The sequence below is a fragment of the Cygnus olor genome, chromosome 1 (genome assembly GCF_009769625.2).
Source record: "Cygnus olor isolate bCygOlo1 chromosome 1, bCygOlo1.pri.v2, whole genome shotgun sequence".
Lineage (NCBI taxonomy): Eukaryota > Metazoa > Chordata > Aves > Anseriformes > Anatidae > Cygnus > Cygnus olor.
The window spans coordinates 198,092,405-198,233,725 of record NC_049169.1 but is presented as its reverse complement, the minus strand read 5'-3'; the positions used below and the strand labels follow the sequence as shown (position 1 = coordinate 198,233,725).

Below are 141,321 nucleotides of genomic sequence, written 5' to 3'. Positions count from 1 at the left end.
ACAGGGGGACAAATAACCAAGATTTTTCCTTGTAGATAAAGAATCGGTATCAAGACAGCTTCTGCAAGAGGCAGTCCAATGACGAAGTGGGAATAATATTTACTGAAAACACGAGGAAAACAAACGTGTAATTTCTGTCTCTGCACGATTTCAGTTCCCAAGGCAGGGCTGGAAGAAAAAAGCTTGCCATTCTCCACATCTGCAGCCACAGATGATCTTGCACAGAAGGGCAGCAAACCACAACACCTAGCATATGACTTCACATCATGTATTTGCTCAGCCGTTTTCTTGAAAACTAGCTTTCTCAGCTGTTCCTGACAAAAATCCGGTGGACACGAAACATTTATCTTTCCACTGCGTTTACAGAAATTCAAACTGTTTCTAAATAGCCACGTTAAATAAACACAATAGCCACCGGTGTCAAATTCCTTAAAATTCATGTGCTGCTTTCCCAGATTAACTCCGAGCGTTTGGCCTCTGTGCAGCAAAAGGAGTACGGCACGAAAATGACGTTTTGTTTGCCACTACAACTGCACCAGGGCCAGCAGCCCACCGAGCCCTGGGCTGTCCCGGCTACCTCAGCTCCACAAACTGAGCTGCCGCCCCAGCAGCGCTCATCCTCTGAGCCGGTAATGGGAAACTCTACATCCTAAACGGGAAATTCTCATTTTTTATGTTCCAGCACGTGCGTTCTGGTTGGCACTCCTCCGGTTCAAACTACCGGCTTCCCAACAAAGTCACTCTGTGAGACGGCATCGCTGCAAATATGTTTGAAGCAGATCCCTAAGACACGAGCGAGGCAGAATGCCTGCAAGTCTGAAGGCTGACGTTAGGGTTTTGTAATGCAAACACGAGAGTTGAGGGACTGTCACTGCTTTTCATTATAACTCTGCTGTCATTAAAACTTTGGCACTGAAAGTTCAGTCCCGACTAAAGCTTGGCAGGGAAAAAAATCCGTGCCCACAGCAAGAATGGATTGCGGAGCCTAAAACCACAAAAACCCAAAGGCAAGGGATGAGCTTGAGGTGGCAGCGGGGCTGCTGGAACGATGGAGACTGACCAACAGAAGAGGAAAGCTGAGAAACAGCTCCCGAGACACCAGGACAACATCTAGAAACAACATGTGTGCTTCCTGACCACAAGACAATCTGTGAATGCTCAGATTTCTTGTGAAACAGCCTCCTTGGAAGGCACAAAGGGAAATCTCCCTCTTCTGGCTCAAGTTATGGAACTCTCCACAATAACAGAAATCAAAACTGATGTGTATCTGGGCTCCTGAAAGCCTCCCGAGCCAGTCCTGCAGGGGAAAACGGACAGCGCTGCCCTGACAGCGAAGCTTGCCAATTTATGGAGTGTCCTGGAACTGGATGCAGTCGAACAAGGGGTTCTGATCTCAAACTCACCCGCTTCAGGGCTTGTTTGAAGTTCTGGTTTTTCAAGCTTTTCTTGGCACAGCTGGTTTTTCAGTAGGAGGCTGAGGAAAGACTGCTGGCACCGTGCCTGTCTCTCCCTTCTTGTGCACATGCCAGGGGAGGGCTGCATGACAGGACAGAGGAACTAACACAGAAGTCAACCCAAATACAGTCGTTGAGGTGAGCGTGTGTGATAGAGGAACCTCTTTCCCATCTCCGCAGGAAAGGAGCCTCCCTCAGCCACTTGTTTTCCAAGCAGGGCAAGCGTCTCACAGCGTTTTGCTTAGCTGTGGCGTGGCTGAGTTCATTTCCACCTCCGCCGCCTTCTGCGCTCCCTTGTTTGATCCGGGTAATTGAGTTATCAGTGAGTGAAACAAAACCCACCTTGCATTAGAACAGCACCACTGGTGAGGCTGGAACTCCTCTGACAGCCAGAAACCTGCAGTTTCCCCAGACTCCTTTCAAATTACAGCAACGCGCTCAAACATTGCGACAACAGTGCAATCAGGACACCTTTGGGGGGAAGGGAAGGTAAGAACTGAGACTTGCAACACAGGATGGGTGGGGATTTTTGTCTTCCTACCAGTGCTCTCATTAAAGTCTCATTCTGTTTACTTCCCGGCTTAAACCTGAAGCCTTATTGCATTTCACTAAACAATCCCACATTATAATAAAGCAGCAGGCTCCCCTGCCATGATTGATAGACTCTGCTTGCAATTATTTAAGGAGAAGGCACATAATTACATACAGCTGGATTAGGCTGATCAAATCCCTGTTAGTGTCTGTCAATTTGCACATAATAAGACAGTGTGACATTAATGTAAACTAATTTCAATGCAGAAAGTTTAATTAAGACCTAAAAAAAATAAAAAAAAAAATTAAGAGATGGATGAATAAAAAGTTTTGCACGCTGGAAGCAAAGGGAGTTTCCCAGCTGAGCCATCCCCCAGACACAAGCCTGGTTTTGCCTTGGCAGTTCTGCAGCAGTGGCTCTGGCACCACCTTTGGACGTGCCCTCTGCCAGGGCTTTCCATCTGCTCCAGACGCTCAAGACAACTCAAGACAGAAGCAAACGGCGTGGAGCTGCGTGTATAATGGAAGTCCATTACAAGCAAGCACAGGTAGTCAAAGGAGGGGGCCTCGCAAGTTCCTCTCGGTGCTCAGCAAGCAGCTATTGATTCAACACCAGAATTCAGCCACCAGAAATTACGAGTGATCTTCTAAAGCATTTACCCAGACCAAAACACGATATTCCCTATGTAACAGTATTTATTTGCTCCCTTCACATTTATTCCTTTCTGCCTGGGTTGTTTTTCAAGTACTCTGCTGTGTTCTCAGTGCTCTCAAAGTCACCGCCGACGCACCCAGCGCAGCGTCCCGGCTTCATTCCCCGCTGAGCCAAACTTTCCCAAGGCAGTCCCGTTCCAGAATTGCTAACCACAGCTAAATCATTTCAAGGGGTTAGTGTGGCACACCAGCTGCTTTAGAGGGTGTGTAGGACCCAAGGAGATCTGCGACATAGTCCCACAGCACATCTCATCCCTCCCGGGAGCAGCAGGATCCAGCATCTCGCGCAGGCCAGCTCACAGCTCCCAAACGTGCGGTCTGATTTTCCCACGCTGCAATTTCCTAGTATGCTCCCTGTTAAATAAAATCAATTTGAGCATCTCATTAAAGAAAAAAAAAAAAAAAAGCAGGTTTTGATTCATTTTTAATGGCTTCTCTGTCAGCCGAGCCTGCTGCTCTGAGCTGGTTTACTTTCTTAGCTCAGCCACCTCACTGTGGAGACCCTACAGGGTTTCAGTAGCTTTAGAAATGCTGGATGACATATAACGCTCACCAAAGCCTTATCCAAAAAGGCAGCAAACATCCTGAACCAGTCCGTTTCCCAAGCGTGAACGTTTCCCACAGAATTAATTTTGGTCAGCTAGGGGAAAGGGAAACAAGGAAAAACTTGAGAAGCGTAAGCTCTAGAAAGGATTACGGTGCAATCTCCTGGAAAATACATTAAAACTCAATACCATACTAAAACCGTCCAACAAATTAAGCCCTCTACTGTTCGATCACATCCCTCCAAAGCTCTCAGTCACCCTCTCCTTGGTCAGGACAAATTGCTGCTAGATAACCTCTCCTGAACAAGCCTACCCGTTATTCTAGCTTATGTTCTGGTTTCTTTGGCAGCACAGCTATTTAAGCCACCCTCCTAAGCCAGCTCCTGCGGTAGTTTTTCTGTTCCATTACAACTCTTCAAAGCATCATAAAGGCAAATTGAATAAGCACCGCAATTTGTGTTGCTTTCTATTTATAATACTGCGGGCACCTGCTGCTGCTGAGACCTGAGTAGGCATCTTTCTTTCTTCCTATGGATTGATGCAGATTAATCTCAAGAGTTCCCTATTTTGGAGCAACTTCAAGAAACTCCTCCAGGCTGTTGGGTTTGTGGGTTTTGTTGTTGGGTTTTGGTTTTGTTTTGAGAGTGCTTGTCTTTTTTCTTCTCATTTTTATCAACATCCAACTGACCTGCTCTCGAAAATGCAGCTCGCTTTGTTTCCTCGCTCACCTCAGCCACGTTTGGTAGGGTATCTTCTGGTTAAATGCAAGGGCAGGAATTCAGCAAGCAAATCACTTCAGGTTTTCCCCTGAACCTGCAACAATTTACATCCGTAGGGCCCGTGGGCGGTTTGGGAACCGTGGGTGTGCAGGGAATGGCTGTTGGAAGGAGCCTGCTCACCACCCTGCAGACACAGGGCTTGGATCCCGTGTAATTTGACCTCTCAAACCAGAGATATATTAGTTTCCTGTCTCCTCAAAGCACCCGTGACCGCCAAGAGGCAGCTCAGGCTCTGCAGGGCAGGGTTAAGCCCCGGGTCTGACCTTTCAGGGGGAGCCCCAGCCCCAGGTGCCTCTGCTGGGTCAGCTTCCACTGCTTCCAAACAGCACACGGAAGAAAAAGCTGTAAGGAAATCAAATAAAAGATGTGGATGGGATCCAGGTCATTAAAGAGGGACATCAGTTATCGTTCTCATCTCCGCACTGTGGATTTTCCCGGGGCAGCTGTCCTGTGAGGTCTGGAATTCTCCTCCAGCTCCCGCCGATGCGTTTAGGGGCGGTGTTGCAGGCTCCTCCGCAGCCTGCCAAGGGATCTCGCAGACAAATTCACAGGACAGCCCGAGGAGAATTTCATCCCAGGAGTGACTCTTTATGCCTCAGATCCTCCTCCAGAGGGATGCTGTGCTACTTGCCTCTCTGCAGTATTTAATGTGGGCCTCAGAGGGGAAGGATTTTAAGCACTCCCTTTAAAAAACATGCAGCTTTCTCAACCAAAAAATAAAAATAAAAAAATCTTGTTGCTGTTTTTAATCATCCCAATCTTGCAAAGATTGCTGTTAGCTTAGAAAACCACACAAAAATGTGTAAAATGAAGTTTTCAAAACTCTTTTTACTGCATTTCTTGAAAAATTAAGCAAATAAAAAGGCTCAGAGACGCAATAAAACATCTCTGTAAAGTACTCAGTGTGGCGCTCTCCTTCTCGTTCTTACTTCTTAACCATACAAACTCAGTATAACCATTATCTCAGGAATCCACAGATTTTTAACTCTGTACCACCATGAAAGAGATAACACAGACTTCCTCAAAAAATAAACGAGGCACGGGGACCTTGCAGGTCATTTAAGAGGCACTGTTATATATTTTTCAGCCTCTCCCTGCAGCTTCCAAATTACTGTCCCCAAACTCCTGTAACCTTCCCGTGTTCTCATCCCCTTCCACAGTTACTTCTTATCACACGGCGAGGTTTGGAAGTTTTGCACCAGCTACATTCAGGAAATCAGCTATAAACAGGCATGCTGTAGATCCTCCACAGCTAATCACGATTTTTAGCCTTTCAAGCAAATAGGACAACTTAAAATGGCAAACATTGCTCTATCAGCCCATCCATAAATTAGGAGTGACAATGGCAGATTATTACTCATTCACTCAGTGTTTGTTTGGCCCTGAGAGAACTGGCTTTATTCCAGGAGCTGGCAAACATTGGTTAATATACACGTAAATGTTTTATTTCTCTCAGAGTAGGCAATTTCACGAAATGAAATACCAAATTAAAGACGACCTTAGTTTTTTCTGCTGATGCCTGCCTCGGATGCAGCGCCGCTGAAAGCCTTTGCAAGCGTTTTCACACCAAGTCACCAGGGGAAAAGCCACCTTTTCTTTTGAGAGTGAGACAGTTTCACTGTGGAAACATGAAAGCTTTTATATAAATATTAATCATCTCAGTTTTCCTTGAGGTAAGTGGATGGAGACCGGCTTGTGTAAGGTTCCAGGGCTGACTTGATACGTACTGAACTGTCTTTGCAAACTGCTCCACGAAGGCTGGTCCTCAAGGTAAAAGGTGCACTGCCTCGGTACGAGAGCTGCAGTGCCAAAAGTAGATTCAGAGGCCCCAAAATTTAATATGAGGGCACTTCAAAATAGCACTTCTCAGCTCCTAAGAGTGAAGATGGGACATTTTGTCATTTGAATTTCCAGTAACACGGAAAAGGAAAATGCGATTTCCCTCAAACAAACTAATCTGAACTGGGAGGAAGAAGAGAGACAGAGAAAAGTGACGGATGTTCGGCACAGAGATAAATAAACCAAACATCTGGTCGGAGAACCAGGCAGTGGTTTAGCAGGGCTTCTTGCTAACCACCAACCCAGCACCCAAATGTGCTAAATTAAGCCAAGGGAATACACCAGCTTTCAGACAACTGGAGATGGTAGCAACAAGTCAGCATTGCTCATAAATCTCTGGGCAGAAGGAACACAGGATTCACGTATTTCAGCAGAGCAAGCTTAGAACGAAGCACAAACTAACTTAGCACTGGCAAAGCTCACAATAACGTGATGGAACTCAAGAGTTAAAAAGCGTACAGCACTTAACCAAAAAAGAATCAAGGCACTCCAAATTCCTCTCCCTCAAGTGGAAGACAGAAGATAATCAAACACCGATGGGAAGCAACAACTACCAAGAGAAGATACTTTCAAAAGATACAGGACTATGCACGTGTGGGAAGAACTGAAGATGAAGGAAGCAAAAGGAGTTCATTTCCAGTCTGGTAACCTGTCTCAGTTGCTACCCACAGGTTTCAGGCAGGTCTCTCCCTGGACACGAGCATCTGCGTATCCCAAGCGGGCTGCAGATCCCTGGTTGAGGGAGGCAGGTACAGCTGGCATTAGAATGACTCTTCTTGATATTCTCCGTTTTAATAGAAAAACAACTTACACTTTACGGGCTATTTCATTAACTAAAGCTACTTCTGAACTAGAATTTTGGGAAGTAAATACAAGAACTACGGATTTGTTTTAAGCTGCAGAAAGTCACGGAGACGATCACAGCTGCAGCAAGCACACCGTCTACCGTTTGACACCACTCTGCTTTGAACCTTGGACCTCACACCGCACTTTTCCGTGCTGCTCTCACACAAAGCACGCTCTCCCTCCTCTCGAATGGCGCTGCTTACCTGACACTTCTGCAAGCTCTCACAAGGATATCTGCTGAATGGAAGGGCAACACAACAGAACAAGGCAGTGCCGGGTTCAGCTCCGTAGAGGATTTTAAAATTTATTACAGGGTATCACTTTGGCACTCGACGTGGCTGAAACGAACGCCCTCACCTCTCTATACGAGGCGACAGCACTGTTACCAGCCGAGCCGCCGGTTGGATTCCCTGCTAACCACGTTGGACAGCGATTTTAACTCATCTGGAGAGCAGACGGCTAATCGGATTTCTGAACGGGCTTCTCTCGCTTTCACCGGGGCTGATGCATGCAGCACATAGGATTTGGAAACAGATTTTCCCCCAAATAGCTCATACAATTCTGCTGCAGCATTCCATTATCATCTCGGCTTATGCTTACGTAAACACCGCATGGAAAGGCAGCAGTCAGGTGAGCGGTCACAAAGAGGTTAATCATTACATTCAGGCTTTGCCAGGGCAGCAGCAGAGCTGACCTCTTGAATAAATTGAGCTTGGATAAGGCAGCATCGATTTTCCTAAAAAGGTTCCATTACTTAACTCCAGGCTTGTGATTTCTTGTGACAGGACAAAGTTAAGAGTTAATCCAAATTTACTATTTCTTTTCTATCCAAACAGAAACTAAGTCAATTAAAATGCAGAGACTACCATAGACCTCCCTCCCTTTCGGTGTTCTCCCCCCTCTGAGAGAAACTGAACTTCACAGGACTTCAAACCTCATGGAAAAAATGAAAAAGAAAAAAAAAAAAAGCTCATCTTTATTCTACAAGCCTTTCTTCCAGCACTGAAAACCCGATGCATATTTTCTGCCAACTACTTTTATCTCTGCATTGTTCTTAACACTTTCCTAGAAAGGAGATTCCTCAGCACACAAGCGAATATCGTTAATTTGGTGAGGGGACAGAGACTGTTTGGAGCCTAGCCAGTTAAAAGAAACGAGGTAGGAATGCGGATGCATTATATGACCTCCAAATCTTTCTGACACATTTTCTGCTTGACAAATCGGAGCTTCCTATATTCTTTTTTTCAAAGATAGTTACATCAGAACCAAACAGCTGGCCATTACAAGCTATTCCATTCAACAGAAGAGTTGCTTCTTTACCTCCTTCGAGTATGATAAGAATCCTCCATAAAAGCAAAGTGATCTCTTTCTGATTTCTCGCAGGTGCCCTAAAATGCTTACTGAACCACAGCAAGTGCATCCACGACAAACAGGGTGTCTAACAGACTTGAGGGTTTCCTAACTTTCTGAATTTACCTTTCTGACTCACTCACATCTCTGGGAACATGAAACTTAGTTAGGTAAGGTCTAAGAAAAAGCAAGCAAGATTAGAGAGAACAAGTTAAAAAGAAAAAAAAAACAATTACTAATCTTTGAGGGGGAAAGATATCATTTCTAACTCTCCTATCGTAAAAGCCTTGCCTCTTTCACAGTTAAGCAAAGTTTCCCCAAAGCAGCTATCACCGATTGCATTCGCTTGGAATTTTTATAGAAACAAGTGTTGGAATATGAAATGCAAAGTTAAAGTCAAAAAAGGATCTCAGATCGCAGGATGTATACATCCCAGCACCTTGTCTGCATCTCTTCAGAAAGCAAGAACAAAAAAATAATTGAACATGAAAGAGAAATAAAACTAGACATGAATTGAAACCTGAAAAACTTTTTGCTTAAGGTCCCTAATGTCTAAGAATTTATTAAGAGATGATGTTAGAGCACCTGAATTTCAGAGAATTACTTCGGAGATGGCTCCCATTGCAGCTTTTTCTGCTGGAATATTTTACCCTGGCTGCCAGCCAAATCTTCGCTATGCTGATGCCAAATAAATGATACCCAATTTCAACGACAGATGCTGTTGTGTTGACACATAATTGATACATTTATATTCAGGGCTCCCTGGAATTCTGTAACAGCAACACTTTATTCACAAGAAATATTACCGGCAGCAGAATTCAGAGGGACTGGCACATAGCTGATGCTGCTACGCTGCTGGTAGCGTGAGGCTGGAGGGAGGAGATCTTTAACTACCCAGGGTGGCGAGGACCTGCGGAGACCACGAAGCTCCTAGGGCGGTGGAAGATGAGAAGGGCCAGCAGCCAAAGTGAAGTGGCTCAGCCAGAAACCAGCGTGCTCGTAAAAATAGGAAACCTGAAAGTTTTCAGCACAAGTTGCATATCCCTTTCCTGCAGAGCCCGTAACTGCGCAGGAGATGGAAGTCATAGAAACGCCACAGCACTCAAGTAACAGCTATGGCCGTACCCTCCTTCTCGCCTTGACTTCCTTGGTTTCCCAGGCAGGAAACAGATTAGCAGCCTTTAAAAATATATTTGGAAAAGGTACGTTCCAAAGGAAACATACACCCCCCACCTTGTGTGTTCACTGTCCCGTAGATAACTTGAAAGAAACTTCCATAAATAATATTTATTTTGGAAAGCAACTGTATCTCCCCAAGACTAACAAAACTTCAGCCTTTACTGAAATTATTACTTGAAAAAAGTAGGTGACAATACAATTCATGCCTACAACCTAACTTTTCTTTATTTTTGGTACCGCTGCATCGTATTATTTTCACACGACAAATGAAAACGTTCACAGAATGAAGACATTCAGCGAAAAATGCATCCCCATTCAATTCCCAAAGAAAACAACCCTGCAACAACTTAAATTTGGCACAAAAGACAGCAGCAAATAAACAGCAGAGAGCAAAATTTCCTGTCATTTATCTAGCTAGCATATGTGGTTCAGCAAACATGCAATGTGGAATATCCTGCCATGATGCCTCTTTTTAATTAAAATAAGGTTAAGCTTAAAAATACTTTTGAATCACATTTTATGGGGATTATCAAATGCATTTGAAGCTTACAGATGAACAGGAATCACCACCTAGAAATCTTTTCAGCCCCTGGAAAACACATTTTTTTGGCTATTTCTTAAACTGTATTTTAGAAGATTGAGCACAGCCCAGAAAGCTTCTGCTGCTTGTAGGGCCTTATCTAGCTCTCTGATTTCATCCTCAGTCAACTTTCTCCTTACAGCACATGAAACAGGGACTGGAAATACTGATGGTAATTCTTCAGACTCTGCACACTGCAACTCTTCCTCTTAATTCTTCCTCTCCTTCTCTCCTGTGCTTCTGAGGGCTGCTAAGGCCAAAACCTGTCAGAAGACCTCTTCGTGCTGAATTTCTCCTTCACGATCACGTGGCACAGAGCAAAGATAAAGTTATACAGAGAAAAACACACATTTATCACCAAAGCACACACCTTTCTCTCAATAAATAAATAAATTATTTTTAAATGTCATTTAGCTCAGCAACACAGGATTTGTAAAATATCCAGGACTGTATCCTTGCAAAACCACAAAGTGATTGAAAAGGGCAAAGTGCATGAAGTAGAAAAGCTTTGTGGCCACTGGGTTCTTTTCACTGATGCAAGAGAGACATTGGAAAACCAATCTTTGCCAAGCAAACGCATCCAGGCATTAAAAATGTATGCATCAAGTGCATGGGTACCTACCCATTGGCAGCTGGGCACCTCAGGAGCAAGAACAGCAGATGAGGAAGGGACACAAACACCACCTAGCAGCTTCCCAAACTTACCAGCCATGAGGAACGTCTGGTCCCAAATTTCCTCACTCCTGTTCAGAGAAGATCCGATGCAAACCAGCTCCAGTTCAAAAGCTGCAGCAGTTCATTAAAGAGGTGTTGTGCTTAAGCTAAAAAGGCCAGTCTCTCAGCGCTGCTTTTTAAATTGAGCACTGAAATAACAAAGCTAGGTGGCTTACAGACAAGATCCAACTCCTATCTAATTATTTAGGAGCGTAGACAGAAGTGGAGGTCCGCCTGCAAGGCACTGTAGAGCTACATGCTGTCGGTGTTGGGAGGGGGATAATTAGCCCGGGAGGAACTTCATGTTAATAAATACAGACCGACTTGAATATTTCAGCCCGTTACTAAATTTCCTGCAAAGATTTATTCCTACAGGTTTCTTTGGGTGTTTGAAACAACCCCTGCTCCCCCTTTAACACGCAATAAATTTAATACCTTTCTTTAAAACAAAACAAAAAAAACAATCACACCGCTTTCAATAGCGATAACCCATCCTGTTGTTATTAACAAGGGCAAGGGTCCAAAAAGTCAAATGGGTTCTCACTCCAACTGCTACTGCTGGCTTCTGCGTTTTACTCTGGACACAGAACAGAAAGGTCTCACTCTCTGATTCTCCCACTCAGGAAGGCAGTTCTACAGCTGGAAGACATGGACAAAAAATAAAATGCTTGTATTCAAATCTTTCTGTCCCTTTTCCCCAACTTAAGTCATTAAGGGAGGAAAAAAAAGGCAGAAGTGTTTGTGCTAGAAGGTACCATATGAGTTAACACGCTAAACAAACTAGCAACAGAAAAAAGAGTAAGCCAGTTCCAATTTTTAAACATATAAAACGCTTAGAAGTAGTTCAAGGCAATCAGATTTCAGGGCAAATCTTACTTTTAAAGACAGTGTTTTCTATCCTGTCAAATGTTTCTCTTACCACTGTGGGAAAGATTTGAACAATGGAGGGAAGCTGGCTAAGGCTCGGTCTGCAGACTGAAATAATCCCAGTTCTGCATCCAGGCTCCTGAGAAGCAGCCCCAAACCGAGATGTTTAGGCAAGATGTTGACCTGCACCCCCTTCCTCCAGGCTAAGGCCCTTCCGCACAAATAACTCCGCGCCTTCAAACACACCTCACAGATCATAACACTGCAGCTACAGGCCACTCCTTTAAAGCGTCAGTTCAGTAAACCTGTTTTTGCAGTGCTATGCAGCGTCGCCACCTAACCCCCTCCAGCCATTTAAGATCTGCAGTTTCTGTCCTAAACTACCCTGAAGTTTAGCAACGTGCTTTCCCACTGCTAGGGAGGTGGCACTGCAGCGCCAGGTGGGCTGGGGTTGTGGAGAGACCCGGTACAGTAAGTGCAAAGGTCTCTAGGCAGACCTAAGGTCATAAAAATGACCAACTACACACGTATTCCCCGAGCCTTTTTGTGGCACAGCTGGGGGATAAGAGCCGTACTTAATACTGGCACGAGTAAGATCTAAGAAGAGTCTCTGGGATCTTCAGTGTTCTTTGTATGGCAAGAGCCATGCACCAAGCTATGTTTGATGGTGCCCTTTTATACCTAAAAGCTGCATCCCGCAGCTTCATCTGAACCATTCCTTATTTCTGTCATCCTTTTACTTGGGTGGCAAAACCAAGCACAAAGTCTTTCACGACACAAAGCCACTACACAAAGCGAAAGATGCTACAGCCACCTAATGACTAGTAGGCAGACAAGCTAGGAAATGAACTTTTTTTTAGAGGCAAAGAGCTTCAGTGAGTTTTAATAACGCATTTATACAGCACGCCTCCTCTCCAGGCCTGGTATGAAGCACCGTATCATGGTCAGAGAACCACTCTCTGAGTATACAAAACCAAGGTGTCAAAAAAAAAAAAAAAGACATATGGTGAAAAGGCAGTGAGACCAATTTATAAATAGAAAGCAGTCTGAGAACAAGATGAATACACCCTGAGGTTTGGTACATCCAAGGCATGATTATCTAATACCTCTAACACGGTACAAAGGCCCACATCAAGATGGGCTGAACACGAGGGTTTTATAGGTAGCAATACAAGGCTCACGGAGCCTTATTAAAGGCCCTTAGACCTTATCACAGAGCCTAACTGAAGGCAGGTGCTACCTAGAGTGTTAAAGCCCACCCTAACCTGCTTAATTTTTTCCCCCAATTATACCATCCTGCAGCCATAGCTCTTCAGCTCTTTAACCACAGTATATTTGCACTCTTAATATTTTTTTAAGAGCTTTAAGGGTTTTAAAGGTCTTATTTTTAAGGGTCCATCAATATTTTTAGGGGCCCACCTCTTAAGAGTCTTGTTTTTAAGGGTCTTATTAATTTTTTTAAGAGCTTTCTAAGGGTTTGCTAGTGCCAAGTCCAAGGGGTGCCCACGTAAGCAAATCCAATGCCCCAGCATTCTGCACTCCTCCACGCCACCAGCTCACTTCAGCCTGGAGAAGTCACTCGTGCCCGCAGCAGGGCCGGCCACATTTCTGCTCTTCATGTGACAAAGGCACAAACACATTAGTTTAGGCAGAAGCAGCTTTTGCACTGATGTTGCTCTTTATTTTCCACTCTTTTTGTGAAATACTGAGACAATTTCTGAGCAAAGCCTTTGGGGAAAGAGCTCTACGCAAAATCACTAGTCCTCTGTCTAGCACAATGAGAGCAGAGAATGCAAATTAGTTTCAATAAATGCAGCTGGCAATCAATACAAAAGGGCTGGTCTCCAAAAGTAAAACTGGTTCCTCTAAGGATGAGAGTTAAAAGGGGAAAAATATAAGAAGAAGAAAGTAAAGGAAGAACCAATGTAAACAACATTGTGGGAGGGAGACACAGAGGGAGGGGAAAAAAAAAAAATCTAACGATATGACTAAAAATATTAGACAAAGTGACAAAAAACAGCTGGGGGTAAAAAGGGAGGAAATACAGAGATAACTGGAGTGCAAAGAAAAGGATCATTAGAAAAAGCCTAATGGCAAACGTGTGCAATCCAAACAGGAGATAAAATGAAAATTGTGAAAGGGAGCAGAGAAGAGGCTAGCTGGCACTAGGGCTTAAGGCGACAGTCACGGGTTCACGTTCCAGCCCGGCTCCCAGGCACTGATGAGTCTGATAATGAGTTTCAGCATTTCTTCCACTGCGTGTCTGGCCACTTCACAAAACCTTGGGCTTTTGTCTCCTCACCTTCTGCCATAATTTTCTAGCAGCCAATACCCACCTGAGTGGGCCAGAGCCCACTCACTCTAACCTGCATGCAGAGCCCTTTTTTAAACCCCTTCACCTCAGGAAGTCCACAGGCAGCCGTGAAGGATGGAGAAAAGCCCAGCATTACCATTACCACCTGTTTAAAGAAAAGAAGAGTTCCTCAAGATTGACACTTTCACTGAGTCTCCCTATTATTTTGTCCAATTTTTATAAGCCGGTTAGAGAAGGAATACATTATGGTCACAGAAGCCTTCCCTTGCAGCTGTTATAGTGAGTGCTTGATATAAAGGCAAAAATAAAGGTATTTTTGGCACTGTTAGCTACCTCTATTCAAGAGAAACCAAAAAAATGAGCTTCTCGCATATTGCAAGGCAGTGTCACAAATCACTCTCAGTCTTCCATGTATACATGTAGTCCTGGTTTCACCAACCATTTGGTTTTAGCAGAGAACTAAAGCCACTCATTATCTTGCACATCTTTTATATTGCAAATTAGCAACAAGGAACAGGTTACTTTGCTTGAAAGCCTTTCAGCCCCTAGGAGTATCGCTAGTTAACTACACAGAACTCCTTTGACCCCAATAAAGGTGCTTTAACAGCACGCAATAATTACACAGGGCGGACAGCGGTGTCTTCTGCACTCACACGGAACTGCAGGGAACATCCTATCAGTGCAGAGTATTTATTTAGATTAGGTTTTGACCGGAATACTGATGGACCAGGCAGAGAAGTTTCTGCCAAGTTGCTAATATACTTAAAATTATGCTTAGCCCTTCAGAACTTTAACACAGAACAATTCAATCAGTGCATGCCCTATGCTTCGAGAAATTCTCCAAGATTTCTAATGATAACAAGTGGCCAGAAACTTCCAGTCACGTTGACATCTAAAAGCAAAGAGCTCACATTTTAAAGGGAGAAAGAAGCGACCAACTTCTTTGCAACTAAAAACACTGTACAAGAAATCAAAGAAGCGGGATGGAGAAGAATAAAAAACCCTGAGACCAAACCAGGGGTAGGGCAAAAGACAACAAAGAGAATATTATCACACATTCTCATCCCCTCAAGATACACGTGTGCCTAAAGGGCTCACAAATATCCAGTCTCTGGCTGTCTGCCACATCCAGTGTGCAGATCCTCCTTCCTCTATTGCCTACAGCAATTATTTCAGGCTTTGTCTTAACAAGTAAAATTCTCTCTCACAAAAAAAAAAAAAAGTATGGGTGGAGGCCTGCACTGTTGCAGAGGTTTACACCAACAGCCTCTGGGACTGCCACTACTGCTAAGACAATTCCAGGATTTTAACAGCACCTTTCCCTAAGGTAGCAGCAGTTAAGACCTTTATACACTAGACGAGATGCCCTTCCACATTAGCGTGGCCTATTAGCCACAAACAGGATTAAGAGCTCAGCAAATCCTCACAGAGCTCACATCTGTCAACGTAACTCCTTCCCATATGGGCTGAAAGGAAGGTAACTTCTCAGCTTTACTGAGCACTTACAAGAAAGCTGATATTGCAATGGTTATTCAAATAATAATAATAATAGTTGCGGGGTGAGGTGGGGGGATGGACACACAAAATCACGACAAGGGAGGCCCCTCAGAATGCCTTATTTTGTGATAAAAAATGTCATCTGGTTAAAGACCTTGTGGTCTTACAGAGCAGCCCTGCTGTTGCCTTGGTGGCCCTGTACAGCAATTAACATCAGGAGACCTCCTGAGAAGACAACAGCCAAGATCTCTTTGCCAGATATTACAGAAATCTTTCCGTGCTGTGAGAAATCAAACAACTATCACAAAAAAAAAAAAAAAAATAGAGCAGCTCAGATCTGCACGCAACACAAATTGCTATGGGACAACAGGACATCAATGAATCCACAGATATTTCTTGCAGTGCATGGAGAGTCTAGCAGGGAGACAGACAGATCATTTTGCTCCGGAGCACACAGACCTTATAGCTGAATCAAGAAATGCCAGATCCATTCTCGAAGAGCTCAGACTCTTTGGGAGTAGCTGGGACACACAGCTGTAAGAGTAAAAGCAAACCCAGCCAATTCAGCAGAGAGAATTCGTGCTCAGTTCTCTCAAGCCCTGATACCACTGTAAAAGATAAATTAATCTTCCTTTAAGTGCAGTCCCCATGACAGCACTGCTACCTGCTGAACCAGGGCAGGTCTCCTGCGACTCTTCCTGGAGAAAACTCTCCCTTTCCAGCTTCTCTACAGCACTGCTTCTAGGTAATGCACACAGCACCAGGCCAAGTCTTGTTGGGCTTCAAAGTAACACGCAAGGGAGAAAGACTACGGAGAAGGAAAATTTGTAACAAAAATTAACAAATAAACTGTTACCTTACCCGTTAAGTGCCACAGCGAAAAGATTTACTGTGTAGTCAATCGACCATCCCGTAAGATAGCTCATACCACCTAATCAGTATGTATATTGTATAGATAGGCAAAAGCACTTTACTGCCTATTTAATGCATGGAAAAACATGATTAGTTTAAGTATATATATATTATTTTGCTAGCATACTGATAAGGCAGTGACCAGGAGATTGTCTACTCTCTCACCTGTTGCTGTGCACTCCTCCAAAAGAGCAGTTAGGAATGTGACTGAGGGCAGCTGCCTCACACAGCGCAACCTCCGCTCAAGCGGAGGATCTGGATCTGGGATCACCTCACAGCCCAGGTGCTCTTCCACAGACACGCTGCCACTGCTAAGATCTTGTCTCAGGCAAGTCAGTCACAGAGTGGCAGAATGGCCGAGGTTGGAAGGGACCTCTGGAGATCCCCCAGTCCAACCCCCTGCCAAGCAGGGTCACCTAGAGCACACTGCACAGGATGGCATCCGGGCAGGTTTTGGGTATCTCCAGAGGAGGAGGCTCCACAATCTCTCTGGGCACCCTGTGTCATTGCTCTGTTACCCTCACAGTAAAGAAGTGCCCCCTCATATTGAGCCAGAACCTTCCGTGCTTCAGTTTGTGCCCGTTACCTCTCACCCTCTCGTGGGGCAAAACAGGGACAGTCCTGTTGGCCTGCGAGCACTGGTCACACCCCAGAAGGGTGTTCTGCTAAGGACTCCCTAGAAACAGGGCTTTCTGATAGCCACTCTGGCAGCCTCTGAAGATGCCCAGAGCTCTGTAAATGGCTCATTTTTACCTCTGTATGTATCAGTGCTGTCCGTGCTTTTCTATATCACTCTGCATTTGCAGTCAACAGCTTCGCCAAAACCCTCTTGAGGAGCAGAAGATAACAGTTGTGCGAGTCCCTGCTGGAAAGAGCACTAAAGAAACAGGTAGTTCCTAGAATTTCCTACATTATAAAGGGTATTTGACAACCACACTCCAAATCCCTGTTGGTAAATGTCCCTTCTACATTTCCTGCACATCATGAGGGAAAGTTACAACTAAAATTGCTATAACAACGAGCTGTTCATTTATCTGACAAAGATGAGTGAAATTTCTAACTACAAAGCTTAAGAACAGCCTAAAACCTGCTTTCTTCTTAACTTCAGTCTAGGAGGTCTGCGTGGTATAAATAGGCCACTAAAGGCAGTTAAAAGAGAGAGAAAAAGTTATTAAAAATGCACTAATTAGAAACTTCTTTTTTTTTTAATAGGGTGTCAGGGAATTTCTGCAAGACTTTTGTTTTATTTAAAGTAGACAATTTCAACAGACCTAAAAATAACACACAATCAGGTTTTCCAAATTGAGAGGATCACGAAAATCCCCAGGAGGCCCCAACAGAGCCGGGCACCGCTCGAGCCCGCAAAAACCTGACACAAATTTGGGGCAGGACCACGGAATGTAAATCTCCATAACATGACAACATTTATTTTCCCTACCGTCTTAAAAGGTGTGAAGCATAACGGCTTTAGAAACATAGCGGAAAGTAAATTATTTTTTAAGGTACCCAACTGTACAGGGAACCGAAAAAAGCTACAAATTGAACTCACGGCAGCACACGGCAGGGACAACACACGAACAAATGAATTCACTGCGCTTAAGAAAGAGGTAAAACCAGCATATTTGCATTCAGAACGGATTATCTTATTTTTCTTTCCCCTGGGTCACCTTTTAATGCTTTCCTGAGCTTACTTCCCCCCTCGGTCGGCTGCTTAAACACAAGTCTCGGTCCTTCCTCACACACGATCGTCCTCGCGACTGAGGAAGCGAAATTAAAGAAATAGACGCCAGATGAAGAAGTTTCGAGCCTTTTGAGGAGATTTTTTTCCTCATTTCCAAGAGCTATTTTCCTCACGGATCCCCCCAGCAGGGTCGCCGTTCAACACCGGCGGGGCCGGGCCGCCCCCGGCGCCTCACAGCCGGGTCCCTCCTTCCCGGGGCCGGCTCCCTGCTTCCCCTCACTTCAAAACTTTCCGCTTTTAACCACCCTGGAGCACTCGGAGCCCCCCGAAAGTCCTCGGGAAGCCGGCCGGCCCGGAGCCCCTCAGTTCGGCGGCTCCCCCCGGAGGGGGGACCGGAGCGGGCTCCCGGAGCCCCGACCGCTCCCCCCTCAGCGCTCCCTTCCCTTCCCTCCCCTCCTCCCCGGGACAGCCGCGAGTCCTTACTCGGAGCTGCGCCCTCCCGAGAGCAGGGACGGGCGGCCAGAGAGGGGCAGAGTCCGGGCTCCCCGCCGCAACTTCCCCGCTCCGCCACACGTGGGGCTGAGTGAGGCGCGGGGGCTGGCGCCGCTCGGCGCAGAGGACGTGGCAGCTCCCTCCTCTGCCTCCTCCTCCTCCTCCTCCTCCCCTCCCTCCCTCCTCGGCCGAGCCGAGCCGGAGGCTCCTCCCGGCCCCTCTCTGACGGAATTCGGGGCGCCCTCTGCCGCCCGCCGAGGGTCCCGCTGCCCCCCCAGCTTCGCCCCGCTCCCCTCAGGGCGCCCCTGAGGCGAGCCCTGAGGTGAGGGCGGGAAGCTGAGGGGCCGGGAGGCCGCCGCCTCAGCGCTGCCTTCCCCGGGGGGGGCACCGGCCAGGGGAGCCCCTCGGCGGCTTTTCTCGGTAGAAGAGGGTGAAGGGACCCCCACTGGTCCCCCACCGGACCCCTGGTCCCCCACTGGTCCCGCATCAGCCCCCCACCGGCCCCCCGCTGTGTCTGGTCATACGGGACAGGTGCACGGCAGCTGGCTGAAAAGGCCAGCGCAAAATCATCGTCTGTTCCTGAGGAGATCTCTCTGTCTGGTGTTGCAATAAAAGGCTTATCACAAGTGCTTTTGTCTGTTCATTAAATAAGGGAGTGCGAAAAGAGGTGGAATTAGAGTGGAGATTACTGACATTACTTTCTTGCATAGCATTGGGAGGGAAGCGCTTGTTACCAACTCCGAAATGATCATCTCAAACACACAGAGAGAGATCCCCCATGTCCTCCAAGTGAATGGGGACAGTGGGAATGTGAATTCACTGAGAAACCCTATTGCACCCACCCCAAGCTGCTGCCTGCACCAGCAGGACCCCAAACATCTGTAGCTGCTGCACGGTTTTCATGGCTTAGGCTGGCTCCGCCACGGAGATGCTCTCCTTTCTCACCGAGAAGAAATCCCTTGCTGTGTTCCTGAAGAGACAGTAGCTGCAACTGGTAGGCAATAAAAGATCTCGGGCATCTATTTGCATTTTCCCCTTTGCCGGGTTGCGTTTTGAAAATAGGAGACATCACCTGGGCTTCATGGTTTCCGAATGCCTGACACGGAGGTTTACACTGAAAAGGTCAGTCGGGAGGGATCTCCCCCTTCTCCCAGGTTAATAACAGCTACAAAGCTGCTCCTGAGCTTAATGGTGTCATCCTTCTCCTAATGCTTTTCACAGAGTTCAAAATGTTTCCTGCAAGAGCATTCTCATCAGGCACCTTCGTGTAACCTTAATATACCTTCTAATTGAGTGATATTGGAGTGTCATGTTGTTACTTCCTATTGCACTTCTTTCTGCTGAAAACATCCATTTCTTCCAGTTGTGGGCAGATTTTTTAGTCTCAAGGTGTACTTCCAATTTGAGATTAGAATCTGACTTTGAAGTTGTAAAGAAGTGCTGTTCCTGATGTTCAAATAACACTGAACTGCTTAGGGCTAAAGCAGAGAAGAAATAAAATTGTGTTTTTCTAAAACATCTCTCACGCTGTGGTTATCTCAAAGGGCTTTATGAAGTAATGTCAAGTAAAGGGACACCTTTAAGCGAAGCAGTCATTCTGTGCACAAATGTACCTTCGGACATAGAATTTTTTTGGCCAAGACACTAGAGTTATCCATAATCATTTAATAGGGCTATTATGTATGTTTAATGATCACCTGCAATGGCATGAGAAATGTCCTATAGTGGTCATCACTTAAAACCGTTAAGGAAAGATAAAGTGTGCATATATCGAATTCATCCTTGGACTGACTCGACTATGTAACAACATGCAGTTCAGTCAATTTAGGATTACAGTGTACATGTGAATTTTTCCTACATACTCCAGTAAAGCTATTACCCTTATAAAGGACATAATGTGTTGGCTATTAAGTTATGCATTTATGCTGAAGTACCTGAACGACAAACTACACCTGAACTTGTTGCAGGGAGAGATCTGACCCATGCTGGGTGGCAGGCAGGTAATTGCTACTGTAATCGTTCTAGCTTCAGCACTGCTCTATAACAACAGGACGTTGCCATTTAGGAAACACAGTTTCATTTCTAACCTTTAAGCAGAAGGATATATGTGGACCATATAGGATTTTCCAATCTGCATCTGTCCACAATAGATATGATTAAGTGCATTTTTGTTTAGCTATTGAGTTATTCACCTGGCTTCCTCAAATGTCAGATATATGTATGGTTTTTTGTCCAAGAAAATAGGGTTGTTTGGAGTATTGATTGCAGCAGCGGAGTCTGCGGTACAGCTCAGTAGAAGGTTTGGTTCACATTTTAAGACATTGCACTGTTCTTTAATAAACCTGCACCTCCTTTGGATGTAGATGTAAAATCTGCTGCCAGGATTATATTGTAATCTTTATTACTTTATTTTTAATCTAGAAAAAAAAAAAAAAAAAAGTATTTTCAGACTGTTTTGAATTATCAGTGTGCAGTAATCCTCCATTAAACCTGCTTAGACTTTATAGATTTTATATGCAGTAGCATAAAATGATGGGAAATGTTATTATTAAATTCAGATTATTTTTTTTCTTTTTTGGTATTCTACCTCTGTGATGGTAGCAGCTTAGTCTTTTAATATATACATATGCTTTTGAAAATCTGTGTGTATGGAGAGAAAGAGAAAAAATCACACAAACAGTAATCAAATTGCAATGACTCTTGTAGTAGTTACAAGTTCAAATACAAACTACAATTTTATGGGTGCACTATAAACACTACAAGAGCCTTTTCATGGAGAATCTTTTCCTTTTCAGAGAACTTACACTGGCAAAACCTTCCAGATAACATCTTTCCCAGCTAAGAAACAGATGTGGGTTGTCTAGACACTTTGGATTTTATTTTTACCGACTACACCAGTTCTGAAGTTCTTTTTCTCCAAAGGGTGAGGGAGCAAGAGCAAAACCACCCCACCTCTATGCAGTTCCACCTCTGGGTTCTGCTGGTGTCTTTGCCTTTCAAATTATTTCAAAAACTCCTTTGCCTTTCTTTGAATTCTTTCTGGTTCCACACTTTTTGCAGGTTGACTCTGGACTCTTGTTTTCTTTACTCCGTTCACATCATACTCCTGTGGGACTCTGCCTGAAGCACATCATCAGAGTCTTCATTCTCTTATGTTAAACACTTTCTATCTCTAAGCATCTAGGAGGCCTCCTGTATTCATATCTGATACCCATGCGCTAGGTGATATTCAGCTGTAAATTTTACGATGGGAGGGCTACACCACAGAAGCGCCTGTTAATGTTTTCCTGGTTATAAAAAGTACTTAAGAAGTGGATCAGATTTTGACATTTAAAGCTGGGTGAGATGAATTCCGTCTTATGAGACTTCTCTGTCACTAGTGAAGCCATAGACAAACTCTAATTTCAATAGTGAAAGATAAGGTCCTGAATTATTCTTTGACAGGAGGTGTGGTTGGCACCTGAGGTGATGTATAACAAATGCTTTCTTTTCCAGCTCAACAGCTACCTCAGAAGGCAAGTGACCATTAGCCATTACTCTCTGAAAGTAGTTTGGTAGCTTCTGAAAAATGAGAGAATCCACTTAGCTCTTCATCTATATTCTCGAAGATGAGTTCATTATAAATGTTGCTCACTGAACTGTCCCAGAGATTACATTACTCTTTTGCTCTCTTCTGGAGAGAAGACACTTCTGGAGCTCAATCTAACGGTGGTAGACCAAGTTTATCAAAGAGATGCTTGAAGCAGTGAATTGGCTGTAAGCTGGAAGTACCTATGTGGGGAACAAGACTTCAGAAACAAACGCTTCAGGCTCTCAGATGAAAGTTAAAGCTAAATATATTCACAGTAAGAATGAGATTAAAAAGAGGTAAGCAAATATATGAGGAGAGAAATATACAAACCAGGATGACTTGAAAAGTTCTAGCAATACCAACAATGGATAAATTCTAACAGGATGTTTTCCTTAAAAAATTGCTGTAGATCCCACAAAAATTGAGCCCAGAACTTGGGATGACCTCTAAATACAGAAAGTTGGAGTCAATTATCACAATGCTGTCTTCTGACTTTACAAACTATGGGATAAGTTCTTCAAACAGAAAGTATGTCCATATTGACAAGGACAAGAAGTGGTTTGCACTGTCACCCTGCTGCAAGAACTCTTTTCTGCTGAAGTCTGGAAAACAGTTTCACAATCCCTACAGTTTGCTCAGTGTAGAGACTAAAATAACCTTTAGAAGAATATGTCAATTGTGGTAGAAAACAAAAGACTGGATTCATCTGCTGCTATGACTTGGCATGGCTCCACTTAAGTCCATGAAAATATATTGATTTATACAAGAAGGAATTCTGTTCTATGAACATTTGAAGTTAAGACTGAAACAAACTGAGATGTTATTTCTTTTCCCTAAAAGTCCTGTTTACAGCAGGACAACAGAGACCCTTTTTCATTAAAATAAAATGTGTAAAGTTCTGAAAGATACTATAGAAATGTGACATCACCAGAACTTTTGCTGATCTTATCTGAAAAGCATTAAAATGTTATTCAGAAATTTCTAAGAGCTAATTTACATTTTATACATTGGATACACTACAATAATGATTATCTTTCACAGGCTAATTCTGCAGTGCATGTTTAGTCTTTTTACATTTCGTTTGCTGTCAAAAGTGATCAAGCGACAGGAAAAAATTTACTTGATAATAACTGAGCATGTCATCTACTTTCAATGGCTCAAAATTCCAAAGCTAAGATAGACTGAAAGACCAGAAATGTATGACGTTACATTATGCTTTATCTTCCAGGTAGCTGAATATTGTGACTAAAAGTCAGATTAGACAGTTACATCTGTACCATGTTTTACAGAAGTAGAGAAATAAGTCCTGGACATTGACAAAGCTTTCTTCAGTACAGGCTATTGATACAAATTGTTTAGGAGCTCTGCCTATAATTTTTTACACTCTCTCTTGTTTTGGCACTGAACTACATGAATTTTACAGAAGCAGCTCCTCCAGCTCTCTAAATCACAACCATTTTGAGAGTTGATGTCTGTGTACAACATTTCCACAGTCAGTCATCATCAATATATAAACAGTTATGTGACTTGTGGTGAATCCCTGTAGATGAATGCTTGATAAAAGATTTTCTTTGCTTCAAGACTTCCTTCTTTCTGAAGAACCTGTCATACCAGCCAGACTTTCAAAATCTGCACTATAAACACAGTCGTGTAGTGCTGAGCGACTTCCTCCAAGTTACTAAAAGCTTTCAACTCTTGTTGATCTTTAGGAACTGAACGCATTCATCTATTTACAGGAAGAATCGAGACTTTTAAAGAATCAAGTGCAAATGAATTCTATTAACTTACATATTTGTGGTTACTTTTGGGGTATAGTTTGACTTTTTTTTTTTTTTGACATAAAAATACACTTAACGTGCAAGCACCTACTGTTGCTTCTCTTACGACTCTCACACCAGTCATCATCTTCTTCTGTTGTTGTGTTTCCTTCAGTATGCTATCTTCAGTGTTAGAGGACAAAAAACTTTTAGTTTTAAAAGTTAATGTGCAGTTCCATGACTTTCAGCAGATAATTTGCCTCCCTTATGTATATAAACATACTAATGCTGTGAGCTTTTCTGTATTTTTCCTAAATTGTAGCAGCCAGGTATCCAAAAGGCTGATTCAGTTGAGGACTTTTTCTCTAAACAATCAGCCTAATTCCAGGCCAGAGCTGTTGACTGCTCAATGATCTGTTGAAAGGTCCAGTAGCATTTGGCGCACAGATACTGTTTACAGCATGCCCTTTATTCTTTCTGGCACATTACGGAGCCTTCTGCTTCCTCCTGCTTCACTGACGATCATCTCACAGTGACTGGGGAAGTAAAATAATATAATTAGTGAGTGTAGGTATCCCCAGACAATGTTAGAAAATCACATAGCGATATTATCCAGCTTTGTCCTTAGTATATTTAACAGAGACATGGGTCGTGTGCTTTTTTTGACGTAGATGTCACTATAATTCTTTATGACAGTCCGTCACATTTGATGATATAGCAAAATGCAAAAGCTTTAAGTCAAAGTGGGATCGATTCAACCTTGAAATAAAACGCAATCTGTGAGAATAATTAAACAGTAGGATGCCTTAGCAAGGAAACCATAGATTCATTATAATTTAAGTTTTTTAAAAGTAAGTTTTAATATCCTTTTTATAAAATATGCATTAGTCATCTGGGAGAAATGTACAACCTGCGTGCTGGGGTTATGAGCTGGAGACATTACAGTTCCTTTTGGTCTCAGAAAATATGAATCTGGGGAGCGTTTCTTCATGGGTCCTTACATGGTGAGCAGAATTGTGTGTGTGGTCTTTGCTTTGCTCATGGTACAGGGTAACTAAATCTCATACCTTGGATCTTGATTCCCTGAAGTGGTCAGGAAGATTTCTCTTCCTAGACCCCTCACTTGCCTGTGCAGAACTGAGCAGATGTAGATTTATTTTACTTATCCTTACCTTTGCTTTACTTTTTATTTTACTTATCTTTTCCTCTTCCATCAACACCATCAAGGGTGAGATGCTGGATTGCATGGACTGGAGAGGGAGCCCATGGGAAATGATTTCAGACTGGCTGGTGGGTACATCTTGATCACAAGCCAACTTTGGACTTAGGAAGAGGGATCATTCAGGCTTGGACAGCAAGGCGGATGTGTGTGTTTCTGTCAGAAGGGAGGGTGCCAGGAGATTATGCTTGCAGTTGGGTGGAGGAATGGAGTAGATTCTGGCTGTAGATCAGCTGCTTCTGGAGATATCACTGATGATGGCACCACAAGACACCTGCATACATATAATAGTAAAGACAGAATGTCTGGTTCCTGTTTAGCTCCAGCTGAAGAGAATTTGGTGCGTTAACCAACCCCTTGGTCTTTACCTTCCTAACTACCACGTTTCTTGAAAGCTTGGGTGGTCTGAGGGTTGTACTCTTGTGCAAATTGAACTAGTCAGTAAAGACCTGTCCCTCATAAAACTATGCAAGTTTAATTCCAGACTTAAAACCTTTTTATTTTTTAATGTCTGACTTTGAGATTTTAGGAAAAATGTAAGAGATTCCGTCTCATTTCATCAGTTTTGCCTGAGCTCATTTCTAAAGTATTTCTCCACATTATATCATCGTTATAATATCTGATATTATATCTGTGGATGTTCAGTCCTGAGGATCCCAGAGTCTAAGTCCATAACCTTTCTTCCCTCCAAGGTTTTATATTTATAATGCAAAGATAGATATTGCACTTTACTGCAATGTTGAGAGAAATGAAGGGGGGAGATACTCCTAAATCCCTTCTCCTTCAATCTAATAACTTGCATGAGTAGGTGCTACTCAGCTACAGGAGCAATCTCACAACGGTGAGATGGGCGTGAAATGCTGTTTTGAAACTAGACCCATGTGGAAACTCACAGTCAGGCGCAAGGGTATTTGAGATAGCACATTCCTGACAGTTTCAGATTTGTAGTTCTTGTTTGGGATCTTTTCCAATGGAGTTAAGTATGATTATGCACCCTAGGAGCTGAAATAATCTCTGGTTACATTTAGATTCATTGCTATGTATGTTCTTCATACAAAAATATTAGAGATTAGCTCTTTTCACCTCCATCTATGTAGCTGTAGTGTTATGCTGTTTTTTTTTTTCTCTATAAAATTCAATAACAAGAAAAAATCCAATGCATTTATACTCACAGAAAACCAGTCATGCAAAGCATTCATTTATGAACGAGATATGGTTACACTGAGTCAATACTAACACAATTACCTACTTGAACAAGCTCAGCTACTCTATGCATTACCTAATTCTTTCTCTTTGGATTCTTGCTGGTTTTTTGTTTGGTTGGTTGGCTTGTTTTGTAAGGTTCTTGTCTGTATTCTTTTATTCTTGTGCTTTCAACAACCACCACTACCAGCTAGAAATGTAGAAGTGCACACTGTTGTCATGGAAAACCTGACTTATCTATCTATACAGATATCTTGCCATCACTATAAACAAAAAACAGATGCAAGATCTGCAAACTGTATTTACAGCTCTGAGACACAATAGTCTATTTCATAGAGTTGGCTGGGAATTGCTTTTCTCAGTCTGTGTAAATCTAGAAGGAAACTCTTCTTTTTCCCAGTGGGACAGAAGTTTTCGGTATTCCAAGAGGGATGAGGGATTTTTTTTAATTATTTTTTATTTTTTGAGCAGCAGGGAGATGAGGGGGCTAAGAATTGTCTCATTTAAATTGTTAGATAAAAATAAATTAATTGATTAATTGTAGGTGAGTTTTGATGTCTTAACTTAATCAATTCCAAATATTTTATTTCAATTTAAACTTTTCTTATATAAGCTTCGTGGCTAAATGGCAAAGAGCATTGAAAATAAAAATCAACGTGTCTCATTTGGAGAATATTGAAAGAGGAAGATTTCAACTGTTTCCTAATAGAAATTGTTTTGAAATTGATAGTTTCACATAAAAACTCCACTTCTGTAGAAATGGCACTTTCCAAAGAAAATTGTTTCAGTAAAAAAAATGTAACTAGTCTCGTCTATCACTGATTCTCAAAGATGAACTCTGCAGGTTTGGAGTGGGTAATTTCTGTCAGCCTCTGAAATCAATAGGAATCTTTTACTAATTCCTGAATATTGAATCAATCATTTTTGCAAAGTGTGATAACTCAAAATACTTGTGTCAAGTTCATTAAAAAAAAAAATGGAAATAGGTTTCACTTTTTAGAGACCTATTGAGATTTGCCATATCCTGCTTTTATTGCCCAGCAACGTAACAGGAGATAATTTAAAATGCTTAAACATCCCCCAGTGCATCCAAGGAGCCTGTAGCTGCCTCGTTCTTCTTTAGCAGTAGTCAGAGGGAGGTACTCCACCACCACACTGACCATGTGCCGTTGTTCTTAACCCTACAGAAATGGGAATTACCCAGGAGCGTTGCACTGAACACAGTTTGAAGTTACTTCAGAAGGCACCAGATCCACGTCAGAAAAGCAAGTAGAAAAGACGCTCCTTTACCACAGCAGTTTGGCCTCGAGTAGTGTTATGACCAAATTTAAGCCTGTGTCATTGTACATTTCCTATCTAGCATTCATCATAAATGTTCAGTCACATACTTAGTAAAGTCATACATTCCCTGGAGAACAGACAAGAAGCCCCATCCCCTCTCCAAGTGCCTACCTCAATCACTACATTTCAGAGCCATAGTTTCTCAGATCCCAGTGAATGTTGATTATTCTCCACCAAGAGGAACAGCAAAGGTGGTCAAGAGAGACACTCAGAGTGCTCTGTGACCTGGTCATTATGGCACTTTGTGGGAAAACAACCTCAAACCTTTCAGCCAAAAGAAGAAACTGGGCCGTTTGTGTCCTGGACTGCATTCAAATCCAGGCTCCTTATCAGAGAGCTGTTAGCTAGAATGGACTTATCAGGACCATCCAGCAGAGCTGAGCCTTGAATCTAATCTAAGCAGCCTCCTAGCAGTACGTTAGTCACAGGACCACTGCTGACATTAATATTCCTTCCTCTGGTGTTAATCGTTATTTAGAAAAATCACTGCAGTATTTTTTTTTCCAGGCAGAAGGAATGAGGGTAGAGCGCCCCTAATGCTTGTAGTGTCGCGAGGGGGATGTGAAGCAGTAGCTCTTTGGGAAAACACACTGCTGGCAGTCTGCATTGGCTCCATCCCTCTGCAGCTCACAACTGTGAAATGGCCTGTTTTGTCGAGCTTGTCAGCAATCTGCATCATTCCGTTGACAACACAGAAAGCTTGGGTTGGCTCACAGCACAGCAATTTCCAGTTGACGAGCTGGTTCGATTGATACATTCACTTTGGGAAATAAAGTAAGAATATTCTCAGTTTGAGCGAAGCTAGCACTGCACGAGTATCCCCCTCGTCTACAAGATAGACAGGATGACAGCGTGTACAAGACAAGGCATGATTAGCAGGAGGGAGAAGGAGATGCAGTGTATCTTTTGGAGGGAAATGTTTCATTCAGTTTTCCTTTATCTTTTGAAAGGAGATTTTATTCTCTTTATTGGTCATATGTGCCATTTGAAGCCAATGAGAGTCTGTGCGTCCACCCTTTCCCCAGTTCCCCTTTTCCCACACACACTTCATACACCGCCCAGCTCAGGGTATAACCCAACAGCTGTGTGCACACAGGATTTCTTCTCCAAAGGAGAGGGATCATCACTTTGTAAATACTCAATTAAAAACTCATAAATCAATGACTTTCTAGAAGAGTCAAAGAAGTGCAGCTGGACACAGGAGGGACCAATCCTTGCAAAGTTGCAGGGTACCAAAGACAAATACAATCTCTAAAAAAAGATGCAGAAGAACAGTAGTCGGGGATCAGAAACCTAACAGTAAACCTCACTCCGTTGCTTGCATTCTGGCACCTTCCAGAGCAGGTTGCTTTTGAAGTTGCATGATATAGCATTAATAAGAGCAATTCATGGTTTAGCACTGCTCTTCTAGGCACTACTTCATCATTTTTCCGTGCAGAGAAAGGAGCTCTTTTTTTTTTAATATTATTTATTTATTTATTACAAATGTGGCATGCACAAGAGGAATTCCTCATGTTTTATGTAATCTGTTGCTGCTAGCTTTTTCTGCCACTGGCATTCATTCTCCTTTCTTATTGCTACATTTGCCATAGGTCTGAGCACATCATAACAATGCAGTACATGTTAGCAGAAAGATCAGAGTGGCCTCTCACTGTATAACTTGCTGCTACAGCTGCTGCAAACCCCATCTTCTATTCCTGTTTCTGCCTGGCAGAAAACCCCTCCTGAAAACCTTTAAATAAATTAAACATTCCCAACGTGCAGCATTTAGTGTCAAACTTTCCTCTTTTAAGATGATTTTTCTCCTTCAACTTTGTACAGAGTATGTATAATTGGTAGTCTTACAGTCCTGCAGTGCTAATCATACCTTGAACACAGTAGGCTTATTTTGCTTCTAGTATAGATACTGATCCTTAATTACCCCTGCATTGTTTTAACTACCTCATCGCATCCTTATCTGTGTTGATGCACTTCGTTTCACGTTATATATTTACAGTTGGAGTCTTGACAGGAGGCAGAAGCAATCAAACCATATTGTCTGGCATAACGGTGGGGAAACTGCCATGCCTCTCATGCAAAATATTAATAATAGACCTGTGTGCTGCCTTTGTAAAACAAAAAACGTGTCTTGTTTAAACCGCTTAAAAGTTACCTCCCATGTGATGTTGTCAGTATGGGCGCCCAGCGTCAGACATCTAAAGGAGTTTTAATCTTTGAAGAAGCAGCTTTTTTTCCTTGTAAATCACACTGTAAATCCCTGCTGCTGATCTCAGGGCAAGATGCTTACATTAAACTGTTGCTGCAGATAGGGACAAACTGTTGCTGGGCAGAAGACGAGAATCAGCTCACATGGGAAGGGAACAGCCTGCTGTTTGCCAGACGAGGGAGCTGTTTAGGTGCAAGCTTGAATTTTAGATCCAGACTGTGTCTGTGCTGTAAGGAGCCTAAATGCATTGCTGCTGTTCTAAATACCTGTGGGAGCCAAACACTTAATTGCTAGATCTGGCAAGAGCCAGGAAATACCTACCTAGGTGCTCTCTCCCTCCTGCTGAGCTTGATCTGAGGAGGTAGGAATACATCCAGGACAATTTACCGGAAAAAAAATAGGAGGGTAGTAACACTTCAGAGGCAACAAAAGTGTATTTAAAAGCCGTATTCACAGAGTGGTTAAGAGACACTTCAGAAATACATGAAGCCACTTTAGGGACTGATTTCCATTCCAGAAATATAACTACCCCATATTGCATTTCCTACGATCCATCTTGGCCTAAATATTTGAATCAAAGATAATGCAGCACAGCAAGCCTGGATTTTATTAATCTCACCAGAGGAAAGAGAAAAGGCTAAACAAAACACAACAAAACAAAACAAAGATTGCAGGTGGTGGGGAATAGCAAGTCCTGGCAATATGCATGCAGGGCGTAATCTTCGTTAGAAAATTCAAAGCCCGTCTGGTTGGCGTGAATCCTAGCCGTGTAGCAGTTTGTTTAACGGTGCTGGATTGCTCGCTCTACATTAATTCCTAATGGATTATTGCAAAATGTTCTGTAATGATGACGTGCTTGAGCTGTTAATTGATTATGAAATGCCTTAAGAGCTTTATGAAAAGTGTAAAATAAAATTATTATTGGATCATGCCTCTCATTAGCTTTAAAGAAAGTAGATGTGCTTTATTTCCAACTAGCCCCTAAATCTCTTTTGTTTGGAAATAGATTCATGTCACCCTCCTTTTCTCTGGTAATTTCAATACCTGCTGCTTGTTCGAATGGAAATGTGTTCAGAGAGATTAAGGGCCTGAACCAATCTCAGCAAAGTCAACTGGAGTTGATCCCACTGACTGCAGAAGGAGTTGGAGCAGTCCTTGTTTGGTTTGCCCAAGTACAAACAAAGGTTTGTGGAAGAGCTGGGATTAGGACCCGCATCCTCTGATTTCCCTGCCTGCACAGCAGCCATGGGACTCTTCAAATAGAGGGGATGTGAAAATTCTTGTTTCTGGACGGGAAGCATTGCTTTATCCTAGAAGAGTTTCAGACTCCTAGCCATCTCTTGTTGTCAAAATAAATTTTACCTAAATGGTGAGACGTGGGAGATTAGGACCACATTTGCTGTGATACATTCATTTGGCTGCTACTGCAGCAGTTGTGCAAGCAACCATCCTAGAGCATTTTATGCTAAGGAATTTGTAAGATAAATTCTGTAAGGAAGCTCACCTTGGCAGCTCAAATTTTGCTCAGTTCCTGCTCTGTGCTTTTGAAAGCCACAAGGACATCTACAAGAGCACAATTCTGAAGGAATCCAAATTCTGTACTCTTGGTTAAGCACTGGCCTGATCCTGTCGTCTCCCAGGCTGACTTGCCAGTTTATATTATGACAAACCCCTGCAAGAAAGCAAGCTTAACAGGAGGCTGAGTGCTTTAAGTGTTGGGTGAATGCAACCCCTGGGTTATTCACACTGCACATCTGGTGGTATGCTGAGCCTGAAAAAGAATGGTCTGCTGTGATGTCGGGCTGTTAGCTGATTCACCCCGTGCCTCTGCGAGCCGCGCCAGGAGAAGGCAGAGAAAGGACAGAGCAGGATGGGGTCACTTCCCCACCACGTAAGACTGAAGATCCACATATAAATCATAGATTTTCCCTAGGGAGAATTTATCTCATTCTCTGTATCTCAGTTTTTAGCACCTAAAACCTGTTGTGTTTTATTAGTACAATTAATTAGAAATAAAGGTGAATAAGCAAGCATCAGCCAATGAGACAGAATTCACCTTCTGGGCTGTTTAACTAAAACCAGGAAATCCAAAGGCTTTCCATACCATTGTATAGCAAGGTTGTCGTTACTGTTTACAAAGGAAGAGTTTTCCACACAAAATTTTAGACTTACCAGCATCTCTCATGCATTCAAGTGCTGCATGCAAAACAGATAAAAATCCCACCTGATGATAAGATGTATTAGGAAAGAGACGTCTCTCATAGAGAAAGAAAAGCAGCACTTACGAGTGATAGAAACAATGAAACAGTGGTAAGTATTTTCCAAAATCCCTTTACAAGTTGAGGTTTTGAATGTTAATTATTATTGTAAGTGAATACTTTGGCAAATGTACAGTAATTTTTACTTACATAACCACTACTATACATAAGTGCTACTATAAATCAATACATACTTTTAAAAATGCTGCATTTGATTTTTGAGATTATTGGGGTTTTCTCAACTTCTGATTGTCATCTCTGCAAAGTTTTGGAAATAGACCACAGTCTCCAGAGTTCTGCTAAAATTTGAATGGATTTAGTTTTCTGACTCAAAGTCGGTCGTGCAATGACTTCAACATAATTCGTTTTCTTGTAGACTTACCTTTGGAAGGAGTTTAATGTGAGAAACAATGTCTGAATAAATAAATGTTTTATTTCCTATTTAGATTTTCAGATTTTAAATATCAATAAATATAAAGAATATTCAATCCGATTGAAATATTAATTTGAATTTCAGCAGACCAAATTCTGTATAAATTTACATATGTATAGAGTCACTGGTATCACTGAACTGTTTCATACAATTTGGCCTTCATGTTGGTTTCTGATGCAGAAAGCAATTTTGCAGTTTGCAGATCCAGTATTATTTCATCGCAAATGCTCAAGATTTGGTTACAGTTACCTTCCTACCTAATTTCAAGAAGGAATTTGAATGCTTAGGGTATGACTTGGCCATGGCAAGGCGAGTGACCAGTGCAGTCCTTGACCATTCAACCCATAAGTGCCACTAAGAACAAGGAAAATAATCAGTAGGACATAACCTTGCTTTGAATAGGGCTCATGCATGAAGCTGATCCTTGGTGTAAAGCTGAATTTCAGCTCTAGTTCCCAGACTTGCAGTGAGTATGCTATAGCTGACAGTTAAGCATTTTTATAATGTATAAATTGGAAATAAATTAACTAGGAGACATGATAGTTGTATTTGTAAGTGTTTTCAAGTTGTACTGCTTCACAAATAATGCTGTTACCACCACTCACTTGGAAATGAACAGATATTTTGCAAAATGGTTTTCTATTTTTGCAGAAACAGCGAAGACCCTTAATTTCTGCAGAGCACTCAGTCTAGAGGAGTCAGCACACACCCACTTTACTCCAGACCTCAAATGCTGACAGGTACCACCAGGGCCTGGAAAGCTGTAAGTGGAAAGTGAATTCTCGGTATTCATATGTAAATTGAAATAACTGATGTCCCATTGTGCTTTTGCTTTTGAAAAATGGAAAGGAAAAAAAAGGAAAAAAAAAAAAAAAACAATAAAGTATTTGCATATAAAAAGGCTTTTAACTCACATACTTTGCTCATTGGCAATCTTCAGAAGCCCATTTTTCTTTGCTGCTGTTAAATTTACCTAGAAAAACATTCACATTGCTGGTCAAGTAGAAGTTCATGAAAAATAATTTATTCTTCATTTATTTCCATAAGATGCAAACCTAGACACAAGGCAATTATTTCTAGGCACAAGTGGTAGAACAAGGTAAGATTCTGGTTTTGTTATTGTTTGTTTGTTTTTAAATTATCCTAGCTAAAGGTATAAAGATGCTATTTCAGTAGAAAATCTTATAATAACAGGGAAGGAAACACGGATGTCTTGTGTTTCTAATCCTGAGTGTGCAGCTGTGTGACTGGATAACCATAAGCAAATGGCTTAATCTTTTGGGGACTACTGTTAGTATTATTCCTACTGGTGTAAATGTGGAATAACTCCATGGAAGTCAGTGGAGTAGCAATGCTAATCCAACGTTGCTTTCTCATCTGTAAAAGAGGTTAATGACATTCTCCTCTCTCTGGGGTTGTGACATGGATATTTAGTTACATTGACTCTTTACTGTGCAAAATACTAATATGTTGTTATTGTTAATGTTAAATTTGTACAGTACAGGTGAAACAAACAGTTAATACACAAGGTACTCATGCTTAACCCACTCTGCTAAAGACATATCGTAATATATCAGCTTTCATTATAGCACCTCTAGCAATTTTCCCATGACTGCTTTCATTATGGAAGGAAGACTGGTCTATTATATTGGGAAAGCACCCAGATGCATATAAATAAATTAATACCAAAATATTACGAAGTGTAAAATGTGCATATATCCTCCACTATGCTCTTTGTTTGTGACAGGTCCAAGAGAACATCGTAACTTTAAAATAAGCAGCTTTCATTCTGCAAAGTAATTTGTTGTTATATATATGGTGAGGAAGAATAAAATATACACAGACTAAATGGTGGTCTGATAAATAATTACTGCCGGAAGTGATCTGCAGCTTTCAGGCAACCCTTTTAACGTTTTTCTGTCTCATTATTTCTGTATATAAATTAGAAACATCTTCGGAAGAAGTAGCAAGGATACCAAGCATAAAAGCTTTAGCAGGTACCTATCCAGTGCAAACTAGAACACAACTGTTTAATTACTACTACCTCAAAACTAGTAATTAATGAAGCAACCGTGTCCCAGGACACAATGCCTTTGTGTTGTGAAACTGTCACAAAGCAAGTAGTAAAACTTGTGAAAGTAAAACTGCAATAAGAACACTTTGCACTCCTGTTCTGAGGCTCATGCCCGTAGTTCTCAAGGCATTTTACAAGACTGGGTGTATCATCGCTATTTTGCAGCTGTGGAAAGTGATCCCACTAGGACAAATGCCTTGTCAAAACAAAGTACCTGGTGAATGAGCTGGGAGGAGACCAGACAGCCAAGTGCAGGGAAGAGAAGGGTGGAAGCAGAGCTGCCATTTCCAGCAGCCGCCATCCCATGGAGCTGCTCCCATCATTGTTCTCACCATGGGAAAGTTGACCTGCCAGCTCTCATTATCTAATCACTGGCATTAGGTGGAAGGTGGAAAATCGGAAAGGTGCCACATAAAACAGCATCAGCCCGTTAAAGAACCCTTCCTTTTTAGCCACTGTCTCAAGCATTTGTATCTCCTTCTTCTTTCCGAATGCCACTCTTCTCACCTGTGTGCTAACTCTGATGTTTTGCACTGCATCTTCAACTAATAACTTACAAGTCTGCTTCTTTGTCCCCTCTGCTAGCACTGCAGTGACAAGGAAGCCAAAAGAAGTCTCTTATCTGTGTGGGTTTCCATGCTCTAACCTTTCCAGAGGTTCAGCTATGATCTTTTGACTTACGTTTGTTGTACAGCATGGATCAGCTCAAGCTCATTTAGCTTGCAAGGTCTAGCGTATTTGGACTGTGTGGCTGAATCTTCCTTCTATCCTAGCCAGTATGATTGCATCTAGTGAGATTTTTTTTTTTTTTCCAGAGAATAACGTCATTAAAACAGTCCTGTATTAACCAAGAACGTCTTTACACTGAAATCTAGAGCTGGCAGTGTAGTTCGAGTAGCTTGGGCACCAGCTGCCAAGTACTTACACAGGATCTCAGGCTGGTTTGTGCAACTCATTGCTACTCATTCCCACATCGTGCTGCTTAGCTTGGTTTTATCAACATGATATAAGAATATACTTGATAAGCTAAAATACACTTTGTTGCCAAAATGTTTTCATTAAGAAGCAAGGATACTACAACAATCATTGGAAATCGCACAATGGGAAAAGTTTTTGTTTCCAACATTAGGTATTTGTATACTCACATGTTGAAAGAAAAAAGAAGCAACAATATTTCTTAGAAGGATTTAATTTAGGAAAGGAATCGATCAAGTGACTTTTACTGTAGCCTCTATGAATTAGCAATAGCACTGGTTCGGCCAACTCGTCCTGAAAATGAGCTCATTAAATCTAATTGGACATACTGTATAGCAAAGAATCATATGATAAAACTATGAATTTTATGTCCAATTAGAAAAATACTCTGTGGTGTTCAGCACTTGATTCCAGTGGTGGATGTCTGCCAAGATACATTTAACTAAAGTGTATGTGTGGGTTAGATTAATACATTTTGAGACAGAACCAGCTCTGACAACAGGGAAGTCATTTATTAGAGGCAGTAATTCAAAGATCACAGCAAAACTGCTTGTTAAAGGAAATCATAAACTTGGGAAAATATCAATGTTTATTAAAATTTATTATATCCTATTTAAATAGATGGCTTAGTAGAAGAGATGAGGATTTTTTTAAGAGCTTGTATCTTGACAGTAGTGAATCAAAGTGATCGAACATGTGCCTTGCAAGTAGAAAATAGGGCTTATATCTTTCTCTACAGTCAAAAGCAAAGGGAAAATACACTCTTGATGCACAGACGAGATGCAGAGCACCTATGTATGCACTTGTTATGGACATCACAAAGTCTGATCTCAGCGGGGTGAATTGAAGAACCGAAATTACACATCTAAGGTCCATATTCTCAAAGAAAAGAATTAGACAATTCCCAGGGTAGCCCAGAATGCCACACAAGGGCTTGGTGGTCAGCCAGGATGAAATCCCGAGGGTTCTGTGTCCGAGCACTTCCCGTCTCCTGGACTTTGGAGCTTCTGCCTGCTCAGGGTGCACAGCACAAAGCCTTCCTGGAGCAGCCTAACTGAGCACAGCTTATTCCTTCTAGAGGAATGTAATGGCTGAAGAACAAGCCTAAACTGAGATCTCAACTCCCTCATTATCTTTGAATGTTCATCTCATGCTTGCCTAATGCCAAATGCGTTGACAATTCAGAGCACAGCAGAGAGCTCAGTCTTTGCCTGACTCGCAGGTCCCCTCACCTTTTTCTCCACGTGTCCAGATCCTGGCAGCACTCCGTTTTCTTTTCAGTCTCACAGCTGTGAGTGACGAAACCCCTAGGGATGGAATGTGACTCAGTGACTAAATCCTACCATGGAAGAAGGCTCAGTGGAGATGGGCAAGTGTGATGTGCCCATGGAGCTTTGAGAATAATGGAGAGTGTGACTGACCACAGCTATGGCAAAGAGGCTGGCATTATCTCAACACAAAGGGGATCAGAGGGTGGCCTTTGTTTTAGATAAACAGCTGGTGGTGTAAACATTTCTCCCCAGTTCATCGGAATGCACACTAAGTTACTTTGTAGAGCATATAAAACTGGGAGGAGCTCTTGACAGGCATGAAGTTGAACAAGAGCAAATGCCGGATTCTGCACCTGCAACAGCATAATCATGGATATACGTACAGACTGAGGGATGAGAGGCTGGAGAGCAGCCCCACAGAAAGGGATCTTCATGTTCAGCAAGCTGAACATGAGCCAGCAGTGTGCCCTGGCAGCCAGGAGGGCCAACCGCACCCTGGGTGCATCAAGCACGGCATTGCTACCTGGGTGAGGGAAGGGATTGTCCTGCGCTGCTCTGCACTGGTGCGGCCTCACCTCAAGTACTGTGTGCAGGTTTGGGTGCCACAGTATAAGGACATAAAACCACTACAGAGTGTCCAAAGGAAGGCTGTGAAGATGGTGACGAATCTAGAAGACAAGATTTATGAGGAGCGGCTGAGGTCCCTTGGTTTGCTCAGCCCAGAGCAGAGCAGAGCAGAGCAGGCTGAGGGGAGGCCTCATGGCGGCCTGCAGCTCCCTCACGAGGGGAGCGGAGGGGCAGGCGCTGAGCTCTGCTCCCTGGGGACAGCGACAGGACCCGAGGGAATGGCATGGAGCTGGGACAGGGGACGGTCAGGCTGGGTGTTAGGGAAAGGTTCTGTACCCAGAGGGCGGTCGGGCACTGGGACAGGCTCCCCAGGGCAGTGGTCATGGCACCGAGCCTGATGGAGTTCAAGCATTTGGACAATGCTCTCAGACATGTCGTCTGATTTTTGGGTGGTCCTGTCTGGAGCCAGGAACTGGACTTGACCATCCTTGTGGGTCCCTTCCAACTAGGGAAATTATATGATTCTATGATTAAAAGGCTAAGTATGTCTCCCTGAGTTAGCTAGACCATCATGGAGGGGAGTGCATATCTGGTTCAGCACAACAAAGAGTATAAAAACTAAACAACTAGCAAAAGAATTTTGGAGAAAGAAACTGGCTTGAGCTGTACTCAACCTGCATGGATTGAATGCTGGCAGAGTGGCTGGACCCACAGAGTAGTAGTCAGTGGCACAATATCTAGTTGGAGGTCAGTAACAAGTGGAGCATCCCAGGGATCAGTACTGAATCCAGTCCTATTTAACATGTTTATTCATTATCTGCGTGATTGAGTGCACCCTTAGTAAACCCAGAGATGACACAAAACTGGGAAGAGTAGCTGATTCACCAGAGGGCCATACTGCCATCCAGAGGAACCTCAGCAGGCTGGAGAGGTGGGCTGACAAGAATCTCTTCAAGTTCAACGAGTACAAAATCCTGCACCTGGGGAGGAACAACCCCCCCCCAACCAGGGGTTGGACCAGATGACCTCCAGAGGTCACTTCCAACCTCAACCATTCTGTGGTTTTATGAAACCTCTTATTAAATCTTTAGTACGTGAACAGAATGCTTCAGAATAGAGCTTAAAATACCATATCCAGTATGAAAGCTAGGAAAAAAACAAGAAACTTCTGTTTTCTGTAAATCTAGATACTTGTGCATCTCCCACCACTACACTATCTAAATGAGTCATTACCCATATATCTCACTGCTATTAACCTCATTTTATACTTGGGCAAACAAGGCTCAGGTTTTTTGAGTCCCAGCCGAGTGACTTCCACTAGCTCAGGCATTCTGTTCTTATTTAAATGTTGTCTTTTTTTTTCCTACAAATGTTGGTTTTACAGGTAAGAGAATTTAAAAAGAAAACCAAGAACATAAATGTCATGTAATTCTGTCTCTTTTATTATGAAACAACTTCTTGTTTACAAGGAATCAAATTTAGCTTTTAGCAGAGGACTGAGCAATAGACCTAAGCACAATAAGTGCTGATTGGTCTCATGTGCATAAAATTTAACCTTGGTCAATCTCTTTCAACCAAAATGTATCACTGTGTGATGCTGATTCATGCCTAGCTCTTCTTTGCCACCTGCAGTGGAATGAGATGCCTGGCCAGCCAACCCAGTCTGCGTGAGAGGAAGCTGATAGATAACGTGCTATAGAGGTTTATTTTTTCCCCAGTATGTGTTTACTCTGCATCACAGAAAATCAATTTGTCAAATATTAATTGAATTCTCCAACATTTGGCATATTTGCATAACTATTATGAAATGGAGCATTATCTCCCTTGGTATTATACCCATTTCCCTTAGATGGTGTCTCTTTGATCCATTAATCATGTTTCCTGTATACTCCCACAGAAGCTTAATTGCTCACATCCTGCAGAACCCCCTCACAAAGAAAGAAATTAGCTCTATGTAAATCTAAGGTTATTACCTTGCCTCTATAAATGTAAAACAATTAAATTATCCTCTAAAAAGGACAGTGATAAAAATCCAGATGAGCATTGATCACCCAAGGAAATAGATTGAGGTAATTTTATTGGGCCAGTGGGAAAAAATTGTTTTTCCTTTACCAAGGACGTTACTGGGGCAAATAATACTGCTATCCATGTCTTTCTCCACTAATGTTTCTGTCCCCTTCACTGATTTCAGTATTATTTTATTATCTGAATCAAAGGGACTGATTCAATAGAAGGCTCTACTTTTAGGGCTGATACAGGATCAGGTGGGTATGTCTGCTTCCTGTGCAGCACCTAGACATTATTTGTAACTCAAGGTATGATCTAAGTATGTGAGAACACTTTTAGGCAGCCACTTAAAGCTGCAGCTACCTACAACTAGCTGATAGGAACTGCTGACAAAAGCAGTTAATAAAAATAGCTTAAATAGTTAATAAAATATTAATTAAATTAAATAGTTAATAAAAATAGCTTAAATCCCACTCTCAGACCTGTAGGGACATACTTTTCCGAAAATACACCTCAAATCTCTACTAAATATAGGAATCCATGTCTTCAAAAAAAGCTGAGCAAAGCTTTTGTTTTTCCCCCTTAGAGGAGTAGATGGTAGGAACTGCATTGCTTAACAGCAGTTTGGTGGCTACAGCCCTTGTGGTGGGAGTAGGAAAGAGTCAATGTTTTTATTCAATGTTTTTCCATACAGCTCAGAGTCAACTTTTACAGAGATGTTCTAACCATCAGGTATAGCTCTTTCTAGGAAAGCAGGCTAGTGAGGATTGTCTGCCTTTTCCTGTCACTGTGCAAATAATAATTCACCATTAATTCAGCCACAGAGAGATTGATCAGATGACTCTGTAATCAGGTTTTTCAGAGAAGAACATGGAAAATGGGAGGCCTGGTCTCCAATCGCTTCTTCTGCCCAATCACAAAAGAATACAGTAGCATATTTTGTGCAGACCCTGTGCAGTTGAAGTGTTACCTGTGTTTTGAGTATCCTAGATGTCAACCTACATCAAAATAAATAAATAAAAAGTAATTCCTGATCTTGTTCAAGTTTAGGTTCTGAGTTGTTCATCCCCAACCGAACAGTTGACATCAGAACAGCTTGAGCATATAAAGGTGAGCAAATCTAGAAGCTCAGGGACTTTTAGGATTAAAAAAATTCTGACTTCTTCTAGACTTCATCAGCTTAACTAGACTTTTCAAAATCAGGATTCTGGGACTCAGCTGAATTTATCAGATCAGGCCCTAAGAGACTAACCCAAGATTACATGCCCAAAAATCTACAGTATCACAGGAAACTGAAGCTCAGATTCCAGTTTACAGAACTAGCATCTAAATCATAAACCAGCTTCCCTTCTACATTGTCTTCTCTCAGATTTTATTCTAAATTTACCTCTTTTCAGCCACTAATGACCCTTTGTTCTTTGATCCCTCCTTGGTTTCCCTATTATTTAGTAAAATCATGGCAGAAAATTGTCTCCATGTCTGTAGAGAAATTGGTTTCTATCAAAAAGAGCAAAATGGGAGCAAGAAGAACTAATATATCACTGTTCTATGTTCACTGATTTCTTCTAAATACTAGTTTATTCATCCTTTGCAGCTTTTTCCAAGTGCAAATTCATTCTCACTCCTTGTAAATTTTTCTTTACCAACTTTTTCTTTTGTAAGGTTCTCTTTGAAATGCATTTCTTCCATAAAGCCTCTTAATGACTCCATCTATATAATCAGTTTCTTTCTACTAAAGAAAACATCAAAGCTAATTTGTGATAGAACCATAATTTGGTACATCACAGGTCTGTCTGATCATATAGTCTGTTTGATTCAGACTGTAAAGGACTCGATCAAGCCAGGATCCACTCTTTTCACTGTGAATATTCTGCTGGTATTTCATAAAGAGTATTATGATATTTTAACAGATATATGAGGATAATGTCATGTCCATTTTTTGAGAGGAACCCGTATTTTATATCTTACTTTGCATGTCACTCAGTGCAGAAGTTGTCAGAGATGGCAGAAACCAGCAGTTAGGAAAAGGAGCACCCAGGACATAGGGTTAGTTGCTTTATACCTAAATGACAATTGAGACCTCAAAAGCTACTCTGATTGAACTTTTTCTATCACTCATTATATTGGCAGAATTTTTTTTTTTTTTTGTAATGATTTCATCCAGAACTTTTAACCTTTCGTTCAGCAACTGGCAGACTTGAAGCCTTAAGCTATTGTTCTAAGTGTTATTGCATTAATTTTATTGCTTACTATACAGCATTTGGATGCACTTGAGAGAATCTGAAGCTTGTGAAAACTTCAGCAGACACTTTTCAATATATGCTCCATGTGCTGGACGATGCCAAGACAGAGTTCATGCCAAAAAACATTATCCACTGGCTGTTTCTGATTGTTTTTGCTAGTCTTCCTCCATGTAATAAACATAAGCAACTAAACGGAGGAGGCAAACAGTACAAATCAAGCCAAATTAGGTTAGAGAAAAAGTAATCATTTTAAAATTAGAAAAAAAAAATAGTTTTCTCCCAGTTTCATTTGTAGACATTCTGAAAATATGCTGCTTACTGCTGACATAGGACTAAAATTAACAAATTTAAATAAACCAAACAAACATTTTTAATCATATAAAGAGGTCTTTTTCTGCAAGGTAAAAATTTAAACTATTCAAGACATCTTGCTGGAGTAGAATCCACTACTTAAAGAAAATACCAGAAAACACAGTACTGTTCTATTTTCTGCTTGAAAGTACCTGCAATAGAGCAAGTAATGTTCAGTGTAGGCTCAGAAATTGAATAAAAGTAGATATTACATGAAAAAACAAGTGAATTTTGTGCAAACAAGATATGGCACGGTAGTTAGTAAAAACTGGCAAAGACCAGCTGTAAACTCATAATTGTCCTATTTGTGAACATAATTACTATGCACGTTATAACAACTGCAGAAAATTCTATGCATGGTTTCTATATATTTTAAAAGGTTGAACACAGATTACAGGAATTTTAGTAAAATGAACGTGCACGTACCAAGATTGTGCTGTAGAATTCTGCATATACTGGTATTTCTGAGTAATTACACAGACTGGGTACACACAACAGTAAATACACAAAGTTCCTGTAGAGAAACCTGAATTCAGCTCTGTTCTGTTGGCTTCCAACTTTTAGATCATTTGTTTGACAGTTTGAGAGCCCATTTTAAAATGATCTCGTACAGCATCAAGTTTCACACATGAATAATGGTGTTCTTATGCGTTTTTGGTACTAATCCTACCATCCCAAGACTGGCTCTTTTCCAGGATCCCAAACTGCTATGCCCATTTAGAAACTCTGGGTAAGGTCCCAGGGACAGAGAATGGGCATTGCATAAGCTTATTGTTGGTTCTCTAATCATAGAATCATTAAGGTTGGAAAAGACCGTAAGAGCTTCTGGACTAATATCATAAGAAAGCATTTTTGTTTGTTTTTTGTTTGTTTGTTTGTTTTTCTGTAAGACAACACTGTTTATATCTAAAATCAACTCTGATTTTTTAGGCATTTCTTTGTCTTGCTGTTGGCACTAATTTTAGGTTGTACATAGTATTTAATTGAATTACATGTGATAACCCTTTCAACAACTATTTAGCTTTTCATGTCTCATCTTTTGCTCTGTGGGGTTTTTTGTTTGTTTGTTTTTGTTTGTTTTGTTATGCTTTAACACGTGGCATCTTTTTTATGAATAGAAACTACAAGATGAGAATTTATACAGGCATGGCTCTGGGTATAGCTGCTTTGGTACTGAAAAGTGTAGCTCTGCAGACCACGCAGACATGGCATGGAGCATAATAATGAAAGCTACTCTTCCACGTCTGTCAAGAAAATTTATCTCCAAAAACAGTCTCAGGCAGAGACTATTATAGGCTGTGCTTGCATGGGCTGAACATAGTGTATTAGTCAGTCTCTAACATAAAGATCAGGAAACACCTGTGTTTGCAAAGCTTCCAGGTAAAAATTGCACTTAATGTAAACTGTTTAACAAAAGCAAACTGTGGTTTTGAGACCTTTTATCTGGAGGATTACAAACCTTTGTAAAACCGAGTCCTGCTAGTTCCCGGTGGTCATTATAATTAGACATCCATTGTCAGGTGCTAAAAGAGATAAAACAGCATGAGAGAAGCAATCACAGATCACAACGAAATGAACATTTTAAATGAAAACATTTAAGACCACGTGATAATAGGCTATGTGACATTGAGGAATACTGAATGCAGAGAATGGCCAACTCAAACTGAGAGAAACTCTTATTTTATTCGGGTATTGCAGTAATCAGCAAGAAGGAGACAAGAAAGCTGTATTACTGTCTAATGAGGTGCTGGAGCACCGGGGGCAGGGAGTGGGGGGGCTAGTGTCTGAATCTGACACCTTCCTTAAAGCTCTTCCTTCAGAGTTTATCAAGGAGAATACTTAATTCTTGCAGGGTGCCAAGTCCTGCACAAGGGTGAGCTGTCAGGTGGTTGCACTGTTCCATTAGTGGATCTCAGCAAACCTATAAACCAGTGCTTTCCTGCTAAAGATACAGAAAAGCCTGCAAAGCCCATTCTTCCCCTGTAAGAGCGAGAGACAGGAGCATCCAGCAAGGAATTTCTTTCTAGTGAAGAAAGGAACAAGCGCTCCCAGGTGGCAGTAAGAGTATATGCTGGTATATTCACCCTGCCCATAATCTATTCAACTCAAGGCAACTCCATTCTGATATTTATCTCCAGACGGATCTTATATCCAGACACAACAACCCACAGAGTAAACCTAGACAACATGCCTGTGCCAGCATCTCTCACAAAGGGTTATCTGCTGATCGAACAAGCATTCTCTGTGACAGGGAAAAATGGACATCCTCAAGATTTTTGGGGATTTTTTGTATTGTCCTTTCAGCTCCTGACTACACGCTGCAGGCTGCTTCAGCAGAGGACTTCAGTCATACAACCCCTCTTCAACTTCAAACACACGAAATAAAAAAAACATATATTTTTTTAAATTCTGTTTTCAAGCAGATTCACTCTGTGCGACATTTTTTTACATACGTAATGAATTCTGTCTTGAAAAAATATTCAGATTTTCCCCTAACTATTCTGAGAATTTGTAGATAACTCCTCTAAGTATCTTTCTTTGCCCCCGGGAGAAATATGACTGGTAGTTGAACCACAGGGGAGCTATGATCTCCAGTTTTATATATGCCTAGCTAGATGTACCAATATCACTGCATCACCCTTCACCTTTTATAAAAGGAACACATCGACTTCATAAGAGGAAGGAATTAATGGAGGCCTGTAATACTGTAATTCAAACAGGTGTATTAAAAAGTGGAAAGCGTCACCATATTAAAACGACTGTTTGCTAAATACCTGTTTTTATGTATGTAAATTAGGTGGCAGCAGAAATAATTCTGCAATATGTTGACTAGAAAACACCTTTGAAATAAAGTTCTTATCCAGCACACGTAGGCTTCATAAGCTTTTTTTCCAATACTATCATTCTAGAGCATATATTTGACCTCTTTCACATCTTCTAAGTAGAGGACTCTAAAATCTATAATCTCAATTACTCTCTTAATAGACTGTCTTCAATTGTTTTTTTACCTGTTGACCTGCAGGATAAAGCTATTTAGAAGAGATGTTATTGTGGAGAGCACTGCCATAATGAAAATGCTGAAGGACAAAAAAATCCAATAAGGGGACTGGAAAACACATTTGGAAGCACACTGCTCAAGTTTAATTTATTCAATGTGCATATTGCGAAACATCTGGGTGTCTTTAATGTACAATCAGGTGTTAACTTTGTACCAGCTATTGCAGTCAGCAGTTTGCGGGAAGTTGCAAGCACTTGATAGAAAGCAAATTGTCTGCCTAACTGATCCCATAGCACAGAAGTCTTTGAATCAGAAGACAGTTTAGCACTAAAATGCAGAAGACAGGGAAGAAAGCACATTTAACTGCTGTGTAACCTTCCTGTGTTTATGTCTTTTGTTTTGCAATCCTGTAATTTTCAGTGTATTTCATGTGCAGCCATGCATCCAAACGCACCATAGCATTTAAGTTTTACCAAGCAATCTCAGGTCGCCTGATTTCCGTCCTATAGGGCACAGTATAATGGGTTACTATGCCGGTTAGCTTATAGTAAAAAATTACTTCTTCCTTTCTCTAGAGGAAACTGCCACAGAAAGCAGTTGTGTTTTGCAGTAACATTTAGAGGAGGACTACTGGAAAGATGGGGAAGGACTCTTTATCAGGGAGTGTAGAAATTGGGCAAGGGGTAATGGTTTTAAACTAAAAGAGGAGAGATTTAGGTTAGAGGTTAGGAGGAAATTCTTCCCTCAGAGGGTGGTGAGGCCCTGGCACAGGCTGCCCAGAGAAGCTGTGGATGCCCCATCCCTGGAGGTGTTCAAGGCCAGGCTGGATGGGGCTTTGGGCAACCTGGTCTGGTGGGAGGTGTCCCTGCCCATGGCAGGGGGTTGGAACTGGGTGGGCTTTAAGGTCCCTTCCAGCCCAAACCATTCTGTGATTCTGTGACTTCAGCATAAGACTGTTGATTTTATCCTTTGTGATCAGTTACAAGCATTTCTTCCGTTCTTGCAGCAGCAGGTCAGACCTTAGGAAAATATTCAGTGCAAAGAAATACTCTCGCACAGCCTCTCTTGCTTCATCCCTTTGCGCTGCAGAATTGTTTCTCTCAATGTGAATAATAAGTTGTTCCTCATAAATCAAGGGTATCAGATGACTTCGCTTTCAAATCCCAAGTCTCACATATAATAAATGGTCACTCTTATAAAGAAAACTAAAACATAAGGATGAAAGCACAGAAGAAAACAAGTATTGTATCAGACTTGAAATGTGTGGCCATTAGTTAAAAAGTGTCTTAAAAAAGAAAGCCCAGCACTAGTTACAGGTTGTGGTAGCTGTTACAGATCCACTTAACCAGCTGTAAGCACACCTGGAAGACAGGCAGAGCAGCACTGCCAGTCCAGCTGCGCTATCAGTGCCTAAAATTACTCCTTTTAGTCATACAGCACACCCCAAAGCCATGTTGGAATAATTGAGTTAAATTTTGGAGAAGTTAGTGGGTCAAGAAGTAATGCTGAGCTTTGATCTCCCCCGTCATCCCTGTCATCTCCAGGTTAGCCAACACTGCCAACACCTAAGCCTTCACGGTTGGAATCATGGAATGCCTGAATTATGGAATCACAGAACGGTTTGGGTGGGCAGGGACCTTAAGGACTACCCAGTTCCAGCCCCCACCATGGGCAGGGGTCTGTGAGGGAACATGGAGCCCCTCCTCCTCCCCCTCAGGGCTGCGCGCGGCCGGGCGCAACCGCGCCTGCGCGGCCATGTTGCGGCGGGAAGCGGCGGGAAGCACCGCGCGTGCGCGGAGGGCCAGCTCCGCCGGGGCGCTGCGTTTCCCGCCGCGCCCGCGCTGATTGGCTGGCTGGCGGGGAGCGGCGGCGGCCGGCGGGTAGGTGAGGGGGGCTGCGCACTAATGGCGGCGGCGGGCGGGCGGGCGGGCTTATGAGGGGGATACTCTCTCTTCATACGTCTCGCTTCCCTTCAGCGCGGCGTCCTCGCCAGCTGCCAGGGGCCGGAGAGGGCCCCGGGCAGAGTTATGGCGAGAGGGGGGAGGTCTCGAGGTCTTTGGGTTTCCCCGAAGGCGTTGCTTACAAGAGTCTGTGCGGCGTTGCCGAGAAACCTGGCTGGTTTTGACCGCTGGGTGTGCTCTGGGTGCCCTGTGCGGCCGTTGGGGCCGTGCTGGCGGTGACCGCCTCGCCCTGGGGTCCGCTTTTGGTCGCAGGCTGTGAGAGAGGGGCCTGCCCATGGCAGGGGTCGGACGAGGTGATCTGTAAAGATCCCTTCCTACCCCAACCGCTCTATAATTCCCAGTGTTAAATGCTCTTATTTTGATTTGCACTCCAAATTTTCCTTCCTTATCCCAACAACTGAATAAGGGATGGTTAGCAGGAGCCACAGTCCTCTGTTTATCCTGTAGTGAGCTTGGGATTCACTCGCTCGACAACCCTGTGTTAACAATATCTTATGGGTAATTACTGTGTTTTTCCACCTCACCTGATTGCTTCAGTTATTTATGTTACTAAAAAGTGTATTTATTTCTAAGAATTACTTATTTATGGTACTGAAAAGTTTCCAGGTGTAACGCTACCTCATGTTGGTTGTTAGTGCTACCTGGATTGTGCACTAGTAAAACATCTTTGATTCTTATAACAAAAATATCTTTTGAAAGTTTTTACTGTTTTGTTTAAGAACAGTGTTTTCCAGGATGAAAATATTTAAAGATCAAATACAGATGTATTTATTTTTTATTGAGTTGAGTATCTTTGGGGCAGGCTACGTATCAGGCTGAAAAAAGGTTTGTTTTTTCTTCTGTCTGTGTGGAAAAAATTGAAATCATAATTGTGAGGAAATGGGAAATGATCAGCAAAACTAGCAGATCCAGGTTCCACAGTAAAATCTACTGGCAAATATAACTTTAACTGGCTGCTGAAGAAAACTCGCACAAAAAATTGTCAACGAGATTATGGCAATATTTTTTTTTATATATGGCTGTCTTTGCTTATATCACTTATGCTCAAATTTCTGTTTTTCATCTTCTCATAGAAATTGATTGTTCGATGTTACCAAAGATGAAGAGAAAAGTGGCAAAAGTTGGGAAATTGAGGCTTAGTCCTAATGAAGAAACCATGCTTCTGAAAGAAGAATATGAAAGAAGAAGAAAACTGAGGCTACAGCAAGTATGCCTCTATTTTTTCAAGTTGTATATTTCATTTAAAGATGTAACAATTTTGGAAAATCAACCTAATTTTACTTCATATAAGCTAACTTTTTGCAGTGTAGTAACATTAGGTTTATATTTAGCTTGTGTAGTAGTTTCTGTTGTCATGTTCATTTGCTAGTAAATTCATATTTTTCTCATGATACAGTCTCCGTTAGATTCATACAGGCCTTTGTTCCAGAACCTCTTCATCCCTGCCAACTTCACTGTATCTATCTTTTTAGTTTGTTTTTGTCTATCAACATACACATACCTCTTTTTACTGATGTGTTACACAGCACTAATGGAGAAGAAATAAGCCGCTTGTGGCAAATACAAACCTATCTTTCTACTAGATCAACCAAATCGTTACAGTGTCACAGCTCTTAATGCTTTAAATATTGCTCCTTTTAGAATTACCTTTCTGTTCCTCATCTCATGTTTCTTTTATTTCTGTTATGCTGTGCTGCTGTTAGGACACAAGGCTATTTTTCCATTTCTTTTTACTTCTTACCCCTTAGCCTTCCACTGTGCTGTCCTCCAAGGCATTGATTTAGCAGTATAGTTGTCATTTCTCTTTAGAGTGTGTTGCATCATAATGGGAGTAATAAATTATTGTGCTGTATTTTTGGCAAGAAGTCTATTTCAAACAGTTATTACATTTAGTTTATCAACAATGTGTTGCTCTCTCACTTTAAGTAAAACTTCTAACAAAGATTAAATTTAGTATATGATGTTGATTTTGGAAAAGGGTAATGGCAACTTTAAAGTATTTTCTGGACAGATTTTTTTTAATGTATCTTTCCATGTAATCTAACCAGGAGGGGAATGTGTGTTGTGGAGGTAATTGCTGCAAAAACACTGTGCTTTTACTAAGTTACTGACAAAACGTAAATGCTATTTCTACAGGTTAGAGAGCAGCAGAAGTACATTGCCTTACAGATAAGACAGAAAGTAAAGCAGAAGAGGGAAGAACAGCTACATCAGTTGGAGGAGGCATTGAGAGCTGAATGGCAGAAAGAACAAGATGAGAAGATAAAGGCCTTAGAAAAATTGTTTTTATCAAGCTTAAGAGCTGTTGGTGAGGGTCACCGACAAGCCAAGGAGAATGTAAGTACACAGCTTAATGTTGTCACAGAAATACCTTGATGTTCTAGAAATACCAAGGTTGCTTTTTTTTTTTATATTCCTGATTTTGGAGTCCTAATATCTGGAAGGTAGAAATGTTTAAAATGTTTGAATGTTACATGTGTTTTTTTGCAGATATTTATCCATGAGACCATGCATGATGAGAAGGAATACAAACTTTTTATTGGGAAAGATTTATAGCCCCATTGTTGCTGAATGGAAACTCTTAGACATCTAAGCATGAATAACCTATTTAGTTATTTTTAGAAGCCTGTTTGAGTCTGCATGATTTTGCCTGTGTTTTTTTTTTTTTTTCAAGTAGTTTTGTACAGCCTTGCTGTGGTTGGAGAATACTGCATTAAGTTCTCTAGCAGTCCAATTTGCTGAGGCTTTTGCTGTGCAAACTCCGAAGTTGTGTGTACAATATCACATTTGCTTATGTGATACTGTATATTAACATAACAGTTTGTCCAAATTGCACATGGTAAGCTGTCCCAAATATGCTGGTAAACATAGTAACTTTGTTTCTCTACCATCTAATAGCTTCTTTTCTATGCTTAAGAAGGCGAAATCATTTTTTTTTTTTTCTTCAGTGACTTAAAAAGTCTTGGTAAGGACTTTGGAGGCTTTTGCACAGATGGTGAACTGGCATCACTTAATTCGGCAACTGCAAACTGTCTCCACGTCAAAACTGTAACTTGTGTAGGCCTGATTTGAGAGGTCGCTGAGGTTCAGTGAAAAATCTCTGGATTTGCATTGATAGCCAATTGTTGTAATTAATGGCTGAAAGATAGTAAGGTGCTTTCGCTGTACAGTTTAATCACCATTTAAAATGTATAAGTATATATTACTGTCTTCATAAAGAGATGAAGAGAGAAGCTAAGGTTTCCACATCAGTCTTTGGTTCCGTTGGCTGAGGAATATGATAAACTTACTGCTGTTGGTGGTAGGCAAGAAGAGAGTGAAGGAGATAGCGGAGAAGAAAAAGTGATTATTTGGAGGATTTTTACTTTGATATGATAGAAAGGAATTTCAAGCTTTTGGTTCTTACCAGCAATACTTAATTTGAAATATAACACTGATAGTATGAGAAGTCCTGGATTAATCACTTGCAATATTTTATTAAGGAACCTGATTTAGAAGCTCTGGCAAAGCAAGCAGAAGAAAGGAAGCAAAGAGCAGAGAAGAGACATAGGAAAGCCTTGAAAGAGCAGAAGTTCCAAAAAGAGAAATTACTTCGTGAGCAAGCCCGGTATGCAATAGATATTGAGCTTCATTAAGCATAGAGTGTGCTTCATGGTGTTACGTGGTGAAAGGCAAAAATCACAGTGCTTGTTTGTAGCTTTTTAAATTCGATTTTTTTTGTGTGTGTTAAAGGATACTAGCTTGTGGACAAACCCATGGATTTTGATAAAACTTTGTAGTTTTAAAGCCAAGATCCCCTTGTCATGTACACAAGTTGATCTGATCGACTCTCAATGGCCAGGGAGCCTGTCACCTCTGTATTACTATTTTCAGTCCGGGTTATTGGCTGGCAGCTATTCAGTGACAGATGAAATGAGATGTTCTTAGTCCAGCTCATGGTGGAAAGACACTCTTTTGAAAAAAGGACCTATTGCATTTGACACTGTCTCCCTTATCTCTTTAAGGAAAAAAAAAAAGGCACAAATTGGTCCAAACTTGGGCTGACGTGAAAAATAAATTCTGTACTCTTGGGGATAGCTGAGCTTGATTAGAGTTGACACCTATTGATTAAATACTTAGCTTTGTGCACACTTCAGTGATTAAAATATGTTGAAGTGATGCAGAGCTTTCTGAAAAGCAGGATCTTGTTTTGATCCGGAGAAGTTCGCGTTATTACTTTTTTTGCATTACTTCAAAAATTAATTTTTCACTGCTGCCTTTCAGCGTAAGTTCTGTTGGCTCTTTGGTGTGCTTACCCGTTTCTGTCTCCCAAGAATTAAATGGAGTCAATGATTATATTTTTAGGTTTGCCTTTTATTTTACACAGTGCTGTCATTGTTGCTTGAACTATTTAACTATTTTTCCTCCTCTCTCCCTCCCCCCATTTATTTACTAGACGAATAAATGCACGCAAGCATGCCCTGGATGTGGAAAGAGAGAGAGCAGCAAAAGTTGCAAGCCTACCACCTCCTCTGCCCCATCCTCATGAGGTATGTATCCACGATGATCATAATTTCAGGATACCATATCAGTACAGTGCTTTATTTATTGGTTTGACTCCTCACAGTGGAATATCTGAAAATGTTATTTGCGTGCTATAAGGAGAGTGGTAAAAATCAAGAAAATTAATGAAATATTTATTGACAGACTTCTACTAAGCTTTGATAGCTGTCCTTTTCAGATCTCTTGTTTGTGCAGATTTCTTCTTAAAATCACGTGAGATCATATTTTTATGATTAATGTGTGCTTTAAACCTCATCATGATTTCATTTTCACTTAATAGCTGTAGTGATGTTAAACTCCATAGTTATCTATCCTAACGTTCACCTGCCACCTCAGCCTTCTGCTGTAATAACATAGTAGTATTGCATTTTTTTTGTTTTTTAAGTGTACCCAAAACTCCCCCTCCTCAAAAAAAAAAAAAAATACTTTGTACAGTATGTGTGAATGCTTTTTCAGTGAGGTTATGGAAAATGGTCTTTTCTCTGATCATCTAATAAACTGGAAATAATAGATTCTGAGTTCTATAAGCCAAGTCTGTACTTGAGAAATGTTATTTTGCTGTTATGCGTAATTATATTATGGATCTGTGCTTGCCCTGCTTTGAGATGGATGTGTCAGCTGTTGTAAGTGGGTTTTGTATTCGTACATGAAAGCTCAAGTGCTTTTGCGTTAAGGTAACGCTATTGAAACAGGAAGGCAGAGCTCTGTGATGAATGTCAATTTGTGCGGGGACGTCTGCTGTAGGCAGCGAGATGCTCTCAGTCATTAAGCCCTCTAGGTATTCCTTGGGCTGATGTGATTAATTATTAATTGTATGCCAATATTGAAATGACATAATGTTTTCAGGAGAGAATTTTGTGTTTGTTTTTAATTTTGAGCTTTCTTCTGTTACTAATTAAGGTATGGAACTCGCTTCTCTTTCATTTAGTTGCTTTGCCAGAGACAACTGTTCTGTGATACAGCTGTACTTATTTCTATTTCTACTTTTCTTTCTAGAATTTTGAAGTGAAAAAGATTTCTGCAGTGAAGGCCTCTGGTGCTGGCAACTTCTCCATTACACGTTACCATATTTCAGAACCTTATGTGGATAGAGAAATGGATGGAGAACAGGTGATTAAGTGTTTGTGATATATGCTTCCATGTATCTTTATATTGCACGTTGTGTCTGGCTATCAGATACCAGCAGGTCAGCTTCCCAGAACTTGTTTAAAAATAGAAACTTGCGTAAAGCAGATGTTATATGACTGAATAATCAGAATCCTAGATGATGGGAACTTGTGAGGACTGTTCTGTGCTCGGTTGCTGTCAGAATCACTCCTGGCAGTATTTCTAACATAAGGAGGCCTCTGAATGGGGATGAGTTCCCAAGACAGGTGTCTTAGGGCACCCCAATCTTCTGTTTTGTCTTATGTTAAATTAATAGTTGCAGTTACCCTGCTTTTTTCCTTTCTTAGTTGTGTTCACCCAGTCTTTACCTCATATTCACGTTCATCTGTTCATGCAGTCAACAGTTTCAGCTTCCCAAAATGGCAAAGGTCTGATTTGAGAAAAAGAATGATGAACAAAGCTATGCCAGGTGAAAAGGTTTGCTTAGGTTCACAGTACAATCAGACAAAGGCTCAAGTCGGATCAGAAGAAGGGGAGGATCTGGGCAAGTGAGAGATGGAGTAAGAACTTAGCTTTTAGAGCTGATGATCTGTTGTTTGGTTTGTCTGTGAGGTGAGATCACAGTCTAAATTCTTGTTTGGGATCAGCCTCTTTTAGACTAGACTCTCTACAGTCGATAAGCTTCTCTTTGTGAATGTTCTCTCTAGTGGCTTTGTTTTCATTCATGAAGTTTAAGGTTTTCTTGACCTTTAAAGGACTAGGTCTAAACAATAAGAGCAGATGCTGCGGTTTTAGCTTTATATCAGAAAATTCCTAAATGTCAATCTTTCACCTAGCTTATGTGCAACTTTTTTACTTGAGCATTTATTAAAGTGTTAGTAAGATTGTTTTTATTTAAACATTGCAGATTTTTTTCCTTGTTTCCCGAGTGAAAATGAAAAAACTTCTGGCCTCCTTGTTTAAAACAAAATCGTGACCACAAAAGAAGTGAATCAGTAATATTGATTACATTATTCACTTTAGCTTGTAGTGTAGGAAAAATAACTACTCGGCTGTAATGAATAAATCATACAAACGATTATCCCTAGTGGAGTTAGGAACTAGAATGCTTTGACACCTAACACTTAGCAAATGTGTAAATATGCATTTTTTTCCCAAATGTATAAATACAGTTTGGTTTTGCTTGCAGCTGAGTACTATAAAACTTCTGAGAGTGTTCGTACGGTATCGTATGCCTTTTTCAAAGTGGTTTTGCTACAGAATTATTTAGTGTTACATGCACTTTAAACTATCACAAGAACTCGGTGGACTAAACTGTTAATTGACTGCCAGCCAGATGCTCGGTTAGCTGCTGAAGAGGAAGGCAAGCGCTTGGAGGAGCTGCACAGAGAGGCAGAGAGAGAAAAAAGAGAGCAGGTTGCAAAGGCCCATCTCAGAGGAAATCATGCCTTGAAGACGGTCCATTTGGCTCAGGTAGGCAAAGTAAACGTTGTGCCTGTTTTTCATGTCAAAATGATCGGTGTTAAGTAAGCTGTAGGTTTCCTAAGGGGTTGTGGTTTCAGGAGGTGGACTAAATAGGGTTTTCAGAATGCTTTCAAAAATTCATCAAGCTCATCTTCTTAATTTTGGCTCTCTGGAAGTTTATAAGACAAGAAACCTTTTTGATAAAGATAAATTAAAAATGTTTGTAAGCAGAATAGACACTGCAGATAAATTTTTTTTTTTTTTATGCAATGCCATAGCTCTTACAGGGACTAGTATTACGGTGCCTTTGTTTGAAATAAGTCTTTTTTCTCTTGTTCTCATTGGCAGAGGTCAGGGTAGTCCACTGTCAGTTCAACGAGAAGTAGGAATGGGGTTCTTGTTTTCTAAATACAGGATAGCATGGAAAAAAAATACGCTTGACAAAGTTGTGAGTTCTGTACTTCAGGGCCTTGTTTTGCTTGTCTTTTTTTTTTGTTATAGTATAAAGGAATGAGCTGAAGTAATACCTTGTGAGTTAACTAACTGCTTGAAGTATTTAGATAATTAATGATAAAATTAATGATAGAACTCTTCTGCCTGGAAGATCAACAAATTCAAAGTTTTAATTTCATCAGTTGTTCCTACAGCCATTGTTTTTATAAACTTGTTTACTTAATAGCTGTGTGAGATCAAGGGAAAAACATAAAATGGTTTTAAATTATGACCAGAACGATGGGTACCACTTCGCAAAGCACCTGTAAGAATGTCAGTCACCCTAAATCTGACTAATGTGCTTTTGAGAAAATTGAAATTTATAGACTCATTGTCAGTCCTCCTTCCTCCCTTACGTTCGGCTTATTTTACATAAACATGTTAAATTAGTATTCAGAGCATTCAGTTGTGGGTTGGTGCTTCTCCCTGATTATTTCCTCACCTTTGTATCCTGTTTTTTACAAAAGGTGTAAGGACCTTTTACTACTAAAAGACAGCAAGAGATCCCAACAAGCCTGAACTTACTCTGCCTCTGCTCCAAGGACTTCTGGAGAATGCTCTTTGGAGCACCAGACGTAATCTGTTAATGGAACAGTATAGATATATATATACATTGTGTGTGTGTGTGTATATATAGAGAGAGAGAGATTGTATATACAAATAATACATTGCTTACACTTACCGAAGTGTATATGCAGTGAAAGCATACTCTTACATATGTACCCTTCTTCCGGAGTGTCCTTGTGTATTCTTGAGCTGCCTCCATCTTTTTTGTTAGTTTTCTGAGGTTCTACACAGTTGCAAGAACTTCTTTTTTCCCACAGCCTTTTTTTAAACACCTTTGTTTCTAGTGTGTCTGTGTATATGCTTCAAATTTCTGGTATTACTGTATCTTGTCAATCACGCATGGGTTTTTTTCTCTGTCTGAAAAACTTGAAGACAGAAATCAGATAAAATAACAGCATGTGAAATGTGTAAGAATGTACCATGTGTATTTATATCTAATAGGAAAGAAAATTCGGTCATTATCTGAAGGGCAGAGATCATCATGTTTGTACTGACATAAGCTGGTACAAATGCTGACTTCAAATCCATACTTGGATTCAAATTGGGTGTCTTTGCAGTTGTCATGCTCTTAATCTGTTGTTGGTGTAAAATTTTGTTTTATTACATGTATACAGGAGAGGAAACTGTTCAGTACTTTTTCTATTGATCGTTCAATATGTGGGCATACCACTTTGTTATTGTATTGTACACAAAGCTTGTGCTGAATAAAATTGAGCTTCGTCATGACTTTATCATGGCACATCTCAAAGTATCTATGAGATTCTCAGAAGTTATTAATATTTCTTATGAAAAGCCAACACTTCTTAATTTTTGGAAAAAAAAATCAACATTATTACTTAAACTAAGGTTCTGCTAGTGTAGAAATCTGGAAAAACTGATCTTATTTTCCTTAAGAAGTAAAAGCAACTGTTGAGAAGGGGTTTTGTACTTTAGAAGTTTGTGACAGTAACAGACAATAACACAAATATCTCAAATAACAGCTTCCTATGGTTTTTTAATTGAGATATGATTGGCCATAAATGAGTAACTTAACTAATTTGGGGAACTGTGAAAATTATATTTCTGATGTTCATTGTTAACAACAACAACAAAAAAAAACCCTTCAAATAAGGCTTTTTTAAAATAGCTTTAATGTATCATTGTACTGCACCAAGAGGGTTAGCTTACTTCAGCAACTCTTATTTTTAAGTAGCACATACTAACAACACTAGCTTATTGAAGGCAGTGCTCATTTACTTCAGAAAACAGAAGATTTAATTCTGTTTAGGAAAGTTGGCCTACAGGGTACAACTCAGTTCTTTAACATCAGATCTTTTACGCAGTGTATGACCGTGTTTAAAGGTCAGATATACTCTTCTCCTGAGAAAACACCTGCTCTAGAATAAAATTAACTAAATGTTGAGGGTTAAACAAACCTCATGGTAACCAAATTGGAAGTATGTTATCAGTCCTGACATACAGCTGTCCGAATGTTAACACAAAATGCTTCTCACCCCTTTCCTTGAAGGACAGGGAAAGGCTACTGAAAGAACTTGAACAAATGCAGAACGTGGATCGGATGCGCAGGAGGCAGATGGTAGCGCAGATGCCACCTCAGCTTTTTGTACCCGCATACAAACGCGTGGAAATAAAAGACGACTGGCAGAGAGAACTGGAGTTTGCCTTTGAAGATATGTACAGTGAGGACAGGAGTGAGTAACTTGCGGGAGGCTGCGGACTCGGGTTGCTCAGTAGATGAGAGGCTGCTGCAGCTGCCTGTTCTGGGTGCGGCAAGTAGTGGGGCTGTGCGTTTATTCCTGGTAGGTGATGCACACATGCAAACCACGATTAAGTACAGATACCTGCAGCTGGCCGTGCAGGCTAGTGTAGAAAACACAGCACGTTGCATTAAACACAAACAGCGTGAATTGTCTCGTTCTGTTCCCTGCTCTGGCTGAACAGGCTGAAGGCTGCTTGGTGGGAAAATGTCTGCGTATACAGTACAGATCTCTGTAGCAGTTGGTCTCAGACACTCACTCAGCCCAGTAGCTGGTCCCTGCACCCCAGCTCTCCCGAGACACATACATCCCCGAGGTTTCCAGCCCTACATGTATATACACCTTCTATCTCCCCCCTAATTCCCCAGAAACGGGTCTTAAGCACTCAGTCTGTCCAGAACTGATCAAAGAGCCTGTAGCCCTCCAGTTACCTTGCATGTCCACTCGCGCCCCGCTGTCCTCGGTATGTGCTATGGATCCCTCAGGAAGGTAGCTTCAGAAGCTCAGTGCACCCAGCAGCTGGCCCTGGATCCTCAGCTTCCCCCCTTGCTGGCTCCTGGTCACGCAAACAGCTGAGGTTTTCTGCTCCTCTCCAGTTAGTGGTACGCAGACACCCCTCCCTTTTTACACAAACACAGGCACCCACTATGAATGCCTGCAGTAACTGACTGTAAATACTTAGTCTACCCAGTAGATACCCTCAGTTGTCTGTTAAAGAAATAATATGTACGTGTGCCAGCAGGTTTCTTGGTTGAGCCTGAGCCTCCTGCAATCTCCCCTGTAGCTGGCTTGGATCTCCTGATCCCTCCGGTGGCCAAGTTGTAAACCCTCTGTCCTTTCCAGTATCCAGCCCAGTCTTAGGGCTGCTTCGATACCCGTTTCCCAAGCCTCTTGCTGTTCTCACTGGCTAGTCTGGCTTGCCGTTTGCTAGTCATTGCACGCTGATATGTATGCCCATGTAATATGCACACACGCCTGTTTACGCTCCACTTGCTGTCTGTTACACACCCATACGCTTGCAGGCATACAAATTAGAAAGTTCCTCCCCCAGGAAAACAGAAATGGAATTTAGCAAGAAGACAGGACAGGCTGCCAGGAACCAGGCTGCACGTGATCAGACCAGTGTACTCACTGGCCCTTTATGCACTTATTCCTCTGTTTTCTCCTCAGACTTGCTAATCCTTCCCTTTCCCTGCTTTTGTGTTTTTTTTTTATTTTTCCCTAAATGTCCATAATAAGTCTAGTACAATCCTAAGGTGCTCTTCCCACGTGTCCCACACCCCTCGTAGGCAGTAACCCCTCAGTCAGCGAGGCGATCCTGAATCCTCTCCCATGGATTCATCTTCCAGGATTTTGCACCTGAACCATGGGAGTGGTGTCCCTCATGTGACAGATCTGTGAACAGCCAGGTCAGGGTGCTCCTTTTTTCTGATGGGTTTTTGGGATTCTCCTGCGATGGTTCTACGTGCTGCTTCTTGCATAGAGATGAGCCTTTTATTTTAAAACCTTTTATTTTGAAATACTTAGCATAGTTTAGTGGAAAACTTTGTACAAGTTCAGAATTAAATAGACAGCTAATGATCTAAATGGTTTCAATTTTAAAAGTCTTCTATTTTGGGGGGAAAAAAGTAGTTGGATTCAATACGTTGTGAAACAAATTGATAAATTGATGTTGGAATTTCTTAGTGTCTTGCAGCATTTGCATTTTATTCTGTTTGGTCATTTTTTGTGGTTGTATTCCTTTAACTAGAAATGAAAGGAGACCTGATTTTGCAGTATGAGCCACAACCTTTGCCAGCCCCTAATGATAGATCTCAAGATAATGATCTCGATCTCTCTTTGGAGCAAGAATCTGCTTGTGACAATCGACAAGAATCAGAACAGATGACAGAAGGGGAGGTCCCTGATGGAGCAGAAAGTAAGGCTTTTAAATTTTAACTTAGTCTTTTTGGTTTTATAGTAGAAGAGAAGAGATTGTAGTTTAGTATATCAAATTAATTAACTTTAGTATTAAATGTGTAAGTGCTAAAATTCTTTAACTATGAAATATTTCAGAATTAAGTGGTTTATAATGTTTACTATGGATGATAATATTCTAACAAATGCCCCATCCCTGGAGGTGTTCAAGGCCAGGCTGGATGGGGCTTTGAGAAACCTGGTGTGGTGGGAGGTGTCCCTGCCCACGGCAGGGGGGTTGGAATGAGATGATCTTCAAGGTCCTTTCCAACCCAAACCATTCTATGAAATACAAATTTAAAATAGAAACGTGACTTATTTTTCTAATGTTATTCAGTTTGTTAGTATACTGAGCATAATTTTAATTGATGTAAGAACTACGCTTTTAGTAGCTGTGTTAGTTTCTATATAATTATCGCAAATGATGGGATGGCACTAGTATATGAACTTAAGTATGTTTAGTGTGCTTTGAATTGTTAGTCCAGTGAATAGCCGTGTTAAGGTTTGACTTCGTGTGAAAGTCTACTGACTGTACGTCCTTTATGCTCAGGTTTGTGATCCAGTTGCTTCATCTTGTGAGGAGGCCCCAATAATTGCATGTAGTGTGTGTGTACTCTTTGCTTGTGGCATCAGCGGGATAACGTAATGTGAACAAGGTGTGTTAGTGAACATCGCTGTGTGCCCAAGCATTTTTTCCACATCCCTTTGTTGGCACTATTCATTTTTTGGTCTGTGATCCATTATGGTGCTAGTGTTAATGCACAGGAGGGGGTGGAAACGTACAGCCTAGGGAAATAGTGCTGCTGGTTTCTGCAACAGTGGAGTCTGGGATTAATCTTACTCTGAAATACTGCAACTGGCTGAGCCCTCCTTTCATAGCATCCTGAGACAAATTGCTGCTTCTTTCTTTCAAGTAAGAGAAAATACTTGTTAAGCCTTGACAACTTGACAGTATAGCTGAGCTATTTGTCCAATTGTGTAAGCAATTTAAAAAAAAAATAAAGATTTTTTGTTTTCTATGACATGAGGATAGTCATTACCCCCAAACTCTTAAAGGTATGTGTTCCTTACAGAACACGAAGAGGCAAAAACTCACCAATCTCAATCAAAACTTGCCTTAAAGAAGTTGCTGAACAAGATTAGAAGCCAGAAAGAGGAATGGACATCAAAAAATGAGAAAGAGATTCCAAGTGAAGTTGAGACTATTGAATCAGGCACAATTCCTAGTGAGGAGAGACAGCTCTGTGATTTAGAACTTGACTATGAGCAACACAAAAATTCAGTATGTGAAGCCAAAGGTATGTAATACATACTTATGTGTTGTGTAGGAACAGAAGGGTGGACTGTAATAATGTCGTTTGATGAATTTTTCAGTGGTGGTATTTTTATCATGTTGCTAGAGATTAAATACAGTTCTCTCATCTCTGCCTTTGTCTTGTAGATTTGTTGAAAACGCAAAAGGGGAGAGGTTTTTGCTCATTTACTTACCTTGCCCATAAAGATCTTTTGGAGGAAAGATGTCTAAATACCTTTATCTTGTAAATCTTGCCCATTTTTTTGCCACACTTGATGCTGCCGTGTTCTAAAAGGCATCCAGGAGGAGAATTCTCAGTGCAAAATTGTTTGTTGAAGTTCCATACCCGTTAAATCGCAAGAACTGAATGCTTCAGAGATTCACAGCTAGAAATGCTTGAGACAAGCATGAAGTGATGTGTCTGTAGTGATGTATTTTTCCTGGTCTTAAGGCACCATTCCAAAAGGCCCCAGTGTAAAACTGGAATTTAGAGCAGTTGAATGTTCCATTTTGCTTGGCAGCCCAAGCAGTTTGGGTTCCTTCCCATGCTGGGCCTGGGCTCTTTTCATTAGGTGAGTGCTGAAGTTAGTGAACTTGCATCTGGTATGCTAAGTGTGAGTTTTGAAGTCTATTAAAGTGATTATATATATATATTTTTTTTTCTTTTCCTACTTTGATAAGGTACTTGCTGTGGTTTTGTTTTAAATAAGCTTAGGTGTTTTAGTTTAGTCGTGTGCATGGATACACCAGCATAATTCCCAGGAGCATAGCAAGAGTGAAAACGTGCCTCTGCTGAAGATGTGCTGCTATTTGAAGCAGATAGTACAGGATGAAGATTGGCTTTTTGTGCAGTAGCCAAATGCTAGATCACTTTCCCAGAGGCTGCCAGTTTTAGATCCTCTTTTTTCTCAGAAGTTACTGCTTTTTTTTTTTCCTCAGGATGATCTTGCTATTAGGCTACCAAGTTATCTGGTTAGAAACAATCTTCCATCCTGTTGGAGCTGGGCCATTACTTTATATTCAAGAAAGGCACGTGATAAAGGGTCATTAATGGCTTAAATAATACAAAACCTGATTTTTCCAGCATCTTGTCAAGACCTGCTTGTGCATTTTTGTTTAGAGAGGTGGGAAACTGTAAAGCAAGATGTAGACGTGATCCAAAACTCTTTCTGACTGCATTTACAGTTAAATAACAAATATATTTTAGACTCTGTGGAAACGTTGGAACATACAGCTGCAGCTGAAAATTCAGTTCTGATCCATCCTCAAGAACAAGCAGCTAAAATCAGAATGGAAAATGAGAGAAAGAAGTTGGTAAGTGTGTATATATGTACTTGTCGTAGTTACGATGTAAAAAGTGATTCATAGAAGTTTCAGCTTATGAAACTGTGATAGACCCTTTTAACATGCTGCGAACATTTGAATGAACTTTTAATGAGAATTCCAATTGTAGGTTAATACCTTTCTGGCTTAGGGAAAATGTAGCCAACAATACACAACTTTGAAACCCTGTGTAACAATACTGGAAAGTCTCCGGGATTGTTTAGAGTGACAGGAAAAGCTTACAGATCTTGAATATTTTGTCTCCTAGCTAATTTAAAAAAATCTAATGCAAGAAGTCTTTTGTATATATACGAATGCTACATTATATTTAGAAAATAATAGCTTTGTTCGTTATATGCAATATATACATAGTGTATATATTTCATTATATTTTCATTGTATCGTAGATGTTTAGAGACCTGCCAGCTATTATGTGGTGGTTTATCAATTAAAAAAAAATGTTGAAATTCAGGTCCTACTTAAATTGTAGAGTTAAAGTTCAGAGATTCAGGAAACATTTGTCAACACAGTGTTTTGCTAGAGGTGTGGGGGGGGGGGGAGTAACCAAACTTTCACCAAGGATCTGCTGTTTTAACATCTGTTTTCTCCCACTTTTCACCTGTCCAGGTGTATTTATTCCCACGTCTGCATTAACTGTTCTCAGGTCTAGCTCTTCCTCAGGTTACTCTTCATCACATCCCCCATTCAGACCCTGCCACTATAAATTGTTGTCCACCTCATCTTTGTCAGTGCTTTGAAAATTTTCTTCACTTCCATTCTAAAATGAAATGTGCTGTTGCTCCGTGTGGATAGAAGTGATTTGTAGATGAAAGATACTTGGAAAGAGAATAAAAATAAACAAAACACTTCAGAGATTTATGGAGTGCTCTTAAACTGGTTATACATTAGCAATTTTAAAAATTTCGTTAGACTCAAATTAACATTTAAATGCATTGAAATCTTGATGAAAAGCTCTATAAAATGCAAAATAGGCTTCTGAATACAGTCTAAAAGAAGGACTTCCTTTGCAGTCTCTGGAAAATTATAATTTATCTTGAATGATTACGTTTTGATTTTTATCCATTCTGTTAATGGGTAGATCAAAAGAGCACAATAACAAACAGATTCAGGGACTGTTAGAAATATCTAGCCAGGCAACTAAAAGTATTCTTGTAAACTTTGGAATTATTTTTTAAGGCCTCTTACAATTTGGAAAAGCTTGTCATATATAAGCAATAAAATTTCTGGTACAAGTTGCAAGTTGGAGCAGTTGTATGTGTGGTGGTGTGGGTGTTTTTTTCCTCAAGTTGTGTAGATTTTTTTCAATAGATTGAGCAAATAGAGCAACAGAAACAGGAACAGCTGGCCTTGCTAAAACAAATTGAAGAAAAGAAAGCACGTTTGGAGGCTGATTTTCTGAAGATCCAAATGCAAACCTGTTCAGAGGAGGCTAAGAACAAAGAGGAGGAGGAGGAGAAAGGTCAGCCAGTACAAAGCTGCAGCGTTCCTTCTCCAGATCAACAGAAGGAAGTGGAACATGAGGTGAAGAATTGTAGAAATTTGTGTGTGTGTGTGAATTATTTTCTTATTTTATAAGAATCAAGAGCACCAATAGCTAGTTCTAAATTCTATCGGTCTCGACCTCGTTTTTAGTCCTCAGGCCATGAATCAGAAGCTCTTATACATAAAGACCACAACTTTTTTGTCTAATCTAGAAGCTTGTATTTCCCATGATATCAGAAAAACGCTTTGAATATTTGATTATCTTTGCATAGTTCTGGGGACAGCAAATATGTATAAAATAGTCAGATTTTACTAGCAGGTAGAGTCGTATAATGATTGTGTGTACAAATACCCTCCTTTTTGAAGGAAAAAAAATCTTAGGAAAAAAGAAAAGAAAAAAAGCACCTACACCTTTTTGTCTTTGTCTAAATCCTAAACATCTACTTAAATGAAGGGATATTTATTGTGGATATTGAGGAAAAGTAGCTTTTTATTTTTATTTTTATTTTTTAATCTTTTTTTAAAAAATCTTGAACCATTTGCACAACGTTTATTCTTCAAAGAATCTGTTTGTCTTGTAAAAGCAAACGTTAGATCATTGCTCCCTCGCTTTGCTACTGGGTACACTTACCTCCTTGAGCTAAGCACGCTGACTTTGATGGTATATGCTAGACTTGCCAAGAGAGGCTGTAGCTGTAGGCCACGTGTTCCAAAAACTGCTTTAGCTTCAGTGCCTGAGGCTGAAATCTCACAGACTTCAAGTGACAGGGAGGTTTCTGTACACTTGGGAGAACAAACATATAGTTTAAGATTGTTGCCTTAACAGTTTTCTGTGAGTTACTTGTATATTTCTACTTAAAATTATTCAATTTCAATTAGTCTGGAAGTACTGCTGTGTCAGAAACTAGAAGTCCTAGAGAAGACAGCCATTTACAGATGATTCGTAATTATCAACAGCGTCTTCTACAGCAAAATAGGTAAATTACTTTATGAAATGAAAGCTCTGACTTGCCTGCTTCAAAATAATTTAAATTGCTTTGATTATTGAAAATGATGTTAGTCTTTGCACCAGTCTGGAAAGATTCATGTTTTCTGTATGTTTAGGCTGCACAAACAGACAATTGAAGAAGCCAGAAAGCGTCTACAGGAGTATCAGAATAAACTGAAGCAAAGATACTCGGCTGCTTCTGTAACACCTTCAAGCTCTGTGGAAACAAAATCAATGAATTTAAAGCCTGTCTTAGAACCAGTTCTACAGAGGCAAAGAGTGCAACGTACGCAGCAGCAGTCACCCGAACAAGTTCATGCAGAAGACCATGCACGGTCACCACCTGTTTTTTCCAGCCTATGTAATATTCCTGAAAGCACATCATCACAAAATCACGAGGAGCAAATGCATCATGTTTATCCTGGTAGACATGCACAGCCTCTAGAAACATCAGAATTGAGGTATGGAGAGTTTAGCTTGCCGTGGAGCTGTCCTTCACAGGAACCAGTGAGGCCACTGGAAACCTCCCCTGATCAGGTCAGGGAGCCATCTCCGTTCTGGTTACCGTCAGCCGTAGTCACGCAAGATGTTGCTGCAGTCAGAACGCAGCCAGAAGCACGTGTACAGCAGGTTAGGTTTGCTTTGCCTGCAGAGAATTCCTCTGAGCCCTCAGAAGCAGAACACTTTCAGGAATCATCTCAGATGATGTCTGACCACCGAACAGAAACAGAAGCTGTAGAAGAGCCTCTGCTCACAGCACCCCTTATGCCAGCCACAGGATCTCATGTGGTACAGGCAGCCACAGCTGATTCTTTGGTAGGTCAGCAGGGGTCTGTAGGGAGCACCGTCAAAACAAGCCTTGAGCCCACTGCTCGTGCTGAACCTGTGACTTTATCTCGTGAAGAAGGCGTTGAGGAGTTCTTGACATCAAAAAGTGGAGAGGCATCTTTGTTAAATTATTCTGGTATACTGAGTTTGAGGGATAGGATGCTGGCCTCATCGGAAAGCATCCAGGCTCAGCAACGGTATTTGAAAGAATTGCAGGAGCAGCTAGATGCACAAAGAGAAGCTCTTCTTTCTCGACAGAAAATACAAGAACAACTACTTTTACAGAAGCAGGATAAATTGAAGGAACAGATGCAGAGACAACAAGAGGCTTTGAAAGAATTTCTGAACAAGCAGGTAGGCTTTATAAATGCTTCACATGGTCAGCTAGTAGATGATAAAACTTTAGGGTGAACGGTAGGATCCCATAATGAAAATTTTAATTAGGACTTCTGATGTGTAGTTCTTTGCCATAACTTGTTATTTCAAAAAGTTTCTTTTTATGTGCACATATTAAGGAAATGTTTTGATAGTTGCACCCCTGACTTGTAATTTTGCTCATTTCTGGGTAATGGGAGAAAAGTGCAAGTTTATTTTGGAGTTCCTAATGAAATCTTTTTTGCCCTTTTTTTAACCTGAAGCCATCTTAGAAAAATAACTCTTTCCTCGAGCCTTGCTATTGCAGTCTTCATACAGCTAAAATTCCTGAACTCAGGAGTGGAAAAGTACAAGCAGACTTTTCAGGAATTATTCCACTTAAAAATGCTGATTATTCTAATAAAAGCTAACAAATGCCTTGAAAACGTAGCCAATTGTTTTATCACGCTAGGTTTGTAGAGCTAAATATAGCATCTTTGTGCCCAAATGTTTCAGTAAAATATACAAGGCACTTGAACTTCTTTCTCGAAGTAGAAAGCTTAGTATTGTAAAATATACACACAAGAAAATGCTGGCTTAATAAATGAGTATAAATATAATCTTAAGTAATGCTGCTCTTTTTTTTTCTATTTAAGGTAAGACGTATCAGCACAAATACAAATGAAGAAATGACAGAAGCACTAATGCCTGGCTGGATTAACAGGAGTGACATTTTCCAAGACTCAGAAAACTACCGGCAAGAGAACTGTGGCATGAGTAAACTTCACAGAAGTGAAATGATTTCGCAGTGCATCGATCTAGCTGGGCAAACTGGTAAGGCTGTTACAGCATTTTGTATTACAATATTTTTTTTTCTCTTTTTGCTGCTGAGATGCAGTTCTCTTCCATTTGCCCAAGCTGATTTGATAGATACGTTGTAACATGCCAGGGGATTTTAATCCACAAAACTTTGTCTTGCAGAACAGCCTGAGAAAGTTCTACATAGAGAACAGAAATGGAGATCTTCCAAACCACCCGTGACAAAAGTCAAGTTAGGGCTTGACTTGGAACAGCATGAACTTAGTGTTATTCCAGAGGTAGACACACCGAGGAGTTGCAACATTTCTTTTGCAGGTAAAATATATCGTATATATTTGATAAAATATATTGTGTATATACACGCACACATATATATGCACACGTATATATGACAAATGATTCTAAGAAATACAGATTGGAGGAAATGAATCTTTTCTGAAGCCTTTGAGCTGATTGATTGTAAAGTAATAGCTGATACTGTTATCCTAAGGTATAATTTATACACCATCCTAGGGAGCTATTGTTGAGAAAAACTTATCCTATCAGGGTCTGACTAGAAAAATATATCCAAAATAAAAATCCAGTGAGAAAAGAAAATTCACTGTAATTCTGGGACTGAAGTTTCCTGTTGATTTTTCTGTCGGGCATATGATAAAATTTGCAGGGTCTATGTTAAAAATTCCTTTCATATCAAAGATACTAGATTGAGTGCAGAATAAAGTCTTATGTAGCTATTCCTACCTTGTTTTCTCTGAGGGTTTAATCAGATGTGAACATATCAGTTAACTGCAAAAAGAACCATCAGAGCTGATGGAAGGGTGTTTAAAAGTTTAGCTTTGGAACATAGCCAGGATGAGTGAAATCTTTAAAATAAGGAGCTAGTATCTAGTTTCTACAGAATTTTTATAGGAGCTCTTTAGTTTTTTCAATTACAGAACACTGTAACAATTTCAGAACAACTCCACAAAGCAGTTACTGGTTTCTGTTACCATTTGTATGCAGTACTTAGTAACTCTTTGTAAGGAACAGTAAGTAACAGGTACAGCAAACTGACGTTTTCTAGATGCAAACATTTAATTCTTACCCCTCCACACCTCAATTCACCCAAGTTTCTTTGCAGCTAAAATCTAATGAATATTTTACAAAGCTTTAATATTGTGCTAGTGTTTCTAAAAGAGTGAAGCAGAACAATCCAAGTAATTACAGACCTGTCAGACTGGCATTGATCTTGAGCAAAATAATGAAACAGCTGATATGGGACATTTTTTAATTAAAGAAAAGTAATTAATGTTAGCATCAGTTTGTGCAGAATAATTCTTGGTGGGCCAATTTGGTGTCTTGATTAGATAACAAATTCCTGTTGGTGAAGGGTTTGATTGAAGAATATGTTTATATTCTTAAAAGCACTTGACTTAGTACTACACATTTTCGTTTAAAAAAGTATCAAAATACATACCTAAAAATGCTTCTGAAATATTATCCAGTAAAATATTAGAGTAGGGAATGCTTACATGCTGTGTAAATCCCCTTCTGATCCACAGGTGATTTATTCCATTATTATTTATCTGTTAGTTGTGTTAGATAATAAATTGAACTTGAGTTTTTTAATTGGATTGGGTGGCCAAAAGGGGCTGTTGGTGGGGTGAAAGGGTTGGGGAGAAAGGAGATCTTAATCCAGAGCAGAGAATTTGTGTTGCATAACTGTATCTAAACTGATTCAGTGCTTTAAATTCAGGTAAAACAGATTCTGTTGGTGGAGAATCTTCTCCCACTTCAACTGTTGGGGAGTTTGCATATGTGAAATGTTACAGTCCTGCTCTTCGGAAGGACGGCAGGTCACCTGGGAGCACAACAAACTATGAGGAACAAATTTCTAGTGAAAGTCCAAGGCAAAGGAAACAGTCTGGGTTACTACAAGAGCTGTTGCTGATGAGTGCTGAAAATTCCTGTGATTCAGGTGAGGAGATGCTCTTCCTTTGAGGAACTGCGTGAGTACCATTCTGCACTGCTAATCTTACTGCTATTTATCTGCAGCATGTAACCTGACTTGTTAAAGAATATTCAGTATTATTTAAATGCAGTTTAATTTCAAGTGTAAAGAATTTCAGTAAGTGTGTGTCTTAGAAGGACTGAATATTTGGGTTTGATTTTTTTTTTGTGATCCACTGCCATTCTAGTAATCTGTGTTCATGCTATAGTGATCCGCGCTGCTAGTCAAGAGTTTTTCATCCAACGCATGTGCTTCGAGTCTGTAACCTGTGGAGCTGTCTGTAAAGAAGCCTCTTTTGTATCACCTGATTGCTCTGCCTTTTCCATCAGAATCTCATGCATGCATAGGGAGCCAACTGCTAGAGAAAGCTGCAGAAGCTGTGGTTTCTCTCCTGAGGGTGGGAGGTACCTTCTTCCAGAGTGTTTGTAGGGTGCTCAGGTGGGCAGCTTCACCGGGTGGGAACCTATTTTGAGCAAGCGCAGTGGTGGGCCTGAGTCAGTACCCAGTGATTCCTTGAGAGACACAACGGAAATTAATGTTTAAAAAGAACTCTGAATTGTTAATATACTGATGTAGACATCCACAGAAAGTTCTCTTTCTGTAAGGAATTGCTTGAAAGTTTAGTTGAGACAAACTATAGAAGGCTGAGTGTAACCAATAGCTTAAAGAAACAACCTTGAAAGAAACAGCTGGTAGCAATGATAGAGAGAAAAATAATGCAATAATGTAAGGATTACCTTAGTTCTGCTATTTCCTGTTTAATCTCTGAAGAGCTTTTATTAGAAACTACACTTTTGAGACTAGTCTGTGTCCATGGATAACAAAGTTACTATGATTCCGTAAATAAATAGCAGTTGTTTTGGGTATCACAAATAAAGCAAGTTGTGGATGTTCAAAATAATTTTATTACAGGGTTGTTGAAACCTACTAAGCACGTTACGGGTAGCTTAGCTGGCTTATAAAAGGGCAGAGGTGACTGGTCTTAGGCAAACAAGTAAAGCAGGTTTCTATGAAGTTCTTCAAGCACTTGGACTAACAAGTGGATGCCAAGGGGTTTAACTCCTACTGTTTTTCCCTGCCCATAAGAAATTCGGCTCATCTCCTTAGTCTTGGAAGAGCTAACTCAAAGGCTCCAGTACTTCCGGTTGCACTGCATTTGCATCTCTTGAATTTCTGCAGGTTGAAATGCAGTTCGTTGTAGTTCCGATTGAAAAACGGCATGCTTGGCTTGCTGTGAACTCGTACTCAAAGTTTGTGAAACACTTACTTGAGCAATGCGAAGTTTAATATGAGACGACAGCACCTCATTGTCCGTTAATTTTCAGCATCCATCCAAAATAAATACGTTATTAGAGCTGCTAATGGGTTGTTTTCAGCGACTTCGCTGCCATATGTACGTCTTTATGAGCAGCACAGCTATGTGGTATGCACCTCTTGTTTTTGCTAGAGCTTTCGCTGCTGCCCCAAATCTTAAGATAACTTTTAACTTAGTTTGTGCTGAGACATCCTTTTCAATCAAGACGTAATAGGAATTGAACTTGCTTTAAATCAGTACACCTAAGTATGTTAGCTCACTTTCTTTCAATTGCTTCCTTTAATTCTCCAAATAGTCCTTTTGAAATGTGTGTATATTTAAATTATCACTAAAGAATTTTGGTTTTTGACAATATTTGGAGACAAGATTTCCTGAGTAAGTTTTAGAAGTATTGCTCAATCACCAGTTTCCAAATTAACAAAAAATACCATACTGTAGTCTCTTTTTACATAGCATTATATATGAACAGTGTAATGGTTTATGTAAGAGGATTAGGAAACCACCATGTGAGCATCCATATTTATACAGAAAAGCAAAGCTTTATGTGATTGTGTATTTAGGAGCGTTGTCCTCTTGAGCAGTTCAACAAACAACCCAAGCTGTCAACAATATCTTCTTTGTAATCTGAAGTCTGTAAAGCACTTAATGGCACTTGGAGTAACCGGTACAGTATTTTCATAAAGAAAATCTAGTTTTTCTTAAAGTTTTTAAAGATAGAAAGTTAGGGTGCTTTCGAAGTTGCAACTTGTGATGTTAGCTGTGAATTCATTTTTCTACTTGATTCTAACTAGATTGTGTTTGCAGTTGTCCTGTGTTTTCGTAGAATATCCTGAGTTGGAAGGGACCCACAGGGATCATCGAGTCCAACTCCTGGCACCACAGAGGTCTACCCAAAAATTCAGACCATTTTCAAGAGACATAATTGTCTCTCCAAAGATAAGAGCAAGTGAGTGCTTTCTGTGTGCGATCTTGACCTTACCCTTTAAAGAGAGATTCGTGGTGGTGTCTAGCTTTAATGTATAGCTTTACAACTTGCAAGTTGTACTGCTTTGTAATTATAGGACTACCAGATGTGCACAGATCCTATTAATTGCTATTCACTTGCTTTTTCAAAGTAAAGCATTAAAGATAGAAAGGTCAAAGTCATACAGGTTCTGAAAAAGATGAACTTGGTAAACTTATTTAGATACTTTATCAATAAAGGTGTTTCATTTGATATAAAGTTTGTCATTGGGTGACAGACATATTCTTTTTTTTCTGGGATTTCCCTAACTACCCTTATTTCTTTCCTCCAATTGTTACAAGAAGGAAAAAAGAACCCTCTCCAATTTAGATGCAGACAGATCTGGTTGTAAAGGCGGTCTCAAGGACTGCATTTGGTTAAGGCAGGATGAGTCCCTAAATCCCTGCTGAAAAATCCATACTGAGTGGTCACAAGTGCTACACAAACTGGTCAGCCAGTTAGCGGGCAGAGGGGACGGGTAATGTTAGTGATGTTGCAGGATTTGCCTCGCTGGTAGCACTGATTCAGATTGCTCTCTCTTACCATGCCACTGATGTCTCACAAGATGAGTTAGAAACTGAACATATTTGAGAACTCTTCAGTTTGGTTAAAATGAGCTAACAGAACGTAAATTGTTAATAGGGAATTGCAGAGTAATCCTACAGATGAGACAGTTTGATTGCATAAACCTTATTTCCTTAGGGAAATCATCTTGGAAATAGTGACTAGACTTGATGCATACAGCTTTTTCACAGTTTTCCTTACCGGCCTGTAAACAAACCTTTCTATTTACTCATCTTGGGCTTTGAGTCTCCTTGAGCAGCGTTCCAGATGTGATTACTTTCATGTAATGCCACCCTAAACAGAGATGTTATTCCATGATTATTTTTTGTGTAACCTAAGACTTCAGTTTATTTTTAATAATCCCAAATATTTGTCCATAATTCATTATTGCGACAGGTTGTTTTATCCATCACCAATTTAGCAAACTAGTGTGGAGTACAACCTTTTTCCCCCTATGGTTGGGTTTGGACCGGTCCCTGTTTTTCATTGTCTTCACAAATGATTTGTTGCTCAGTCTTACGCCTTTCAATTGCACCATAAAATTATTGTTGTTACTATTTTACTGCGATTTCAGTTGAATAAATTGCATTCTGGGTATTACAGCCTCATTTTTTAAACACATTTTAAACACTGTGGTGGCCGGGAGATTAAAACGTGAAAGTCCTATGTAGATGTCAGGAGACTGTGAGGAACAAGAACCTTGCACTATTATTTTGGAGGGAGGAGAAAAGAATAAAAAAAGCCCCTCTTTGTGAGTCACCAAGTACAGTTCTTAAGGATATTACTGTAATAAAGACATGAGATATGAGCATGTTGTATTTTTAACTCTGAAATCAGTAATTAATTTGGTTTATAGCACGGAATTGCTGCTGTTTGTCCCTTCACCACAGAACAATGCAGGTTATTGCAGTATAGGAATAAAATGTTTGCCGAATGGCTTTTAATAGAATTTATATAAAAGAGTATCAGATACTTGAATCTCCTCTCATATGTATCCTAAATTACTGCCTGTCACTCTGTTAGGCTTTATAAAATTAAGCTTTTATTTCAGAGAACTATCGAATCTTGATGTAAAGATATCAGAAAAAAGAATTCAGTGCCCTCCACGGTAGCTTGTTTCAGCATTTAATTATTCTAAAATAAGTGTCTATTTCCAGCTCCCGTATGTCCTACAGCCATTTCTTGCCACTGCTTCTTGTTACAACGTTCTTTGAGGTTTAGATGAAAGGAAATTTTTTTCAAGGCCTTGGTATTCTCACGGTCATCCGTCTCCTATACTATGGTCCCAAGAAGAACAGCAGACTTGTGCACTGTGTCTGGACTGGATTACACGACTGGCAGCCAAGGAGCTCGCTGCCACCTTGTCCTACTCAAATTTTAAGTTATCTTTCCCATGAACCTGAAGACCTTTGTCATGCACTTGACTTACAGTTTTACCTCTACTGCAGCAGCGTTGTTGAACAGTTCCAGATTTGCATAAAGCCGAGGTAATTTTTACAGTTGCAGTGCTACTGCGTTTATCATTCTTCCAGTCTTTGTTTCTTGCAAATTCTTTTGGCAGTGGCTCTGTTCAGTTTCTGATCAAAATGCCATGAATGATCAGGATCAAGCTTACTAGAAACTTTGGAGAACTGGAGAGGGAGGTCCTTCTGAGAACTGTTTTCCCCTTTATTTTGAGATCAGTCATCTACCATTTAAAATAATAACATAGTAAATGAATTAAGAATAGGTTAATGTCTCTTTTAATTCAATAAGTATATTTCAGATGTTATTTCCTTCCGTTTCTTGTACTTCCTCCTAGCAGTGTAACTGGGTGACAGTGGCTAGAGGAAACCTTTGATTATTATTTTTTCTCTTTCTTTCCTAAAAGGAGTTTGAAAATGTTCGATACTGACTTCAATAATTAATGCAATACTTAAGTATCTTATTCCACTGACGTTGTCTCACAGAGGAAACTTCTCCCACTTTGTATAGTAGGAAAACCAGAACATCTGGGTTCCATCTTCTAGTAAGAAATGGAGTTTCAGTTCATACAAGGGACACATTAATGTTAGAAGTCGCAATGTTATGAGATCTACCTAAGGATAGAGCCTTACAGATGCCAGAAATTTGAAATGTCACTGTCATTAGCAGCCCTAGTAGAACTGGAGAAAACATGTGAACTTAACTTCCCCAGTTTGACTTAAATTTCTGTTGGATATTTAACACATTTCCTTGAAAAAGTGAGAGCAGACCTAATGGATTGAGAGCAGCCCTGAGGAGAAGGACCTGGGGGTGTTGGTGGATGAGAAGCTCAACGTGAGCCAGCAATGTGCGCTTGCGGCCCAGAAAGCCAACTCTATGCTGGGCTGCACCAAAAGTTAGGTAATTTTAAAAAGTAATAAAAAGTTAGGTAATTCGTAGTTTCTGATTTCCATGGTCTGCTTTGCTTTGTAATCATTGTCATGGTAGAGGGCAGAAGGATTCCTCCACCCCAATGAAATGGTTGTAGGAACACTACCAAAGACGTATTTCATTCTGCAAAGCCAAAGCATGAATTTCTAGCTCTTCAGGCATGGTCTACAGAGATCAGTCATGCTAATCAGAAATCGTGGTACGGTGGAACAGAAAGTATAATGTGAGAAGAAAGAGGTAAGAATGGGCAAAAATCAGTGCCTAACAGTGAGGACAGCCGCCGTAGAGTATTACTGCCATCTGGTGTTAAAAAACAAAAACAAACCAACGCTAACAACTGCTTTCTATTCCTTCTTGCTTCTATTACATTTTGTTCAGCTCAGTCCCAAGATTCTCTTGCGGCTCAAGATTCACCAGGGCCTGCTGTTGAAGTTGGAGACGGAACACCACGTTCTGGACCGTCGTTCAGAAGCATTCATGCGGTTAGTCATATCAAAGTAACTGTGTAACATAATTTACTCTTTGTGGTGTGTTTAGCTGGAATGCTAAGATGATGTGCAGAAAGGAAAATATTGTCATGTTTTTGTTGTCTTGAATCAGGCATTTGAGAATTTTGTCTTGTATTTCCAGAATGCTCAGGAACAGGTAGGATCTAGGACAACTGTATGATAATTCAGAGTAGGAGGGACGTTGGAAGGTCCCTGTTTCAACCTCCTGCTTGCAGCAGGGTCAGCTGTGAAATCAGAGCAGGTTGCTCAGAGCTTTATTCCACACGATATTCGCAAATTCCAAAGGTGGAGGCTTGCGTGACTTCTCCAGACTGTCCGTTCTGGTGCTAGGCTGTCCTGTAGGAAAAGTTGTTCCCTATATCCAGGTTGAACCTCTGCTTTTTCAGCTCACACACGTTGTCTTTGTCCTCCTGACATGCAACACTGAAGACCCTGGCTTCATCTCAGTACCCTTCCTATAAGCACAGGCAGGCTGCAAGTTGTCCCCTGCAAGCCATCTCTTCAGGCTGCACCAGCTCTGCTTCCCCAGAATCCCAGAGTGGTTGAGGTTGGAAGGGACCTCAGGAGGTCATCAGTAATTTATAAGAAAGATGGAGAAGGACTGTTTACTCGGGTAGATAATGACAGGACAAGGGGGAATGGTTTTAAATTAAAAGAGGGGAGATTTAGATTAGATATAAGGAGGAAATTCTTCCCTCAGAGGGTGGTGAGGCCCTGGCCCAGGCTGCCCAGAGAAGCTGTGGATGCCCCATCCCTGGAGGTGCTCAAGGCCAGGCTGGATGGGGCTTTGGGCAACCTGGTGTGGTGGGAGGTGTCCCTGTCCCTGGCAGGGGGGTGGAGCTGGGTGGGCTTTACGGTCCCTTCCAAGCCGAGCCACTCTGTGATTCCATTCTGTGCTGTCTCCTCTTCTGGGTCCTTGCCAAAGGTGTTAAACAGGGCAGGTCCCAGGTTAGACCCCAGTCATGCTCCCCTTCTTCCCCACTTGCAGGGGGAGTGTCACCCACTAATCCCCGTCTTCTGAGCCTGGGCAGCCAACCAGTTTTCTGCCTGTCTGGCTGGCCGTCCATGCAGATTGTAGCATCCAAGCTCAGATACAAGAATTTTTAGAGAGACTGTCAAAGGCCTTTGCGAAATCAATGTCAATGATACCCACTGCTTTTCTTTATCCAAAGATCCTGCTGTTTTGTCAGTGGACAAAACCACTATTTAAAAATTCCTGTTTGTTTACGGATGTATGGAAACATTTATGCAGACAGTATGTATATTCGTGTGTGTGTGTACATATGTGTATACGCACTGCCTTATATAAATACTTAATATAAGTGAAAACAATGGAGGGAATGGGTTTCTTAGTTTTCTGTCTTAACGTATGTTTTAATTCAAAGTTTGGGAGAAATAAAATGTTAACATCTCATCCTTCAAAATTTGGAAGTACCCTCATTCCCTATTCTGTGACTGTAGAGCTTTCTTCAAAATTAAGGAAGACAGTATTCTAGAATACTTCGTATATTTAGCTGTAAAACTAGAATTAAACTGTTAAGTCACTCCCCTATATTCAGAAGGCACAGACTTGAAGGTACTAGTAAAATTCCTGACTTTTTCATGTGTTGCATTTACGTTCCTCTGAGATCTACAATTCCACTGAAGTAGGTCTGTGATGAGAAATAGCCAAATCTGACCACCGGGAGATAAAATAATCTTCCAGGTGTAATGATTTGTAGACAGCTCTGAGAGGCTTGGTGTGTGTGTGTTTGTGTGTGTGTGTGTTGGGGGGAGGGGGCTGCTGGGGGGCATTTGGGTCTGGGAGGTGGGCTGTGAATGTTGTGTGCTGAGCAATGATGAGTTCCTATTTTGCCTGACTGCCAAAAATGAAGGCTTCTACACTTGAACTGAGCTCAGAATAAAAGCTGTGGTTTTAAAGTTTCAATTAGCATCTGAACACGAGGTAACAGATATGTTACTTCCTCCTAGGAAGTGCTTTCTAAGGTAGCGTCCCCAGATTTGGGTTCAGAGGCTGTCATGAAAGCGATACCCTGTGATTTATCTTCAACAATTTCCACTGGAAGCTTTTTGACTAGCGAAACGTTGGATGCCAGCCCTGTTGACACTGGTAAGTGTTGGGGTTTTGTTATTTTTGTAAATGAAAAATTGCGTTCTCTCCCTTATTTTATAGCAGAATGGATCTGGCTGACTGGACATAAATCTGTCTGAAAAAGGTTAATATGGAACTTCACTTAGGAATTGTCAATACATGTTTTAGAGTGTAACTGGAATATACACATTTTGTGCTTGTGAGCTTTTTTAACTTATAATTTAGCCTTGTAACACATCGGGTTTGGCAAAGGATATTTTAATAAGCAACTGTAACGCTAGCAATTTTCAGGTGGCACAATTTTTGGAAAATATGATCCCCAAACAATACAGTGATGGAAGTTTTCCAATCAGTATATACCATCAATTTTTAGAGTGATGATAGTTGTCCTGCTGTTAGGAGAATTGTGTCAATATCTTGTTGCACCAAAGTGTTACCGTAGTAATTTCCAATATCTTGTAAAAATGCCACTTTTGATGCCGCATTGACTTGGAGGTGTGTTCGTTTCCTTTTTTGCTTGTAGGCTGCCTCTTGATCTTAAGTTAGCATTGTATAAAATTAAAAATTAGATCTTTATAATGTATAGTCATTCCTCTATATACTGGCTTTATCACCTATGAACATGGAAGGCGGGTTGGAAAGTGATTATGTAGTGACCTGTAGATTTATTCACTTTAAGGCTTAATATTGTCTTAATCTGAATTGTATCTGATCTCATTCGTACCCGTATATGAGTTATTCCATGTTCATAAACCAATTCTTGAAGATTACTTCTTGAGCCACTGAAGTCTCAGGCTGGCTCTATTTTAACTCCAATCTTCTGAATGTGTAAGTGGCATTTTGAGTAATAAACCTTGTAACTTGCATCAGATTGTGTCTTCCTTATGTAAAGCTCAAACTCTAAGATCATTTGCTTGCAGCCTTTCTTTCCTATTGTTTTTAGTTGTAAAATATAAGGTGTCAGTATTGATTGGAGACAGCTTACAAAAAAAACACAAAACTAAAAAAAAAACAAACAACACAAGAATCCAGATGTTAAGGGTATTTCAGGATATTAAGCGGTGTGTTTTCAGGTGAGTTCAAGTGTGTGGTTTATATGAAAAACTGTGTGAACACCTAGCTTCTTATTTCAGGATTGTCTTCTGACAGTACTGAAGACCGGATTTTGAAAAAAACCAGCAAGCTGCCCTTGGAGCTCCTCGCAGCAGAGGCAAGAGAATCTGTCAAGAGCACCTGAAACCTGGTTGTCAGAAGGGGAAGTGTACCTTTATAAGGGCAGTGAGATTCAGCGGATCTTGGAGAAATGTGGTGGAGATTTGAACTCTTCTTCAGAGAACAATGTGCATTTCCAAGGTACCTGCTATTTTAAAGCATTTGTTTATTACACTGGCATACGGAATGAGGGTTATGCATTTCTGCATTATATTCAGCTTATATTTTATTGTCAATGTGTTCTAACTGCTTTAAAGATGTTCGTCATCCTTTGCTTATGTATATGTCTGCATAGGATAGTGCAACAAAAAGATAATCTGATCAGACATCTGATCATAATCTTTCTGTGCAGCTTCCTGTGACTGTGGCTAGACTGTTTCTGTTGTCCGTGCTTGTCTTACTGCTTGTGTATCTATAACTCTGTATTAAGGGATTCAGAACAGATAACAATATATAATACTTACCAACTATCAACCCTATCTGAATGAAACACCGATTAACAGGCTGCCAGAAGGTCTGTGCTCTCCTGTGTGCACAGTTCTGTGCTTTCTAAGTGCACATTTAATGATTCATGAAAATAAAACATCTTTATTAGCTGTCGTGGAGATAACTCCAGTGTTTTAATTTGAACTTGTTCCTTCTGCAGTGTCTTTGGAAACGTGGAATCATAGAACTTTAGATTCATCTAAAGAAGGGACTTCTACTTGTGATCCAAATTCTCCTTCCTGCTCAAAGCAGAGCCAATTTATGCCAGGTTGCTTTAGGCCTTGTCGAGCCAAGTTCTGATTACCTCCAGCGGCAGAGATTCCATACCACCCAGGCAACTTGCTTAACAACCTTCACTGGGACTTCTTTTCTTTGTATCTAACCAGAATTTCCTGTGTTCCATCTTTTGTCAATTATCTTTTCTTCTGTCACTGGGCATGTTCAAGGAGAGCATGACTGCATCTTCTCTCTACTTTCTTTTAGGGTGTTGTAGATGCCAGAGGTTTCTGTTCCTCACCTCTTCTCCCACACTCAAGCCTTTTTGTAAAACTGAACAAACCCAGTTTTTAAGCTTCTCTTCAAACATCATGTGCTTCATCCTTCCTCTAATCATTGTTGTGTCTCCTCGCTGGACTTGCTCCATTGTGTCAGTGTGTACTTTTCATACTGGGAAGCCCTAAATAGGACACAGTGCTTCTTATGCAGTCTTGCAAGTACTTCACAGAGAGCTTCTTGACTGTAGGTTTTCATTTAAAAGTAAAATAAAACCATCGCTTTCTTGCTGCTGTTTGTACCTGCATTGTAAGAGTTGGATGTTGTAATTTTTATTTATTTTTTTTTTACAAACTATTATTTGTATGCCTGCAGAATTCTATGTGCTCTACTTATTCCACCTGAAAAATAACCTCTTTTCTTACAGCTCTAGCAGCTGAGCTTGATTTTCCTGAAATGGAGAGGCATTTTCCTAACTCCTGTCATCAGCTCTTTCAGCCTTTGGAACCAAGTCCTGACTTTGATATTTCATCATCCCTTTCTCAATACAAAATATCCCAAGACAACAGAGAATTTAGGAAGGTACTACAGAAAAACTCTGGCTTAAAATTTATGTAAGGTTGAAACGTGTAATCCCTATACTGTGTTCTGTTTATATGAAAAAAGATTTTGATATATGTAGAACTGGAGGCATTTTTGCTGTTAGCAAGGAGTAATGTGATACAAAAAGCAAAAATTTCCATTGACTTTTTATCCTTCATATTCCTGAGAAAATGAAATCTTAATTGGGATTTTTTCTGCCACTAGACTTCAACATTTTCAACAGAAAGTCAAGACATGTCTGCATTTCTAGATGGGAGAAGCTCCAGTCTGAATATACAAAGAGGCAGTCTGCCTTCTAGCCTTGAAACAAACAAGCCCGACACCATTACATCAGAAGAAGAGTCTTTTAAAGAAAATGGTATTCTGGGTATGTAAAATGTAGTCTGATCTATGCTTACAAAATCAAACCATCGCTAATATGGAATTACCAACCTTTAAAGTTGGTTTGCTGGGTTGAAACTGGAAAGGAACTCTTCCCTTCTAAATCAGCAGTTGCTACTTAAATACAAAAGCAGACCCTGATATTCATATGCTCTAATGGATATCTAAGTTACCAAGAACCAGGTGTTTCAGCACAATGGTGCTTTAACAGAAACTGATCAATAACAGTAAAAGTAACACAGTATTTATGTAGTGGATGTATTAATAATATAAATGTTCCTGGTTATTTGCATATATATCCACATAATTTTGGGAAACATACTGGTCATGTTTAAAGCTGCAAGCAACTGTGCTAGGTTTATTATGCTTCTTTCACTTTAGATAGCAGGTACGAGTACAAAAGAAAATGCCAGAAAAGGCTTACACCGTGAGACTACCTGTGGTGACAGCAAAGGGGATTTAGGAAACTCCTGCTAGCTGTAACATTCACCTTCTAAATTGCTCATAGAAACAATCTCCGTGCTTTAAATTTCTCTCTTATATTTCCTCATCTCTTTTAAGTTTTCTTTTTACGATCCCAAACCAATTATTCTTGGGCTTTAAAATAAAAAAAAATAATTAAAAACAAACAAAACACAAATAACAGGATGAGAAATCAAAAACTAATTCAGGTTGTCAGTTTGAGGTAGGTTGATATTTAGTTCCATCATCTGGAGAATTTTCTAGCGATGGCTGATATTACAGTGTAATTCCTCCCTCCCTGTAGTCTCTTTCAAGATTTTTAATAACTGCTATTTATCTGGAGACAGTATTCCTTATGCATATAAAACCAGATATCTTGTTAAACAAAAATTTCTTTAACAGAAACACTTAAAGATTTATATGATATATTGCTATCAATATAAAAAAGAAACCAAAAAAACACTACCACTAAAAAAAAATTAATAATGTGATGCTGGAGTCTGTGTAACTGATTTTATCAATCTTTTGTGAGAGGCATATTAAAAATATATGTATGTATTTAAAGAAACCTTGTTTGTTTGGTAGATGCTGTAGTACTGAAATGCCTCCCCAGTAATTAAAATATTTACACCCTATTTTTCTCCTTTCGTAGCTTCTTCTGGAAAAAAAAAATAATCTTGGTTTGTATATTTAGAATCTAAGGGAAAGATAATTTAGGGTACAATACTGTAGCTTTTAGGACTCACGGAATGGTTTGGGCTGGAATGGACCTTAAAGCCCACCCAGTTCCAACCCCCTGCCATGGGCAGGGACACCTCCCACCAGACCAGGTTGCCCAAAGCCCCATCCAGCCTGGCCTTGAGCACCTCCAGGGATGGGGCATCCACAGCTCCTCTGGGCAGCCTGGGCCAGGGCCTCACCACCCTCTGAGTGAAGAGTTTCTTCCAACCAGCTGACCTAAATGAACAGCTGTCAGTGTTCCAGTTTGGATGTTGTCTTCTACTATGAAAAGTTTCTGCCCAAGTAATGATGTTTCTGATCACTTTCTTCCTGCTTTTGAGATTTTGCTGGGGGTTCAAAAGAAACTCGGAGGACTGCCATTTGCAGTGTATAAATAGATGCAAATACAAATCTAGTGACTTACAATGCAGTTACGTCAGCAGCATTGTGAAGGCTATCCCTAAACATACTGTAATAAGCAACAAAAAATGTTGTTTCTTTTTGTGTACAAAATGAATCATATATAAAAAACGAATCAAAATGAGTCAAAGTTGAATGAATCAAGTAGTGTTAATGGTATTATATTTTACTAAACTTCAGCAGAGTTGCACATTCCTCAACAGTCCTGTTATGGAGGGATTTTTTTAAAGCCGAAATTGCGTTGTGTTAAGATAGAATTCTGACTCTAACTTTTTGAAACAGGTTCAGATGAATCTTTCCACCCACTGCGAGTAGAATCTTCTCTGAGCGATCTCAGTCAGAATGCTGATCAGCCAGAGGACCGTAACGTAATGTTAGAGAAGTCTTTTGGACAAAACCCTGGGATTAAAAAACGAGGCAACGAGAACTGTATTTCGTCTGTCAGAGAGTATGAAGAACTGGCAAGAAACATGGAGTGTGTTAGTCTGCAGTGTTCAATGGAAGAGACACGAAACGAAAGTCTGAGTTCACTGGAAGAGCAAAAGTCATTTTATCAGCTAAATACCACACCTGTCCCAGTGGACGAAACTTTCCCTCAACACTTACTCAATGAGAGTGTAACATTCAGGCAAGAGACTCTGTCTTCAGAAAAATTACCTGTTGAGGCATTTGATAGGAAGTACGTGAAGCTTCCTGAAAAACTACTTCATGTATATGAAGCAAATAAAGCAGTGGCAGTGGATTCTCAGTGCAATAGGAATGTAAAGGAGCCAGATCAAGGACTTCCAGAAGTACAGAAATCCTCAAGGATTACCAGAGAAACCAGCTTGGAAGTCCCAGGCATGCGTTTACAGGCTGTTGTACAACAGAATGTTTCTTTCCTGGGAAGACATGAAAAACGTTCCAGTTCTGTGCCTGGAAGCTCACATCGTATTCCAGTCTGGGTAAGTAAAACAGATGTGGTTTGTTTTTGTTTTTTTTTTTAAGTTTGTGCAGGTATTTTGTTTATTCACTTTTTTTTTTAATCAAGCAATTTTAGGCCTTTAACATCAGAGAACTTGGCAAATGTTCACTTTATGATTCTAGTTTGACTTGCATGTTTCCTGGACTTCTGCTCTTCTGCTTGACCTTTCAGATTGTAGCACTGAAGTAATCAGCAGTAGCTAAATTGAGCTTTATCTCCCATGAGCATCATCGCAGGAGCCCTAGCGTATATATTCCATCTCCCTCTCATAGCATTAGTTGGTGTACCATGTGCACTGGCATGACATGGCAGTTACTTAACTGAACAGCCCCTACCCCAGTTAAGAAGGGGGCTAAATAATTTAACCGAAGCATAAGTAAACTTAAACAAACAAAAAAAAAAAAAACAGGTTTGACAAAGTGGTGTGTTTTTATTTATTTATTATTATTTTTTTAAAAAGCATGGCTGTAAGTGGATTTCAGACATAATTTACACTTGAGGGGTGGAAGAGGTGACTTTGCTTGGTTCTTTGGGTTATTTGTTTTTATTTAGCAGTGTTTAGAAAACAAACAAACAAAGAAATGTACTTTACATTGGATTTAGGTTCCAGGGTTTGCATACATCAATTAACAAACATCGCAGGCAAGGTGCTCCATTTCCTTAGTGCTTGGGGCAGATTTTTTTTCCCTACGTGTTGAACGAGCCTCATCTTTGGAACAAGCTACTAGCTGTTGATATTTCTGCAAATAGTGTTTTTTTGAATATTATAACATTAATATTAAAATATATTTTAAAATGTATACGATGCACATATATATATATATTATATCTTACACAGAGGTCTTGTGTAATCTGTTTGCTAGGAAACTGCGTCGGGGCATGGCATTATGGAGGAACCTGAACTCACTCTGATAAGCTCAAATGACATCAGCGTTGTGGAATCTGACGTTGAGCATGTGAACCAAGAAAAAAGTGAAGAGGATAAAATCAGTAACCCAGCATGTGTGGTTAAGTCCGACCTTAATGATTTTACTGAGGTGAGTCTTAATTAGTGTAATTCTGCAGTTGAGATCTAGTGGGTGAAGGGACTCTACTGGATTTATTTTTAAAGTTTTTGAATGCTTTTAGAAACACAGTTTCTGATTCTTACTGTCAAGATCCATTTCTGATGTTTTTTCGTGTATCTAAAGGCAAAAGAACGCCTTTTATTTCTATCTGGTCTGTGTCAATGTTGCAGTACTACTACTTGACTCAAACTTGTGGTGTGTTTTATGCATTTTTAACTAATGTTCCTTTTTGAGACAGGAAAGAGAATTTTTACCACTAGTTCCAGATGCGGATTATTCCATGTTTGTAAGGCCTGACAGTTCTTCCAGAGCCCAGAGTCCCAGTGACAGACAGCATCCATCACATCAGACCGCAGGTAATTAATTAGGAGCTTCTCAGGTCTTTGGTATGTTTTGAGGCTTTAAGATGCTTTTGATGCAGTAATTATTACAGCATTTGTCTTGGCAGTACTGCTTACAGGTACTGGATCCTGTAGCTCTGAAGTGCTGCCTGTTTTGCAACATTCATTATTCACAATGTCGTTCTCCTCGTGCTATTTATCAAAGCAGTCAAGGTCAGCATTTTATGAGAAATGGATTGAAATACATGAGTTATTAGAGGTGATAATGTTCTTTGATGAACATGAGAAATGTTCAGTCTTCTCCTTTCCTTTCTCAGTGATGCTCCTAGAGTTTCCTTCTGCATCAGGAAGTTTGCAAGAATCTTTTTTGAAAAGAAAGAAGAGCTTCATTCAGAAATCTCTGGAAAGAGTAGAAGAAATCAAAAATAGAGAGAGAAAAAATGAAAAGCCAGAAGCCAGACAGTTTCAAAGAAGAAAGTCTGAGAAGTTAAGCAGGCAAAAGGAGTCTTTTCTTCTCACTGGTATGTTTATCTGGGGACATGACAGGAGTAGGTATGCCTTTAGTCGCTGTGTAATCCCAAAGAACAGCTCTCCCATTTCTTTCACTCTTGCTTCTTCTGCAGGCACCTCAAGGATGCGGGGAAATTTTTTCCCCACTCTGGCTACCTCTTCAGTGATGTAATGGCCCTTAATTATCTGCTTCATACATGTATGGTCATAAGGTGTCTCTTACGACTGTATTTAGAGACCTCATTCATCTCTGATGTCTGTTAATAGGGATTTGGAAGTCAGCTGTTGAGAAGCAGTAGCCTAACGAGTCAGAGTGAGAGACTTAATTTCAACAGAAAACTTAGATCTCCATTGTACCCATTCTTCTAGCTTTTCCTTGTTGTAGTTCCATCTTCCAGTCTTTGAAACCTCTCGGGTTTTTGAGTACTCTTGTGCTGAAAAACCCTGTCATTGACGTTCCTTGATATCATACAACCAGTCAGTGCCTTGTGTCAACTTGTTAAATTGAGTAAGCCTTTGCTGGGGCACAGTGCAGCTTTGTATGAATATATGTATTAGCTAGATTAAAATCCGTTTTCCGTGTCTTTTGAAGGAAAAAAAGGTGCAGTTGTCAACCAGTTGAAGAAAGTAGGAGAAGTGAAAGTATCTTCTCCAGAAGACAGGAAGTCCGGAGAAGTGGAAATGCATCAGCGTACCTCAAGGTACCGCATGAACAGAAAAGTTTGGATTAAACAAACAGAAGTAGTTCATCTGTCTTGTGACAGCACTTTGTGGTCTTCCAATTGCACCTTAACTGCTTAACATGAAACTATTGGGAGAGGGGAGTGAAGTGTGTTTGAGGCAGGTGTATATTTGGGGGAATTCCCTTGCAGAGCTTCCTGTAAGAATCAGGGCTGGCAGCCTGCTCAGCTGCAGCTCACAATTAAAGCTGGACACTGACAGCTCCAAAATGGGGTTTCTGTGAGGTCAGGGAGCAGGAAGAGGAAGTTTAAGTGACCCTCGATTATTGGATAGCGAAGTCAAAACTGTTTTTTCTTAGTTTCTAGTAATTGAGACAGACTTCCTTAATGTTAATTTACTCCTGCTTTGCCACTTTGCTTCCTGACAATATTTTCCCATTGTTTTGACAGACTTTATAATCAACTTGAAGAAGTAAAAATCAGAAAGGAGGAAAAGAAAAGGCAAGAAACTTATGCTAAAAACAGAGAAAAGGCTAAGGAGTTTCAGAAGGTAAAATAAGCTGTTATACGGTATCTTGAGCCGGTCAGTTCTCATTTCACTGAGCTTCCAATCAGAGACAGTTGTGCAATGTGTGACCGAACAGAACACGGACTGAGGCAGAATGTTTCAGCTTAGCTTCTGGGGAGTTGTAACCTAACCTTTGGTAACTCAGCAGAGCTTTTAATATTTCATAGCCGTTGCTATGGGCATATCGCACTTAAGACTGCCCCTGTGGACAGTCACTGTGGTTGCAGATTCAGAGCACCTCTTAGGGCTGAAATTTTTCTCCAAAGGAAATTGGCTTTGGCTGTTCCAAGTAACTTCAGTTTCTACTGAGCTGAGACTACCTGAGGTTAAGGTGGCAAGGGACCTGTTTGGATTTGCCTTAACAGGAACTGCTATATGTAGAAGCTATACAGCTGCTGTTACCGCTGTTCAGGCTACACCCAAGTAGTACCTCAGTTTTCTGCTTTACTACAGTAAAAGTAACTTTAAAAGTAACTACATGCTTTACTAGTATGACTACTTAAGCTATGTTACTGTTGTCTCATGATTTTTTTTTACTTACAGAAAATGCTAGAGAAGTTACGTGCCAAGAAGACAGGGAAAACACCTTGACTGGCAGAAGCCTTTGAGCACTCTCGGTTAACTGGGTTGGTACAATTCAGAAGAGCAAGCACTTAGCAGTAAAATCTTATTTAAATATGGTGTCTGTGTAATACCTAAGGTAACAGGTTCAGCAACTAATTACTTTTCACCTGTGGCAAACTTTACTAGAATGACAATGCTGTAAGTGTCTTTTGATGTGCATTTTGGTTCTAAGAGCTTGTACTAGTAATACAAATTGTGTAAAAATAAAGGTTATTTTTAAAAAAACCTTCAATCTATAGATTCCTTCTGAAAAGCTACATCTTTAGGTAGTTCCTCAAGTTTTCTTAGCCCATCTTAGAGCACACTACAAGCTCAACTAAGCCCCAGGATATCACAAAGTGTAAGCTCAACTGGTAACACAAGCCTGAATTTTGTTACCAGTAGGTAGAATACCAGGGTAGCTCCATGAAATCTGGCCCTAGTTAAGAGGCAGTAAAGTCTCAGAAGGGTAGAAGCTGATGAGCTTTTTAAAGCACAGTTAACTGCTTGTTCAGTTCAGAAAGCAGTATCAGTGCTGTTGTACCTGAAGAGACTTTCAAACTGCTACCCCCTCCTTAAATAAAGAGGGTAAGCCAAACACAGCTTGTCAGTCCCTGGATTTAAGTGACAGGGAGGGTTGTTGCAATGGGGGGATCAGAGGTAGTAATTTTGCAGTTGAAGGGTATAGGCTCTACTCTCACCTTCACACTCGTGGTTTTAAAGGGCTGTTCCCCTCTTATACCTGAATATTCTTTTTCCTTTCTTATAACATAAAACAAACCAACTTCACCATGTTTTATAGTATAGGGTTAAGAAATAATCCCTGGCTGCAGCTGGTCCTTTCAGACATGACTTTTATTTAAATGCTGTGACATGTACAGAATAAACACCCCCAAAGCTGAATACAGTTGAGTTCAATAATGGAGAAGCGGGGAAAAAGCAGTTGGTAACACACTAGTTCAGTTTACGGAGCAGTAAGGAAAGTTTGAATGACATTAAATTACTGCAATTAACACTACCATCCTTTCTGCATGTAAGAGCTGGTCTGTTCTTCCTTGCAACAAACATGCAGCAACATCACAGCAGGACCTGAAAGAGAAGAGCACACATTAGCACCATAACTCCAGAGAAAAGCCATTTGAACTGCCTTCATGTTTTCCTAGAGTGTAAAGCAACTAACTTGGTAACATGGTGCCCACGGAAAAGCAGTATGGAGGAACATGTTTTTATATTCCTTACTGAAAATGTTTACGGGCAAAAAACATTATTTCCAGTGCCAGCTCTGATTAGAATTTTCTTACAGCCAGTGTCCATAGCATTCCAGTCCTGCACTTCCATCCCCCCTCCCTCACCCAATTTTGGATCTACTTGAGGACTTCCATGCAGCTCTAGGAACATGTCACGTCCCCCCCCCCCCCCCCCCCAAGACAGAAAGAAGCAGCATCCTCTCTCCATCAGCACCTCAAAAAGGTGACAGGGCAGTAGATCACCTTTTTTCACTCTAAGCAGCTTTACTACGTCAGGTTTTATCTCCTCAGAAATAGACCACAGCACACACAACGTGTCCACAGCATCCTGCAGAGGATTTCAATGTACGGTCACTGCGTTAAGAGCTGCTGGTTTTTCAGCCACGCAAACCCTCTTTGAAGTGACCCTGAGCATCCTTTTTAGTACCAGCAATTCTGGTAAGCACCTTACCTTCAGACTTGCTCTGGCAGCACTCAGGTGTTGCTTTTCACCCCTCCGACGTTCAGCAACTCAGTAACTGACACTACAGGCTAGAAAGTCAGATTGTTAGCACACACCATGAGTTACAGCAAACCGCAGTTGGATGCAGACTGCATGGAGCAGCCTTTTGTTTTCCCTCGTCTGTATGCTTGACAACTCTCTCCACAGCAGCTTCTGGAGCCTGAATTAACAGGTGAGATTCTAACTAGATCTTTGATTCCCTGGTAGCCCAAGTGTCAGAGCTGCCCAACAATACAGCCACATACCTATCAACACCTCAGCAGGAACCTGCTCAGTTACCAGCGGAAGGGAGCATGTGTCTGACCTACGTTAAAGCTTTATTCCCAGCAGACCTAGTGCCACGCAAGGTGGCAGTTCAAGAGTCTGATGGACTTGCTTTATGGTCATGTCCACAGCTCACCAGAAACATAACATCCTAGCAGCCTTGGTAATGACCAGATTTGACCAGATTCTCACTGCTATTACCACTGACTTAAATCAATATTTAAGACCCAGATTTAAGTTTCCCATCCTTTTTTCTTAAGGACAAATCAAAATCATGCCAATATGTAAGTGAAGCCAGGCTGCGTACCAACAACAAACCTAAAACATTCAATGCTCCAAAAAAGAATTAATCATGTCCAGCAACAGTCTCTGCTTCAGGAGCTACAAATCACTGCCTAACTCTGTGGCATCCACTCAAGTTACATGAACACCCAGCTTTGACTTGCGGATGAAGCAGCTTGCCCAGGTACTGCCAACACCCAGGACCGCCTGCTACTAGACAAGGATTCCTCTACTTCACTAGACAGTTTACTTCAAGTCCTAACAAGTTAACAACCGCAGTTCTGTGAAGTTACCTGAAACCTCCTGAACTGACAAGTAACTCAGTGCTTACCAGTCAAACAGGTCGTTATCCTCTTCCACAGCTAATCCTTTTAAAACAGAGCTCCCTTTGTTCTGTATTCCAAATCACCTGTAAAAAAAAAAACAAAACTGAATACACCTGGGAAACTCAGCTCTCACATGGGGAAGCTGTACGTGGAATAAGGAGTGCACTCGGATCCTTGAAGAGGACAAAGGTTGTATCAGCAGAAATACCAGGTTTAACACACACACCAGAATGAAAACCAACGATGCCAAATGCCGAACTGCTGTAGCACTGTTTTTTGAACACCCCATCAGAGGAATGCTGCTGGGTGCAGATACCATACAGTGCAACAGGTGCAATAGCTCAATCCACCACTGCACACGTTAAGGTTCAAGCTCCTTCTATACCCACTCCACAGAAGCAGTCATGCACTTAAGAGAGAAGAGATTCCATGGATTTCAGCAGCTTCAGAACTTTCAAGTGTTTACTTTTTCCAGAGTATTTTGCTTGTTTTACTTTAAGCTATATTCTGTAGAACAGAATCCAGGAATTGTAACAGTATTGTAGTAAACTGGCTGAGAAGCTCGGAATTTAACTCAAACATTTGAAGAATTTGAAGCTTAAAGATAGATAAAGCAGTATGTATTGCTCAATTAAATAACACAACAAAAAATGCAACATGTTACAAAGTTATTTCAAGACCAGACAGACACCAGAGTGCCGTCTTTTTTTCTTTTTAAAAAGCCATAGCAACCAAACCAAGAACTAGTAAATAACTGCTTTAGGATTAAAGCTGGACTAGACTGTTCCAAGACAGCAAGAAAACTCAACCCACAAGCAACAATGAAATAATTTTGATACCTACACAAAAAAAAAAAAAGGCTGAAGTTCAAGGCATGTAATTAGCCATGTTAGTTACACTTGAAATCTCAGAACACATCTTTTGACTCTTACCAAGCTCCTCCATTTGCACCACTTTTCGTTTGTGTCAAATGCAGAAGCCAGTACCTGAAGGAAAACATAACGCATTATTTTTATTCCTCAAATGGTAAATGAAGATTTGTCTTGTAGTTTTATCCCACAGAGCTAACAGGTAGTTCAATGGGTAAAACTAAACCACAAGTTTGTTCTGTGAGGCGTTTCCAACGACATGAACCTACAGCAGAGATCCCATCGGGATAGACCTCACCATTGCTGTTGCCACCAACTAATACAACAGATAAAAATCAAGCAGACCAGAGAAGTATAGCACAGTAGTTGCTCCTCAAGTGCCTTTTTACTTTTTTCCAAGAAATTTAGGGGAAGAGGGAAGGGAAATGATGCACTAATATTTGGATAAGATGCAGTAATAACTCCTTCATATCAGCAACAGTTTTAATATTAAAAGCTAGTAATACCTGAATGGTAACAGACAGAGGAAATTAACTACAGAATTTATTTAAACACTTGCAACATATGTACGTAACATATTTATTTTATAATTTCCACTTAACATACTGAAAGTGAACACTACTTCAGAACGCAGCAATGCAGTGTTGAGAAAAGTGCCTGAGACACTCCACAACGCAGTAAGCCTGACTTGGTAAATAGTTCAGTCACCGAAACCCTGAGCCTCCCAAGCAGTAAAGAACTTGCACAACCTCAGCTGGCATACTAACCTGCGGAAGGTTCATGCTCCTGGGAAATGGCTTTGTTTTTCTCATTTTCTCTATGTGTCACCTGAAAATGCAACATCATTACGGGGTTACAAAGTGACACGTAAGTACACAGGAACAAGTAGAGCCTACAGCAGTACTTAAGTGATTTCTAATCACCACAAGCATTTCTGATAACCTCTCTCACTGCAATCACACTTAAAGCTGCTACATCTGAATATTAAATGTGTAACTTGTCAAATGTAATTTGACAACTTTATTAATAAAAAGTCAGCTGTTATCTTTACTTCCTGACAAAACACCGCTTGTTAAATATTCAGAATGGCCACCCAGAATAAACTGAGATGAAAAACACATAACTGATTTGTTCAGAAAGGCTATTCTCACTCACTCTCTTCAGAGCAGTTGAACATTTTGCCAATCATCACAACAATTATCTTACACCACTCTCATTTTTGGAGGAAGGTAAGCGTCTGATGCAGCAACACTGCATTTTCTCAGTAAGAAAAAAACAGCAATGTACCAGCTCAATGGACTGAATTTAAGACTGCTAACTTGCACTGATCAACAGTCATAGGAATTTGGTATAAAACCAACTTACCGAGACACTCCTTCAGACTGGACTAGTGGGTGGGCTTCCTGAAAAGACAGTAAGTTACAGGATCTGAGAAACAGTTCTAAGTTCCCTCAGCATTTTAATAATTTTAAGACTCTGGTATTCTTATATTGAATAATAAACATTTCTTTTGAGATCAGAGACATGGCCCAGCCTGTCACAAAACTATCAACAAAATCTACCTGTGATTTAAGAAATTTGAACGCTACGGCACATGAGATGCAGAGGAGTTACCTCAACTGGTTTTGGGATGTAAAGAAAACACGAATGAGACTACGCTTTAAGGCGGCTTAACGAGTACACTTTCACGAACCACTTACAGGACTGGAGCACTGCATGCCTTTCTTGTAGCTGCCAACCTTCCTCTGTAGGCAGGATGCCGAATTCAAAAGCAAAACAAGCCAATCCTTGGGATTTCATTTTATTGTAGCTACATTTTGGACCATGCTTACATAATTGTTTCATTAGGCAAGCCTGTTACAGGCCTCATTGTCACCACTGCAATGAGCTTTACAGTGAGGAAAGCACAACCTGTTGCTGTTCTAGCCACGTTGTTCAATTCAGACACACGGTGAGTTGTGTCTATTTGCTGAAAAACGAGGCATAACGACACTTCACTATGCCTAGAGAATAACTTCTGGTTTTAAAACTCAGCCAATTAACTTTCTGATACTTTTGTGTTTCAAAACAACTACCTCCTCGGATACCTCCCACTGCAAGAAACGTTCTGGAACAAAATATTATCAAGTAATAGTTCAAAGAAATTCTTCATCTACTTGTTTCAACAGAAACACCAAGTTAAATCAGCACGTCCACATGAAAACCAAGATGCCAGCAGCTGAAACACTGCAGTGCTGCTTTTTGAATACATCAGAAAGACACTGCTGGGTACACATGCCTTGCAGCGTACAGGCTGATTACGTGCTCATTACTTAGCATAATATTCAACGTACTTCTCTGAAAAAATTTAATTCTCTCATGCTGAAGCTCAGCAGAAACACAAAGCTTACCTCTTTCCCTAATGTGTTCCACAGGAGTGCGCTGAGGTCAGCCAACAGTTGTCAAGAATTCAAGCAGTCCAAAAAAAAAGTAAAAACTGCTCGGTGCTGTCAAGCCGGTGAAATTCATCCACAAAGTCTGGGAAGGAAACAATGCAACTAGACTGTATTTCTGCAAAGGCGATACAAAATTCCTGCCCCGGATTCAGGATTTAGATTAAATGCTGCTTGAATAAATGCAAAGATTGTCCCTTCATATAAGTAACACAACCAATACATGCATCAGCTGTGGGTTGCGAAGAAGGGTTTTTTTTAAGCACTAGGTTCCAGGTTTTTGTCTACAGCACCAGACAAAAACTGAACACGTGCTGAAACAAACTGAAGGCATCAGCTTTCACCTTTTTTCCACTATTTTTAGTCTATATTTGAAGAGCACACAGAAATCATGTTCAATTTCTCAGTCTCCTATATACTTACCCATTAACAACTGTCACCTTTCATACCGTGCCTTCTATTTTTAGACAGGTATAATTTGGACTACAGTAACTGGGGCAACGAGTTCAGTATCAGATCTGCTGTTGTAAAAATTAATTGAAAAATCAATGTAACACTGCACAAGTTCCCTAGTCCGGTACCCTTCCTACAGCAAAGGCCAGAAGATGATGCTGTGTTCCTACCCTCTTACAAGGGAGAATGCTCTCCGAAGGCTTCAATATTTTCTGTCTCTTGGCTTCCCACCTTGCAGATCTTTTCCTGTACAGTAACCCTACATAAAGTGTTCTTCTTCCATGCCATTTCCTACGCCCTCCTGAAGACACGAGAACTTGACACATGAAAGAAGCTTCTTGAAAGAAGTTTCACAGCTTTAGTGATCCAGGACTACCTCCCTTCTGATGTTCCCATGACGCAGGACATGCATTAAGATGGGATTTTACCAGAGGGAAGCAATCGCAAGCTGCAGCTGCATGACACACGCCAGTACAGAAATTGGTGGGGCACCACCAGGAGACTAAGCGCACAGTAGCTCTCCAACCTCCTCAGCACAGAAGGCTCCAGGTAATATCCAAAACAAATCAAGTTTGTCCTCAGTTGAGAGGCCCTGCGGCATTCAACACCACGTTAAACAGAAGTATTTCCATATATGACTTCTAAAAAAACTGCCTTTAATATGCAGGTACTACAGAATTATTTTACTTTCCAGTCAAGCAGAAGCTACAGGCTCTAATTTTGGTTAGACTGATAAAAGAAGTGTTACTCTGAACTTTCTCTCTCGAGGTTTCACACATAGCAGTGAAATTTAATTTATTTACCTGAAAATTTAATTTATTCACACTAGACTGTTTTTCAAAAACATTTTGTGAAGTAAAGCAAAAGCTACCTGACAAAAATAGCAACTGCAAACCAAGTAACAGCTTACCTCTTGCATCAGCTGACCGGTATTTCATTATCCGAAAGCAAGATAAACTGGAAAAAAAAAAAAAAAAAGGAAAGGGATAAGAACTATTAGATATGATGAAGTAACGTGAGATTCCTAAAGCCAAAAGCTAGGTTTCAGCGATCAATTTAACAGCTGTAACAAGCTGGCTTTTCATGTGTACAAATCCAGTTCTAATCAGAATAGAAATTTAGTTCATTTCTGAGTCACTCAGCAGTTGAACAGGAAAATTCATCACGTGAACTGCAGAATGAGCAGTGCTCCCTCCACACACCACCTCGCTATGCCTTACCCAGCAAGAACCCCACTCCTAGATCCAGGACGAGTCTGTGAAGCCATAGAGTACTTCTCAGGTAGATGCCTAAAAGAGTTACATTTAGCCATTAATTTTGGACCATGATTAAATATGATCTTCAATTACTGAAGAGTAGGTTTTTGTAGTTTCGTTCCCTACAGCTATTAAGTTGCAATAGGGAAACCTCGAGGGATATCTTCAAAGATTTGAAACCTTAATTCAAGCTAATAAGGAATGCAACTTGACCAATCCTCTTTGTACTGAGCACCCGCAGTAAGTCTCCCCAGCTTGTCAGATCAGCAGATAACTTGCCTTTTTTTTTTTTTTTGATCCCTTTTACCTGCTGAACAGCTGTTAGTTTGTTGCTGACAGCAATTTGGCTGCTACAGAATATTTGGGGCTGAACCCATTGCTTATCTACATCTCCTCGATTTACAGGTAAGCTTTTTAAGCGTAACTTTTTTATTATTATTATTTCTACCACTATCAAGAGAGTCTTGTAATCTAGGAGTTATCACTTAACACTCATTAGTCATGTTTCCAACCGGCTAAAGCACCTTTCAGGAAGGAAATTTGGATTTGAGACAGCACTTGTTAACTACTATAATCCTAGAGAGCTTCCCACTTCTGCTTAGTTACATTCACGAGACCCCATTAAAAAGAATCTTTAAACTTACGAGTTATCCTGCACTGAAAAACAGACAACTTCAGTTATAAGAATTATCATCTTTCAAAGGTATCAACAGCATTTTGTAGTAGCCTTGTTGAAACTATCTAACCACTTTAGTATTTGTTACTGCTGGAACACACACGTGAGCATTAAGCTTCAATTCTGTCTTCAACCTTTGCTCAGCCCTCCAAGTATTTTGAAACACAGCCTACATTTCCTTGAGATACTGAATAACCCCTCAAGTATCACTCAGTCTTACTCCCTAGAGCTACCAAGTTGCAACAGGGAAACATCAAGCTTCCTCTGCAAAGCTATGAAAGGGGTCTCTAAGCCCCCTTCATAACATGAACGCAGCTATGTATGTGCACACACATGCTGCTGCTAAATCGCAAGATTTTGAACACTTAATCCTGCAATTCTATGACCCCTTGGTTACACAGGTTGCACAAGCTAATATTTAAACAGGATTACCAGCCACTGCATCAAGGGTATTTGACAGGTAAACGCTTAACAAAACGATTATACTTGCTTCCTAACAGTCAGACACAAATAAACCCAATACACTCACCTTAAACCCAATCTGACTAGGCTGCTGAGTCGACAGCTTAATGCGGTCCTCAGACCAACACTTTAAACCAAGTAGGCCTTAACGAGGTATCTGAAGAGTGACTGCTGCCACCTCATTAAGCAGTTTTCTGTTCACTGGAGTGAGCCTCGCTGAAGCCCAGACTTAGCAGCAGCACGGCCTTTCTTTTCTACTTCCACCACTCCCGTCGATTTCGCACGTTTTGTTTCTGTCTTGGATTTCTTCTTATTGGGAAGTCTGCTGCTTAAAATGAAACAGCTGTTGTCCTGAATCAACGAAAGACAGCGTATTCACAAGTCTAATTTTGAGACACCTCACTTTGATAAGGACATTGTCTACAGCTTCTTTAACCTCAGAAGGTTATAGTTTTTGAGGTTAAGGAATATTTACTCACCACTACTCTGACATCAAAGTCGTCTTGATTATCAGCACCCAAGCTGTTATCATCACTGAAATATACAAAATTTAAGTCAAACTCTACTCTTATAGTAGCCTAACATATTCATGCTGTTTTCCTACTACAATCCCTGGCTTCTCGTAATGTGTATGGAAGTGTAACAGCTCGTGGGTGTAAGATATTACTGCTTTTACAGGAGGCTGTTCTCAGACAAGCTTCTGGCAACAGAATTACATCCCAGCTACCAACACAGGCAGGACAAATTCATTTTCACTATGGTCCCCAAGTTTTTACAGCAAGACAACTTCCCAGAAAGCTGGGACAATTTTAGTCCTATTGTCCCAGTTTCAGCTAGAATAGTTAATTTTCCTCCTAGTAGCTGGTAGGGTGCTGTATTTGGGATTTAGGATGAGAAGAACGTTGATAACACGCTGATGTTTTAATCGTTGCAGAGCAGTGCTTACACTAAGCCAAGGACTTTTCAGCTTCTCACACTGTCCGCAGCAGGCGGGCTGGGAGTGCAGCAGGAGCTGGGAGGAGACAGACCCAGGACAGCTGACCCAAAACCCACAGGCTTTCATTTCTTTTTGATTCTCTCCCCCATCCCAGAGAGGGAGGGAGGAGGATGAGCGAACAGCTGTGTGGTGCTCAGCTGCTGGCTGGGTTAAACCACAGCAAGTGGCACAGGGACAACTTGCTTCAAAACTCTAAGTCTTCTAGTACTTAATTTCATATAAGGAATTCCCTCTTTGGATGAGCCACTTTGCATTTGTTCTGCAGACCTTTTTCTGCTCTTCTGTAGAAAACAGCATACTAATTACCATTACCTACTTTAGGGGCTCACCCTAATACTTCAACACACAAGAATTACCAGCTTGAGCGATAAATAGGTGAGCAATACCTGAACAGGCTTGTACTTTTACACTACCTTCTAGCTTCCCAGTTTTAAGGTGCTATGTATACTTACAAAACTATGTCATCTTGCTGACTTTTTGATCCACTTATTGTGTGTAAATAAACTGTTTTGATCACGAAAACCTACGATACACCTTTTATACCATAAAATGCTCCACTTTATTTTTTTGAATATTTGAGAAGAACAGGAAATATTTCATTCAGGAAAATATTTCAGGAAATATTTCCCCAAAATACAGATTTCAGTCAATCACATTTAGATTGCATAATGTTGATATAGGTTAACAAAAAGGGTAGATTTGAGCTCAATACACCTACAGCTTGGTCACAAAAACACACATTATTGAAGACAACTGTTCTTCCTCCTGAATTGTTCAGCTCTAAGTGTAGCAGACTGTCCTGGATCTGGCTGGGGTAGCTTCTTTGCGGCAGCCCATAAGGTGCTCTGGTTTGGATTTGTGATTGCAAGTTTTCTGTCTGTTGCTGAACAGTGCTTGGACAGCTTCACAACTTGCCCTTTCCTCATTCTGTTCCACCCACCCCACCCCCAAGCAAGCCGGCCTTCAGGTGAGCAAGAAATAGGAGGCAGACAGAGCAAGAGAGCCCACCTGAACTGACTGACCAAAGGCTTATTTCATACTGTGTAACATCAGGTTCAGCAACAAATACCAGGGGCTTGGTCTTGCCCCCATTCGCCGTTCCCCTGCGCCGCTCAGGGTGAGGAGGCGGAAGAGGGTGGATGGGGGGTGAGGAGGTTTTAGTTCATTTTTTCAGTTTCTCACTCCTCTAGCTTGTTAGCAATAGGAAATAAATTACATTAATCTCCCTATGCTGAGTTTTGCGTGTGATAGTAACCGGTGAGTGATCTCCCTGTCCTTGTTTTAACACACGAGCTGTTACCATGCCATAGTGGTGGCTCAGCTGTTCATCAGCGTCAAACCACCAAGTGTGTTACTGACTTACAGGAGTACCTATTCATTTCACCAACCAAAGTCATGCATCTACACGTTGATAACAACATTGATGCCGTATACTCAACTTTGTGTTTTAGTTTAGAACAAAACAGCAAGCTTTTTACTCCCTAAAAATATAAGATGAACTTACTTCATCTCCTGGATAGGGGAAATGGGACCTTCATCATCTAAATACTTGTGTTTCCGTACTGCCAGACATTCTCTTTCTAAGTCTTCACTAGCTTGAAGTGCTTTTAAAGCCTTTTTGAGGTGTTCTTCATATTTGAGCATTTCAATATACCGTAAGTATCCCTTTGTAGCTGCTTGCTAAAGAAAAAAACACATTGGGCAAAATTTTAAAAATACCACTACAATAAAGCAAAGAAATAAAGTATTTATAGTATCAACCAAATTGCAGTATTAAATTGACACCCTTATTTCAGCTGTGCTTTTCTTCAAGGTATTAAACAGAAAACAGCAAGTGTCCTGCGTAACAAAAATAAAACCATGTTTGTTTCACTCTACGTAGCACATCGGGTAGAAACAGAAAATAACCAATTTACATTCACTGTTTTTAAAATAAATTCAAAATTAAAACATTTCTCCAGTAAAACAGGACTCACCTCATAGTCAAGAACCATCTTTAAGGGAATATGTTTTGTCCCATAATGTTTTTCAACAAAAGGGAATTCAAAACCCCGATGTAGAAGCCTTTTCTTTTGCTCTTGTGGTGAGGCTGTCAGTGGTGGCCTCCCAGTAGGCATGTATGTGCGCTCATGCCTTGTCTTTGTCTCCGTCTCAGTCTTCCTCTTCCTTGATGTACTCCGAAAATTTCTGTGTGCAGCAGTTTTAAACTTCCTTCCCCTGAAGTGATAGGCAAAAATGGCTTTCAAATTAAGCTTGGATTTCTTCTCTTTGGAGCTTTCAGGTAGTTTCACTGGACTCGGAGGAGACGGAGAAGAATCTGAACTTTCATCATCAGGCACTGTTACAACAGCTTCCACTTGTTGCCTTGAAGGTCCTGATTTCCTTTTTTGCTTTGAAGGTGCAATGGAGCACTTGGTGTGGTACTCACTGCCACTAGAAGCAGAAAGGTCACCAAAGAAACATTTACTTTCAACAGAATGCGTACATTTATGATGTATCGTGCAGGTTTTGTGCATAAAAAGTTCTCCAACTAGCAATAAAAACTCACATTTCTGAATCACTGCTGTCCAGGATGACCTCAACTGAAGACTCCTCAGGAATGGCATCCTTCTGCCTTGAGCGTGAACGTTTCCTGTGTTTATTTGTTGCGTGCTCATTTAACATATCTATTTCTTTCTGTTGAGTGCATATTAGATCTTGGGCATCAGGGTAATCAGAAACAGAAGCCTGGGATTCATTTGCATCAGTCATGTTTCAACCTGTCCTAAAATCAATGAGCATTCAAGAAATTAAAGAAAATCCTCTGTTAAGCAGGCAAACCTCCCCTGCTCCATTTCATAGGGTTAACTTAAAGCAATTTGTGAGCAAACTTGGATATGAAGTTCTCCTGTACATGTACACATGCATGTAAGCCAGCAGCTTAACTTTAAAGGATGCTGCACATCTAAGTCATACTCAAACACTCACTTCACTGTAGTTTATAATAATTTTGAACTTATCCAGGCCTGTTGGCATGAGAAACAACGCCATTTCCCTGTTCTTTAAGGCTTCCTGCTCTAACAATCTATCGACATTTTGTTTACTGCTATCAACAAAAATGGAGACTAGCCCCAAAAGAAAAAAGTAATTTTCAGCTGAATCTGCAATACAATCCACCCCTTGAGCTGCATAAATCCATACAAAATAGACTGGAACACACAGCAGAGGAACCTGCCCTCACTGTGCAATAGCCTAGAGTAATTTTATCTGCATGCTAGTCATTTACTAACCTCTAGTTCTCTATCTTGGGAGATTTTTACATGCTTTTTACATATACAAACCAGCAGTAATAGGTAAAATTAGCATGCCAAAACAAATGGTTACAGAACTTCAGCAGCTGTGACTACTCACAGGACTAAGTTCCATTTCCTCCCCAACCCATACAGCTACAAGCTATTATCAGAACAAAGGTGACGAATACCACAACTCTATTGCAGCTGTTGTTACCATAAAAGCAGCAAATAAAAAGACCTATTTTGAAATCTTAGAAAGTGGGCATTCTTTACTATCAAAGCTGTGGCACTGGAGACACACATGGATTGTTCTGCCAAAGTGCATTTACCTTCTCAATGCTGACCAAAAAAATTTATAATCACAAGGCTCACATATTCATTACATTTCTTGAAGAAGTCATACATATTACTACTGGTTTACTGAAATTATATATGTATGTTCCTCCCATCTGCACAGACTCAATGAATTGAAGCAGTGGTCATGGTGGTTGTTGCGGCCTCTTCATCCTTGTCTGTTGATTAACCCTGAACCTGTTTTTCACTATTTCTTCCTTAAATAGTGTTGTTTTGCTGATGTGCCAGCTGAGTTATGCACGCTTCTTCATTTCTTTCTTATGTTACGACCCTTCCTCCATTTCCTTTGATTTGTTAGTGCTTAACTAAGCAGAACATATAATACAAAATTCCTCATGAGGCAGGACATACAGTAGAAGGTTCCTTCCATGCTAATATCAATATTATTCAGGCCAAGAGATCTATCAGTATCACTGCACATCAACAATTAAGTTTTAAACAGCCTACATTTGGGAATGAGTTTTTGCATCATATAACTGTTCAAGGTAGAACCTTCTTCCTTGTGCTTTTTTTTTTTCCAAAATTGAAGTCATTTATTTATCAACCTGCACTAAACACAGGTGTGGGAGTACAGCAGAATTGAAACTCTCCCTAATGGAGTTTCAGAAGCAGCAGAGGGGCTAAACATGCCCTCCTTTGGTGCCACATGAAATGCAAAAAGGTACTGTAACTTTCCAAGACTCGTTCTGGAGAATAAGAAAGCAGGCATTTTTTATTAACAGCACTAGGTACATAGGGGATAATTCAACAAAACACACACACCCAAGCACAACAGTGAGTACTTATTTATAGTTTAGAGATATACATATTCACACAATTTCCAAGAAAGGCAAGTATTTAACATTAATGGTTTCTCAGAACTAACCATCATACTATCCCTCCTACTCTCACATGCGCAGTACCCTCTCTGGTAGTCACACTTTGGGGTCTTTTTGATTAAGACTCAGTCTTCTTCACTGTGTACTTTTCCCCTTTCCATCTTTGTGCATGCTCAGTCATTGTTTAACTGTTTCAGCTGTTTTGCTCTTTAGAAGCTCAGCTATTTTAATTAATTTCTACTTCAGGGCACCGTGTTCCCTTTTCAGTTAAGTTCTTCCTTGCTCTTGTGATTGGAGCCAAGTCTCCCTATCAGTGAGGCTGATACAACTCAGCAATCCCTATTCATTTGCACATTTTATGTCTTATATTCTGTGTTTCAATTTGGAAATAAGCTTTTATATCACGTAACCTACTCCCTTGAGTTTTTTTTTTTTTTAAACTGAAGTAATTTGTTTATAAACCTGCACTAAATGCAGGTGTAGGGGTACAGTGGAGCTGAAACTCACCCTAATGCTGTTCCAGAAGCGGCAGAGGGGCTAAACGTGCCTCATTTAGTGCCAGAGTAACCACAGGGCTGCTCTGCTGCTTGGGGCCATCCATACAAAGCCTGAACAACGCAAACTCCAGAACAAAAGCACATGCAACAACGTCAGCTTTTCCTACTCGACTGCAGATAATACTTACAGTTCGGGGCTAAGCACCAGCTTCTACCTCGTCTCTCTCACCACCCGGCATGCCAAGCAGCTCCCTGAAAAAGAAAACTAATCCACTCATTACACATTGACGGAACCCTTCCCTCGGGAGAGCCAAAAGGCTGCCGAAAGGCGCCCAGCCCCGGGGCGGACATTTTGTGCGCGGCCACCCGCCCTTACCACAGCCTGAGGGCGCCCCGGCAGCCGTGAGGGGAAGCTCGCCGCCGCCCAGCCCGCTCCTCAAGGCGATCCCCGGCCCCTTCCCCAGGCTCGCCCCTTCCCTAAGCTCGTTCCTCAAGCAAGCTCCTGGCTGTAAGCGCTGGGCAAGCAGGAGGAAGCGGCCATCGCCTCAGCCTCCTCTCAGCCGGGCGCCTCGCCCACCAAATGGCGGCGGGCGCCACGCTCCCCCTCGTCCCCCTCACCTCACGCTTCGGCGCCGCAAAGGGCTCGAAATGGCCGCTCCGGGGACTAAATAGCGGCCGGCTCTCGCGAGAGGAGCTGAGGAGGAGGGAGGGAAAGAAGGAGGGATGGATGGAGGTTGGGAGGGTCGGGCTAGAGGCGTCATGGAGGGGGTGGCGGTGCCGCCTCCAGGCAGCCCAGTCGGGGGAGGGACGCCCTGGGAGGCGGTGGTTGGGGCCGGTGCTCTCCCGGTGTCTCAAAGGGGGCCAGCCCGGTCCTATCTCGTAGCCCAGCCTGAAACGGGCGCAGCTGCTGAGCTTTCCCCGCTCGCTGTGGGACTGTGGAGAAGTGCCGGTCGCGCAGGTTTGGCTCTGCGGCTCCTGGCGGTAACCGGGGACTCGCCGTGTGCCGGGCGGGCAGGGAGCGGAGCCGTGCTGCCGCTTCCCCGCCTCCTTCCCTCAGCTGCCCAGCCTCAATAACCCCTTCTTTCTTCCCCTGCCGACTTCAGCGGCAGCTTTGCTGTTTCCTCTCTCTCAGCCGTGTTTCCTCGCCTCTGCCTGATGGTCCCTCAGGGATCCCTGTCTCGTCCTTCCTGACCCGCTCCTCTCCCGGTCCCGTCCTTCGAGCTGTCCGCGCGGCCCCCTGCATCCCCTCAGTCGAGGAACACGACATTTGCAGACACATCCACAGATGTTCTGCTTTGCTTGGTGTCTTCTTCTCTCGCTGGCTCTCGCTGGCTGTCATCTTCCAAGTTTCCCTGAGACTTCACTTCCCCCCCCCCCCCCCCCCCCGGCATTTTTAGCCCGCCTGTAACTTTTCCTTTCTGGTTTCTGCCTTTCAAATTAGTTTTAATCCAGTTTTTGATACCAGGCACTTCCCACCCCATGAACATGCTACCTATTTATCTGTGTTCTCCTGGCCCTTACCAAATCTCTGATGTTGTTTTCCTGCTTGGAAAAGAAAAACTAAAAAATCTTTTTACATGCTTGTTGTCTCAGCTCTTACTGCACCATTCCAGATCTCTTCCTAATAATCTTACTGTTCCTTTAGTATTTGTGTCTGTGACACATCAACACTACTTTGAAAGCCTTCTGTACTAACCACACCGGAGTCCCCCTACAATGGATTTCATTGCCCGTTGTCTCCTTCCCTGTTGTCCCTCACCCACACCACACAAACTCCCTGCAAATGCTGTCCTTAGGCTGGTGACTAACTGATCTACTTCTCTTTTTGCTTGCTTCCAGGTCAACTACTATCTAGCAATCAGGTGATGTTTTTTATGGGACACTGAGCTTTATCCAGTTTTTCTGTTTCGTGACTGTGGTGAGCTGACAACTGTCCTTTAAACAGCAGGTGATGATCTAGGTGTTACATTTGAGTCTACTTGACTGAACTGTGTCCAAGTCTTGCCCCAGTCTTTTGCACAATACCAGGTCTAGCCTGTCTTCTCAATCTATTTCATGATTTTTCCAACTGGTGTCTTGAGTTCTGGCACAGCTTCCTTCTGGATGTGACAAAAGGTTCTTGAGGGGATGAGGTTGACTTAAAACAATGCTGCCAAAGTCATCTTCACTCTTTCTCTGATTAAATTACTCCCTTTCTTGTGTTCAGTGCACACTTAAAGTCCTGGAGTTGGATGCAATCCATCTGTTGGTAGGCTTCTACCAGAGGCGCCAAATCCAGTCTGGTACCTTCTCTTCCACAAGCCAAAGAAGGGAGAGGGTCACTCATGGAGATGGATAAGACCAACTAGGACGAAATTTACTATACACAGATAGCTTTCTTTCTTCCTTTCTCTACTGCTTGCAACAGCAGTGCAGACTCAAGAGGACAGTTGTATAAGGACAGTTGTGGTTTGGTTTTGTTTTTTCTTTTTTTAATATTTTTTCAATCGTAAAAGCTAGGAATTTATTTTTAACAGAAGCTAAAAGTATACATTAGCAGGTATCTCGTGTCATAGTCCTTTGTAACAAAAGCTCTGTGAGATCTGGGAATGCAATTTTTTTTGTTTGATTTTTTCCCACAAAACCTGAGATCTGGATGAGTGGGGCCCATTTTCTTTTTCTGTTGTGTGCAGCAAACACGTGCCTAAGGAGTTAATGATTGCTGTGGCTGAATTATAGATAGCATATAATCAGATATTTGTGCCCAGAGCTGGTGGTTTGCCCTAGTAGCTGACATTGCTGTTGCAAGGCTACCTGAAATATAGCTCATTTCAAAATGGACTATTACACTTATGTTCCAAACAGAACTTTTTGTTATGGGCTCTGTACCCATACAGAGCCCAGAACGGTAGAACTTGCTGCTGTTGTTTTCTGTTTTGAGATGTGCTGCTAGCCTGTTTCCCTCTGGAAAGGGAAGCACGTGCCCATAAGCAAGTGGAGACCATGTCACAGCCAAGGTTGAAAGTCCGCAGTAACCGATGCTTGAAAGAGTAAACATTAACGTAGGGAAGACCTGGGGAGGCAACTAGCGTGCTTTAGAAAAGCCCAGTTTTCTTGCAAAATAAATTATGGCTTCTTCCAAAGCACATAAGAAAATTAACAGTAACCTTGAAGCTGTTAGTCTTTCCCTTGAAGACATAATTGCGATTCTACTGTTGTCTATGTATTCTTGCATGAATTTGAAAAATAAGTTATGTATTGAAAACAGACTGTTTTAATCACTAAACCATTACCCTTGTTGACAGATCAGTCACTTCTACAGTGTGTGATAATATATTTCTTACCTGAAGAAATCAGTAACAATCAGCAAATGGCCAAAGTTGAAAGGTTTGCTTTTCATGTTCCAAGCCTGGAGGAGCTTGCTGGAGGTAAGTCATGCAGAGAGTATAACTTATTATGAACTGAAAATGTGCTCTTCAAACTTTCTTTAAAGCTTTTATCATATCCTCTAATACATGCAGAATGTTCTTGCTGTTAGTACGCTAGGATGTAAAGAAAAGCACTGTTTTTTTATATGCTGTTCTTTAAAACAAATGACACCTCCCCTTCCCCCTAAAAAATCTTGCCAGATAATCTTCATGTGAATGGAAACGTGACAGGCAATATCCTGTAAGAGCAGACGCTTCCAGACGGTGTCTGGAGATTATAATCAAGCAATTGCAAACAGTCTAGTTCATGTATTTCAAAAAGTCATTGCCTTGTCAGCTAAAACTTACTTCCTCCTTTGCTCTCATATACTTGACTGTGATCATAATTTCCTGCCCTTGTGAAGCAAAAACACTGCTGAATGTAGTTTAAGGTTATACATGTTACTTCACAGCTACGGTACGTCAATTAAAAGCTTTGTAAAATTCATAATTAAGGTGGTAACTAATAATTCTCTGAACAAGCTCTTGATCTTCTCCAGTGTTCTGGCTTGAGAAACAATGCGCTTATAGGCACTAACATTTAAATCAATAGATTTAAAATAGATTTACTTAAAGTATGTGTTCTTGAAAGTATCTTGCTGAAATAAAGCCTAAAAATATTTTGTGCTGTTAGTTAACTTGTCAACCCCTCAGCAATGTTTCATTGCCAATAACTTTGCCATTACTTTTTTTTATTACAGTTTTGCAGAAAGGGCTTAAAGAAAACTTTGCTGATGCTCAAGTCTCTGTTATAGACTGTCCTGATCTGACTCAGGAACCTTTCAACTTTCCTGTTAAAGGTAACCTAGCATTCCTGTCTTCCACAAAGACTTCTGCAGTTCTTGCTACCTGATTGTACTTGGTTTTGATCTTCTAGAGATGTTAGGAGAGCTTAAGTCATTTTTCAGTTACAGAATACGCATGAGAGGAAAGCTACATTTTACTCTTGGATTTGCTGTCTAGTTGATGTACGAACAAGGACAAATCATTCAAGTGCTTGTCATCATTTTCTTTCTTAACCTATGATTGCAATACACACTTAGGAAATAAGCTTTATTTATTAAACTCCAAAGGTTTTGAAATGAAGTTATCTTCCAGCTGGAGAAATGTTTTTGATCCATGACAATCACTATCTGAACCTAAGGAGCTGCACTTCCATTTGGTGTAAATTCCTGCCATCCATGTTTGTCTGTGAAATGAAACTGTCTTATTTTGAATGGGATTCATTGTCTTTGACATTAGCTGTCTAGAAGACAGATGCCTCATGTCATCTGTTCTACTCATCTGAATTCACTGTCATCAACGTAGGTAAAGAAGCACCATGAGAAGGTCATGCATCCCTTCTAAAGTTTGAGTCTGACTTTCTGAAGAAGTTTGAGGAACCAGTTCTTTGGTGCAGTAGACTGTGTGCTTACATAAGAATTTCACAGAAAACATTTTACCAAGCTAACTGGCTGTATTCTTCCAGGAATCTGTGGAAAGCCTAGAATAGCAGATGTGGGAGGTGTTCCTTACCTTGTACCCGTTGTACAGAAAGAAAAAGTGAGTATTTTTCTGTAGCTGTGGGGTTTAAATACATTTTTAATAGAAAAGGAATATCTTGTTGAAATAAAAACAAAACCAAGGACTAATGGGTACTATAAGATTCCACTTGTGTAAGAAAGTTAGTTTTCAGTGTTGTGTTAGATTGATTCTGATGTGTCTTAAGCACAGACCATATCAGGAAATCTTACAGATCTTAGCAAAAATTTCATATACTGTCTAGTATCTGGTAGTTCATCTTCTCCTGCTTTCAAATACCAGATAGTATTGAAAGCAAACAATTTGTGACAGGAGCCATGGAAAGAAATACTAAACAAAGGGCTTGTCTGTGTGTTTATATACGGTTTGTTGAAGTCAGTGATTTCAAGTCACAGCCATGCTTCTTTGTAAAAACTGGCTGCATTTATTTGCATTTTCAAGCCAACACTAGACTCGCGTTAGTGTTCTTTTCCAAGAACATCATGCTTCCTTTCTGAAACCTGGCCCTATCTGTCTCTATATGATATTCTCTTCCATGTGATTTCTTTTTTATTTTATACAAATACAATTTTCAATAGAAACAATAATTCAGTTTTTGGTAAATGGCAGGGGAACATACAGGCAGACTCTCTGTTTCACAAAATGGTCAGGGCTATACCCAATCTGTTACTACTAAATGTTGTGTTGTTCAGACTTGGGAACTGTATTCATCCTAATTATCCAAAATATCAATGAGGTGTTGTGAATGAAATGCATCCAGAGGTTACAGTGAACAGAATGGTAACTCCAGATCAGAGCACAACACCGCAATCAAAGGTTTGTGTCTCTTGCAGGTTTATGATCTCAATACAGTTGCAAAAGACATAGAGCTACCTGGAGCCTTCATTCTTGGAGCTGGAGCTGCTTCATCTAGGATTCTTGGTGTAAATGCTGAGGTCAGTAACAAAAAGTGTGACAGTTCTCAATGAATTTGTGGAAGTATCAAAATAGTAGAGCAGTATCATGCTCGGCGTTTCCTATTTACAACAAAATGATCATTTAATGTAAACCTTTCATGCCAAAAGTACATAAACCACATGAGGAGGAATTAGATGAGATACATACTATCGATATAATACAAATTGATTTTTAACTTGTAGTTTCCAGAAAGCATGTGATTGATTTGAAGCACACAGAAAACATGATTTTCTTGAAACTGATTGATGACACGTTTTAGAAATGTCTGAGTTACCTCTAAATACCTTTGAAATGCCTCCTGTCTTTTGCCTTCTTGAGTGACTTTGTTTTACCATTCTACATTTTAAAGTTTCCACATACAAAACGTTTACCTGCAAGAGAGGCAGGAGACAAAAACTACTGCCTCTGGAGGCTTTTGGTTAGTCAGAGCCCTTTCAAGCATAGATCCCTGGCCTTGCCATCCCCTTTTGATTAATTTATTGGCAGATGAGATAGACTATCCCAGCACTGAATTTGGACCACTGTAGTAGTGCTTGTTAAGGTACAACTCGAGAAGGTATTATGTAGAATTCCAATACCTGCATGGCAGGGCTCAGATGTCAAAGGCTGGACTTCTTTAACACTAATATTCATCTTCAGAAAACATTACGTTTAACTCTTCAGAGAAAGTAAAAATGATTTCTGGAGGTTCTGTTGCGTTAAAAAATTAGCACATTTTCCTCATGCTGAGAGATGAAGGGCATGTAATGAAGGGGATTATTTCTTGGGATCATGGTCCAACACTTAAATTTACGTTCATTTTACTGACTCTTACATGTTCTTATTAACTTATTTTGACTTATGTTACATGTTCTTTTTCTCAGCTTATCCCTATTGTTCAAGCTCAGAGTGATAAGAAGCCTGCTGTAAATGGGAGCTACATCGCTCAGATAAATCCTGCAGATAAAGGGTGCCTGCTCGAGAAGTACAGCAGTAAATACACTGACTGCGAGTTTGGGCTGTTGGCCAATCTTTATGCCAGTGAGGGCCAACCTGGTAAGGTGCGTCCTTGGAGCAAAGGTGACTTTGCTTGCAGAGCTTTGTGGCTGAAGGGAAATCCATGTTTTAATGTTCTTAAGTCAGTTTTCTATGATAACAGTAAAGAAGCAATTCTATGAAAGAAATATCCAAACGGAAGAAACTGCTGTTGGTGAACAAGGAGAAAAGTTGGTGGAGACAGAGAAGCGTTTGAATTTTTAAGGAATAAATATTAGTTTAGTAAAACTTTTCCCTTACAAATCATCCATTCAAATCCAGTCCAAACATGCAGTGACTTAAGGTTATTGCTGTACAGTGACCGACTTGCGTAAATCATTTCTGTGCACTTACCTATTTTTTGTAGGTGTATTGCCCCCAGCACAGCTAGCACAAAGCAGTGTTGGCAGAGCAGCAAAAAAGCTGTTTACTGCATGGAAACTGAGCAATCTTTTCAATTAAGAGTTTCTAAGAGCTGAAGCCAGCTGGTGGATAGAAGGGGGTTGCTTATACCACTGTTTCATGTGTGGGTAAATGACTTGTGGCCCAGTACCCTTCACAAAGTTAGTGTTGAACAAAGTTGATCAGGTACTGAAAGGACATGGAGCAACAGCTGTGGGGAAAGTCATGCTGTGAAACAGAAATCTTGGGTTGTGAGTGTGGGAGAGTTTCAGAGCAGCTTTCACAGACCGTTTCAGGCTGTTGCTGGAAGATAGCAGTGATGAAATAACTTTATTCTCCAGGTCATTGAAGTGAAAGCCAATGGAAGAACTGGGGAACTTAATTTTGTCTCTTGTCTGAGACAAATTTTAGAGAAGCACTATGGAGAAAAGCCAGTTGGGATGGGTGGTACATTTGTCATTCAGAAGGGGAAAGCAAAGATTCACATTATGGTAAGTTGCTCTCAATTCATATCACTTTCTTCATTCTTCTGAAAACAGAAGTATAAATCAAGGTGTAACCTCTCATTGCCCTGACTTTTTCTTTGTATTTTTAAATTTATGTGTGAACAGTTAGGATAAGCAGTGTATTAAACTAAGAAGCTGATATTACAAAACTGGCATCCCATAACTAATGATGCTGTATTACTTGGCCTTAACACTGTGATCTTTTCTTTTTAAATCCATGGGCAACTAGAGAAGGAACTGTAGAACTGTTGTGAAGTGAAATAAAATGAAATACAGGCACTGAGATGATACTTACAGAAAGCAATAAACATTTAAAAAAAAAACACAACTATTTGAGCTTCTAAAATATAATAAGAGGATAATCCTCACTTCAGCAGCTTTCCCACTAAGCATCTGTGGTGGAAGAAGTAATATTCTGATCACTTTTGTTTCTGGCAGAAACACAGTAATGGGTGAACTCCTGCAAGGCAAGAAGTAATTTGAGCAGAATAGTGGGGTGGGGAAAGGTGAAGTAAAGTTTCTAGAGAAAAAGTGTCTTGGTATAAGTAACTTCATCTCACTTAAAGCTTTTGTTTTTGCTGTAGCCTCCAGAATTTTCTGCCTGTCCTCTGAACACTGATGAGGATGTGAATAACTGGCTCAAATTCTTTGAAATGAAGGCTCCGCTGGTTTGTCAGCCAGTAATCGTTTCCAGGGATCCAGTGAGTCTCTTCCTCATTTCTAAGTGTAAACTAAGGCTTGTGATGGATTTTGTCTTGGATGTGATTTTCACTTTAAGAACAGGAGTGTGTATGTATTGTGTTAAATGCTTCCAGAGGGGGTGTGATGAAATACAAGCTTCTCATTTCTGTCATTGGTTTGAATTTTAGACTCAGTCAATCAATTCGGGAATGTAGTGGGTGTTCACAGAGGATTGAGGTTAATGGTTCTGTTCCAATTGCAAGTGTGCAAGTGTTTGCATCCCAAACCTAACAGCACAGTTTGCATTTACAGCTAGGCACAGCAGGAGGAATGTCGAGAGCACGGAAGCTTGATCAGCTATGTGTTCTTGTAGCTCACTTTTAGAAGTCTCTTGCCAATGCTGTGTCAAAATGTGTACAGCATGTGTCTCAATTGCTGATGCAAATTCAAGCCTGCAATTCCTCATGTTAGAAAGATACCTAGCATCTTTCACAAGCACTAAAATCAACGACAAACAATTCAGGATAAAAAGCAGTCAGGTTTCAAAAGCCATTTAGATGTTCACCGTTAGGAAGGCTGTGTTCAGAAGTAACCGGGAAGCCATAGATGAAATTGACTTTTTAAAATAACAATGCAGTAATAAATAATATAAGTAAAAATTTCCAGAGTGAAATGAGACATGCTGTAGGCTTGAATACACTCAGTGGTGTGACTTTATTGTGTCTTTATTTAGCACCTTTTGGCTTAAGACTAAATTGTGTGCGTCTTCCCAGAATCTAATGCTGAGTACTTAGAAAACAGCTGCCAACAGCTGCTCTGTTCCGAATCAGTACGAGTTGTGTAGTGGATGCAGCTGGAGCATTCTTATCAGTATCCATTGGAAGCACAAGAGCACTCAGCTGGGGCAGTGTTTTTGGAAATGCGTGAATGCCATCACAGAGATGACAGTGGAAGACAGCTTTAATCCTGCGTTATTGAACTGTTCTGTTTCTTGCATTCAAATGCCATAGCATTACTCACCAGTATCCTCTGGATATATAAAATTGATAGGGGTGATGTCACTGGCAAGGATGCTAGTTATTATTTTATTTGCTATTCTTCCTGTTTTCATCCAAGCTGGCCCTCCGAACTGGAGTAGAGATTGTCCCTTTATTGCATGTTTCTTTGGTATTCAGTGCAGAGTGGTTCTGATTTCCAGTAGGGCCTCCTCGATAAGACTGATTTAATCCCAAATTAGAAAAGAAAAAAGGAAATCTCTGGGAGATTAACAGCAAAAGCTGTGGGCTCCCAGGGTTTCTAAATTCTTTTCTGTCCTGTGGTACGGGCTCATATAGCTCCTCTTAGTTTTTCTTACTATTAGTTTCACAAGCACCTCGCAAGTTTTCATTGCTTAATGGCTGTAGCATCCTTTGAGATCTGTGGAAATACAAATGCGAGATTATCCAAGTACTTTTAAATACCAATTCTAGGAAAGCGTGCTCACAGCCCTTTCTTTACTCACAGGGTTTCGACCTGCGCACAGAGCACACGCACTGCTTCAGCGCCCACGGGGAAGGAGGGCACTACCACAACGACACCACGCCGGACAGCGTGCAGTACTGCGGGTATTTCTTGCCTGCGGAGCTTCTCTTCCGTATCGACAGGCCCAAGGAGACGCACATGGTTGGCAGAGACTAAGCTGGCCCGTCCACAGGGAGGCTTTAATGAAGGCGTAGCAATTTAATTTTGTTAAGTAAAAATGCTGATTTTTGTAATGCTTTTAATTACGCACATATTTATCAAAGTCAAGAACAAATATGACAGCAATAAACTTCCAGCCTTTTAGATTTGTTAAGGAGAGAAAATCAGAGTTTATTTGTAATTGGAGTGGTTATGGCTAAATTCAAGCTGTAATTTCACTGGAGTATTATTAATAATGTATTTTTTGCTGTTCGGTTCCTCTTCTTGCATGATTGTTGCTGATGATTGATGATGTTTTGTTGTAGACAACACCAAGCTGGGGGGAAGTGTTGATCTGCTGCAGGGTTGGAAGGCCCTGCGGAGGGACCTGGGCAGGTTGGGTCGATGGGCAGAGGCCAGTGGGATGAAGTTCATCATGGCTGAGTGCTGGGTCCTGCTCTTGGTGCACAACAACCCCATGCAGTGCTACAGGCTTGGGGCAGAGTGGCTTGAAAGCTTTGTGCAGAGGAAAAGGATCTGGGGATGCAGATTGATGCTTGCCTGAACGTGAGCTGGCAGCGTGCCTAGGTGGCCAAGAAGGCCAATGGCATCCTGCCTTGGATCAGGAGTAGTGTAGCCAGGGAGGTGATCGTCCCCCTGTACTTTGCTCTGGTGAGGCTGAACCTCGAGTGCTGTGTTCAGTTTTGGGCCCCTCACCACAAGAAGGACATTGAGGCCCTGGAGCGTGTCCAGAGAATGGCTACAAAGCTGGAGAAGGGCCTGGAGCACAAGTCCTGTGAGGAGCGGCTGAGGGAACTGGGGTTGTTTGGTCTGAGGAAGAGGAGGCTCAGGACAGACCTTATTGCTCTCTACAGCTACCTGAAAGGAAGGTGTGGGGAGCTGGGGGTCAGCCTCTCCTCACAGATAACTAGTGATAGGACCAGAGGGGATGGCCTCAAGTTGTGCCAGGGGAGGTTCGGGTTGGAAATGAGGAGACATTTCTTCTCAGAAAGAGCAGTCAGGCATTGGGACGGGTTGCCCAGGGAGGTGGTGGGGTCACCGTCCCTGGGGGTGTTCAAGGAAAGGTTGGACGTGGTGCTGAGGGACATGGTTTAGTGGGTGACATTGGTGGTAGGGGGACGGTTGGACCGGATGATTTTGGGGGCTTTTCCGACCCCAAAGACTTTATGAGGGGCACCAGCGCTCCCCTCCCCTCACGAAGGGGGGAAGGGCGGTCCCTCCCGGCGCGCCCCGCCCCTCCCCTCCCCTCCCCGCCCCTCCCCTCCCGAGCGCGGTTTCGGCTCCGCCCGGTGGCAGAGGAGGAGGCGGAGGCGGTGGGGGGAGGCCTCCAAGATGGCGGGCGTGCCGGCCGTGCGCATCAGCATCGAGTCGGCGTGCGAGAAGCAGGTGCAGGAGGTGGGGCTGGATGGCAGCGAGACCTACCTGCAGCCCCTCTCCATGTCGCAGAACCTGGCCCGCCTGGCGCAGCGCATCGACTTCAGCCAGGGCTCCGGCTCCGAGGAGGACGAGCCGGGCTCCGCGGGCCGCGCCTGGGCCGAGCCGGGCGAGGCGGAGGATGAGGAAGGTGAGGGGCGGCCGGGCCCCGCCGTCGGGTGGCCGCCACCGAATTGCGGTGGGAGAGGGGCGAAAGGATCCGGGTCCCGCCTTGTTTTGCTGTGATTCGTGGAATGCGCTAACAGGGAGGCTTGCGCCTTTGTATCTTACAAGCCTTGCTTTCGTTTTTAGGGTTGGTGAAGTTCCAGCCGTCCCTCTGGCCTTGGGACTCAGTGAGGAACAACCTGAGAAGCGCCCTGACGGAGATGTGCGTGCTCTACGATGTCCTCAGCATCGTCAAGGATAAGAAGTTCATGACCCTCGATCCAGTCGTGCAGGATCCCCCTCCTCCCAAACAGGTACGTAGTAGCACCTTGTGTAGTTCATATGAGTCGATACCGAAGACTTTATTTCACTGAGGCTTTTTCACGTGTGTTACGTGCAAAATGTAGTAGAGCATTCCACATCACGTCCTGGTTTAGTGCTGTATGGGTGAGTGGGAAGGCCGAGAATGGGAGGCGAGGCTGATTTCAAAGGCCTCTTTGTCAGGGCTGTAAGTCACAGTGCTTCTTGTGCATGTTCAATACTGATGTGAAAGTGATTCTAAATCAGCTACTCAACATACAGCAAAAGCTGCTTATCAGTTGCTGTCAATTAGTTTTTACTAATAATAATTACAGGTGACTTAAAATACAACTTTTTTTTTTTCCTTTTAGAATCCGCAGTTCCTACAGTTGATTTCCAAAAAGAAGTCATTAGCTGGAGCAGCTCAAATCCTGCTGAAAGGAGCGGAAAGATTATCCAAATCAGTGGCAGAAAACCAGGAAAATAAGCGACAAAGAGACTTCAACTCTGAACTGTTGAGACTGAGACAACACTGGAAGCTGAGAAAAGTGGGCGACAAAATTCTTGGTGATCTGAGCTACAGAAGTGCAGGTATACAGTAGATTTTTTATTTATTTTATTGTTACCAAGAATGGAAACTTATATTTTACACAGTATTTTTAAACTGGAAAAATATAGGGGATATCTTTAATAATGAATAACAGTTAATAACAGATAATTATGTGACAAAATTACAAAAGGAGGAAACTTGATTTATTATCAGGGAAAACATCCTTAGGTAAGTGACCTTAAAGGCTGGCTGACTTTTAGTAAAGATTGCTTTGTAGAACAATTCTGTATTGGCAGTAAGGTTGATCAGTTGACGAGTAGATGCTGTAACTCTTTGGCTTTTGTCTACATTTGGTCTGTGAAGCATTTTAAAACATTGAGGAGTATCTTGTATTTTTCTCTGAACACTGATTCATTATTTCTGTTGTAACTTCTGAGAACTGATGCTGAGAATATGCATTATTACATGACTTTCAGTAAGAGGGGTTAACGAACCCAGAGTCTAGAGCTGGAATGAAGGAGTGAATGCAGAATAAATACAATTTGTAAATATAAAGCAGGCATCTGAGCTGGTTGTATTGGGCACCTGATGTAGTCAGTGAAGGAGAAGAAAGAAACTTAGGGCTATTCATCTTCTGTTAACGAAGAAGCTGTGTGTGTGACTCTTTTTGATGATTTATCTTGAAGAAGATGAAATGATCCCTGGATGTAACAGGGCTGCAAATGTGGACATCCGTCTCTATCGGTCTCACCCGAATGGCTGGCTGTATGGTTGCTTTTTACAGACCGAACCCAGTCATAGCTTTTAAACTGCAGGACAAACATAAGCAACATTGCTTTATAGCAGGTGTTGCACCTTTACTTGCTATCTTATTGTAGAATATTAGATATCACCCACTTGAGGGCTGAGATGCTGCTGTGCTGGAATGAGCTTTCTAAAGTACCTCTATTTTCAAAGATTTCATTAAGAAATTTGATTCAAGTGTGAACTGTGGAGCTCTAGAGTCTCGGAAAGATGTATTGTGAAACAGAGGTTTGGGCTTCCTTGTTTGCAGGAGATGCAGTATAGACTCAGGGCTGACACATCGTTGGCCTCAGAGAGATGTGGTGGGACAACTTGTGTGGTGTTAGAGATGGTTACAGGCTGTACAGGAGAGGGAGGCAGGGCAGAAGAAGTGGGTTAGCTCTGTACGTTAGGGAGTGCCTTGACTGCGTGGAGCTGGGCAGTGGAGATAAGTCTGGGTGAGAGTGAAGAGAAAGGCCAGTAAGGCAGATATCGTGGTGGGGGTCTGTTGTAGACCACCTAACCAGGGTGACGAGGTAGACAGAATACTCTGCAAGCAACTAGGAGAGGTCTCACGATTGCTAGCCCTCGCCCTCATGGGAGACTTCATCTTCCCAGATGTCTGCCGCAAATAAAGTACAGCGGGGAAGAAACAGTCTAGGAAATTCCTGGAGCGTATGGAGGATAACTTCTTGACACAAATGGTGAGGGAGCTAGCTAGGGAAGGTGCCCCACTTGACCTGCTGTTTGCAACCAGGGAAGGACTTGCGGGTGATGTGACGGTTGGAGGCTGTCTAGGGCACAGCAATCGCAGAATGATGAGGTTTTGATTCTTGGTGGAGATCACAGCAATTGCAAAATGAAGAGTTTTTGGTTCTTGGTGAAGGAAGGAAGGTGGTTAGCAGAACTGCTGCGTGGATTTCTAGAGGGGAGACTTGGGCCTATTTAGAGGCCTAGCTGACGGCCCTTTGGGGGAGGTGGCTCATAAGGGTAAAGGAGTCCAGGAAGGCTGGGCCTTGGAGAATGAAATCATAAAGGCCCAGAAGCAGGCCATCCTAATGTACCAAAACTGAAGTAGGTGAAGGAGAAGATAAGTCTGGATAAACGGAGAGTTTCTTGTGGAACTTAAGAAGAAAAAAGTTTGTCAGCTGTGGAAGAAGGGGCAGGCAAATGGGGAGGGCTCTAGAGCTGTTGTCAGGTTGTGCAGGGAGAAAAACAGGAAGGCCAAAGCCCAACTGGAACTCAAAAGGCAATCAAAATACTCATTATAAATACATCAACAGCAAAAGGAGGATTAAGGAGAATCTCCATCCTTTATTGGATACGAGGGGAAACTTAGTGGCGAAAGGATAAGGCTGAGAGACTTAAAGCCTTTTTTGCCTCTGTCTTTGTTGGTAAGGCCAATTGTTGTCAGGGTGCCCAGCCCCCTGAGCTGGGAGATGGTGACAGGGAGCGAGACGAAGCCTCTGTAACCCAGTGGGAAACTGCAAGAGACTTCCTCCATGTTGTGAATGTTCACAAGTTGATGGTCCAGCTGGGATTCATCCAAGGAGGAGCTGGCAGAAGTGCTCACCAAGCAGCTTTCAGTAACCTGCCAGCAGTCCCGGCTAACCAGGGAGGGCCCAGTTGACTGGAGTTCAGCAAAAATGACTTCAATCTATCAGAAGGGCAGGAAGGAGGATCCAGGGAATGACAGGCTGACCTTGGACACAGGGAAGGCTGTGGAGCTGAATCATCTGTGATGATTCACGTCACAGTGAATCTGAATCACATCAAGATCACGTTCAAATGAAATTCAAGATCACATCGCTGTGATCTTATCTTGAATGTCATTTTGCGGCACATAATGGACAACTGAGTGATCACAAGCAGCCAGCGTGGGTTTATGAAGGGCACGTGTTGCCTGACTAACCTGATCTCCTTCTATGACAAGATGATCTGCTTAGTAGATGAGGGAAAGGCTGTGGATGTCCTTTACCTCAGTTTTAGTAAAGTGTTTGACACTTTCCCATGGTATTTCCCTGTCTGCTCATGGCTTGGACAGGTGTGTGGTTTGTTGGCTGGATGGCCAGACTCAAGGAGCCGTAATGAATGGAGTTCAGTCCTGGTGGTGGCTGGTCACCGGTGGCATTCCCCAGGGCTCGGTGTCGGAGCCAGGTTTGTTTAGCATTTTAATGTAGATCTGGATGAGGGCATCAAATGTTCCCTCAGGAAATTTGCAGATGATGCCAGTTTAGGTGGGAGCGTTGATCTAATCGAGGGTAGGAAGGCTGTGCAGAGGGATTGGGATAGGTGGATCGATGGGCTGAGGCCAGTTGTGTGACATGCAACAAGGTGAGTGCTGGGTGCTGCTCCTGGGGCACCACAACCCCGTGCAGCGATATGGGCTTGGGGAAGAGAGGCTGGAAAGCTGCCTGGCAGAAAAAGGGCTTGGCTGTGCTGGTCGACAGCCGGTTGAACACGAGCCAGCGGTGTGTCAGATGTGCAAGAAAGCCAACGGCATCCTGGCTTGTATCACAACTAGTGTGGCCAGCAGGACTGGGGAGGTGATTGTCCTGTTGTACTTGGCACTGTTGAGGCCGCACCTCGAGTACTGTGTTCAGGTTTGGGCCCCTCACCACAAGAAGGACGTTGAATTGCTCCTGTGTGTGCAGAGAAAAGCAACAAAGCTGGTGAAGGGCCAAGGAACCAAGGGTTCTGAGGAGCGGCTGAGGGAGCTGGGGGTGTTTGGTCTGGAGAAGTGGAGGCTGAGGGGAGACCTCATCAGTCTCTACAACTGCCTGAAAGGAGGTTGCAGAAAAGAAGGGTGTTGGTCCCTTCACATTGGAACGGGCTGCCCAGGGAAGTGGAGTTCAGTCCTTGGAGGTATTTAAGAGACATGTGGACGTGGCACTAAGGGACGTGGTTTAGTGGTGGCACTCAGTAGGTCAGGGTGATGGTTGGACTTGGTGATGCTGAAGGTCTTTTCCAACCTGGATGATTCCATGTTTCTAATATGCATGTCTCTGTTCTTCCGTGATTAGGTTCCCTTTTTCTTCATCATGGCACGTTTGAGGTGATCAAGAACACTGATATTGACCTGGATAAAAAGATACCTGAGGATTACTGTCCTTTGGATGTTCAAATTCCAAGTGATTTAGAGGGATCAGCCTATATAAAGGTTTGCCAATATCTTTAGTAATTTAGCATGGGTTTTACATTTATTGTACATTTGCAACAAAGAACAAGCATTTAAAAAAAAAACTTTTCTTTTTCATCCCCTCATAGGTTTCTATTCAGAAACAAGCTCCAGACATTGGTGACCTTGGGACAGTCAATCTCTTTAAAAGACCCATGCCAAAATCAAAACCAGGTATAGATATGTTGTTTTCTGAGCACGTTATCAAGAAACTGGAAAATTCTTGCACAGAGCTTGAAAGAAGAGTGAACGAAAATATTCTAACTTAAACTGAAATTTTCTGCTTGGGCTTTGGAAACAGGACATTTTCAAAGTGTACTCCTTCCATGTTTTATACGTGTTTACGCAGTTTATGAAATAAAATCCCTAAATTTGTGTTTAAGTATACTGGAGTGCCTTGAGCATGTAACTGAAAGTACATCAAGATACCGTGGTTCAGCCACTTACAGCCCATTTATCTCAACTGAACTGAAGGACTGTTCACTCTTACTTTTGCCCCAAATGCATCGTTTGTTGCTGTGACTCATATATTTTCTCTGAATCTGAAAGGTGCTGGGCAGCATGTCTTAACTACTGACAGCTCACCTGGCAGCACCTTGGTTAATTTGATACACGCCAGTATCTGTAGCTGTAAACCTTTGGGATTATAAACTCTGTTGTTTAGGATAAGGAAAGAACTTGTTTCTGGCAGGGTTTTACTTCACCGTGGTCTGTGTGTTGCTTTGAACATATCTACATAATAGAGCATCATGTCTATTTCATACAGCATTCAGGCTACAGTATAGACCAGAATCTTCCAAGAATTTTAGGCCTATAAATCATTTGAAAGCACATATTTAAAATTATTTTGTTGGTTTGTTGCAGAGCGAGTTAAATAAAGCCAGAAGCTTCTTTAGAAGTAAATGGCAACTTAAGAAACTGAGGTTCACGAGCAGAATTCGTGAAAGATCTGGGAATATAATGGCAGTTACAGAAGGGACTAGCAATTTACAATATACGTATATGTGTATACGTACATATATACGTTCAATATACATATAAAACAAAGTAAAATTCAGTAGTGTTATCTAAAAGTGCTTGCTTAACAGATAAAACTTTGGAAAATACTCAGTTTGGATAGAAGATCCTAACTGCCTTGCTGCTATAGCGATTGCATTCAGGCCATGTCTCACAGCTACCGCAGAATATCTGATACCTGGAGGGAAAAAAAATAAAAGGTAACTTCTATTTACTCTTCTGAAAACATTAATTCATATTTTTAAGGTTCTCCACACTGGCAGACAAAATTGGAGACTGCACAGAACGTTCTCTTATGTAAAGAAATCTTTGCCCAGCTGTCACGAGAAGCTGTTCAAATTAAATCACAAATTCCTCACATTGTTGTGAAAAACCAGATCATCTCCCAGCCTTTCCCAGGTAGGATTATTTGCTTAAATACAGTCTGAAATTCTGTTTTTTGTTACTTAAAAAAAAAAAAAAAAAAAAAAAAAAAAGTGTGTTAATCTTGCTCCTCAAAGAATTTGAAAAAGAGTTTCCCAGAATTTTGCTTTCTAATTATAGTAAGACCGAACTAATACATTTTAGTTTGTAATTTACAAATATTTTACTGTATGGATTATGATTTGTTTCTGATTTGTTATTTTGTCAGTAGCATTTAACGTTGTCAACTATAACGATATGTGTACATAGCAGTTTGGAGCTGTGCGTGTCATTGCTCCTGGATTTCTTGCAGGTGAAACTTAAGACCTTAGCTAATGGGTTTTCAGAAGAACTAAGATTAAAAAGGGGTATACAAATAATTATATTTTATGGGGAATGTTTCTGTATCACTTGAACCTTTTTTTAAGAAAAAGATGGTGAATGTTGGTTGGTGAAGAATAAGAAGTTCTTAGCAGCAGGCTTGAGAACTTTTAGTATCCTTCATTTTTTATCTGCTTTTTTTTTAATCTGCTTGCACAGGTTTGCAGTTGTCTATTTCTCTGTGTCACTCTTCCAATGACAAAAAATCACAAAAGTCTGCTGCCGAAAAACAGAATCCAGAGGATCACCTCTATGTTCTGGAACATAATTTGCATCAACTTATCAGAGAGGTAATGTGTTTATGGTCAAGTATTGAAGAGTTTGGTGTTTTTTTTTTGGCTTTTGTTCAGGCTCGCACGTAGTACAACGGAAAGCCACTAGAGGCCAGTAAACTCCTATCCATTTGTGTGAGGCAGCCTGCAGTTCAGTTCTGGTACGCGTGGGTGATGAGGGAGTTGCAGTTATGCTTTCTTGGAACACTAGTTCTGGACTTAACCTTAGGCCTTGCTGCTTGCTTCAGAAAAGCTGTGCGAGGTCTTTTCAGTACAGCTCCTCAGTCTCCCTTTTTCCTTTGAGTCTGAGTGTTTGTCAAGTACTGGAATTGAGCATTGGTTCTGACCGTACTTCCGTTAGGAAAGAAGAATCAATTACTATAGTAACTTTGCTTTGTTTGAGGTCCACTGCTTGCTTCAGTGTTTTAGATTCTCATGTAATCAAGTGGAAGGACCTGGGGTAGGAGGTTGAGATGTGTTCCCCTCCTGAACAAATCAGACAAATCGCAGGTATCTAAGCGGTCATGAAACCATGTTCCTGAGAGTGTTCATATCCTTAGAGCATGGCTCCACAAGAGATGAAAGCATGCGGAACAGTCTGGTGTTTTTAAACACTGAGCTAAGGTACTTGAAGCTTTGGCTTAGTGCCCAGCTTTGTTGTGAATTTTGTTTCATGACTTTAAAATTTTTGTACCTCAGTTTTCATCTCTAAAATGCTTCCTTTAGTTTTAGACTGCAGACTTGTTAGTGGGAGCTACTGCTATACTACCAAATTTTTCTTAGCTGGTAACTTTTTTGTTTTAAATCAGTTTCTCCTTTCATCAAGGTTTGAAAGACGTGCCTAAACAGGGAGGCAAAGTGTGATTAGAAAGCTGTTTTTATATAAACCGCTGTCAAGCTTATGAAGTCAGAAAAGGTACACTTTGTGAAAGTATGTACACTTCTAAGACTCAATGTGAAACAGAATGTCGTAGTATACATACTGCTTCTTGCAGTTGCACTTTCTCTTACAACAGCTGTTGTTTGTTCGCAGTGTCACAAGCAAACCCTGAGCTCAACAGTGATGCCACATCCAGCTAGTGCACCTTTCGGCCATAAGAGAATGAGACTAGCAGGACCACAGGCTTTTGATAAAAATGAAATCAGTGCTTTACAGTCAAACGAAGGACTTTTGGAGAAGATAATAAAGCAGGCAAAACACATCTTTCTGAGACGCAGGTAGGTCACAGGCTATTCTTGTTAAAGTTGTGATAAAGTATATCTATGTAAAACACAATTGATCTTTTTTCAGTGTTCTTAAAACTAGCTGCTTCTTGATTCTTTATTTTGAAGTGCTAAGAACAGATAACATATCAAGTATGAGTAAACACTTAACTAGTTTAAAAAAAAATAATCAGATTTCTGAGATCTGTGGCAGCTGTAATGTAGGCTGCTGATAGTTGTCTCTACTTTCCTTATACTACATAAATCCTTTTTAGTATTCTTTGCTGTGCAGTAGCTGATACTGAGGAATACCACTTCAGTATTTCTCCAGAATACGTGTGAAATTGCGTAAACAAGTGCGCTTCATTTGCGCCTGAATGGTGCTGAAATACAACTTTCATCTGCATGGCTCTGGCAAGCTTTTTGTGTGGCACAAAGAAAATCAAACTCATAACCTACTCATTTCCTTTTTTAAAAAAAAAAAACAAACAAAAAAACCCACAAGAACTGGCAAGGTTATTTTGGGTGGAATGTGTCTTTCTCTTCTAGAACTGCTCGAACCATTGACAGTCTGGCTAGCCGCATTGAGGATCCTCAGATTCAGGCACACTGGTCAAACATAAATGATGTTTATGAATCCAGTGTTAAAGTTCTAATAACTTCTCAAGGATATGAACAGATATGCAAGTAAGTATGAAAATGCCTGAATCTTTCTAGTTGTAAATTGATGCTGCAATGGCAGAGAGTATTCAAGTTCTGCTTTACAGGTTTAAGGCAGAAAACAGAATTTGTCTTAAGACAGAAAACTAGAAAACAGTTTTTTGTATAGAAGTAATTTATTTTTCTGAGTGATGGGGAGGAGCAACCACCGTAAGAAAGCTCTCACCCACTTTACAATGCATTTAATGAAGAAACTTAGTAAATTGTTAACTTATTAAGCAGAGTTTCTTTCAAGGGAGGAATTGAAACAGAAAGTGGTCATTGAGGAGGATTTAGGTCAGATGGAGATAGCTGAGTATGAAGTATTTCTGTATGTGCTGGATTCTAAACTTCCAATTTGGTCGTGGAGAGCTGGTTGCTGCTCAGTCCTAGCTTGGTTACATAGGAACTGAAATGTGAAGCTCATGCAATTTATGCTGTTATTACATTGACATTGAAATATGAGACATCACGTTCCAGAAACGAATGTCTACATGCTGACCAGCAGCAAATTAACTACATGGACAAGTGGACGGACTAGTTGCTTTAGCACCATTTTCCCATTTTGAGCAGTCCTTTCTGGCTGCTTCCACGCCGCGGAGCAGGTTGTGGTCACTGGTACAATTTGCAGTCTCGGTTCCAGAGACACCTGCTGCTCAAGACTTAGGTAGAACAGTAACCATCATTTTCCCATGCACCTCTGGAAGGAAGCTTGGGAGGGAGCTGTGAGGCACCTGAGGAGGTTCCTTGACCTGAACAAGCAGTGGACTGGCTCTGGGAGCACGCCATGCCCTGCAGTATAGAGGGAGGTGTTGAGGTGAATGATGAAATTGAGATATTTTGAGTTGCTGTTCTATTCTATGGGCTCTGCACCGTCCTCACGTTAGAGTTCTTATAAATTAAGAGGAGGGATTCTGTGTTCTACAGCAAGCTTCCTGTTTTCAGAAGTGTTGTAATACATTTTGAATAAACATGCATCTTGTCTTCAAAGATCCATCCAACTACAACTGAACATTGGAGTTGAGCAAATCAGAGTAGTGCACAGAGATGGAAGAGTTATTACCTTGTCCCATCAGGAGCAAGAACTGCAGGATTTCCTTTTATCTCAGGTAGAGTTGTATACGTTATTCTTCTATTTCTAGTAGCGTGTTGGGGAAGAGGAGAAGTGAAAATCCCACATTTATCTTTGTAAAAAAAAAAAGTATTAGAAAACTTGAAATAAAGGTATTGCAAATAGGAAGGTGGATGACTTTTTTTTAAAAGTATGTTTACGTAGTGACTTTAGCAACTGATATTAAATAGGATGCCAGTTTTTACAAAGGTCACCAGCAGTAATGTTTTAACACTCCCAATGAAATGCATTTGTTTATGCTACTCATTATCAGTGCGCTAAGATTTTTGCTGACTTCAGAACAAGCAAGCAAGAGTCATAGCAGACTATAAGGTAGGTATTCAATATATGAAGCTTGCTCTAACCAAATCCAATTTAGAGTAGAGATTTTAATGAATCCACAATTACTGTCATTTCAGCGCTGTCTTGTTCATGTTTGCTTTGCAGCAGCCATTACTAAATCAGCTGATATTTGAACCGTGGTTTCTTAATTGTGTGGAGCAAGCTGCTGGTTTTGTTCAGAAGTGGCAGTCTCGCTAATATGCATTATAAATAGCCAAAATACAGGCCTTTAATAACAATGGTTGGCCTGTTGCAGTTACATGAAACTCCGCGACACAAAAGAAAACAAGTTGAAACAGGTTCTGCTGACGGTATCTATTTTTGATCAAGTGTTTTCAGGCTTTTTCAGAGAACTGCTAACAGTGCTAGGCTCTTCCTTGGAATGAGCATTAAATTTTCATACGGAAAAACTTAAGTTTCCAATCTTCTAAGTTGTTAAAGCTCAATGCTTAAAGCACTTGAACACTAATGGAGATAATCATGCCCAAGAACCTCAGCTCTTATTTATTTGAGTTTGCCATAATACTTATTTGCACAGATATTTTAGTTATTTTAGAGCAGAGGTCTCATCTCCTGACCAAGAAAAAATTTTTCAATATCCTGTTCATAACACTTTAGTTAGGTGTTAATTGAAAGCAGTACTTTAAAAAAAAAAAAAAAAAAGCATATAAGCCCATATACCTATGAAAAATTCATCTGCAGAGTGTACTTAATACAGTGGTCTCTGTCTGCAAAGGACATTATCAGTAGTGCTTTCTTCAAGTTAGACTTACATAGCATATTTAAAAAAAGTTCCTCCAAAACTTGAGAACATAAGATAAAAGTCGCTTTTATAAATAGCTACTGTCCAGCAGCAGAAGAAAAAGCTTGGTAAAACCAGTATTCAGTTAATTCTGTGGCGTGCAAATATTGATGAGAAGATGAACTTGTTATCTCTCAGATGTCACAGCACCAAGTACATGCGGTTCAGCAGCTTGCAAAAGTTATGGGATGGCACGTGCTGAGTTTCAGTAACCATGTTGGTCTGGGGCCCGTGGAGAGTATTGGCAATGCATCAGCGATAACTGTAGCATCACCAAATGGAGACTACGCCATTTCAGGTAATATTTTCCTATTCCAAATGTATACAAAATTCTTAAATGTGTTCTAAAGGGTTTTTAAGTCTTTTTCTAAAGCCAGTTTCTGGGATTTATAGAATAATGCCAATTTACAGCAAAATATTCTAGAAACAATCTCTTGTACATGGAATTGACACCTAAACAGAATTAGTATATTAATAATAATAAATGTCTTTTTTACTGTGAGGGTGGTCAGGCCCTGAAACAGGTTGCCCAGATATGTTGTGGAGTCCCCATCCTTGGAAATACTCAAAACCTGACTGGAAATTGTCAAAAATCCCTCATCCACACAAAGAGAACACCACCGATCTCACAGAGTTTTGCGATTAAAAGCAACAGAAATCCTTACTTTTATAATCCTTACTTTTATAGATGCATTTCAAGAGATTTAGAATATACTTTTTTGAATGGAGTGGTGAAGAATACATCAAAGATAAGAACTAGAGAGGGGAAAAAAAAAACTTGGTGTTCTTGACACTTCTACAGAAAAGAGATGCATGTGTGAGGGTTTTTTTCTTGTTTTTCTGTTTTGTTTTGGTCAAATGTTTTCCTGATTTGGTGTAGCCAAGAGCATGCAGTGCTAACATAACAGAAGTAATAGAGAAGTGGGAAAACAGAGAAAGCAAATCCAAAGAGGAAAAACTCTATAAAAAAAAAAAAAAGGTAGTTTTTTTCAGCATATTTGGAATTGTCTAGGCAGTAACGTATAGCGTGCATGAGGAAGGATATTTAACGTGAGGAATTTCTAAAGTATAAAAATACTCATAAAATCTCTGTTCTTCACAGTACGTAACGGTCCTGAAAGTGGCAGCAAAGTTATGGTTCAGTTTCCACGGAGTCAGTGCAAGGATCTCCCCAAAGGCGATGTACTGCAGGATAACAAGTGGAATCATCTTCGAGGGCCCTTCAAGGAAGTCCAGTGGAATAAAATGGAAGGGCGTAACTTTGTGTATAAAATGGAGCTCCTCATGGCAGCCCTAACTCCATGCTAATAGTCCATCAGTCTGTCCGTGGGGGCTTGGAATCAGCGCTGTGCTGCAAAAGTTTGCTGCCCACGCAACAAAGGGAAACAGAGCCTATGGGGCAATACAAGAAAACAAAAATTTATTTCCTGTACAGATCCGTGTATTGTAGCGTTTATAATAAATTGTTTTCAATGATACAGAGGATATGACTTTTGAAAAAGTTCTTTTCAGCTGTACCTTTGCATATTGCTCTACCTAGATTAATTAGATATGTTAATGTTTTTTCGTTTAAAAATATGAAATTCAGTAGGCCTGTGCTGTATGAAAGGTGCCTGCTCAAAGTGATACCCTTTTCTTCCCAGACTCTACTTTTTCTGAATTGATTTTTGCAAATCTTTCTGAAAGAGGAAAATTCTGAGTAAGTTGTGCAATCAATAAGCCTTTTAGTGACCTAGATCACACACACACACACACACACACACACACAAAAAAATAAAATTCAAGTAACCAGTCTTCACTGTGTGATGTTTTTGGGTTGGGGGTTGATGGTGTACATCAGTTGTACAGTGATGTGGCCTCTGGGTCAACTGTTTTGTTTCTTTTTGAGAGATACATCAGTGATTTAGGTTGAGAACACTACAAAGCCATGGCTTCTGATGAGTGTATGCTGTATATGTTACTTTGCAATCAACAGAAGTTGCAAGCAGGCATGTAGAGGAACAACTCTTTATCTGCATGTAAAATTCTCCTGACTGAACTTGTGTGTATTTTTTTTGGGAGGCGGTGTAAATTCACGTCTGAGAATAGAGCAGGAACAGAGAGGAAGAGCAGGTAACTCATATGCAGTAGACCTTGGAACTCCACAGTCATGCTTTTTTTTTTCCCCCCTCTCTGCCCTGGCATCAACTGCCATCTAGAAAAACAATATTATTCATATTATTCTTATGGCGATCAGCTCTTTGAGGTCCTAAAACAAAGAGGTAATATGTTTGTTTTTTTTCTTTTCTTTTTGGTTGTAATTGTAGCCTTCTTGAAGCTTCTACTAAGGTGTTGCACAGAGCTCTTTTGTGTGATGATTAATTGCTAAAGGTCTTTTTGAAACCTGTCTGTATAAGCTGGTTTAGACTTAAATCCGTATTGTGTTATGAGGTGTACGTATATATATGAGGACTCCTGCACATAGGCTATGCTTGAATTAAACCATTTTACTTCTGTAGTGACAGCAGTTATTTTGGTAATGTTCTTGAGCAATATGGAATAGCTGTTAGAAATGTGTGTTAAGCAACTGCTTGGGGCAAGCTGCTGTTCAGCGTGTATCCAAAGCAGCCACTGTGCTTACGTTGGAATTTTACATTGTGGAACAGACTGTTACTGCAGTTCATCGAAATATTCGCCTCTGTGCAACTGAACTGTGGGAGAGAAAAGGGTTTTCTCATAAATTCTTTGATAACTCATGGAAAAAAAAATGGTTGAAAATGGCACATATGTCTTGATCTTGAGATGAGCGAGTCTTATGCAACACCTGAGATGCCTGTTGCTATATTGCTTGGCTAGCAGAAGCTGTAGGATTACAGGCAGAGAGGGGTTTTGTTCCCTTCAGCTCACAGCTGGATGCCTTTGTCACGCATCTGGTTGCAATGAGGCTGTTTTAGCAATGCAACACATCTTTCAATCAAAATTAGAAGATGAGTGTATGAAACTTAAAAACAGTGAAGTATACGGATAAATTAAACTGACAAGTCTGCATGTAGCAGTAGTCTTTTTGTCAAACAAGCACTTCATTACCAAATAATCACTGTGGAACTATTAGGTTCTTATGGTTGCAGGATATGTTTCCTTCTGGGAGGGGAAAAAAATAAAAACAACGTGCAAGGTGATCATTTCTCCTATTCCAGGAGTGTAAGCATTACACATCAGCTGAGTATCTTCACTTCTAGACTTTCAAGCTTAGCTGTTATTAAAAAACAACCTCCAAGATGATTTGAAACCTTCAAAGTGTCTTTTCAAATTAGGAATCCCTGTGTATTCAACACCAATGAAAAAACAGACTGATACGACTTCTAACAACAGAGACAGTCTTGAAATTTTTGGTAGTATGTCTTTAAGCATGAGATGGAGACATTAATGGATGGTTAAGACCTTTACACTTGATTGCCAAAGCAATCTTAAGAACTTGGACATCTCTTTAATTAAAAAGTTTAAATGTAAAATGGTTTAATCCCTTTGATCATTTGGAATGTTCTAAGTATTAGCTTTTGCTGCAGTTTTGCATGCAGTTTATGAATGGAATAAGAGTTGCTATTTAATTTCTAAACTTCCATTTTTAAAAGCTTGCAGTAAAACTAAATTCTTCAGCCGCTCCCTGTGTAGCAAGGGACTGCTCCAAACAGCCTCACGTTTTGTAGATAAAATATTATTGACGTGGATAACGCATATTGACAAATACCAGTTTCACAGAATTTGAATTATGTTACACTACCTTTAATTATGCTATATTTTGGATAAACTTTTCCACCAAGGAATTGTCAAGGAGCAAAGCAGTGCATACGCTAACTGCTGTATGGGATCACTGAATAGTTCTTGAATCCCTCTTGTTCATCTAGGATATCGCTACTTAAAAGTGAGCTTGGTGGCAGCAGCACCAATAACCAAGGATGGGTGCCTGAAATTGCTTTATCTTTAGCCAAGCTGAGAGGTAGAACCACACTAGTCAGAAACTTCATACTGCTGTTACAGCACATCTAAATTGTAAGGATTTTAAATGGTCACTTATTACTTCTACACTAACTTTCCAGTATTGTAGTTTAGAAGTGAGAGCAATCTCACTGATTAGAGCAATGAATTCAAAAGGTCATTTATGCCTGCATATGTTTGCTGACTTTTTTGCTGACAATTTTGCTGACAATTACATTATTCAAGTAAATGTTAGTAGATAATAATGGTTTGCCATGTAAGCTGCACTTAACTGTACTTTCTAAGCAAGTCTGGCAATGCACCTGCTATATGCTCAGCTTAGCGAATAACTTCAAGTTCTAAGATTTAGGGATTGAAAAATAATAACCTGAAATAGATAAACTGAAAAAAAATACGTATATTCCATATGCTATATGGATACCTTACTGAGTACTGCAAGCTTGGTAGTTAAAGCAGACACTTCTAGCTTCTGTGAAATCAATGCTTACTTCACTCAAAGATACATAAGACTGGTAATAAATACATACTTAACATGAAGAATTGGAACAAATTGTTCCTTTACAAAACTGTGCTGTAGCTGGGATTTTAATTTAATTTTAGTTTTAGTTTCTTTCCTCCTTGATGAAGGAAAGAGCAGTTAGCTGAATCTAGCATGTGAATTTATGAGTGGATGTCAGGCCCCTCGTACTACAAATGGCCCGTTCAATCCAGGGCTGACTTCTCAAAAGTATTGTGTTCAGGATGCTTTGGAAAAAGCTGTTTTAGCACCTATCTGCTTTATTATGCACTTGGCAAGAGATTCTTTGTTTTTATGGGTCTAACCTCTGCACCTGAGCACAGTAGTCCTTGAGCAGAGGGAGGGGAAGCTGTCAGCATGACTTGTAAAAGTTGTAGGAGAATGAGCTGAAGTGTGAGAGGCAGTAGCAGCAGTTAAACTCAAGAAGCCATGTGGCATCTGTAGACAGAGATTAGCCTGCAGTCTCTTACATTTTCAATGTTTATTTCACACTGCTTTACAAGAGCAAAACGGGGTAATTTGAAGATTCATCAGTTTAGTGCTTTCCTGCTCACAAAAGCAAATGTTATTCCACACAGAGGATCTGCAGGTGGAGAATTCAAATGCAGCATGTGGATTCATGCAAACACTAGCTAGCTTACTTTGTGTTTTCCACAGAATAGGAAAACAAAGGCGTCTTCTCTTAACTAGAGTGATTTCAGAACTGTAATTGTAAACACTAAATTTCAAAGTAATGTTGTTTTAATTTTTCTTCCTAGATAGGCTGTTCATCAGTGGGCTCAGTTTGCAAAGGGCTCGACATCTTTCACAAGGAAACTGTACGATATTTCTGCCGTGCCACAGGTGTGATACGTATTTTATCTGCCCACTTTAATTGTTACAGACAGCGTCAGCTTCAGTGCCTGTGTGCAGTTCCCCATTTAACAACCTTTCCTAGTAATGTAATAAAATGTGTGTTAATATCCCTGGGCAATGCAAACAATTGGAAATGTAAGTGGCGGAACTTTGACCAGCTTGGCGTTATTTCAAAGTCAGTTTTGTCTCGAGAAGAATTACAGTTTGTGTTCAGACCTTCAGGAAATTCCTTATGACTGAAAGTAGCAGCATATGCACAATAAACAGGATTCAATCCTTGCAGTTAATTTTTTTTAATGTAATACTGTAATTAGACATAATAAATTTACGTTGAATGATCCTAATGGCTGGTTGGTCTATAGCAGGATACTTGCCGTAGCCAAAATGCAGGCGTCCTTCAAGAGCATGATCATTTCCTTTATGGGTTGATACTAGTTGGTTGGTTGTTTTTAAGAGTGGCAGAGGCTGTAGATTTTATTAGTTAGCCACAAAAATGTGTTTGTGCTCAGCCATGAAAGCATACTCTTTTACTTTGACAATGACTAGCAGAGCTGAAAATGTAACAGGTCAAAACAGCTCCATCAGACGCAGCTCATTTCATGTCCTATTAGCTTTGCAAGCCAAACAGCTTCTACAGTAGTCACAGACACTTTACCTTAAAGTAAGTTTCTTCTTGCTTTCCTTGCCAATACTTTCTCCTGAGGTAGAATTGTTATTTTTGTTATGAGACAGTCCTTGGCTAACATTCAATGGTTTCCAGTTCAATCTCTTCAGTTGTACTTGCTGCAAATGAAAGGATATTATTATTGATTGGCAAATGGATGGGAAGGTCCCCGTTCCAAAATTAACAACTCTGTGTTAATAGCTGAGACATTCTGAACTTTTTAATATTAGCTCAAGCTTACTCATCTACAATTGGGTTTTAAATACAAGACATTTCAAAATATTTGCATAAGTCCCTCACCCTGCTGAATGTGACTCTGGTTTTGTCAAGTACAAGACTAAAGGCACAATGAAAACTAAAACAAAGTCAATAGGGCCATTATACTTTTCTTTATGACTTCCAAAAGGAGGGCTGTCCTAAGGTGGGCTCAGGACAGAAGTTATGTCCCTGGTTGGATCCTGTTCTGGATGAGGACAGAGCAGGTGTCCAGTACTGCAGTATTCCTAAAGCCTGCCAAATAATGTATGGGATTCAGAGTTTGTAAGACTCTGTCTCTATAGAAACATTGGCTTTAACTGAAGGAAGGAGAGGTTTCATCCAAGTAAGACTATTCTGGCATGATATGAAAATTTTCAGTAGCTACAGAAGCTCGTGAGCTGTGTGTGCACTGAAAAAACATCAGCAGCCCTTAGAGTCATAGGTGAGCAGCAGAAAGGAGGAGACAGCGTAAGCCAAATTGATCTCTTTTGACATCAAGTTTTGCAGAGTTGACATAATGTCTGGACCAGGAGGCTTAGGGTTCCTGAGCATCTGTGTTGACCTAGTGAAATATTGACACTTTGGCTGCTTGAAATGTAACAGCTTAAGCAGCACTTCAAAAAGAAACACAGATGTTTTACCTACAGGGCAAGAGACCACAAATGGATCTGCACTTACAAAAAATGGAGGTGAATGGCTGAAATGTTTTGAAGTGGTAAAAGAAACCATCCGTTCCAAGGATTTGCCTAGAGCTTGAGCCTGTGCCCATAGCATGGCATCTTCTCTTGCTACCTAGGCAGTATATCCCAGGCTGTGGCTGGAAAGTTTCTTCTCTAATATGTGAAAGCTCCTGTCAGTGCATCTCGTGTGTTCTCTTGATCTGTCAACTCTGCTTTCCATGGCTGGTGCCGTCGGCTCATGTTAGGAAGCCTGATTTTAATATTAGTCAATGTTCATTGAAGTTTGCAACTGGGTCAGCCATGAGGATGGATTAGAGGAGGGTGTTGGAAGGTGAAAAGAGTGGTGTGGTCCTCCATGAAGTGAGGTGGGGACCACTCCAAGGGCCATTTGAGTATCTTCCCCTTGGAGATAACCTTCTGCAGCAGAACCTGAAGGTGTTGCTGGTGCGCTTTGGCTCACGTCCTGTGATGGGGGGCGGTTATTGCAGCTCTGGCCTTTTCTCCCTAAGTTTGGCAGTTAATGAGGTTGGGAAGTGTTTTGAGGTTTCTGATGTAAAATGTATAAGGTAAATGTCCCGTGGATCTCTCTGAACTAACAATCTATTATTCTGTTGCCTGTGTTAGTAGAGGGTTGAACAGGATAACTTAACTGAGCCCATCCAATTTTGTTTCTCTGTCACTGCTTAGCATCTTTACAGCTCAAACTGTGAGTGAATTTTTGGCTCAAAATTCAGATTTGAGAACCCTGTACCTTGACTGCACTCTTAGATACCTGAGAGCTTATGTGTCGTCTTCTGGAATAGGTGCAGGGATTTATTACACAGCCACATGAAGCAGATCAAAATGGCAGATACTGCAGCGAGAAATGCAAAGAGAACCGCTACAAAATGTATATCTTCATAGATAAGCTCTGCAGGGAAGACAGAAATATATTATTAGAAAATCGTTTATGAGCAGATCAATGTTTAAACACAGGGTAAAGCTGAGAACTCCCCTGAAGTTCATACCATAAACATTGACTATGATGGCGCCGTAGGTGTTGGTTCCATGCTCCTCTGTGACAGTGACAAAATAGTAGCCAGCATCTCTCATGCCCACGTTCAGAAGCTGTATAGAGCCATTTTCAAAAATAGTCACTCTGTCCTTGTAGACAGCGGATATGTTAACGTAATTCCCACTTTTCCACTCCACAATTTTGGTGGTGCCCCAGCTCGACACATGCTTCCACTCAACGGTGGCGACGCCTCTGCAAGAGTATTCAACCGAGAGGAGGATATTTTGTGCCACCGTTGCGTTGATGTTGGGCTGTGGGACAGTTAATGATACTCCTCCAGGGGCTGAAAGAGAAAGGAGCCAATAAGTGTGGAGGTGATGCAGCAGTGAGTGTCCTCGGCAGGATGGGACCTCTTGCAGGGCAAATCTTCCTGTCCCTGTGACCTGTTTTAGAAGAGGAGAGATTATCCTCTGCAGTTTCTCTCTCTCTCCACTGACTGTGGAAGGAACATACACATCTAACTTAAGACTAAACACGTTTTATTTGGTTATAACCAGGAGAAATTTGTCTATCTTACAGGACAAGTAATTGCTTGTGTTTCAGTGTTTTGCTACCCAAGAAGAGACGGTTTGGAAGAGTCCTTCTGGGGAAGGGAGCATAACATTTTCTGAAAAAAATGATCTTTGAATGTATCTCAAATGGAGGAATGGAAATCACATCTTCCTTTCATAAATCTCATCTTTAATACCTTTTAACAATCAAATTCTCTGTGTAAATGTATGGGAAAAATAAGTGCCACATTTGCTTAATAAGCTGAAGATCCCTGCTGTAGGCACTCCCTATCATTGTGCTGCTGTCACTTCTCATGTCCCTGCAACCCACCTCTCTCCTCAAAGGTTAAATGAACCGTTTTTTTGCAAGCAGTCCTCACCTCCCATCTCCCTCACGTCCCCCAAAGTCAACAGGCTTCACAGTAATGTATTTACAACTTAAATGTTGAGTACTTACTCAAAAAAAAGAAAAAAAAGATGGCATTTGTGATTTCAATCACAACGTTCCGGTTTATGGGGACCTTAGGTGAGCCAAGTCAGCCTAAAGCCCCCACTAAAATGGCAAGGAAGTTTGAAGAAATAAGATTGTATAAAACCTGGCTTATTTACCTCATGCCATGGATCAAGAGTAAGGCTTTTGTGTTCATCAGTAACTGTCTTGCCTTTCAAATCCTGCGTTTAAATGGAAAGCTTAACTTCCATGGTCAAGGTAACCCACTATACCAGTTAATTATCATCTCCAAAAAGCAAGAACAGGCTTAAACATGTGAAGACTTGGCAAGGACTTCATTATGTTTGCAGGATGAGAGGGACATAGCAGGCTGCTGGAGAGGTCTAGTAGACTTTAAATCAGAAATAAAGTGTTAGCAACGTTTGAGACAACAGCTACATCAAGGCAGCCAGCTCTTGGCCAGTGCAGATAAATTGCATGCAGTCAGAGGTACCTTGTTTCATGGGAAACACTGATTTCTTGGCAAAAATGGATACAAAAGAATATTGAATTCTAACACAATACACACTAATGTGATTATGGAGCTGTTCATAACAGCTAAACTGAACTGATTATTCAGTTTAATGCATAACTGCAATAGCTCTGCTTGCGCGGCGGGGGGTTTCTGCCTGAAGATTTGGATGAACACCAAATATCCAAGTTTCAATCGGTGTACATAGTTTTTGAACTAGTGGCCCATTTCAGACACTTGGCTAGAGGCTGAAAGCCTGTTATCCACAGCAATCAAAGCAGACAGATGGCAGATAAAGCACAGAGTAAGCCCTACCATCAAATGCCTTTTTCTGGTTCAGCTTGGAGGAGCTCACCAGCTTGCTCTCATGATGCAGGCACACCCTGAGCACTATTGCTGAGCTGAGGAGCAGTGGTGATCTGCAAATGTTGAACCCAGCGGGGCGAGAGGGTGAGTCCCTCAGCCGTGATGAGGGTGTGAGCGAAGGAGGACTCCTGGAGGCTGTGTGGGGTCTTCAGGAGAAAGAATGCTTAAAAAAGTCAAAGAAAAACATCTCCAAGGGAAAGAAAATTAAAAAAAAAAAAAGATAACCCTCTGGGCCAGTGATACCCCTGAGCAAGCACAAATGGGGAAGAGAGAGGTTAAGTGAATTTCAAGCTGACTCCACTCTGCTTAGGATCCCTCTAACAGGATTCAGAAGCTACTGGCTAAAGTAAGCCAGGGAAACTGGGGAAGCTGGTTTGATTCCTAGATCTTCATCTATGGGACCAGCACAGGAGAAAGCCCCAGCCTCTCTGTTTTTTGACCAGATGGGGTGTAGGCTTTTTCCAGGATAAGACCCCTGGGGTTCTCCCTTCGTGGTACTGTATCGTGCTCGTGCTGCCCGCTGCCGGGACACCGTGCTTTCCACCTCCAGCTCAGCTGTGCTCTCAGTTTCACCCTGCCTGCATGAGAGACTTGCCAGACCTGTGAAAAAGGGATTTGTGACAGCTAGATAAACAGAACGGACGGGAACTTCTGGTAATCGCTGCAAATTGTTCCAATTGTTTTCTGTTCCGTGTGTTCAGTTAAAGGCCTTTTGCTCTGTTTCTGACCAGACAGGAGCTGAGTGTCTCACCACAGCTGCTCTTTTACGCTTTGATAAAGGCATGACTTTGTTTTCAATATAAGACTGCAAGGTAAAGGTAAAAATAAATAAATTTCCTCCACTGAATTATTTGCATGTGTTCTGTTTCCATCCAGCACACTAAGCCAAGTATGGCAACGCAGTACCTAAACACAGAAACCCATTTTTAACACGCAGTCTGCCTGGGTCACCTGAACCGGTCTGAGCTAAGCAGAGCCGCATCAGCCCCGAGAGCAAACATCGCACCCACCTGCAGCACCCTGCGCAACGCCGCTGGGCGCTGCTGGCTGCACCTACGGACCCTTACGGCCCCGCATGAGGCAGGACAAGGTGAAGGGGGTAGCGATGCCGCCTGTTTGCTGGCACACCGCTGCACCACGAACCCTTCGTCCGGCCAGAAGCTCGAGCTGGACGTGCTGCTTTGTGTCCCAGACCTTCTGGCAGCCGCACCGGACGGGTTTGCTGGGTGGAAGAGTGCTGGTGGCGATGAGGCCGGTGCTGCTCACGTGGAGCTCTGGGGTCAAGCGCTGTTGGTCCCCAGAGAAGGATCTCCGTGGACAGGACATCCACCCAGCGGTGTCCCGCTCGTGTGCTGCCTTGGTGAGGAAGGAGGCAGCGCACAGCGGCCAAACCCACAGCCACCCGCAGCACTGCCCACCCTAATTCCTCTGTGTGGGTGCTGGGGGGGCTCATCCTGGTCCCAAAAAATCTTCCGAGCAGCCAGAGTGGAGGCCAGAAACAGGGGAGAGGAGGAGGAGGAGGAGGATGAAAGAAGGAGGAGGAGAAGGAGAGGAGGAGAGGAGGATGAAGAGGAGGAAGAGAGGAGAAGGAGGAGGAGAGGAGGATAAGGAGGTTCAGAGGGGGATGAGAGGAAGATGAAGGGAGGATGAGGAGGAGGAGGAGGATGAGAGGAGGAGGAGGGTGAAGGAAGGGGACGGGAGCCCGGGGGCGCAGCGGGGGCCGGGCACTTACTCTGCAGAGCCCACCCGGCGGCCAGGCAGAGGGTGACGGTGCCCACGACGACTCCGCGCCTCCGGCAGCCCCGCGGAGGTCTCATCAGCCAGCAGCCCGGGGGCTCGCATCGACCCCTCGGGGCGGGCCAGCCCGGCCCGGGGGAAGAAGCCGCGGGGCCTCTCCCTCCTTCCCGGCCTTCCTCCCTCCCTCCTCTTCCTCCCCAGGCACCGGGGCCTCCCCTCGGCTCCCCCCCGAGGCGGGTTTGAGGACACGAAGCCGCTCCGGGGCCCGGCCGCCGCCGCCGCCAGGAAATGAGCGCTGAGGGGCGGCCCCGGGCCCGCGGCGGGGCCGGGCCCCGGGCAGGGCGGTGGGGCTGGGCCGAGGAGCTCGGCTGGTCCCTGGGGAGCCCCGAGGAGGTGGCCGGGGAGGGCTGCCTCCGGGTTCAGACCCGGTACGAGGGGCTGTGCTACCCCCCGGTGAGGGCACGGCAGCGGGGTGCTGAGGGCGGCGTGCTCCGGGGTGCTGAGGGGCACCTCGGGCGGCTCGACGGACACCCCTGTGCTCCATGATCCCAAACCTTTAGGGAGGGAGACAGCACTTTAGGTGACTCCAGGAAGGATTTTGAGGAGAAAGCCCCATTATACCTGGAGAGCACTGGTTTTCCATGAGCTTCTAGTCAGAGCTGGAGGGCAGTTTGCCCGGCCAGCTGGACTCCCAGCCTCGCACCACTGGAGGTTCCTTCTCGTGACTCGAGCAAGGCCTTAGATGCTGCCTCCACAACATCCCCACGGGCACACTGATGGGGTTGGGGTGAGGGAAGCGAAGAGCGAGGTGCACGGAGAGCTGGCTGCACGGCCAGGCACCTGGACAAGGGGAGAAATGGGGAGAAAAGGGGAGAGATGGACATGCTGGAACGAGCCTGGTGAAGGACTGTGAGGGAGATTGAGGGTTTGGAGTACCTGTCATGCAAAGAGAGGCTGCAAGAGGAGGGAGTCTTCATCCTGGAGAAGGGATGGCTCAGGGCAATCTTGTTAACGTGTATTAATAGCTGATGGTGGTGGGAGAAAAGAAGACAGGGACAGATTCTTCTCAGTGGTGCCCAGTGACAGGACAAGAGCTGACAGTCCTGTTCCCATCCTACTGTATACAGCACAGGCACTGGGTGTTCTCTCCTTTTGATTGTCTTCCAGAAGCCCCCCCCCCCAAATGCATGTTGTTCTTTCAGAAAAGCTGGGATAGCACAAGATAGGCAGAAACATGATTTGAAAACATATAAACACCCCAATCCTGAAAACTGATCCTCGCGCAAAGATGGATGCTGCCAGGAGAACCACCCCATGACTAATAAAAGGGTCGTACAGAGTGGTGGCACTTCTGTAATTATTCCATGCTTCTCCTCATGTTTCCCTCTCCTGAATATTTCCATAGTGTGGTGTGTAGAAGAGATAGACACCTTGGTCTGTGCATTAGCTCTCTTCATGGGTGAGAGGAAAAAGAGATTCCCTACCTTGTAGGGTAGGGTACCTTGCTGGGGCACCAAGCTCTGCCCGCGCCCCTCAGCCAAGGACTGAGCTAAGACCCATAGAGGGGATGCAACCTGCATGGACTCCAGGGCCCATCTTTCATTCAGGATGCAATAAAATCTCCAGTTTCCCTGACATCTGGTGCATCCCTTAAAGCTCAAGCAATGGGAATCAGGTGAAGGTACAGGGGAAGGAGAGGTCAGTGAGAACTCACTGGCAGAATATAGGCTCTGGCACACGTTTTGCAGCCTGCCTTCATCTGGGCATGCCCTGGTGCTGGGGTGTCTGAGGGTGCAGAGGCACCTTACCTGTAAAAACAGCCTGTGAATTGCTGCCGCTCCACCCCATCCGTGTGAGCTGTTCCCGTGGTTCACCAGATCCCCTTTCTTCCATCAGGCCAGCATCATGCCTGTGCTGAAAATGATACCAGAACAAAAAGTCCTGCAGTCCTTCTCCCAGGAGAGAACCCCAGTGGCAAAGTTTCTTCCTGACCCCATCTCTTCATGACGGTTTTATTTCTTAGAGCATTAAAGAAGGTTTCGTGGTGATGTGACTTTACATCATTACCCTTATTCATCTATTTAAACCTTTATAAAATTATTTTGGGGCTTTTGGCCCAGTGACCTGTTTTGGTAGCACAACATAAAGGACATAGGCTTGAATAAAATGAATTGCACCTTGAGTAATTTAAAATGTATCCCGCTGGTTCCATCGATTTAATCTGCTCCATTGGAAAGACAGATGGTAGTCATGAAATTGAAATCCAGGTCTCGAGCTCTTCCCAGATACTGTGAGTTTTGGCTTTGCAGTATAGGGCAAATATCCAGTCCTGGGATAAGAAGCGAGTGTCTGTTTTCAGCATCAGTAATTAACAGCAATGAGATTTTGGATTCCACCTTTTTAGGGGGAGAATTATAAAACATCCAGATTAAAAACAAAACCAACCAACTAAACAAACAAAAATAAACAACAACAACAAAACACAAACAAACCCCAAGCCTGTGCCTCAAGAAACACACTGCAACACATGACAAAATCCTCAGTATTAAGGAAGTATTAATCCAATTCAGAGACATAAGGCTGCTGTTGGGGACATGGGGCTGGGAAGGGAACCAGCCTGGTGGCTCCTGCCTCACATCACTATGGAGTTTCTCATTGCTCAGCTTTGCAGCTCGCACAGAAAGGGTCTGCTGCCTTAAAAACCATCACCAGTGCCTCTCCGGGCAACTTCTGCAACAAACCTTTGGCACGGAGGAGTTTGCTGCTGCTGCTCTGATTTCTCTCACCCTCGTGGGCTGGATGGCTTGAGGAAACCTACCAGTGACTGGTGAGGGGGGCCAGCTTGGCAGCTTGGATGAAGAATCATAGATTGGTTTGGGTTGGAAAGGACCTTAAAGCCCACCCAGTTCCAACCCCCTGCCACAGGCAGGGACACCTCCCACCAGACCAGGTTGCCCAAAGCCCCGTCCAGCCTGGCCTTGAGCACCTCCAGGGATGGGGCATCCACAGCTTCTCTGGGCAGCCCGTGCCAGGGCCTCACCACCCTCTGAGTGAAGAATTTCCTCTGAACATCTAATTTAAATCTCCTCTCTTTTAGTTTAAAACCATTCCCCCTTGTCTTGTCATTATCTGCCCAAGCAAAAAGTTGCTCTCCATCTTTTTTGTAAGCCTCCTATAAGTATTAAAAAGCTGCAATAAGTATGCCCCCACAAAGGCTGAATCCTACTCCGCCTTTCCAAAAATCAGAGGATTTTACTGCTTTACATGAGAAGCATCACTTTAGGGCTCCAAGGGCTTTAGAAAGACCATCCATGTCCTGAGCAGTGTTTGAACCCAGAGCTTCCTGCCCCACAGCACAAATCACTTGACTCCAGGGAGGACCTATAATGACCACGTGGTTCATTAGCAGCTAATCTAACCTAATTTGACCTCCATGCTTGAATTCTGGTGAGCCCCAGGGGGTCAGCACCCCCTGATTCCCCCCAGCATGTGGCTGCCTCCCAGCACCCCAAATGCCAAGGGGGGGCTCCAGCAGACCTCTCTTGCTGCTGGAGCAGCTAACCCAGAGAAACTTCACCAGAAAGCCAGGTTGGGGCGTTAATGCTGAGATTATTTACCTCGCCATATTCTTGACTCATTTTCCTAACGAAGCTTTTTATTGAAATCCTGTCCGACCACATTCAGATGGAGGTAATGATACGCCGCTCCGGGTTACAGAGGTTTCGTCCATTAGTCTTGCCCTTCTGGTTTTATTTTAATCAGTTTGCCAAGCAGCAGCTCTAGAAGCACGAGCATATCAAACAATAAGGCACAGGCTGCGAGGAATTAGTTTTTCCTGGTTTAATTATAAAGTGGCCTTAAAGTAGCAGGCTTTGGGAATGATTTACAAGCGTTGTGAAAGATTCATTTCACCACCCATACAGTGCTATTGACACCTGGAGATTTTTACAGCTCCATGCTTAATTCCGGTATTTTTATTTTATTTTCCCCCTTCCCCTCAGTTATTTCCACCATTTTAAGGGTCCCCCCTGCTCTCCTTTCCTCTTTGCTCTTTGAGAACCTCTCAAGTTTGTCTGGAAGGTCTGATTTCTTTTGCTGGTGTCATTAATAATGGAACAAAACCACATTAATGACTGCAACAGCAGTCAGATAGGAGCCAGAAAGCTCCTTTCAATCTCTAATATGCTGTATGAGTGCTCTGAAATGCTTTAGACAGAGCTTTGGTGGTTTTTTGATTTTTTTTTCTCACCCTTTTCCTTCTGAACCAGTGACAGAAACATGTAGCAGAGGTACAGAAGGAAAAGAGGCTGCACCCTCCTCTTTCACATGGAGTCGGCAGCCCAGGCTTGCCTTATTCCAGCCTTTTGGAAGTGGAAGGGACGTTTGTTGGGAGGACGAGGAGGTTTCAGTCTGTAAAAACATTCCTTCCTTCCACATGAGATGAAAAAAGCCCTTTGAAGTAGAACCTGGCCAAATCTTTGCTCTGTGTGCCAGTGGTTTCTTTCTGCCTTTAATTTTATTTTTTTTTTTGGCAGAGGTACGGCACAAAAAGCCCTTCTCTTACCCAAGATGAATCAATAGCTGTAACAGGAGAGACCCCGGCAGTCCTGGTCTGTCAGCATTCCTCCACTTTTTAAGCTATCTGAACTGATTCTCTGTGGTTTGAGGTCTGTGGTTTGGGAGGGGGGGAGGGAATAGAGGAAAAAATAAAATGAAGTGAAAGTCAACCTTGAAAGATGCAGAGCTGTATACGTGAGGATGCACAGATGCTTCCCCATTTGGAAATAACATTTATCAAATCAGGGGTACTGAAAGCCCACATTCAGATGGGAATGTCTGGGTGACTGCACTGCCCACGAGGCACTGCTCAGGGTCAGTGACGAAGCAGGCGATGGCTACGTGGCATTAAAACTTTACCACCAGGAATATCCTCACCCCTCCACACCCTTCTGAAATATAGAGATCACAGTGCCCCCTTGGGAAGCCAAGGCACGGAGTTGCTGGTTTCTGGGAAGCTTGTGGCAGAAGCCCCAGCTTTCCTGAGTCTCTGGGGTCACCTCCAGAAGGTGCGGCAAGGGCACTGTGTGCAGCCAGCACTGTGACAGTGGCTGTGGGCTCGTGCTGTGGTAGTAGGACATGTTATATCATCGCTGCAATTCATTGAGCTCCTCATTAGTGGGTTTTTCTCTTTCTGTCTTCTTTCCCTCTTTTTGGTCCTGTTCATCACACACAGTGCAAGCGCCTGCAGATGATGTCAAAACACTGGGACAGAAATCATCGAAGTGAGACGTGGTTCATGCACTACAAACCATGCCAGGAGAAACAGCTTCACCCAGGGAAGCAGCTACTGCACCAATCGGGGCAGGTGTGGCGACCATGAAAACCTACCCAAATCCTGCAAAAGGAGAAGTGAATCTGGCTTGTCTGGAGGAGCTGGCTGCAGAGGCTTTCTGGTATGGATCTGCCATCAAGATGCTCCCAGAGGCAATGGCTACATCCGTGCATCACTTTTACCAAAGCTACTGGGGTGGGGTTTCCAGCTTGGTGTGGCCGGTGTGCATCTCCTGGGAGCCTGGGGGTGCTGCGCCTGCAGACACAGGCATGCTGTCTCTCCCAGACAGCTGTGTGTGTGCCACCTGAAGGCTTGTTCCTCAGATTTTATAGTCCAGCTCTACAAATAGAGCAGCTTAAAAAATTCCAGGCATCACATACGTCAATCGTTGGTAAATCTATTCTGTGTCAAAATCTAGTTCTGGTTCATCTAATTTGATGACTTTTTCATCAAGAATTTGAATCCTATATGCTGAATATTTTCAGGATTCTTTTCCCAGGGCTAGGCTCCATAATCCCTACTCTCTTTCCTCTCTTGGTTTTTATTCAACAGCAAAGCTCTCACCCAATAACGGGGAGACGCAGGTCAATTGTGGACATTTCTGGGGAGGTGGGATGGAGGAGAATAACTGGATACCCAGTTCTTTTACCCTGAAACGTTAACCCCACAAAACAAAGTAGGTCTTAATTTCAAAAGAACAAAGACAAAATAATACCAGGAAAATAACAGTGCATTTCTAATTAAATAATATTTATGCTCCAGTTTGGTCATGACACCAGAAGGTCAGTAGTCATATAACCCTTCACCTGACATCTGTATCTGAAGTTATTGTCTATTGTATAAATAAAAGAGCCTAGCTAGTTTTACACCACATAAAAAAAGATATAAAAGCATCTTTTATCACAATCATCTAACCATTCCCAAAGATGCTCTAGTTCTACGTCGGTGATCCACGGTGCTTTGCATTATTCATTAGTAGCAGTGTAAATATTTTCAGGTGCAGAAATGGCACATCTATCCAATGTGTGCAGAATGAAAACCATCTCAAAAAAAAAAAAATCACAAATACAAAAAGAGACTCTTATATCTTCCTTTTCCCCTGTGATTTTTGTTTTTCTCCTCTCCATTACCAGACTAGGACAAGGTTTTGTCATCCTGAATCCTGGGATGCCCCAGGAGCTCGAGCCCCTCTCTCCCTTCTCTAATTCAGTCGCTGTCCTAAGATGCAGGGGTAGTGATGTGCACAGATTGGGTGAGAAGTTAAAAAGAATTTATCCTGAGTTATAATTAAGCAAGGCAATAATTAAGCATGATTAAACTAGTCTAGTTTAAATGGACCATTTAAATATCTCAATAGCTCTTTTTATGTGGATCACCCGATCACCTCTCCGTTTCATTTGGTGTAAATTTGGTGCAAAGAATTTCCTTGGACCTGTCCTCATGGCTCCCTAGTTTGGACGTGGCACCTGTGGGGGGAAGCTGGGAACAGGCAGCCCCAAAACAAATTGAGTCAAGCCCATCCAGCCTTGCAGAATGACCACTGAAGCATTTAGGCATGTGGCCTTTTGAATAATGGCCACGATTGAGCAACACGTGTAATTATGGTGTCTCCTGTGGCAGCAAGTGTGGGTAACTCGGGGCACTCACAGCTCAGCCCCTTGCACATGCAGCAGGGGTGGTTTCCTCGTGGAGCACCACGGATGTCCCCAAGTCAATTAGAGCTTGGCTCCAGCTCCCCACCTCAGCCTGTGTGTGGGGAGAACTTGGGAACTGCCCCGAACATACCAGAGGTAGAAACT

At 41.6% G+C, this 141,321-nt stretch overlaps 6 protein-coding genes and 10 non-coding genes across 44 annotated transcripts in view; 4 read left to right on the top strand and 12 right to left on the bottom strand.

The window, feature by feature from the left end:
* Positions 1–18,580, bottom strand: part of SMCO4 (single-pass membrane protein with coiled-coil domains 4) — a 27,239-nt gene extending 8,659 nt beyond the window's left edge. For 5 of the 12 annotated variants that reach the window (XR_005816106.1, XR_005816108.1, XR_005816107.1 and 2 more), the window contains exons 1-2: positions 18,286–18,580; positions 10,523–11,170 (exon numbers count right to left, since the gene is read on the bottom strand). The gene's annotated coding sequence lies outside the window, so the exon portion shown is untranslated. Of the gene's footprint in view, positions 1–9,440; positions 10,113–10,522; positions 11,171–17,788; positions 17,879–18,285 lie in introns of those variants that run through there. The other 7 variants (XR_005816112.1, XR_005816110.1, XR_005816103.1 and 4 more) reach the window with 7 other exon arrangements.
* Positions 18,581–46,649: 28,069 nt separating this feature from the next.
* On the top strand, positions 46,650–85,494 carry CEP295 (centrosomal protein 295). Its single transcript, XM_040544237.1, is given in 30 exon segments — positions 46,650–47,227; positions 47,803–47,936; positions 48,866–49,066; positions 50,212–50,336; positions 51,165–51,258; positions 52,268–52,381; positions 53,711–53,851; positions 56,409–56,592; positions 58,409–58,576; positions 59,688–59,912; positions 61,116–61,222; positions 62,561–62,773; positions 63,614–63,711; positions 63,839–64,904; positions 65,561–65,738; positions 65,886–66,038; positions 67,459–67,680; positions 73,368–73,471; positions 75,470–75,608; positions 76,724–76,770; positions 76,772–76,943; positions 78,208–78,362; positions 78,588–78,750; positions 80,649–81,310; positions 82,194–82,367; positions 82,636–82,753; positions 83,056–83,259; positions 83,841–83,949; positions 84,379–84,478; positions 85,040–85,494. Coding segments are annotated over 30 exon segments (5,622 nt in total). The 5' UTR covers positions 46,650–47,223; the 3' UTR covers positions 85,088–85,494.
* LOC121064245 lies at positions 75,148–75,231 on the top strand. The gene has a single exon (XR_005816443.1). It is a non-coding gene; the product is annotated as a small nucleolar RNA U2-19 (small nucleolar RNA).
* Positions 85,495–85,936: 442 nt separating the features above from the next.
* TAF1D (TATA-box binding protein associated factor, RNA polymerase I subunit D) lies at positions 85,937–100,595 on the bottom strand. 17 transcript variants are annotated; one of them, XM_040544257.1, is made up of 16 exons: positions 100,425–100,595; positions 99,995–100,058; positions 97,414–97,629; positions 96,842–97,298; positions 96,370–96,545; positions 94,348–94,402; positions 93,936–94,193; positions 92,695–92,763; positions 92,385–92,431; positions 90,980–91,106; positions 89,955–89,992; positions 89,357–89,417; positions 88,653–88,706; positions 87,726–87,803; positions 86,798–86,877; positions 85,937–86,188 (listed from the first exon to the last, which is right to left on the bottom strand). In XM_040544257.1, the coding sequence occupies exons 3-7, from the start codon at positions 97,614–97,616 to the stop codon at positions 94,179–94,181; spliced, it is 906 nt and encodes a 301-aa protein (XP_040400191.1). In that variant the 5' UTR covers positions 97,617–97,629; positions 99,995–100,058; positions 100,425–100,595; the 3' UTR covers positions 85,937–86,188; positions 86,798–86,877; positions 87,726–87,803; positions 88,653–88,706; positions 89,357–89,417; positions 89,955–89,992; positions 90,980–91,106; positions 92,385–92,431; positions 92,695–92,763; positions 93,936–94,178. The 17 variants fall into 17 exon arrangements, with proteins under 17 accessions (XP_040400191.1, XP_040400176.1, XP_040400179.1 ...); XM_040544242.1 differs by having other exon boundaries at positions 93,936–94,219; positions 100,425–100,507; XM_040544245.1 differs by having other exon boundaries at positions 93,936–94,219; positions 97,414–99,177; positions 100,425–100,473.
* LOC121064238 lies at positions 86,622–86,754 on the bottom strand. The gene has a single exon (XR_005816437.1). It is a non-coding gene; the product is annotated as a small nucleolar RNA SNORA25 (small nucleolar RNA).
* On the bottom strand, positions 87,164–87,285 carry LOC121064240. The gene has a single exon (XR_005816439.1). It is a non-coding gene; the product is annotated as a small nucleolar RNA SNORA32 (small nucleolar RNA).
* On the bottom strand, positions 87,909–88,047 carry LOC121064236. Its single transcript, XR_005816435.1, has one exon. It is a non-coding gene; the product is annotated as a small nucleolar RNA SNORA8 (small nucleolar RNA).
* Positions 88,757–88,888, bottom strand: LOC121064242. The gene has a single exon (XR_005816441.1). It is a non-coding gene; the product is annotated as a small nucleolar RNA SNORA18 (small nucleolar RNA).
* Positions 89,716–89,788, bottom strand: LOC121064235. The gene has a single exon (XR_005816434.1). It is a non-coding gene; the product is annotated as a small nucleolar RNA Z40 (small nucleolar RNA).
* LOC121064239 lies at positions 90,442–90,573 on the bottom strand. Its single transcript, XR_005816438.1, has one exon. It is a non-coding gene; the product is annotated as a small nucleolar RNA SNORA1 (small nucleolar RNA).
* LOC121064237 lies at positions 90,744–90,878 on the bottom strand. Its single transcript, XR_005816436.1, has one exon. It is a non-coding gene; the product is annotated as a small nucleolar RNA SNORA8 (small nucleolar RNA).
* LOC121064246 lies at positions 91,212–91,337 on the bottom strand. Its single transcript, XR_005816444.1, has one exon. It is a non-coding gene; the product is annotated as a small nucleolar RNA SNORA40 (small nucleolar RNA).
* LOC121064251 lies at positions 92,575–92,646 on the bottom strand. The gene has a single exon (XR_005816449.1). It is a non-coding gene; the product is annotated as a small nucleolar RNA SNORD5 (small nucleolar RNA).
* C1H11orf54 (chromosome 1 C11orf54 homolog) lies at positions 100,509–110,259 on the top strand. 2 transcript variants are annotated; one of them, XM_040544239.1, is made up of 10 exons: positions 100,602–100,764; positions 101,646–101,754; positions 103,091–103,213; positions 103,954–104,052; positions 104,721–104,794; positions 105,607–105,708; positions 106,594–106,770; positions 107,488–107,637; positions 108,237–108,353; positions 109,837–110,259. In XM_040544239.1, exons 3-10 carry the CDS (start codon positions 103,156–103,158, stop codon positions 110,008–110,010), a joined length of 951 nt encoding a protein of 316 aa, XP_040400173.1. In that variant the 5' UTR covers positions 100,602–100,764; positions 101,646–101,754; positions 103,091–103,155; the 3' UTR covers positions 110,011–110,259. The 2 variants fall into 2 exon arrangements, with proteins under 2 accessions (XP_040400172.1, XP_040400173.1); XM_040544238.1 differs by lacking the exon at positions 101,646–101,754 and having other exon boundaries at positions 100,509–100,764.
* Positions 110,260–111,289: 1,030 nt separating this feature from the next.
* On the top strand, positions 111,290–124,423 carry MED17 (mediator complex subunit 17). The gene is made up of 12 exons (XM_040544235.1): positions 111,290–111,577; positions 111,739–111,905; positions 112,263–112,482; positions 116,248–116,384; positions 116,492–116,576; positions 117,666–117,818; positions 118,362–118,492; positions 119,508–119,692; positions 120,227–120,364; positions 121,368–121,485; positions 122,770–122,929; positions 123,734–124,423. The coding sequence occupies exons 1-12, from the start codon at positions 111,346–111,348 to the stop codon at positions 123,937–123,939; spliced, it is 1,932 nt and encodes a 643-aa protein (XP_040400169.1). The 5' UTR covers positions 111,290–111,345; the 3' UTR covers positions 123,940–124,423.
* A 495-nt stretch (positions 124,424–124,918) lies between these two features.
* VSTM5 (V-set and transmembrane domain containing 5) lies at positions 124,919–134,472 on the bottom strand. The gene is made up of 4 exons (XM_040544236.1): positions 134,186–134,472; positions 130,588–130,917; positions 130,353–130,490; positions 124,919–128,761 (listed from the first exon to the last, which is right to left on the bottom strand). The coding sequence occupies exons 1-4, from the start codon at positions 134,268–134,270 to the stop codon at positions 128,718–128,720; spliced, it is 597 nt and encodes a 198-aa protein (XP_040400170.1). The 5' UTR covers positions 134,271–134,472; the 3' UTR covers positions 124,919–128,717.
* Between the last annotated feature and the right edge of the window lie 6,849 nt (positions 134,473–141,321).

Coding starts and splice junctions, on each gene's coding strand:
- TAF1D (XM_040544255.1), bottom strand. CDS start 97,522: ATGAGCACGCAACAAATAAACACAGGAAACGTTCACGCTCAAGGCAGA. Junction 96,546..96,841: donor AGATGGTTCTTGACTATGAG/GTGAGTCCTGTT, acceptor TTTTTTCTTTAG/CAAGCAGCTACAAAGGGATA. Junction 94,220..94,347: donor ACTTTGATGTCAGAGTAGTG/GTGAGTAAATAT, acceptor TCGTTGATTCAG/GACAACAGCTGTTTCATTTT.
- MED17 (XM_040544235.1), top strand. CDS start 111,346: ATGGCGGGCGTGCCGGCCGTGCGCATCAGCATCGAGTCGGCGTGCGAG. Junction 112,483..116,247: donor TCTGAGCTACAGAAGTGCAG/GTATACAGTAGA, acceptor TTCCGTGATTAG/GTTCCCTTTTTCTTCATCAT. Junction 121,486..122,769: donor AGGATTTCCTTTTATCTCAG/GTAGAGTTGTAT, acceptor GTTATCTCTCAG/ATGTCACAGCACCAAGTACA.
- VSTM5 (XM_040544236.1), bottom strand. CDS start 134,270: ATGAGACCTCCGCGGGGCTGCCGGAGGCGCGGAGTCGTCGTGGGCACC. Junction 130,491..130,587: donor CATCATAGTCAATGTTTATG/GTATGAACTTCA, acceptor TCTTCCCTGCAG/AGCTTATCTATGAAGATATA. Junction 128,762..130,352: donor GACGACACATAAGCTCTCAG/GTATCTAAGAGT, acceptor TTTCATTTGCAG/CAAGTACAACTGAAGAGATT.
- C1H11orf54 (XM_040544238.1), top strand. CDS start 100,530: ATGGATGGAGGTTGGGAGGGTCGGGCTAGAGGCGTCATGGAGGGGGTG. Junction 100,765..103,090: donor GAGAAGTGCCGGTCGCGCAG/GTTTGGCTCTGC, acceptor CCTTGTTGACAG/ATCAGTCACTTCTACAGTGT. Junction 105,709..106,593: donor TTCTTGGTGTAAATGCTGAG/GTCAGTAACAAA, acceptor TCTTTTTCTCAG/CTTATCCCTATTGTTCAAGC.